The sequence below is a fragment of the Magnolia sinica genome, chromosome 18, assembly GCF_029962835.1.
Source record: "Magnolia sinica isolate HGM2019 chromosome 18, MsV1, whole genome shotgun sequence".
NCBI classification, from domain to species: Eukaryota; Viridiplantae; Streptophyta; class Magnoliopsida; order Magnoliales; family Magnoliaceae; genus Magnolia; species Magnolia sinica.
The window spans coordinates 15,186,568-15,295,602 of record NC_080590.1 but is presented as its reverse complement, the minus strand read 5'-3'; the positions used below and the strand labels follow the sequence as shown (position 1 = coordinate 15,295,602).

The 109,035-nt window shown below is 38.4% G+C and overlaps 2 protein-coding genes across 5 annotated transcripts; both read right to left on the bottom strand.

Moving 5' to 3' along the window:
• Window positions 1–12,124: 12,124 nt before the first annotated feature.
• Window positions 12,125–13,992, bottom strand: LOC131233481 (protein PSK SIMULATOR 1). Its single transcript, XM_058230196.1, has one exon. It carries the CDS (start codon window positions 13,601–13,603, stop codon window positions 12,164–12,166), a length of 1,440 nt encoding a protein of 479 aa, XP_058086179.1. The 5' UTR covers window positions 13,604–13,992; the 3' UTR covers window positions 12,125–12,163.
• A 9,185-nt stretch (window positions 13,993–23,177) lies between these two features.
• Window positions 23,178–98,520, bottom strand: LOC131233441 (cleavage and polyadenylation specificity factor subunit 1). 4 transcript variants are annotated; one of them, XR_009165245.1, is made up of 27 exons: window positions 98,001–98,520; window positions 87,335–87,481; window positions 86,775–86,928; window positions 85,246–85,381; window positions 77,498–77,643; window positions 74,921–75,016; window positions 74,652–74,704; window positions 73,773–73,904; window positions 73,405–73,456; window positions 73,152–73,268; window positions 71,798–71,932; window positions 61,319–61,447; window positions 59,105–59,182; window positions 57,685–57,825; window positions 47,436–47,530; window positions 38,342–38,538; window positions 36,007–36,788; window positions 34,246–34,326; window positions 34,094–34,159; window positions 33,914–33,991; window positions 33,197–33,427; window positions 32,879–33,010; window positions 32,220–32,396; window positions 26,723–26,908; window positions 25,464–25,849; window positions 23,565–23,943; window positions 23,178–23,470 (listed from the first exon to the last, which is right to left on the bottom strand). XR_009165245.1 is itself a non-coding variant. In XM_058230147.1 (26 exons), exons 1-26 carry the CDS (start codon window positions 98,321–98,323, stop codon window positions 23,829–23,831), a joined length of 4,365 nt encoding a protein of 1,454 aa, XP_058086130.1. In that variant the 5' UTR covers window positions 98,324–98,520; the 3' UTR covers window positions 23,178–23,828. The 4 variants fall into 4 exon arrangements, 3 of the variants coding, with proteins under 3 accessions (XP_058086130.1, XP_058086131.1, XP_058086132.1); XM_058230147.1 differs by having other exon boundaries at window positions 23,178–23,943; XM_058230148.1 differs by lacking the exon at window positions 87,335–87,481 and having other exon boundaries at window positions 23,178–23,943.
• Between the last annotated feature and the right edge of the window lie 10,515 nt (window positions 98,521–109,035).

Here is a 109,035-nt window from a genome sequence, read left to right as displayed (position 1 = left end):
CAATTGTAGGGATAGTCATATGGAATATGGGGGTCATGTATGTGTTTCATCCATTCGGTTCATCCATTTTTACAGATCATTTTAGGGCTTGATGCCAAAAATGAGAGGAATATAAATCTCAGGTGGATCACACCACAGGAAAACAATAGTGATTGGATATCCACCATTAAAATCCTCCTAAGGCCCAATGTACTGTTTATGTTTATTAGACATCCAATCTGTTGATTAGGTCATATAGACCCAGGTGAATGGAAACAACAAAGATCAGTTTGATCCAAAACTTGTATGGCCCCCAAAAAGTTTTTAATGGTCGGTGTTCATTCAGCACTGGTTCCTGTAATGTGGTCCATGAGATTGGGATATAACTCATTTTTAGTATCATGCTATAAAACGATCTAGAAAAATAGATGGACGGAATGGATGAAACATATACATCATGGTGGGGCCCACAGCACCGACCACCGGCCATTGGCTGGTGGCAGGGAGAGTAGCCAATCCGTTTCCGTCGAATAGTTGGGAACTCTGTACGAACCGTCGTAGGTTTCCTCTAACAGAAAGGTTTCTTGCTATCTTGGAAATCTTCCAACCGCCTGTGGGGCCACGCTATGGTGAGAGCCAATCACTCTTTGACATCCGGATGTGAGGCCTACAAAATTATATGAAATGTTCGGGAAAAGAGTAGGAGGGGGGCGTTTGAATAGTATGGTGCTTAAGAAGAGCTACTTATACCACAGGTAGTTTATCATAGTTTATATTTATTAAGAACAGTATATTTGGTAAACAACATACATATTAACTTCTCATCTTGTTATGCTTCTCTTCAAAAACTTATAAGAAATAGAAAATTTTTAAAAATCAACTGAAGTGATTATGAACTTTTAGTTAAAAAGTTACTTTAAGGGTTATTTGGCACCATGGCTTTGAGAGATTTTAGGGGATTTCCAATTGTTTGGCCACATAAAGTAATTTGGGTTTCAAATCTTTTCAAAGAGAGGTTTGAAACCTTAAGCGAAAGTTTGGATTACATCTAAAATCCTTCCCAGAGTTGCATGTGTAACATGTGTGTCACCCTATTATTATTCTATTGGGCACATGGCCCACTAATGATATCCCAAAACGAATAAATTATCAATTGCATCATTATAATTACTTTAATATGATGATCAATACCATTCAAACATTGTCCATGTAAATCAATAGTTAAAAATAATTGGTCAACCACACGGACATGATATATGCTTGTGGCCCATCTGAGACTTGAAATTTAATCATTTTCAAGAAAAAATATATATTTCAATGGGCTTACTACAACCATTCTGTCAAGCATTACATACATAACTAATTAGAGATATTAAAGTTGATTTAGTAATTAAATTCAAATTACTATAAATATACCAAGCATAACTATTTTTGGATTAAAGTTGATTCCCACTCTAAGGTGCCAAACACAATAAAATGATTTCAAGTTGAGGGGGTTCCATATCTAGGCCTTATAACTAATCATAAACAAAATTTACTTATCTCAAATAAGTCACTTAGGCCCGTTTGGATTATAAGTTGCGTAAGATAAGTTACTTATGCCACAATTTACTTATTTGGTGGTATCCAAATAGGCCGTTGGCGAAAATGAGAGAATAAAAAATGCGTCTGTACAACTTATATGGTCCACAAGCCAACATGTTTTAAAAAAAAAAATTATTTTGGGGCTTTCCACCATCTCGTGAGGCCCACTTATCATGATCACGAATGTCGTTTCTATTCTTCTATATGAGAGCTTCACAACGGTGCTAAAATTGTTCAAAACCGATGTAGGATGGAGGAGATCAGAGAGTCCAAAGTGGCCTGCTTGCGACTGCAAGGGCACTGTTTGTACGCGTTCACGGAATAATGCCATCGGTCGGAAGGTCCATATAAATATGCGTGGCCTACCATGATTTGCCAAATAAATGTGGCCCCCAAATTGATCTGGATGGTTGGATTGATTTTCCCCATTAAACTGAGTGGGGAGTTCATCTTCTTCCGATCAGGTCAGTCCAATTGATTATGGACGGCCTGGATTTCCTCATCTTTCTCCCCGGATGGGAGAAAACTCGAGCCTGAAGTTTGAATCATGTGACGCTTATAGCAATCCATAATTACCCAAATAAATAGATGGCGTAAGTTAGTTCATTAGTCCTATTTTTTCCGGCACATGTTCTTGACCATCCATTATAAACCTAACGGACAGCCCAGATCAGTCTGTTGGATTGTCCAAGTGTCCCAATACAACTGACTTCATAGTGTTTAAGTAGCAAAATCACAAAATCATACCTACTGCAATGGCATGGAGAGGATTGCCAAACAGCATCGCAGATATTGCGGATTTTGTTTCATGTTTTTCAAATTCACAGGCAATGTTTCAGCTATAAAAGACCTGCCACTTGTAGTTTTGATACACGGACTGTTCACAATGTGCTACTGATGAATGGAACGGATCTCTGACACGCGTTGATTGCTCAACACGTGGATGAGGGCCCCTCTTAGTCATAACCCAAACAAAAATTCCAATCCAAAATCCCGGAAATCAGCATCTCAGATCTCAATAGATAATAAAATATAAACCTGTAAGACCCTCTCATGCGTCACGTGCCATGCATGTGGAGCGATCGGTGGATCACGGATTCAGAAGCTCAAAAAATTACATGATTGTCATCAATTTTCAGAACATGTATATATATAATTAAATAAACAGGTATTCGTTACGGAATGGTCGAACCGAGAATGTCTACGGTTCTCTTGGGCTTTTCATTTCGAGAAAAACTTTGATATTCTGGCTGAGGGAGATGGATGATGCGCAGGCACTTAGAAGTTGCATATATGGCATACCAGTAATCCGAATTAAACTGTTCAAATTATGAGTCCTAGTTCAGATGTATCATTGACAAAAAATTACGCTTGTTGTATTATCTAACTAATGGATTGGTGGATATTTATTGAAAGATTAGAATAGAAAAAATTAAAAAATAAAAAAAAATAAAAAATAAAAAAAAATCCACTGATCCTAATCGAACAAACAAGTGTCAATGAATCAGAGGTTATATTTGTTCTAACACTCTGATTTTGGGACAGCTACTTAGCAAAAGTGGGTTCCACAAGTTGAGTTAATGTACGATGGAACTTGTAATTTTTAAGCACCTACCTATCAAGTGTTGTACTTTGCTGGAGTACCAAATAACCCCCGTTCAGTTTTTAAAAGTGCGACACTGGAGCCATAGCTCGGTAGTCCAAGTTATTTTATAATGGCTAGGAGATAATCCTAACAGTTGAATCTTTGGCTCTGTGTTTGTGTAGTAGAGCAAGACCATTGATTTTTATTTTATTTTTTTCTTTGATCAATTGTTTATTCTCTTAAATGGCTAGAATTTTGCAGTTTGTCTGGAGAGGGTCATAACGTTGCTTTTTGTTCAAATCTTTTAGGGTCCGTTGCCAACATGGGATCAAGTAGGATGGATTTGCATTTGGTCCATACAAATTTCATCTAAGGTTTGAAATAACGATGGCTAATCCAAGTGTCATATCAGTCAATTCAAACAATAGATTTTGTGGAACTTTTTGAGGATTTTGAAATCCACTACATTTATAGGCCTTATGTTAGTGCATATGTTTTATCCATGTCATCCACCCATATGTGCCATTTACACGTGACATTCAAGTTGCATATATTTATAAGTGACCAGCATCACTAATAAAATTTGGTCCACTCATTGCAAATTCATGATCCATCAAATGCAAGTTTTACTTAATACCACATTTTTCCTAAAGGAAGAATTTGATCCCAAATATAGGGTTGAAGGGTCAAAATGTAATGGTATTTTCAGAGATTAAGACGTGTAATCATTATACAACAATAGTGATAATATCATCTAATGCAATTCTATACTATTTAATCATGTATAGCAAACAGGCCCTTAATCACCATCATGAACTATCAATCTAATATAATTTCTCAGCGCATTGTATAGTTCGATCATAGACTACCGTATTGCTGGGAGTGATAGGTTGGCACAAAGATCTCCTACACGAAATATCAAATAACTGAAATTAAACCATCCAATTTGTGGGCTTCACTTCACATGGGTCCTAATAAAAACTTACAAGCGCTATTTTCTAAATATGTGACTAGTGGACATTCATAGGCTATTTGAATAGGAGAATTTATGAAATCCAAATTAAGCTTAATCCTGATTTTAGCAGGCCTTGTGACTTTCATGCCTAACCTCACGGTAAAGCAATGCTTTCCTCATAAATGAGACTGAAAGTTCTTGAAAAAAAATTCAAAACACCACTAATTGCAATTAAGAAGAGGAAATTGCTGCTTCAGTGCAGTGAATATGACATGAAGGGTATGGGGCCTGCTAAAATGGATGGTTGAAACTGAACGGTTGTTAACGATATGACTTGAACATGTTAACTCAAAGACTTGTATGATTTCATTAAAAATAACCAGATTATATATGTGATAAATGCATATAGAAAAGGTATATTTGGATAAGCACCTAATTAAGATGATATATGTGAAATCAACTGTGCGGCTTTATACTGTTATGTCGATCCTATTCTATCATACAACAAACAAATATCCATTAATCAAAGTTTAGGATTGCTACGTGATATGTGGCATAGTTGGACTAATTTAATTTGAGTTAGGCTGTTTGTTAAATATGAAGTCTGGCTAAGGCTTTATTCTGAAATCTGTAGCCAAAAAGCTTGTTTGGTAATTATGGGTGAAGTCTGAAAATTAAGTACTGAATTTGAAACAACCAATTTGTTAATAAATATCTGAAATGTCTGAAATATGTTAATTTGAACATTTGCCTGTGTCTCTTGTTTAGAAATGTTTTATATTATAAAGAAATCACTTAGCACTTTCTGATATTGGCATTAACAAACAACTCTTGATACAGAGCATTTTATCAATTCTGCATTAAGTACTACTTTTAGCAGTTAACAAATAGGCCCTTTGTCTAAGCCATGTGTACAATTTTTGGGTGCCTGCATATCAACTGTCCCACTCTGACATAGTATAAAATAAGTGGCCGGGCTGATCATCATCTATTTTTTACATGCACAGGCACCATCAGACGGAGAATCAAACACTACTCAATGTGCCGCATGATCCATCTTGGCGTGTTGGATGGAGTATTGAGTGTCCTGCCACCCGGTAATTAAACTATACTCTGCTGGAGCATGGAATTTCATGAGCATAAACCACACTTTTACACCCATGGTATGGATTTTTTATCTAAATCCAAACTGTCCAAATTGTGGGTCCGTGGGTAAGATGAAGAAATTAGGTGTCGGCCTTCCTAAACACCCAATTAGTGGACATTTGGTAGCTGAATTTCAACCGTTTAAAGTTTTTTCCTTTTAATAACCCGTTTATGGTGGCAACTGAAGGTTAGGATCATCCGTTCATCGTAATATTTGGTGGTCCCATTAACAGTAGGCCCCATTTATTTTATTTTTCCCTGGGGGAACCATCTCGGCAAGGAACTCATGCAAGGCAGCGAGGGGTTCCAAGGGATATTTTTTTTTTGGTTAGATTGTTAGTACACCCACGGTCAGTTCACAATTTACCGTTAGCCACCCCCGCCAGGGAATCGATACCAAGACCAGACCACGTATCTTTCACTCAGTCTACCACTGAAGCTAGGTCAGGGTGTGGGTTCCAAGAGAACTTGAACTCATATCATTTCCCTATGTCTCTACCAGCTTCACTAACGCATTGGAGACTGATCGTTTGTTAGGTACGAATGCAGAGCGGATGTGATTTGAACCGTCATTCATTCGGTCGGTCCAATTGTGAATGGGCCAAAGATTAAAATATTGCAGCAAATGGACAATCCAATATTTATTTGGTGGTACAAAAACGGTAACTCAAGGTGCATTTGGATGTAAGTTGCTTAAGATAAGTTACTAATTATATTATACAATTACTTTATTTTAGTTTCTACTTATTAAGAAAACAAGTATGTTTGGTAAATCACATTTTTTATATTTTCTCAACTCTTATTCTCTCTTATGTTTATTTTTGGCAACTTATGAAAAGTAAAAAAGTTAAAAAATTTAACTGAAGTGGTTAAGTAGTTTTAGGTAAAAAAGTTACTCATAACTAATCATAAACCAAATTTATTTATCCAAAATAAGTTACTTATCTACTATTGTAAGTAGGAAAAGTAACTTATTTGGTAGTATCCAAATGGGCCCTTAGTAGGAAAAAATCAGCAACATCTCACATTCAATAAGAAAGGTGTGCATTCATTAGATGGTAAGGATCGTCTAATCAAGGCAATCTTAGGCTAGGGGTTAATCAAATGGCAGAGCAAGTGATTTGCATGGTTTAGATTATGATACCCATGTCTCATGTGTATACAACATTATATAGACGTAAGTACTTGCATCCCTCTTAGAGGTGTACACGAGTCTAATGGAGTCAAGCTTGGCACAACTCGACTCGGATCGACCACTCGCTGACCTCAAGCTCGAACTCGGCTTGGTCAGTCCTCGAGCCCGACTGGCTAGCTCAGCTCGATTAGCAACTCAGGCTAGTTGGAGCCGAATTTGAGCCAAAATCGAGCTGAGTTTGCCGGTGCAACATTTTCACAAACACATGTACTGCACTTTCAAATTCTCACCATATGTAAGTATTTCATCACACACGTTATAGGAAACATCAAAATCAAGAAAAAAATTATATTTGTTTCATATACATACCTTTCTTGCCACCAGCCGACACTTGGTTGAGTCATTTCATCAAACACTTGGTGAGCAGCATCAATATCAAAGTAACCAAGTCATCGAACTGGTTTGATCTAAGTTCGATTCGAGTTAGGTTTGATCCAAGTTGAGTCAAGCTAGCGCGAGCTCGAACTCAGTTCGAAATTTTTTGGAGTTCAAAAAATCTGCTCGACTCATCTCGAACTTAGTTTCGAACCGAGTCGAATCAAGCTTTTTCGAGTCGAGTCGAGCCGGGTCGAGCGAGCTAACCGAGCTAACTCGGTTTGTGTACAGCCCTAATACCTCTTGAGGCAATTGACGACATGCGGACCATTCATCAGGCGAGAACCACTATGAGAATGCATTAGTCCATGAAAAGGCTGTTCAACTCATCACGTGGGCAATATTTGTACAAGCAAAATGGGACTGTGACAAAAATAAGTAGTGGACAGTCCATGTTCAACATATATGTAACGGTCAACCTGATGAATGGACCATCCTATTTTTTGGGGCACTGGCACGTTCGCGGTCGACACTTCCCAGTGAATGGTCAGAATTTCACATGTAATGCCCCCGCACATATACTACAACTGGCCTCTGTTAACCTTCCTTCCCTTAATATAGTAGATGTCATGAGCTCACCCATAACATGCATTTTCCCACAACATATACATGGTAAATGGGCTGGGTTCGGTCTGTCTGGACCAATGAATGTCCATGTCCAGACCACAAGCTAAAGGGCCAATTCCAAACCCAGCCTATGAGTATTAAATTGGGCTCAGCTTATTGGTTGGTCTCAGGAAAATGCAACTCATACCGAGACCACTTATTTTTGGGCCTAAAACTCAGGGCCAGGTATACAATTCATGGGACTCAAGGCACAGCCCAATCCCAGCCCAGAGAAGTCTGGACCTGGTTTGGGCTGGGCCCATTCAACATTAGCCCATTGGTCACAAGGAATCATCAGCAGCACAAGCCCATCCCTTTTTCGTAGGCCTGAAATTTAGGACAAATCCTGGACCTCAGGCATGAAAATTGGCCTAAATTTGTGGTTAGACCTTGCTAAAGGAGAAAATGTTGCCAAAACTATGGCCACTATGTGGGCCTAAAAAGTAAAGCGAGGCCCAAGAAACAAACCCAAGTCATTAGCAGCACTAGTAGGCACTGGGCAGGGGGCAAATGGGTTTTGATAAGGTAAAATAGATGGGAATTCCAAACCAGATCATTTAATAGCCGGATCTGGATTTGAGCACCGTACCCAACCGGTTGATATTTTGGTTGGGTCTATGTCAAGTTAGGCTAAGGCGTAGTTAGCAAAACTCTCCTGGGGTCTGTTTGGATACCACGGAATAAGTTACTTTTTAAATTATGTTAAGTATTTTATTATTATTATTATTATTATTATTTGTAAGTTTAGTTAGTTTGGTAATCATTATTGTAAAAGTAATTTATGTATTAAAAGCTACTTATTTTAATAAGTTTTTTAAAAAAAAAACTATAAAAGTTACTTTTCTACTCTCTCCCACATGGTCCATGTCAATCTCTCTCATGGTCCATGTCAAATAAGGCTCTCTCATGGTCCATATCAAAGGAGGCTCACATGAAGAATTGTCAATATTAAAGGTGGGGCTCACATGATGAATGGTCCACATCAAAGGTGAGCCCCCGCATTATGGATGACATCATATTAATAGAGCTCACATGATGGATGATCTACATCAAAGGTCGGCTTGTAGTGATAAATAGCCCATATCCAAAATGGATTGGTATGATAAATGACCCACTTCAAAGGTGGGGCCTACACGATGGATGGTCCACATTAAAGTTAGGCTCTACATGATGGGCAGTGAACATTGAAGCCCACATTAAAGTTTGGCTCTACATGATGGGTAGTGAACATTGAAGCTGGGTCCCATATGATGGATGACCCATATTGATGTGTCCCCACATGATAGATGGTTCACATCAAAGGTTGGCCCTTAATGATTAATGACCTACATCTAAGGCAATCTTTGCATGATGGACAACTTACATTGAAGGTGAGGCCTACATGATGGACAATCTAGATCAAAGGTGGGCTCTACATGATGGGCAAATTAATAATGGTGGTCTCCACATGATGGATGATCCACATCAAGGTGGGGCCCGCATGATGGACGGTTCGCATCAAAGGTTTGCCCTAATGATGAGTGGCCCATATTCAAGGTGGACCCTGCATGATGGACGACCCATAACAAAGGTGGGGCCCACACGATGGGTGGTTGATGTTGAAGGTGGGCTCCACATGATGGGCAATAACATTGACGGTGGATCTCACATGATGGATGATTAACATTAAAGGTGGCCCCTACATACCGAATCGATGCACATTAAAGGTCAACCCCTAATGATGAATGACCCATATCAAAAGTGAAACCCACACAATTAATAGTCTACATAAAAAATTGACACCACATGATGCATGATGGATGTAAGGGGACCAAACAAACTTGTGGGATAATTACTTAAGATGTTGGAAACCTATTATACTTTTTTATTTTTTAGTTGATAATTGTAATATTAACCAAATATATTTATCTACTAAATAAGCAAAAATTAAGATAAGTTATTAATTACAACTTAAATAGCTTATTTAAAGTAATTTACTATCCAAACGCCCCGTTAAGCTTTGTAATTTTTGTTCGTTAAACATTTGATAGCTTTGCTAAGCCCACATGCACGTGAAATAAAGTTCATCTGCACGTTGCTTGTGCCCGCATAGCATGTTAGGTCCAAGATCTGATGCATTGAAACGGCACCATCGTATTGATGCCATAACCCAAGAATCAGTTTGATCCTGGGCCACAGCTTCCTAGTCAAATGTAAGATCTGAAATACTTGGCTGAAGTTTTCTAACACACCACAAATTTTTTTTTCTTTGAAAACATGAAGTAGGTGGGACCAACATGATGGATTGGATCGCGAATAAGAGAAATAGAGAAAAAAGACAAAAACCACCGTGTCCATCTCACTTGGGACTGGACTCTTGAGCTTACCTCCAAGTGGGCTAGTTTGAGCCCAGAATGCCTGAACCCAACCACATAGCTCCACTTCATTGTACCTAATCAAAATAATAGTATTCATCACTTTATTAGTATATTATTATTTATTACTATACAGTTTGGATTTGGGTCTGGCCCAGCCCAATGATCTTGGAGGGTCGTTTAGAGCTGGAATCTGTTCTCTTTTTCCTGAAATGGTCTGGACATGGACCCTGTAATTCTGGCCCATGGTGGGTCTCGGTTGGATTAGGGCATTGGTCCTAATCCTCATGTAGGATAATTTCAAGCCTCGGACAGGGCCGGTCCAGCCCAGCCCTGCCCATTTGGACCCTACATCTATTCCCGAAGCTCATTTAGCATGGTCTAGACTTCTGAGACAGGACATGTATCGGATCAGATCCGATATTGAATGATTTGCAATTGCAGGTACGAATACTGCCAGACCCCAATCCTCAACATCAGTTGTAATGCAACACCCGAGTTCTGAGGGTCTATCGTGATATGTATGCGAAATCCACTCTGTCCATCAGTTGCCACGCCTCACGTCAGTATCTGAATCCAAAAATCAGGCCTATCCAAAACTCAGATGGGCCACACCAGACAACGGGGATGGAGAACCACACCATAGAAACCTTGCTAGGGCCATCTTGTTTTTCACAATTGACATGCCGTCTAACCCGTTAATCAGGTGAGCCCCATGAGGATGAAGAGACATGCTCAATCAGCATGACATAAATTTCAGATGGTCCACACCGAACAAATTTAGATGCTTTAGACATGATTTTACACTGTTCCAATGGCGTGGCCCACCTGAGTTTTCGTTCGATCTGATTTTGATTTTCCATGTGTGAAAATGATGTGACGCAAGTGATGGACGGATTGGATTTCACACAAACATCGCCGGGCTCCACAAATCTCAGGTGTTGCAAGAGCTTCGGACAACATGTGCTGTAGAGAATTTTGGTCCCTATTAAGCTAGTGAACTGTTGATTGGTTGAAGGTTCCAGTCTTCCTTGGTCCGCATCACCCAAGCAATTTTCTTTGCTAATAATATAAAAATCTATTATCAAAGTTCTGTCAGTCTCATTAACATGCAATATTTTAAAAAAAAAAGAAAAAAAAGAAGAAGATGCTAATCTGATCCATCCACACCGATTAGGAAGGGTCCATCCATCAGTGGGCCCCAACCATATACGGATCAAAACAAACAGACACGCCCATCCCAATTGTCATTCCGGCTGTCCAGATTGGTGTTGTCGTATTATCATTGTCGTTTTTAACCATGGGCTAATAATGGACAATATAATCTACTTGAACGGTCTAGATATACTTCAAACAAGCCACGTGGAAGGAATCGTGAGCGACTAGCGCCTCGCTCAACCAGCGCGACGAATACAAAACCTCCTCCAAATCAAACAGACCTTTTCCTATCCAGGACCCAGGTTACCAGATTCATTGACTCGACCCACTGAGTTGCCTCGGGATTTGCCGACACACTACCATGTCCGAGTCCCAGGAACCACCCCACCATCGACGGTCCGCTGTTGCCCAAAGATCTCTTCCCAAAAAATGAGTTTTCAAGATCCATCGTGTGTCGCCACCCACTGGGGCCCACATTCTGCGATGCTATGATAATTTGAACCGTTCATATTACCATAATAAAACTTTAGAGACGATCCCATCCTCGGATTTTTTTAGTTTGAATATGAGCCCTTGAACATATTCTTTTGATTCTTATAAATTCATTAAAGATATTGATGGTCAAAATAATCCTATCAGTAAAAATTATAATATTTCCTTTACAGCGTAGATTCCACGAAATGAACGGTTCCGATCATCGGACCACTGAGCATGTGTGCCGCAATGGGTGGTGAGACATTGGATCGTCAATCTCGAGAGAGGTAAAACTAACTCAGTACGCAATCCGATTTCCCCTCCCTCGTCTATAAAGTCAGAGGGGCAAAACCGTACATTCCCATTACAACTTCGCTCCCACCATTCCATCCGCCTTGTGAAAAAAAAAGCCAAAACAGACTCAAAATCTACAAAAACACATGGAAAACTAACAGAAGACGGAATCTCAATCTGATTGAAATTACCATTAAAACCCTCCATTTATGCCAAATTTATACAAATATACCTATACTTTTACCATATACAATTACATCAAAAAGGGTCAGCACCAATTCAAACCCTCCAAACCATATCAACCCAACTCAAAATCAAAAAAGAAAAGGAAAAAAAAAAAAAGAAGAAAGAAAGTTGAGAAATTCAGAAAGAGAAATGGCCGACTACATCTCACCCATAAAAAATAAAAAAAAAAAAAAGAAAAAGAAGAAGAAGAAGAAAAGAAATAAAAAGAAAATCTAAGCAGAAGAAGTAGGGCTGATTTCAGCAGACAATCCTTGTTTGAAATTGGAGCAATCGAACAATGCTTTTGCATTCATCTCCTTCTCGAATCTCCATATATAATTGAGACCCACCAAAAGCTCGGTGATGGCAGCCTCCGTCTTCTCCTGGTTTGCGAAGAAGAGCGTCTGGAGGAGAAGAATTGTGGTGGGCCTCGGCACCATGTTCTGCTGCTCGAAGCTCCGCTCGCTCTGCCATTTTATCATGTTATGCGCCAGCGGCGCTAGCCATTCCAAGATCCTCCACAGCGCGTCTCGCCACTCTCCAGCCAGCGCTGGATCGCTAGCAGATAACCTCACGCCTCGCAATCTTGCTCGCAGCGACACCCGTATGCTCGTAGGCAACATGACATACAGATCGTCCCGAGCATCGACGCCAACCAGCTGCGGTGATTGGATCATCTTCTCTATCACGATTATCAGATTCGCGTAGTGGAGCGCGAGTGCAGCCGCTCCTAACGTCGACGCCGGTGGTTTTAGCAGCTTCTTGTTCGAATCAAGGAAGTTGATCGTGTGATCTCGATGGTGATCCTGAAATTTTGATGTTGTCAATGGCCCAGATATGAATTTGCATGTGGTGGGGTTTTCGGAAGGATGGACGGTAGCGGAGACGGATAGGCTGCGATGAAGAGAAGCGATGGCCGGCGGTAGTTCGTGCCCCACTCCAAAAACTAGCTTGATTCTTGAAAGGACGGTGAAAACCGATCTTGCTAGCGATGATGTAACGGCATCGAAGCTACGGCTCCATAACGAGCTCTCTTTCAAGTGCTTTACTTCCTGCTTCTGCCAGAAGAGTTTCTGCTGGAGCTCTGCGATCTTTTTTATCTTGATTGGAGATTCATGCCCTTGTTCGCTGCTGCATTGGAGTAGCTTTTTCAATCCATGCTCAGTTTCTGCGAGCTCGTCGATCTGTTTATGAAGGGCTGCAGTCGCGGTTACGTATCGATTCATCTTCTTAGCCGCTCTCGACTCCATCTCCTTCCATGTCATGATCCAGTTGTGAGTGTCCCGACCCGATTCGGCGAATTCATCAAAGAAGCGATCGAACTGCTGGAGACCCAAGTCGTCGCATCTCTTCCCGAGCCTGCATATTGATTTGGCGACGAGGCGTAGGCTCTCTACCATCTCGGCGCACGCAAGGCCTAAGAGGAAGGTATCATCGTGGGACACGATCTTTCGGACTCCTATGAGGGAGATGGATTCGTGGCGGAGACGGGCGATGTTTTTGTCTGAGAGGGATTGCCAGAGCTGGAGGAGCTTAGACATGAGGCCGGCGATCTCGAAGGCTAAGACGCCTACGTTGGATCGCTTGGCGGTCTTGGATGTGGCTTTGTGGACGGTGTCGATCTTGTTGGAAATGGCAGTTTTTACCTTGATTAGCCATGACTCGAGTGCCATGGAAGTGTTTTGGTGTAGAGGGAAGAAGAAGGTGGTTGTGATTTCTTGCTCTTCTTTACACTACTTCTTCTTCTATTCTATGTGGGTATTGAGAGAGAGAGAGAGAGAGAGAGAGAGAGGAGTTATGGGAAGGACACAGACAGAAATAATTGAAGAGGTGGAGTTGCAGAGATAAGGATTAAAAAAAAGGAATTAGCAGATGGAAGAGGTGTCTGCTCGTGGGATGTTGAAACGTTATAAGAAATGGAAAGAAAACGATGAGAGAGAGCGGCGAAGAGGCAGATTAGTTGGAGGATATGCACGACATCCTTCGATAAGTTGGTAAGCGGGGCCAATTTAGGTGATCCAGACCGTTGATTTGATGATCTTTGCAGTGTATAGTGCATGTTCTGGAAATATCATCAACGGGCCTCAGAAACCCTTCAAGTAACAACGGTTCATACTCAAATGGGAAAGGAAGAAATTAGATGGCTAGGATCTTCCAGCTGGGTTCCTTTGGCAATGGACCATCCGTAGTGGTCCCATCACATCAACATTCGAAAATAATTAAAAAATACTAGTGGAGTATTACATATACCTTTTAGATATTTGAGTGGATCATAGCCGATCCACGGCTGCTGAACTTCCCAATGCAGCTTATATGTGAAAGATCCTAGCCATCCATCAGCGGATCCCTTCGGCTGTGTGCCTGGCAGAAAAATTAGACTGGTTCACTTATCAAGTAGGTAAGACATGCTGAGGGGAACAGCCCTTCTTTGGGATAGATCAGATATACAACCGGACTCATATGATAAACGGTTTGGATCTCACACAAGTGTACTACTTTGGCACGTGCATGTGGAATTAGACAGCCTCAAGTGTCAGGCACTTTAGATAATAATCGAGGAGACATTTCTCTTTTCTTTTTTGTTGGTAATTATGTGGCATTTTCCTTTTCTTTTGCTGTTTTGTTTTTGTGTGTATAAATTGTATTAGTCTGTGGGGTACGCACGTGCACTCAACGACAAGAACGTCGGATAACCAACACACGTGCGACGGCAAGCAAAGGATTCTCAGAGGCCTGCTTTAGCTGTTGGTGCATCTCATCACCGTCTGATCAAGACCAGGATGTGATATGATGTGCATCCGGCCTGTTCTCATCTTCTAGCATGTGATAGGATGTGGTGGGCCGTCCATCTCATCTACCATCGATTCTTTATCGGGTGGTGTCGAGATGGACCAATAGTGAAATTTCGCAATTTGGGTCCCGCACCAGATACACCGTAAAAGAAGGGAACCCTGGGTGGGACATCCTAGCCATCGAATTTTTGGATCTTTACCTGGACCGTTGACGTGGTTTTTCCTAAATGGTCCACTTGAACGGGTCTGATCGAACGTCAGGATCATTCAGTCAGGAAGATGGTTGGGGAACCTCCAATACAGAATGGGGGATCCATCGAGTCCATTATATCCAGGATGAATTATATGATTTCAGTTACGACAAGGGGGGCCATGGTTCCATAATCCAGGCCATTGGTCCGTTGAGTCCCACCGTAGATGTACAGTTTCCCTTAAACCTATGGATTGAAAGATGCAGCGACTGATATCAGGACCTTTTTTGTGTCCTAGAGAAACGGTTAAGAAGAGAAATACAACAATTTGGACCGTTGTTACATTTCTTTTATCAACCGTTTATTTGTAGGCCACATCAAAAGGCTAAGAAAGTCCTATGAAGGAGATTTTTTATGCATAGCACATTCTAAGTGGGAAAAAAAAAACAAATCAATGGTCTTGATTACGGAACCATGACCCCACTTATCATAATTAAAAACCTAACCAAATCTCACGATATCTCGTCATTGGAGAATCTGGGCGGTTTGCCTCCGTCGCGGATTAGTATAAAGCGTCTGTCGCCCGTCCGGGCCCCACATTTTCTGTATTCCAACAATCTAAACCGTCCACATTTCGGAACTTGTGATATACGATATCCCATTAGAATTTTCTTTTTTCCTGAAAGAATGATTACTACCATCAGCGTCTGTAGATGAATCTACAACAATGAAAAGAAAATTTCAATGGCTATATTTCAATATAAAAAATCAAAGGTGAGTAGGAGCAAATATATCTCTTATGAAAGTGAAGAAAATATGGAGGATTCAAATCATCAGATAACCTCAGCATGTGGGCCCCAGTAAGTGGCGACATACTCTAAGATCCTGATCGCGGTAGTGAGGAAATGGGCTTGTGGTGTGTAAACGCAATCTCCGTCCACATGCCATGTGTGTGGCCAGGTTTGGTCAAGTCGACTCCCTTCTTCGGAGGCATCATTTGGAAATTGATTGATGGTGCGATGCACTTGAGTTGAATTCTGAAGGTAGCGCACTTGCAATCGCTGTGGGTGTAGTGGAAGAGTTGCTGTGCTTCTAATGCAATCCTTTGGTGCGCTCTTAACCGATCGATGGGCCTTACTGTGCATTTCCTTTCCTATCATCATCGGGTGGGCCCCACATAAGCAACGAAGCTGACGACCTAAATGAATTGACCAGTGGCCCACATTTGACGGTTTACACGATCTCATTTTTAATTTTTAAAATTCAAAATTCAACTTAAACATCCACGAAAAAAATGAAAAGAGGATATGATAAGGGCATGGATTGGGCAGCACCACCGTACCGGCCGTCCATCCCTTTTCACGGCATCGGCCCAAAAATGAGGCAGATTGAAAGCTCAAGCAATCCGCACCACATGAAGCATTGGTGACAATGACGGCCACTGTTTAAACCTTCTTAAGGCTCGTCGCAAGTTTATCTGCATCCAACCTGTTCTCACGTAGATATGAATGAATTGAAAACATGAATATTAGTTTGATCCAAAACTTTTATATTCCCGAAGAAGTTTTCAATGTTAGGCCTTCCATTCCCATTTTTTCTTATGTTAAGGTTCACTTGAGCTTTTTATTTATTTTTTTGAGCTACCAGCTAAAATAATATTTCAACATAGATGAATGACATGGATAAAACAAGTGCATCACAGTGGGCCCCATAAAGCCCCTAATAGGACCTTCCATTTCTAACTAGGTCTCATGGATTAGCACCCCATCATATATATATATATATATATATATATATATATATAGAATTCACCTACTAATGGTTGCTCATGAATGGGCCCGTGGAACATCTCAAACAAGAAAATCTTTCTATCTATCAAAATTAAAGAAGAAAAAATATTGAGAACCAATACTAAAATAAATACAGGTGGCACTTGATAAGTTTGACTCATTAATAGCCTTTGCACTCTTAAGTCTTCCTAGTTTAGAAAATCTAACTTCATATATATATATATATATATATATATATATATATATATAACCAGGTCGAATGTATATTGCTCTATGTGAGGTACTACAAATAATTAAATTATAAATGGGCCATGCGAGCATGCTTCTCACCTAAGATCCAATACCTAGATTTGATCCACTTTATTAAGGACCGTTAATCTATGATGGCCTACTAAATGGAAGAATCTTACACAGCCCAGATGTCACACGTGTCTGGGTGGACCCGTGCAACAGCCCATTTCCATGGCTTGGAAGCCTGAAGCCCAAGTAGCTATCATATGCATCGGTGATTGGTGTGGTCAATGTGAATAACCTTGTACAATGGGCAACCCATGTTGAGATACTCAAAACAATCATCAAATCCAAAATGCTTATAAGGGAAGTTCCAAATGCAAAAGTCACTACCAAACGCATTATACATAAGTGGAATCTATCTCCTAAACATTCATGGATTTACTTAATTATAACAGAAGTTCCAAATGCAAAGTCACTACCAAATTTATATGGCATGCTGAATGAATTTATTTTACAACGTAGTGTGTGGACCCCACAGTGATGCTTGAATGACATCCAATTAGCCTGTTACCGAAAATGGACCGACCCAAAGCTCATGTGAGCGAAATCATGTAAAATCATAAAATCTCTAAGCGTGGCCCACCTGAATTTTGGAGCCATGCAATTCTTGGAGTGATCACTTATCCTGATTAGGCAATCTTATGAGTCGATTAGATCTCATATAAAAAACACTCTAAGGCCCACACTCAGTCTGAAATGGTGGTGGTGTGACCCACTAATGTGTTGGACCAGGATGATTTTTGGAACACAGGGTAAATTTTAGGTGTGTGACTTGTGGACGGATCATCGGATGTCATCTCTACATCAAGTGGGCCCCCCACATTATTTTGGAGAGGGATCAGTCTCTATACAGGATGCAAAAATGATGTAGCATATAGAAAACAGTGGTGGGTTGGGCATTATGGAGCTTGATTTCTTCGTCACTCATGATGTTGATGATTCCTTCGAGTTTTTTTGTGGTTGCAGTTTGTAAAATATAATATCTGGTATACAAAATCCGGCTCATTTCAATCCCATCCATTGTCACAGTGCAAATATAGTGCTCATGTGTGTTTTTGCACATTTAACTCATCGCTTTCGGAACCTAAGAATAATAATCTTTACTAAGAAATAAGAATCTTGACAGGGGAAATAATTCCAAATGCATGGCGTAAGCTGAAAACGAATTATGAGTTTTTAATTCACACGCTAGGAATGTGTAATGTGCCATCCAAAGATAATAATGCTTTTCTGGGGGATGTAATTACTTTGGTTTTGTTTGGATTGTCGATTGGATTGAATTGGAATTAGCTCCAATTCAATATAGTGGAATTGACTGAAATGTGACTAGTCCTGCTCTCCATTTGTGACTAGCATTAGCACTAGAAATTGGAATTGAGATAGTTTAGGGAGCGTTTGGTTTGGCACTCTAACAAGTACTTATGGCCACTTTCCCTGGAGCATTTGGTCTGGCACCAGCCTACTTCTCTCACTGGGGGGGGGGGGAGTATTTTAGGCTGTTTGGTCTTTGGCCAAGCTTGTGCTCCCCTTCCATCTTCGGCTTTAGGCTGGTGAACCCAAGGTCAATGTATGGACTCTCTCTCTCTCTCTCTCTCTCTCTCTCTCTCTCTCTGGATTTTTCCTCACTAAATTGGGATTTCTTGGAGCTCTCCATTGCCGCTCTATTATTTTAGAGATGCCTTGCATGGCATGCGAATCCCAATGGAGGGCATAGTAATCCAAGCATTTTTTTTTCTGTTTGGGATTTTAAGGAGGTGCTCCCATGGACAACACAAGAAATCTCAAAAAAAAAAAAAAAAAAAAGAAAAAAGAAGTAAAAAAAAAAGAAGAAGAGTGTAGAATGCCTATAATGCCTCCTGAATATGTTATAGCTCAGCATACTCATGACCCAATTGAATTATACATATGACCTTGAGAATGCACACAAAAATAGTACAATCTCATCTTGATCTGGTCACATTGCAAGTAATAAAGACTACGTATAGAATGAGCATACTCACAAATCAATGTGATTCGAATTGATATGTTACTTGTAAGTAAATGGTCTTGTAACCTAGCTCTATTCATATACACATCATGAATGATCAAGTGATCATCCTACTTGTAAATATAAGCTTATACAATCTCATTGGGTACCGGGCTGATTATGTTGATTTCAGTCATATGCATCATGCAAAACTATTATGTACACCTGTGATCATCATCATGTTTAATCAACAACTTTCGACTAACCATGAAAGAAGTGGACCAAGCCTTTAATCAACAATTATAGATAACACCTCATTGTGTTGACCATGTCATTATAACATATGCATGTATCGTTATCTCATGTATAAAATAATCACATCTACACATAAAATCATACATCAGATAATCAAATAAATAATCCAATGAATCCATCATGTGTATGTGTCTCCGAGGGTCTGATCGGCTAGCAATACATTATCTAAAAACGAGCACTGAGTAGTTCTTTCATAACTATACATAAAAGATATTTTGAAAAGGTAACCAAGCAAAACAATGTTTTATGAACATGAGGAGAGCCATAAAAAATGGTCATTCCCAATCTTATTTTAGTTTTGAATACTCGTGAAAAAATATTGGTCACTTCCAATCTTATTTTGGTTTCGAATACTCATAAAAAATGGTCATTCCCAATCTCTCATTTTGGTTTTGAATACTCATGAAAAATGGCCATTCCCAATCTTATTTTGGTTTCGAATACTCATGAAAAATGGTCGTTCCCTATCTTATTTTGGTTTTGAATACTTGTGAAAAATGGTCATTTCCTACTTATGAAAAACAATCGTTCCCAATCTTATTTTGGTTTTGAATACTGGGGAGTTATTTGATATATGCTCAGACAATGTTGGATGATTGATAGGCAGGTGCTGAGAAATTGTAATGTGGCATGTTAACGCAAATTAAACTGCCCAAGTTATAGGACCCACTGTAGATAGACCACAATCCCAAAAATCATATTTTTTGAACAGTTTTATACTCTGATTTCGGGACAGTATTTTTTATTTTATTTTTTTTGCTGGATTCAGACGGTTGGCAAATTTTGATATCCACCGACCAATAAATATCGGACAATCGCTTAATTAATCACATTAGTAGCAGTTTTGTTTTACTATCCATATGAAGTGGGCCATCATTAAAATAATAATAATAATAATAAATAAATAAAGAAAAGAAAAGAGAAAAAAGTGGGACCATGTGTATTGCCCGCGCATCAACCTTCAAGCTCTGCCAGAGTAAATAGTTATTCTCCGAGTACCAAGATCGCTGACTGAAAAGTCAAAGCACAGTGCTAGAAAGTCAAGGAACCCTTTTCCTTTCTGCACGAAAGAAGAAGAAAAGGGTCCCATGTGCTGGTTGGTGCACTCAAAACGTCTTGGGCTCCTCACAAAGTGGACAGAAGACAGCTGATCTTTTCCGCGGACATGCTACTTGCGTAGGTCATCCGTACCGTGAAAAAGGTATGGCCCACGTTGAAGATCAAGTTGGAAAAAAGTCAGGCTGTTCCACTCCTCAGATGGGCTGCACCATTAGAATCAATGAACAGCCGACGGTCTGACTCGGCCCACCTATTGTACTCATCTGCCTGCATTTTTTACAAGAATGATCTTCATGATGGGGCCCACCGTTTACATAGGCAGGAAAGATTGTCCCTGTATGTGGGCAGTTGTCAAGAGAGAAATTCACATTCGGGAAATACCGCCTAAATAGGATTTTCTTCACCACAATTCAAACATGATGAAGCTTCTTTTAAGATGAAAACATATCATTCACTGCAATAACTCTCATTATAATAAAAATAAAACCCATGCCAACGACACATTGACCAGTGCCACTGGCCACCTGAATCTCCATCCCCACCGCTCCTGTAACGGGCCTGTCAATCACGCATTCACTTTCTGAAAGATGCATTCATCTGGAGGTGGGCCACACACAGCATCGGAGACGCTGACGTCAAGACAAGCCACCAACTCAAGAATTGATTTGCTGGGACTGAACTTAATGCTCGACTGAGACGGACTGGCCAGTTGTGTCCGGAATTTGGAAGTCCACGTGGACAAGTTTTGCTAGGCAAAGGTGGGCCACCCATGTATAGAGACCCTTTAGACTTTCAAACCCATGAAGCAATGAGAGAGTCCCTTTTCTGTGTCAAAAGGGAGGGATATGGAGAACCCTGTTGGCTAGCCCTCCTCCACTCACGTCTCCACCTTGATAGGGACCTTTGTTGCATTACTTGGATCCCACTATTACTGGAATTAGAGACGCTTATATCCCATGTTTACTAATCACACACGTCGGTTATCTACATGCTACAAACGTGGAGATTATCCAAGCCGTTCAACCGGTGGGGCTCACCCTGCAGATGACATGGGTCCTAAAATCACTCCAACCCACTTGCCGGGTCAGCTACACATGCACACCAAACACATAACAAATACATAACCGTTGGACTAATACTCTATACCATACAATCTTTTTCCCTACTTAATGAGCGGACCGGCTGGATTTTCGGACCAAGTAATCTACAGGGGGAGCCCACCAATTACACAGGCTGGATACTTACTACACGTTCGAGGTGGGCCCATTTGCATTGATGTGTAAACACATGCATGAGGGATTAACAAGGTTCTCATAAGTATGTTTATTGTATATAAATGAAAGATAAGCATGATGAGGAGGGTACGCATGAAGGACCTACATCCATGGCTCTCATTCCATCTCCCCACGCTCTAGATGCTTCCATCTCATCTTGCAAACAAAGCAAGATGTTCCACTTTATGTGGACAGACCCCGAAAGGGATGGTCCCAATCAACACTGCAACCTCGAAGATGCTCCTTCCTTCCTTCCTCCACCCTTGTTCATCAACCCGTGTGCACGTGGAAATCATCATTGTATCTGCGTGGAGGACCGCATCATTCCACCCCTTCCACACGCGCATGCCCTACCACACATGCGCTTCCATGGCACGCAGATGCAGTGTCTCTTCAAATCATATGTAAGAACTCCGCCAAAAATCCAACACAATCAACCCGCCCATTTTCTTCCCACATCTCACAGGGGATGTGGCCCTCCCTGTCGTCTCATCACACACGCTTCCCTTAAAAGTTCAACATATCACATCGAAAGCAGGCCACCATCTAAAGGTCACAGCTTACCTGCCGACTAATCGGTACATCACCAAATGTATCTCTTTTTTTTTTTGAAATTCTGTTTACAGGATATAGTCACTTTGATGGTGTATCAAGTAGATTTCAGCACATTGTATTGGGTTGTTCGCTTGCTGATCACGAAGATGAAGATTTCCAGTTTCACATGATTGCCAACCTTGCATATGGATCTACCGTTTGAATTGGATTGTTGGTAATCCATAACGCAGAAATGATCAAATTGCAATTAGCTCCAACAGTAGTCACATTGACAGATTAGGCTTCAAATTGCCATTATGGTTTTTTTTTTTTTTTTGTTCTTTTTTCTTTTTGATGACAAGTTGAACATAAATGTAATGCAGCTGCAATCTTAAGATTAACTTGATTAGGAATGCTAAATACACTAATTTGATTTGGTCATGCACTCTTGCTTTGAACTAATTATGCAATACAATACGATAGGGCATCCTATCACAGGGCAAATATCATTGCATTTCTGGCTACTTTTGACTAGTTCAATGTATCTGGCAATTTTCAACAGTTTCAAAAAAAAAAGGAAAAAGGATCTTATATTGGCAAGCTGCAAGAAAGTCCATGATATCAATCCCTATACAAAGAAAGAAGAAAAAGGCTAGTGCTATTTTTATAAAAAAAGCTTCAATATATTAGGTTATTTTTGTTATGAATCAGAGTGTACATATTCATCTCTTTGAAAGCTGGGTGCACCATTCCATCGTGTTTCAGAAGAATGGGACATTTCAATCATCCACAGCAAGTCACAAAATAAAAAATAAAAATAAAATAAAATACAAGAGCAGTTTGGTGTTTCTTCCAGTTTGTGATGGTCTATGGAAAGTAGCCACACCCAAGTTGACTGGTGCAAATACCAAGCAGGAACTGCACATCACATGGTTCTTTTACCACCTATTTGAACCAACCAAATTGCATGCATGTGGCCTCACCAAATCCATTCTCATTCCCAAAATAAGATAACAGCAGAAGCTTAGCATATTGCAGAATGTTTAGTGAATTGATGTGCTGCAGATAGTCAATACAGCAGTCAGTACTTAATGTAATAATGCTTCTTCAGCAACTTCATCAACTGTAGGCTACTGTTATTGATGACTTCTGCAAGCAGTACAGAAACCAAAGTAGGAAATATAAGAGAAGGGCCAAATAGATACTGTTTGTTTCCAGTCAATTACAACTTACAAGCAGAACCATGAAATTTCTCGAGTTCAGTCTTGGAAGTCAGTGCTATGGCCCTGAGAATGTGAGTGGCAATGCATCTCCAGCAAGCTGAGCTGCTTAAACCAATACACAGCGTATCTTGTTAATACACGGTGGAATTGGCTAGATGTTGTCATCAGGAACCAAATTCCATGACAGCTGTCATACCATTAAACGACCAGAATCAGCTGTAAAGACTGAGTTCCTTCAACTCCTACGAGTACCTAGCTTCTTCACAGGCAGCAAGTTTGGCGTAAGGTGCAAATGGGATCTTCATGGATACCATTTGAATGGCAATCATGCAAATTTAGTTTTGCGGTCAGATGCTAGCGGTATCATTCACAGGCCAGCACAGTGTGCCATTTTTTACTGAACTTGCATCAAATACTGCTGACGATTTTGGTAAGATGAAAATAAACAACCAGAATAATGTCACAGGAAGCTTGTGCCAAGAGAAAGGTCATTCAAGTTGGACAGGATTTGTGAACGGGTGGTCCCAATTTGATGAGCAATTTCCAGCTGTTCCTCCAATGGCAACATTTTGTAACTGTTCAGTGCATGAAAGCAGATAGATTAAAAAAGGGTACAGAGTATTTCAGAATTGAAGGATTGGGAATAGATTTTTTCCTTTTCTCCACAGAATCATGGTTCAGAAATCAATGCAACTCATGCAAGTGGTGACACAAACTCCATGGTCAATATGGTCATGGTCAATATGGTCAATAAGCGAGTCATGCCAAAAAAAGAAGCAGCCAAGTATAGCAATACAATATAAAAATGATGACACTTCGGCATCGATGTGGTTGATTCATGTGAACAATGACTGTTACATTGATTTAGTGTTGGAAAAACAAAGGAAGATTACAAAATCTATAAAAAGGATTTTTAAAAAAATTACGCAGGGATTGGGAAAACAAGGACAATAATGAAATCAAGAAAAATGAAGCGGATGGCAATAGGATTCAAGAATGCACTTGGCACAGTTCACCAAGCCAGTCAAATGGCATGTACTGTGGGTTTGTCTAACTTGCACATTTTTCATTGATCTATTTCTAACAAAGGCACTGAATGTTACTTTAACATAAAAAGAGGAGAGAGAGAGAGAGAGAGCAGCTTATTCACCTACGTGTTTTGAGGTCCATCATTTCTTTGTATGTTGTTTATAAAATCATGCTGGATCTTATGATCCGCGGTCCAGATGGGAGGGAGGGATTCAACCACCTAGTCTTTTGCACATGAGGGTAGACCAGGAACAACTCCTGGATCAACTAAATGACTTCTCAAGCCATGCAAAGCTCAGCCAAGATGCTTCCGCGTTTCCAAATGGTACAGATATTCAAACTAGGCATTCAAATATGATTGAAACACCCAATCCACCACAGCAGTTTTGTTTGTGGTGCCTCCAAGCTCCATCTCATTTGGAACATTGATTGGTTATCTTCTAAAGAAAATACAAATACAAGAACAGCAATGCATTATTGCCAGAATGGTAAGATCAACTGGAAGTCTCCTCATATATCAGCAATAAATTACCGACAAATAAAATATCATCCATACAGGCCTGCAGCTAATTTAATATCTATGATCATTATCCCAGTTAATTGGGGTCGGCTATAAAGATAATATTTATGAATAAAGAAATTTGATAGAGTGGAATAGGTGGAAAAGGATTCATGTGGCGATAAAGATAATATCTATGAAAAAATTAAATTTGATAGTGGAATAGGCAGAAAATGATTCATGTAGCCAACCCCAATTAGTTGGGACAAGGCTTAGATGATGATGACGATGAAAAAAGAAATTTGAGGTGGGGAAAAAAAGAACTCTTGCAGCCTGAGATTGCACAATCCATCATGAGTTTCAAGTGTGGTGGGGCAATGAAATTGTGCCAGCACAAAAGCCAAAGAGGCCATCAGAAAGTGCCATTCAATCATTTTGCAAAAAATCAAAAGAATTTTCAATGATAGGAAGTAGGCCATTTTCATAAGTTATTGTCAACAAAATCTTGTATGCAACAAAGGAACATATATTTCGTAGACAAATGGAAGATGGAACAGGTTCACTTACTGGAAAAGCAGCTCGCAGTCTACCATATTATCAGGGCCAGGTCGATGTGCCTTGCCGTTTGAGCGGAACTGTCGGAAAGTTCTGGGATTCAGACCACAAACATGGGGAACGGCATCGACCAGCTTTCTCTGTAGTGTCTGAAGCCGGCGGAACGTGAGCTCATCAAGAGGTGCAATGCAGCCAATGCTCCCATCCAAAGTACCAAATAAAAGGGCAAACCGGTTGGTTTTGTCAGAGCCTGGAGCTGAGCTGGTTCGATCAGAGCTAGTAGGGAGCATCTGTAAGCGAAAGAACTTTGTCACATGGGCACCCACATGAAACTCAGCTCTAGATAGAAGTTTCTGCCCTTTCCAACTCTCCAACATCTTTGGTGCATAATAGAATATCTGCACAGCACATACAATTGCAACCAGTTTTTAGAATCAAACAAAGCCACGATTTTCTTCCCAAAGAAACATGTTTCTTGAGCAGATGATAGCCTCTTCATCTTTTTGAGGACTTTCAGAGAAGAAGCTTCTTTGCTTCAAACAATTTACCATATACGAGAAACAAGAACACCACATCTCTCATAAGGAATATGAATTACTTGCAAGAACTTGTCCTTCATTTCTAATAAGAACAACAGTATTCTTAATCACAGCATATTCACAAAACCCAAGCTCATCAAAAGGATAAGGCCATGTTCAGATGCCTGTGGTTTCATGGATGGGACAGTTGGCAGCTGCCTAGTCTGCAGGTTGCATAACAGTAAGCAGATATCCCTTTGCCAATTGGGGTAGGAAAAGCAGGTGAAACAAACCTGAGGTCCAAGCAATCCATGTTTTCGTGGATGGAATATACATTCCTCCCATAATTTGTGAATGCATGGATTATCAGATCCCACAATCCACAGAATAGCAGATGTACAAACTGGCACTAAGGTGTATGCTTGTGAGGGAGGTTAACTCGGGATGATCATTGAAGTTATGCTGTCTCAGTTACAGTTTATATAGTCCCCTCAATTAGCTCATCCTTACAACACGGGCTTTCATCAGCTTCAGCAGTTAGTTTTTTATATAAGTATGAAAAAATAAGCTGATTCCCTGTAACTTTCAAACAACTGTCAGCTTCTATACTAGACGCTCCCAAGGTTACCTCACATGCTATTTGCAGAACATAACAATACCAATAAGAAAAAAAGTGATTTGATTAACAAGCAGATCTCTGCAAAAAGTTGCATTTGATCAATAAAAGATCAAGATGATGAAAAAGGAGCTCACCTGAATGTTCTTCTGATCGTCTGAGACTACGAGACTCAGGGTAGACCCATCAATTAAAAATTCTGTGGCATAACAATCAAGTGAGCCGAAGTCTTTTGCCAGCAAGCTCAACTGAGCACCTTGTTCTTTCCAACTGAGGAAGTATATGCTTTTGTGAATGTCACCCAGCAGGATAAAATTCTTGACCTGAAAGCATATTATGATTAGCATATTTAGACATTGCCAATGAAGTACCAAGATGCTTCTGTAACATAGAATACACATAACGCAATACATAAAGTAATTCAAAGATTAAAACACAAATTAATAAATAAGAAGAAGCATGTTCCCTGGAAAAATTGGTGATGAGTTGGTCAAGACTGATCGTCAAGCGGGGCTGGTCATGAGTTGAAGTTGGTGCAGTCAGTGAGTTTTACTCACACTGACATGAAACCATGGGAAAAATGAGACTTGCTCAGCCTTTGTGGCATAGAAAACATCAACTCACTGGGAATATGGTTGAGAAGCCATACATAACTGCAGGAATACTTACACTTTATGGAAAATGGAACTTAAATCACCCTTTGGTTGTTAAAGGATGACAAGTCGCGCAAATTTAAAGAAACAAAAGCTGAGAGTTGACTGGAAAATGAGCAGCAAGAAGAATATCAGTTGCATTCGCCCACTCAATTACATTCATTCTTGCCCTATTAAAAACTTAAAGGAAGCTGCCCCTTTGATTTCAAAAGCGATGAGTATTTCTCGCCAACCAAATGCTCTAAAGGCCTGTTAATAAGCATAAATGCCAAATTTGTTTCCCGATCTTACTCTTCCCTCCTCCATGCCAACCTAAGAAAAACTGATCAATCGATCTTGGAGTAATCCATGAAACTCCAAATAGATTGAAGAAGCCTGGCCACATCTTTAATGCAAAGAGGCAATGAATGAAAAGATAATATGTTCAAAAAAAAAAAAAAAACGAAGAATGAAAAGATAATCAACCGACTCCTCATCACTAAAACATAGAAGGCACACATTAGGCATTATCATACCGCGCTTTCACATATTGTCAACTGTAGGAACCTTTCTCCTACCCACCACCCATGCAAACGCGGCCACCTTGGAAGGAGCACCATATCACCAAAAAAATGTTGGATGACATTTGCCTAACAACTTCAGCAATTCTTCCACCTCTTCATCGATCAAATTTCTTTTGCAAGGACCCCAAATAACTTCCTCACCATGAATAGAATAACACCTATAAACCGAAATATTTGGATCTCAAGCAATACGAGCTAAGTGAGGAAATTGTATACTCAATATTTTATTCCCCGCCCACATGTCTTCCCAAAATCGTATCTTCTTCCCATTTCCTAATGAGAATCCCACACATTCGAAGACATTGTCCTTTAATAGATTCACAACCTCCATAATGATGAGGCCCTATACAAAGATGACATTGTCCTTGTCCTTTAATAGATTCAACACCATATTTTCTTCACCAAGCTTTTGATCGGTGATTTCTCCTCTTCTTTTGTTTTTGCATTTTCACTGTACTTGCGTCATTTTTCTCCTACTCGATTTTCTCCAAAAATTAGGGATTTTATTCTAAAAAACTTGAGAAGGATTGAAATCCACTCCCCAACCAGATCCCCCCTCCCCCCCCCCCCCCCAAACAAAAAAAAATAAAAAAAATCGAATTCCTTTAAAATAAAATAAATCTGATTTTCACAATTCCAGCCCATCGACTGTTCGGTCTTCGATTTCAACCCCAAATCTGAGTTTTAATCTAAAGAGATTCAAAAGGAGTTGCCAATTTCCACATTGAAACTAAGATCTAAAATAAATAAATAAATAATTCTCCTCTTTTTTTTTAAAAGAAATTTCTCTGGTTTTTATTTTTATTTTTAAATTTAAATTTACGCACTTGCCTGTTGTCAATTTCCAGAAACCGATAAATTTCGGCGAAATTTTCGTTGATATTATCAACATCTAATTATTATACAAAGAGGTTGTGTGTGAGATATGATTGATACATGAAATATTGATATCGGCAATATTGTAGGTGAGATATAAGAGAAATTTGGAATTCTTGACATATATTGGGGTATCGGTATGGAGTTCTTGACATATATTGGGGTATCAGTATCACCGACACGACGATACTAATAATATCCATGATATTATCGACAATATCACCAAAACTTAGAACAGTGCCTACATTTGAACTAGAGGCTCTACCATCCTTATTGCATGAGTTTACTGATTTAGTGTTGGGATTAGCTAGTTAGCTCCCACCAATGAGATACATATAACAACATAGATTTGGTGCTCGGCACTAGTTTACTGAACTTGCCATGCTACCATCATCATAGCCTTATCCCAACTAATTGGGGTTGGTTATATGAATCCTTTTACGCCATTCAACTCTATCAAGTGCCATAACTTCAGTTAGAACATAGGTCTTCAAGTCTTTTCTTACTACCTCCACCCAAGTTCTCTTGGATCCTTCCGTTACCCTTTTAGAGCCTTCACTTGTACCAACTCACTCCTAATCAGCACAGTTCTTGGTCTCCATTGCACATGACCAAATCATCTAAGTCTACTTGCCCTCATCTTATTACCTGTTGGTGCTACTCCTAAATTCCCTTGAATGCATTCATCTCTAATCTTGTCCTTCCTTGTCTTGCCACTCATTCATCTCAACATCCTCATTTTAGCTATACTCATCCTATGAACATGTTCCTTAACTGCTCAACATTCTTTTCTCTAAAACATGGATGGTCTTATGAGCATCCCATAAAATTTTCCTTTCATTTTGAGTGGTAAACGATGATCAAATAAAACTCCAAAGGCACATCTCCATTTCTTCCATCCCGCTTGGAATTTATGGGCATCATTCTTCTCAATCTCTTTACCCTCAAGAATTATTGACCCAAGATATCGAAAGTTGTCATTTGGGAAGCTTCTTGGAAAGCAACCTTAACTAATTCCTCATTCCCACTCCTATTGTTACTAAAATTGCACTCCACATACTGTATTTTAGTTTGACTAACTGTAAATCCTTTATATTCTCAAGCACCCCTCCATTAATCTAGCTTCGTGTAACCCACTCCCTCATCTTGTCAATCAAAACTACATTATTTGCAAAAAACCATATATCGAGGGATCTCGTCCTGCAAATGACTTGTCCATAACTAATGTGAGAAGTTACGTGCTCAATGCCAACCCTTGGTGCAAGCCTACAGTAATTGGGAATTAATTTGTCTCTCCACTAGTACGCCTCACATTTGTTACTGCTCCCTCATACATATCCCTGATCATGTCAATATATCCTCTTGAAATTCCTTTCTTTTTCCTTTATTCTCCTTTTTATTTAAAAAAATTAAAAAATTAAAAAATTAAAAAAAAAAGAACTTCTATTAATAAGAAACACTGAAAGGCAAAGAGCTATAAAAACAACCCAGCCATCACGGACCAATCACTACCGTTGGAGGCTTTAATATAATTGGCCTAGGAAACAACATCTAATTGAACCCTCCCAAACACAACTACTTCTGAACCACTCACATCTTTGAAGGACCAGTTGCTCCTTTCCCACCATAACTCCCACAGGACCGCCAACAAAATTAACCTCCACACCATCTTTCCTTTACTTCCGTCACGCAAGAAAAAGTTCTTCAATAGGCTCCGACATCACCCAGGAGATCTTAAAGAGGACAAGGAACCTATCCCATGCCTTACAAGCGAATGCACATTGGATGTACAAGTGGTTTACGATCTCCGATTCCTTCACACACATGATAAAACAATTGAGGATAAGCACCCCTTTCCTCCCACCTAACCAAACAAAGGCTACCACCTTTGGCGACGCCCCATAGGACCACACATGAGATGTGATCGCGCACCTCTCACCCAAAGAATTTTCTGTGAGCGACCTATAGAAAGATGCATGGAGGACGTGCCAGATTTGACTACGGGCCACAACATCGAATCCTTCTAGCTCGATACCAATTTCACTTGGAGGAGTCGCTCTAAAAGACGGACGAGCATCTCCACCCTCATCCACCATGTTCCTCCTATAAGGGGGAGACCACACAACAGAATCACCGGAAACAGAAAAGCAACTCACAACAGAGGCATCCTGATCCAAAGCAAGTGAAGCAATTGACGGAAACTCTTCTTGAAGGGGCCCCTCACCAACCCACATATCTTACCAAAATTGAATCATTTGCCTGTCGTTGCAAGAGAACCTACCAAACTCCTTTCTTTCCTAACAACCAACACCCACTAGATTAATTCTCTGGGGACTCTATGGTACACTTTCTTTAAGTAAATAAAGACCATGTGGAGATCCTTCCTCCTCTATATTTCTCCATCAATTTTCTAAGTTGGAAAATAGCTTCAGTTGTAGACCCCCCTGACATAAAACCAAACTGATTTCTGATTCAATTGTCTTATCCCTTAGTCTTAGCTCAATCACTCTTTCCCAAAGTTCCATGGTATGGCTCATAAGCTCATAGGTTTAATCTCATAATAGTAAGTGCAGCTTTGTATGTCTCATTTATTCTTATAAATGGGTACCATGGTACTTTTCCTCCATTCATTTTGTACTTTTTTCTTCAATCTTACAAATCTGATCATATGAACCATAAAGAACATGATGAGTTACATCGACAAGCGATAGAATTGCTTAACAAGGGGATGGTCAGATAAAGTATCAGCAAGGGGATGGTCAGATAAAGTATAAGCCTTGTGCATTTCCAGCTTTACTTATTCCAAAGAACGATGAATAGACGTTGAAAGGTTAGCATGATGACGCCTGTGAAATCCAGATACAATACACAGAGGTCCAGTAAACAAGACTTGAAATTTGGCAGCAGACATGCCGATGATGATAAATGAGGACCAAGAGCCATGGCATATGCATATCTGTAAGGAGTTCAAGTGAATCGTTTTGATATGACATTTGATAAGGGACAAAACCCTAGGTCAGACATCCTTACCACCATAAAAGAAAAGAAAAAGAAAAAGAAAAAAAAGGCACATATATCCTTTCGCCAAGCTAAGGAGGTCGGACATCCTTACCACTAAAAAAAAAAGCGCATTTATCCTTTCACCAGGCTAAAAGGACAAGAGAACAATCTTTTTAATATATGTATGATGTGACAACATCATGTGTGACAAATCATAATCCTATGTTCTCTCATAACGAAATCTTTTTTCCTTATGCAGAGAACAAAGGGAATGAAATATGAACAAAAGCTTCAAAAACTTGACTAAGAACATAAAATAATCTGCAAGGAAACTGTAGGAGTCAAATTTATACAGCCCGAAAGTAGAAGCAACGGTATCTGCAGTTATATTTTTTTATCCAAAAAGGGAAAAGATATACATACAATATTCAAGCTCACAACATAAAGCGGAATAGGGGTCAAATTTATACAGCTCAAAAGTAGAAGCAATGGTAACTGCAGTTATACTTTTCTTTATCCAAAAAGGGAAAAGATATACATACAATATTCAAGCTCACAACATAAAGCGGAGGAGCATCATAAAATGCCACACCATTCAACTCAGCACCCGTCCATTTGTGTAAGATTATTTTAGGGCCAGAAGCTATCAGCAAATGACCTTGAAGGGAAGCTAAAGCAGAGATAGCTCCCTTCAATTCCTTTGAATAAACCTCTGAAATCTGGACAAAAGAAAAAGAAAAAGAAAAAAGAATCAGGCATAATTAAGAATTTAGTAGGGGTCATTATTTATTTATTTATTTTGAACACGTTGATTGCAATCAACCGACGTACTAGACTATTTGATAGTGGTTGATTGTAATCAGCCTATGTAATAGTCTATTACATTGTGCCCATGGGAGCTTTGTGCTCTCATTGCCGGTCACAAGCCTAGATCGAGGGTTGTGTTGGGTTGGCAGCCAGCGCCAAACTTATGCCATAACTTTGATCATGAATCCGAACAATATGACATTCCAAACTCATGCTAGGGCATTTCCAGCCCTTGTAGAAAGGTATGGTGGAACAGGATTCATGTAGCTAACCCCAATTAATAGGGATAAGGCTTAGATGATGATAATGATTTATTTATTTTGGCACAGGGCAAGTGTCCTTCAAAAGATGAATTCCAGACAATCAAAGAAACAAGCAATAGTTCCAATCATACAAAATTTTGAGAATTATCAGTATTTTTCCCAATAGAAAACAGAAGCACACGTCCTCTTGCAGCTACATCCTCTCCTTGCACATATGCTGTCCCGATGGCCAAAAGTGTTTCACTTTCTTTTGTTGTGGTATTCTGGGAGGAGAGTATGAGATAAGAGAAAACTAAAGTAAATATAACATAGAGAAGCAAAACGTAACAGATTGGTGCTGTAGACTGTAGTTTTACAAAAGGGATCTAGAAACTAGTACCTAACTCTAGATAAATAAACCAAGAAAAGAGTTATAAATACAAGGACAAAAATATCTCGATTAAACTTACAAACAGTGTAACCATGCGCACGGTGAGTGCATTTTCAGAAGTCTGCATTGGAATAGTAGCCCTTGTTTCCCAGGGGCCACCAAATTTTTTTGGTTCTAAAATACGGACTTCAAACTCATCTATAGTGTAGGTCCTTTGGAGGTCATCAGAATTTAGGTTATCATGCTCCATCTGATGGCTTACTTCTTGATCAACCAGAAATGAAAGAACTTGATTCAGTGGCTTAGCAACCTGTTAAAAGAGGAATAAAAACTGAACAACAACTCCACAGCATTTAAAAAGTATATAAAGTAAAGTAAATTTAGCATTTGGATCTATAAGAAGTAAGAATCCTGATAATCAGGTCAGTTCAGTTGTTGCTGCTGCTGCTGCTGCCACCACCACCACTACTTTGTAGGTAAATCCGCAATGAAAATTTTGTTACAGAAGTAAAAGAAAAAGAAAAAGGTATATTCGTCAAGGAAATGGATGGCGAAGGCTGGAAAAATAAACAATGGCGAGAGAACCCATATTTAGCACGTGATCCACCAAAGCATTAGCTTTGCTTGGGATGAGGTGGAATGAAACATTGAGAGATATAGTGAAAAAGGAAGATCATTACATATTTATGTCCCACGAGAGAATCATTTTCTCTTTGGCTGTATGGAAGAATGTGCACAGTGTACTAGTACTGATTATTTCTTCTAGATCTATATTTGCATGTACAAGACCACTTACAGGAACAGATACAATGATTGGATAGAGATTCTTCTCAGCAAAGTATGTGACTTGATGTGGAGTGCCCCTCAAAGGAATCTGATAATAGCAGAAAGTAAATTGAGTATACCAATGCTAATACTGACAAAACCATGGAAATAAGCACAGTTCTGTAGATATCAGGGAAAAAAAAGACCTCACCTTCTGAACTGGCCAGTAGTTGTCATAGCTTGATGCAGAAGGTAAATGGCAAATTTTCAGGAAACCCTAGAAAAGAGGAATCATCCAAGTCAATTTCTCTCATATGTTCTCTGAAAAATACAAAATCGAAACCATAAATGAGGAATCAATACCTGTGAAGTGACATATATAAGCCCGTGATTGCAATTTACATTATGGAGAACGGTGAATGCCACGATAGAGCCGTCACAGAGCTGCAAAAGAAAAAGAACTAGCAGAAGGATAATTTGCGTATAAAACATTATTCAAAATATCTAGGGAGAAAACAAGTATTGACAGAGTAGATGACCAAGGGTGGGTTTATTTATTGTTGGTCCATGTTAACAATGTTGTGAATATAGCTTAACATGAACATATGTGACACCCCCATGCTTTGAACAATTCAGATGTGAATGAACTAGACATAGTTGTTGAAATGATAAAGTAAGCTTTTAGAGTGAATGGTTGTTTGACATGGTATCAGAGCGGAAGGTCCTATGTTCGAATCTCGAGAGCAGCAAATATGCCTTGCTAATATATTATTCTCCCACGAGGGGTCAGGAAAATCAGGTCCGGCCCAGGGACCGGGAAATTAAGCCCGGCCTATTTATGGTGTGAGTGTCCCTCCACCTTCGTCAATATGTTCCCGTGCGGAGTTCCCACCTCGCACGTGCGGGGGGGTGTTGAAGTGATAAAGTCCCTCAATATACATTGATACAGCACACTCTGACAGCTTAAGCTTTTGGAGTAAATGGTTGTTTGACAATAGTTTACTGGTTTCTATAATTATTAAAGAAATATATAAATCACTGTACCCCTTCAATTTCCAAAAAAGATAAAATTGCAGCAATTTATGGACTCCTATATCAAGCCTTACACTTTGATGTTCATCTGCACATACAAACAGTTCTTTTAACTAAAGCTATGGATCTTGGAAACTCTACCTGGAAGCAGTGCACCAGCCAGTTGTAGGCTGATGTCAGGTTGGCAACCAATTGCAACTTTCAACCAAGAAATCATGAGGATTCCTGTTTCAAAAAGGATTGGGTAAATAGTTTTTGTAAAGCCATCGCCAATTAGCTGGGACAAGGCTATGATGATGATGAACTATCATTATTCGTTTCGAATATGGATTACTTTTGGCAGGATGGTCATACCGATATCTTGAGTATATATTAAATTACATGCTTGAGCATCCTTTTAAGAGAAGATCGTATCAGAAAAGAAAAAAAAAAAAAAAAGGAACACATGCAGAATGCCAGAATAGGGCGTTGGCCCGAACTACTGAGGAACCAAGCTCAGAAAAATGGCATGTCAGATTGCCCTCTGCCAATCCTTGCAATTTTGAAATAGAATGCCATTGTGTTGGCTGTCATTGTTCCATGCATAAATTAGAAGTACTTTAGGTGCATCTTAGAAATTTTCAATATCATCAACTTGTTGCATACAATTTGAAGTTGCACAAATATCTTCAATGTTAGCATTAAGGTTTTGACAAGAAAAAAGAAAATTAAATAAATAACAGAGCTTTGCAGAAGCTGTTTATATTTTATGTGTTTGGGGATTCCCCATGTCCACCACCCAAACCATCCCACAGAAACTAATAACACTTCCAGAATGAGAGATTTCTAAAGAGCCAATTATTTGAAACAAACCAAATTCCTACTTCTACCTACGTGTAATACAATGATTTTCCCTTCTTTGTGTGTGTGTGTGCGTGTGTGTGCATGTGTATGTGTGTATAGAGAGAGAGAGAGAGAGAGAGAGAGAGAGAGAGAGAGAGATAATTGACAAGATTTATGATCAGACTGAAAGCAAAAATGAGTTTGGCTTTCATGTAAAAATGAGTTTCGCTTTCATGTTAATTTAACTATGAAAAAGAATAGTTTGTGCACCTGCGGATGAACTCGTAGCCGTTCCCTGCAGAGCATGAACCAAGCCGGTCTTGACCCGGAAAGGAACAGGCCATGATAACCCCCTACGTTCTTGAAAACGGTCATCCTTTGGCATGGGACCACAGCTGAAGATTCTTCTTGCGTAAATGCTTCCAATGAGACACGAACAAATCTCAAATTTCTGAGTCTAGAGGTACCTGTACTACTGAGATCCATGGAACTCTGAGCAGATATTTCCTCAACTTTTGGCATATTTTCCTGACCTTCATACAAATAAGCATGGTAGCAGAGCATTGTCCCATCAGTTAATATACCAAAAAGGAATGGGCAGCTATACGGGCCTGACCATCTTTGCATGGCCAACTCTACAACCTTCATGTTCTGTGTAGGTTCTTTCTTAACTTGGCCGGTCATTTCTTCAGATTCGATCTGAAATTTCTGAGTATCTTTGGACAGTTCCCGAATGTAGGTATCCACAAGATGGGTCTTTCCTGACACAAACTTTTCAACAGAGAAAACACATCTAAAACTAGGCACCTCCAAAATTTCAAGTGTACCGCTTTCATAACAAACAACACAATATATGTCACCCTGATCATGCAATGATCCATCACCCCCATCGATTGCCTCAACAACGCCAGTAGAAAGCCAGGCATCGCTACTTGCCTTCCGGAGCCATGGCTCAGGTCCTTTATCATGATAAAGTGTACAGGAAGATATTGATTGAACTGAGCTTTCAAATGAAGCAGGAACACTAACAGACACAGTGCATGTGGAAGGGTCTGCAAAAAGAGTTTGGACAATAGAATCATCGAGGAGTAAAAAAAAGCATGATAAAACTCAATTAAAATAAAGACTGAATAATCAATGTGGCATGTATTTGCATGTACAGGTGCAAATGCTTAACAAAAAATATAAACTTATAACACCAAATTTGAGTCAAAATTAGCATCCAGTATCAGTCTCCTTGTTAAACATATATCTACTGCTGGAGGGTGCCTGTTAATATACGAAATATGGGGCCGTACAACTGTACAGCCCATCTAGGGACGTGTGGATGTGGCCTGACAGCTGTACCACCCACTTGGATGGTGGATATGATTATGGGCCTAGCCCTCCTTTTATCTCTTTATTAAAGTCAAATTGGTGGAATTTTTTGCTTATGTTACTAAGGGTATTTATGTCTCTTCAACACTTTCCTTTATTAATATAAATGTGGTGGGGGGTGGTACAACCTAATCCCTCTCTCCCTCTTTCCTCTATTCTTTCGCGTGCTACAGTGCCGGCTATGGTGCTGTGCTACAGTAACAAGTATATTGTTCTACAGTGCCCAAAAAGAAAAGGCTCTCAACAAATGGAGAAAGATCTGTGGCAAGAGAAGACATGAATTCATTGGCATGGGAATATAATGTCACTTACAGCTGATTGTTAGAACTCAATTATTTGATAGTTTGATTAATAAATAGATGCCATAACTCATAATATAATGAAATGTGAAGTATATGTTGATACAATCCAATCTGAAAGATAGCAATATGAGATGTAGCCATGATCCATATCAAAGAGAAAAAAGCCTTTCGGAAAGAGGAGGAAAAAAAAAAAAACCTCCAACTAGGGCTGGACCAGCCCTCTTCTTAATTATATTAAGTCATGTCCAAAATACCCTTGGAACCAGAGGCAAAAGAGGAAAAAATACAGGCGATGTGTTTTGTCCAGAGAGAGGGCCCACAGTCCAGAGAGAGGCTCATGGTACAAAAATATATACAATCCACAAACAAAACCTATTTTAAAGACATAATTATACCCAACAAGGGACAAAAGGCTTTCTTTCTTTCTTTTTTTGGGTGGTTCAAATGGATGCTTCAGTTAGACATAACATGGTTAAGCTGGTTATGGACCTATGCTATGGGGATCCTTCAAACCTCACTAGCTTTTCAAGAGACACATATGCTATGAGGATCCTTCAAACCTCAGTAGCTCTTCAAGAGACACAATGCATATGGCAACTGTGCCCGAATAGGAGAAAAATCAAGCGTGAGCATCATAAAATTAGAGAACCTTGTTGAATTTTAAAGGGTTAAGTTTGGCGAACTGTTGCTTTACAACACTTAAATGTTATTGTTGCACCATATTTGTACATTAAAAAAAAAAGAAGGGTAGATTGTTCATCCTTCTAGTGCATTTATGGAGTACACTCGTCTGAGGGTAAAAGAATATCCATGACGAAAATTCAAATATTTAACCAGCTATGTGTGAAAGTGCACACAGTAAATGCTGAATATAGAACATTGCGTAAATGGAGAACTAAATTACAAAATCCATTACATCACCATACCTCCAACAAGAAGCTGAATACTTCCGTCACTCATTCTCACTAACACATATGGATCAGCTATGGAAACAGAGGATGCTGTTGAGCTCTCAGAACTTGAACTTGATTCAGAATTAGGAGGTCCAAAGCTCAGATCCTGTGTCATATAAGCACCGTCAAGAATACGAGCACCACGTGCGAAAACCTGGACAACTCGACGCCTAGAGAAAATACATAAAGTAAGTCCAGAGAGGTCCAGTGCATCTTCAACTCCATATGATTTTTTCACTCACCCAATTTTATCCTCCAACCTTTCAAAACCTAGGACCAGCCGAAGGTCATTTTACGTTAAACAAACCAATGGCAACCCCATAAACTAACAAACGACTCATTGGAATAGGAAGAACAAATCTCAAATGAATTTTTTTGTGTTGTTGTAATAAATAAATAAGTAGCAGAGGTCATGATTTAGCTGACAAAGAAGTGTTTCACTGAAAAACATAAGGGACAAGATATGTGACAACCTATATCATTCTCTCAGCAAGTTAAGATCCAAAGCAATCAGTAACTAACAAAGAGATGAAGAGGACCAGCACCACCTGCCATCACTATCGATGGGTCAAAAATTTGAAGTTCTATAAGATAAACAGATAATAGGATCCAACACTGTGACGTGTACAACAACCTACACGCACACATATAGCGAGTCGATTAATTGGCCAGGTTGACAATGAGTGCCTGTGCAGCAAAATGCAAGCTAAATGGGGTGACACTTCCGAATTATACTACAGACTGAAATGCAGCTGCACACACTGAAACAGTCGGATAGAGCCTTCATTAAGATATAAATCATGAAACTATTCATTCAGTTATAGAAAGTGGTGAAAAGGGGTGAGAAGAGCAAGCTAAAATTAAAATGGTAAGATTAGACTCAATCCAACACCTGCATTTTGACTACTTGTTAATGAATATATTAATATGGAAAGACCATAATAGCATGAATCTTCTACTTACGGTGCCACCGTTTGGAATCTTGTGAGGGGCTAAACGCATAAAATAGCTTATTTTCTAATCTACGTTGCCAGGCACTCATGCTCCCATTTCTGGCCTCTCGTGGGACTACTAAGTGTAAGACATCATTGAGCACTAGACCTTTTTAAAGACCTCAACAAGATAAGTACAGCCTGGACTTCCCTATACTGAAAATGAGTAAAATGGAAAATCAAGGTTTTAAAAATATGGTATCAGGAGTGTATTTACAGAGACCAAAACCGAATGATAGGCGTATTGGACCCATATCGGCCGGATTTTCTTTTTCGCGCAAACATTTTGAAAAATTATAAAGGAAATATGAAAAGAACATAAAACACCAGACTCTTTATCTTTTTTAGTTTGTGTTTTAACATCCATTCAATGGTGTATTAGAGCATTTCTTTGATAAGAGTGTTGTTTATTGACTTGCCTTGCTGAAAGTCAACCAAAAATGGCCCAATCAAACACAAAACAAGCATCATTTGGAGGATTTGGGCCCATTATATTGGAATAAAACACCAATAGGAATGGGGGGAAAAAGTATTGGTTTACCCCTTCTTCTGATTTTTCCCAAAATGGTCTGTTATGTTTTTGTTCATCGAATGTCACGCAAATATTCTATTTTGATCCCCAAAATAGGCTTAGATCTAGAATAAGTATTAAGCTTCTTCCATGGTTTAAATGAAGATAGAAGCTGAAAAATGAGAGCAAATTTGCAAATTTCCTTTTGAAATGGGACCTTTATGGTTGCATTGGTAATCGGCATGTAATAGTTGAAATGGGCCCTCACGGCCTCTGTGTGTGTGTGTGTGTGTGTGAGTGAGCATTGTTTGGAGTATACCCAATATTATCCCTATCTCCAGTTCGACGACACTGATCACTTGCTATCGCCAATGTATCGTAATTTATCGATGGTATCGCAGTGGTATCTCGCTATTTTTGTCATTTTCTCTTTGTAAAGTTCCTTCGTATCGACGATACTTCATAGGAGTCGACCACGTTTCTTCCAAAAACCCATTCTAGCTCATTTTTTCACCATTTTCTTTCAATCTTTCCTCTTTTAAACAAATTCTAGGTGGATTTTGGTCCATCCTATGCAATCTTTTAAGAGAAAAATGTAGATTTCAAAGTAGAGTCGATATTTGAAAGGATTTGGGGCTGGTTTTCATTCGGTGAGTTATTTTGCATTTTGATCCTCTCTTCTCCTTTTTTTGTTTAAATCATATAAAATTAGTGTGAAAAGGTTAGAAATCCTTCATTCTTCATGTTTTGCATGAAAATCAAAATTTTGAACTTTCGATTTCGAGATTTGATAGTAGGTGGTCCGAAAAATTGAGGAAAATTCAAAAATTTCCCATTTTCTCCCAAATTGGTTGCAATCTTACACTCCTAACATGAAATCAAACATGTATGCGGCCTGATCTATTGATTCATGGAGTTTTTGTGAATTTTTGGGAAAAAATATTTCTTAATTATGAATTCACTTTGAATATAGTTGCATCAGCTCAATGAGATAGTGCATAGCTTAGGATCCTATATGAAGGAAACTTATTGTGTGCACTTTTTTTGGTAATGTAATGACTTAAAAGTGTGTATTAAACAGTGTTTTAAATATCAATGATATCAGCCGATATATCACACGATATATCTTGTATCCCACTTGTGCGATACGAAACGCATAGGTAGTGCCGATATATCCCACCTATTCGATCCAGTGAGCATTTTCAATTTTCAATCCATGTTTTTGTTGTAAATCATGTTAAACTAGTGTCAAATGGTTACAAATCCATGATTCCTCATGTTTTCCATGAAAAATCATGGATTTGGAACTTCGATTTCGAGATTTGGGGGAGATGGGTCAAGTTGCGGAAAATTGAGAAGAATCAAAATTTCTCAATTTCTTACAAATCAGTTGCCATATTTGTATACAAACACAAAATTAAACATTTATGCAACGTGATCTAGTGATTCTTCTTTTGCTTTTGAATGTATTACTTGTGTTTCCATACATGTCTTCTTGCGTTTATAAATTATATGAATAGACTTTGAATATACTTGCATCAGTTCGGTTGGAAAGCACATATTAGGACCCCATACAAAGGAAACCCCCTACTATTTGTACTTTTTTTTAAAAAATGTTTTGATTTCTATGTGTGTATTGATGTCTTTTTCAACAATCCATGAAGTTTCATTGAAAAATTCGACCAATTTCCCAATGTCCTCATGTTTCCCAACAACAATGATACATTACGCGATATAACCGATATATCCCATGCGATAAGCGATCTCTATCCATATCCCAAAGGTGCAATACTTTACGCAATAATGATATTTAAAACATTAGTATTAAGCAATGTTTTCAGTATCGACAATATCGGACGACATATCTCGTATTCCACCTGTGCAATATGAAACACATAAACAGTGTTTTCAATATCAACGATATTGGCCGATATATCCCACGATATATCTTGTATCCCACATGTGCGATACGAAACTCGCAAGTAGTGCAATATAACTCACATATTCGATTCGGTGAGCATTTTTTTATGTTCGATCCTTTTTTTTCCTGTAAATCATGTTAAATTAGCGTCAAATCATTACAAATACATGGATTGAAAGCTTCAATTTTGAGATTTGGAGGAGATGGGCCGAGTTGCGGAAAGTTGAAAAAATCAAAATTTCCTACTTGGTCGCAAATTGGTTGCAATCCTTATGTCCATACATAAAATCAAACATGTATGTAACCTAATCTACTGATTCTTCTTTTGCTTTTGAATGTATTGGTTGTGTTTCCACAAGTCTTTTTATATTTATAAATTATATGAATGAACTTTGAATATACTTACACCAATTCAGTTAGACAACGCATAGATTAGGACCCCATACAAAGAAAACCTATTATGTGCACATATTTTTTGTAATGTTTTGATTTATAAGTGTGTTGATGTGTTTTTTAACAATCACTGAAGTTTCATTGAAAAAATCGACCAATTTCCCCATGTTTCCAACTACAACGATACATTACGTGATACAACCGATATATCCCATGCGATAACCGATATATATTTGTATCCCAAAGGTGTGATACATAACGCGATACCAATATTTCGAACACTGCACATAAGTAGTGCCAATATATCTCACATGTTCGATCCGATGAGCATTTACCATTTTCGATTCTTTATTTTTGTAAATCATGTTAAATCATTGTCAAATGATTATGAATCCATGATTCTTCATGTTTTGCATAAAAATCATGAATTTGGAGCTTTGATTTTGAGATTTGGGGGAGATGAGACTAGTTGCAATTTTTTTAAAAAAAAATCAAAAATCAAAATTTTTCAATTTCTCACAAATCGGTTGCAATCTTTGCGTCCAAACACAAAATCAAACATGTAACCTGATCCAATGATTCTTCTTTTGCTTTTGAATTTATTGCTTGTGTTTCCATACATGTATTCTTACATTTATAAATTATATGAATAGACTTTGAATATATTTGCCGCAATTTAGTCAGATAGCACATAGATTAGGACCCCATACAAAGGAAACTTATTATGTGCACTTGTTTTTCGTAATGTTTTGATTTCTAAGTGTATATTGATGTCCTTTTTAACAATCCCTAAAGTTTCATTGAAAATTTTGACCAATTTCCCAATGTTTTCCCATGTTTCCCAACAACAACAATACATTACGCGATACAACTGATATATCCCATGTGATAACCGATATGTACCAGTATTCCAAGGGTGTGATAAATTACGCGATAACGATACAAAAAACATTGGTATTAAGGTCTTTTTTAACAATCCCTAAAGTTTCATTGAAAAAATCGACTAATTTCCTAATGTTTTCCCATGTTTTGCAAAAACGCACGATACATTACCCGATACAAACGATATATCCCGTGCAATAACCGATACGTACCTGTATCCCAAGAGTGCGATATGTAACACGATACCGATACGGTAAACACTGATACTGATAACACTAGTGGTCTCAAAATTTCTAGGTATCGGCAATGTATCACTAAATATCGCCATTGTATTGATATCGCCAGTATTTTCGATTGTGTAAATTCCAAGTGTCGCTTGTATCGCCAATGTATCGATGTTGGGGCTATACATGAACCGAGTTAGCTCGGTTAGCTTGCTCGACTCGACTTGAAAAAGCTCAATTCGACTCGATTTGAAACTGAGTTCAAGCCGAGTCGAGCTGATTTTTTGAGCTAGAAAAAATTTCAATGCCCGAGCTCAACTCGACTCGGATCGAACACAACTCGAATCGAACTCAAATCGAACTAGTTCGGTGACTCGGTTACATTGATATTGATGTTGCTCACCAAGTGTTTGATGAAATGACTCAATGAAGTGTCGACTAGTGGCAAGGAAGGTATGTATATGAAAAAAATACATTTTTTTCTTGATTTTGATGTTGCCTACAAGGTGTTTGATGAAATACCTATAAAACCACTGTTATTGTAGTGCATACAGTGAGAATTTGAAGGTGCAGACCATATGTTTGTGAAAATGCTGCACAGGTGAACTCGGCTCAAACTGGACCGAGTTGTTGATCGAACCAAGCCGAGCTGGCCAGTCAGGCTCGAGGACCGAGCCAAGTTCGAGCTGGGGTCAGCTAGTGGCCAAGCCGAGTTGAGCTGTGCCAAGCTCGACTCAGTTTGACTTGTGTACACCTCTAATCGATGTCATCCATATTTTCGACCGTGTAAATTTCAAGTGTCGCTTGTACCGCCAGCATATCGACTATATTTCGATAATATAACCAATGTATCAATATCGCTAAAAATCTATTTAATAAAAAAATTCCATTTCAATTTTTTTATGGGTGCATGGTTGTATGCAATGTTCAAATTGTCGATGATAATATCGATCATATCGTGATATTGTCGTTATCGCAACATGGGCGATATCGAGACCACAATCTTTCATTTCCTTTCCAGTTGTCGACGATCTCTCAACGAAATATCATGTGTTGTCGATATTTTGAAATATTGATGGATGTTTGGATGAAAGGTGAGATGGTTGGATGGATAGATGAGATGGATTGACTGATTTCTTATGATAGCACATGCTTTTAGGCCCTCTTAAACGGAAACTTATTATGCGTGCATTCTTTTTGCAACTTTTTTATTCTTAAATATGCAAATGTATATTTTAGCATCTCCTAAAGTTTCACAAAAAAATTCCACCGTTTTCCCCATGTTTTCCTGCATTTCCGGTTATCAACAATATTGATATTGTTCGTATCCCCGGCCAGCGAAACTTGTCGCAATACCGGTACTTTGAACACTGGTAATAAGTAAACTCTGTGGGGCCACCGTGATGTGTATCATTATCCATGCCGTCCACTTGTTTTTCCAGCTCATTTTAGGGCATGAGCCCAAAATTGAAGAATGTCCAAAGCTTAAGTAGACCACACCACAAAGAAACAGTGGAGATAATGACATCCATAGTTGAAACCTTCCTAGGGCCCACAGTGATGTTTATTTGTCATCCAACTTGTTAATAAGGTCGCACAAACATGGATGATGGGAAAACACAAATATCAACTTGATCCAAAACCTATGTAGCTCCCAAGAAGTTTTCAAAGGTAAGCGTTCAATTCCCACTATTTCCTGCGATGTGATCCACTTGAGCTTTGGATATGCTTCAATTTTGGGCTCATGCCCTAACATGAGCAAGAAAAACAGATGGACAGCGTGGATTAAACACATACACCACGGTGAGCCCGGCAGAGTTTACTCACCACGCTATAGCATGGTGAGTAACTCACTACACAATCAGCGAGACAACTACCTTTATTTTTTACGTGGCCCACTGTGATGATTGTACAAAATCTAATTCAATCAGGAGGTGACCCACTAAAATCTATGCTTAGAGACAACAACAGGCCCAACCCTTATTTAGGTTGGCCACACCAATGGAAACTATTTCGAGGGTGAGCATTGCCCTATACTCTTTTCTATCATGTGGTCCACTAGAATCACATGTGGGAAGGAAATTTGCGCCCTGGGCCTAACATGGGATGATGCACATGGTGATCTGGGTGGATTTCACACGTACATCAAGGTGTGCACCTCAATTTTTTTTAGAATGGCACAGGATACCTAGAGCAGTCCAAACGCATACTAAGGAGGTTGTAATGTCAGTGTCAAGGGGCATGAGCCCAAAAAAGAGGCCGATCTAAATGTGGCCTTATCCACCCATCCACTTTGGATCATTATTTCAGGCATGAGCCCAAAAAAAGGCTGATCTAAATGTCAGGTGGACCACACTACATGATTGAGCGCACTCCATTAAAAACTTCCTAGGGCCTATTGTAATGTTTATTTGCCATCCAACTTGTTAATTAGGTTACACAAACACAGATGAAGGGAAAACACAAGTCAACTTTATCCAAAACTTTTGTGGCCCCCAAGAAGTTTTTAATGGTGGGCGTCCAATTACCACCGTTTCCTATGGGGAGGCACCTAATTTTTTTTAGCATGGCACAGGAGTCCTGAGTCCTGACACCATTTACAATTCTAAGGCGGATAGTGATGGTGTTCTGTGGGGCCCGCCATTAAGTAGGTGTTTTATCCACATCATCCATCCATTTTCGATCACTTTTTAGGGCATGATCCTAAAAAAGAGGCCAATCCAAATCTTAGTTGGACCACACCACTAGAATACACAAGACGAAATTAATATTAAAAATAAAATAAAAAATCAATGGATTGGGCATAGGTATGCCAAATTTGGTGGCATGGCAATAGCAGGTTTCATCTCATACACTACAAAAGATATTAATTGAGACAATAGGGGGCAAATATGACAATTTGCCAATTTTCAAACAATTGGTTTGTTTTTAGTAAACAAGATTTTTTTTCGTGAAAAAATTGCTTTTTTTCAAATATCAAGACTTTTTTCCGACAAATTACCAAACAGACTTTTCAATATTTATAAGTACTAAAATTCAACACTCAGATTTCAGCACTTAATTTAATTTTCAGACCTTATTTTTCAGTTTACCAAATGGCACCTTAGATGGTTTGCACATCTACAATGGAGATCAAGAACTGCTATTGGTTAGGAGTGAGCGGGTTCAAGTTGAAGGCTAGAAAAGGGCAAAGGGAAGGCCCAAAAGGACATGGGTGAAGGTAGTAAGAAAAGACTTGAGGACCAGTTTGAGGATATAGTGTGATAATAGACTGGGAAAACAGGATTTGTGTAGCTGACCCCAATTGGGATAAGACTTAGATGATAAGGATGATAATCATGATGTATGACAAAAAGCATTCCAGAGTGTATTATGAATGCCACGAAGACATTGGCACTACCTAACTCTAGATTATATATTAAATGTTTGCAGCTTTTTGATATAACATAAAAATGAAGCAATTGTCACTGAAACCTGAGGAACACTTGTCATATGAATGTTGACACAGTTAAGCACACAAATCATTTTGCAATTTACATACTCTAAAATCTTTTTTTTTCCTGAATGGTGCTCTAAAATCGAAGTATAGTATGTTGAATTTCCATGTTTAACAAGAAATCCCATGGAGAATTTTGTAGCTGTGGTTGGTAGGAGAAAGGCAGGGTTCTTCGGAAGGAGGCACAGTTGCCAAGAGGCATGGCTTCTTTGTTATACAATCCCTACCATACAGTCTCACTAACAAGGACAGCCCCATAGATGCCAATGAAGCTTTCCAAGTAAAAGAATTGATGAGGATTCAAAAGTAAAATATAGTTGATAAAATAGAAGCAGCGTTAGATATTGCAGCTATTGGTGCCTAAGTTGGCAATAGATGTAAGGAAACCAGGAATTATTGCAGCTATTGGTGCCTAAGTTGGCAATAGATGTAAGGAAACCAGGAATTCTGATCTTAATTTGTTTGTCACGAGAAACTCCTAAACTTCCATGTTTAACAAAATACCCCATGGAATTGAAGCTAAGGAGATAGCGGAACAAATGTATTTGTTAATTATTGCCCGCAGCACATGAGGCTAAGGAGATACCAGCAAGAGAAATATTCCTATGAAACAATAAAGTAGGCATGACAAAAATCACACAGTTTCACCTTCCAAACAAGTTCCCTGCAGCAACAGTACTTCCCTGAACATAATAGTCAACAGTTTCTGTAACTTCTCCTAAAAGATCAGCTGTCTCAAGAACCTAGAAAAGAAGGAAGACAGTAATTAGAGCAGAAAACATTATTACAAAAAAGGATAAACCATTCGCAAATTCTATGTCTAGTTGTAACCAGTGTTTCAAATAGCATAGCAGTAGCGTATGCTACGTAGCGTAGCGTGGCCGTAGCGCTACACAGCGTCCCAAATAGCGTAAATCCGTTGTAGCATACGTACGCTACAGCTACGTAGCACGTAGCGTCCGTAGCGTGAGCTACAATGTATTTTTTTACTATTTTATTTTATTATTATTTTTTTCATATTTTCTTTGTTTCTAATGTTGAGGAATGTGACACTTGTATTATACTTGATACTTTTAACCTATGGGATTTTTATTTCTTTTCATAATTGTGACTTGTGGTTTCAATTAGACATTATTAATTAAAGTGGTTTGCTTAGAAAGTTGTTGATGTGATAATTATTTGATTTGGCTTATATATGTGGATTGGCTTTTGATAAATGATAACTAATAACTTTTTTGAACATGCTTATAATTGATCAAATGAATCATCTTTTAGGCATTTTTATATTTTTTTTCCTTTTTTCACTATTTATTATATTTGTCCTATTTTTAAATTAAAAAATAGAAGTGTCGTGTAGCTTACGCTACACGCTATAGAGGGTTGAGCACTACGCATCACGCTACCGCTATTTAAAACACTGGTTGTAACATAGCATGGATGTAATGCTTATGAGAACTGTCACCCAACAACACAGAAAGTTTAACTGATAATATAATGTAATTGTTGATGGACTATGATGATCTCATATTCTCATGTGTGACCATATGTGGCCCACTTTACATGGGCACTATGGTTTCTAGTGTTTCATATTGTTATTGGACTAAGATAATGTATTATAATAGAGTTGAAGTTCATGAGCTTTGTTTTGTGTAAGAACTTAAGTATTTTTTTAAATTTATTTGGGGGGGGGGGGGGGAGGGGGGGGGTTATTTTTATAATAAAAGCCCTACTAATTAGATAGGAGAGGCTAGAGCATCATCGCCTATTGAACCCTTCTCTCTTTCTCTTTCTTCTTCTCATATTTTCTCTCTTCTTTTTCTCAATCTTACTCAAGAACATGGTATCAGAGCAGCAATTGATCCAATGCTTTATTTCTTTCCTCTTTCATGTTCTCTCTTCTTTTGTTTCTATAAGGCGTAATCCTAAATCCGTTGGGGGCTGATTTACACAAATCACCTTTATTCTTTGTTCAGCCACTGCATGGCGGGTTGTATAGTTGTCTCGTGAGTGTACTTGAGGCTCACTTTTGTATACAACCAATCGTGATATTTCAAAGTGGTTCATTGTGCATCTATGGCCAGATTTAGAGACCAAGTATTAAGTGCAGAAGTTGTCTATAGCCATATTTGAAGATCAAGTGTGCATATAAAAGTCGTGAATAAATATGAACTGTTTTTTCGTATTTGTTATCACTAGGTTCGTACATGTGTGGTGGTGATCATTGATATATGCTCTCTTGAAGCAGTTGTTAGGTAAGTTCAAGTTCCTCCTTATGTGTTTGTTTTTTTCTCTTCCCTAAATATGGATGTTAAGAATGATGCTGAAAGTTCTATCTCCTCCTAAGGCGATGAATCATTAAATTACATTGACCAAATTTAACGGTACAAATCATATACAATGGGCCACATCATACAACTGTTTCTTACATGAAAAAGAAAACTAAGTATTTGACATCTCCTAAGCTTGCTGAAAGTTCAACAGAATATGAATATTGGGTGGTAGAAAATGCTTGGATTAGATCCCTGTTATGGAATACCATAGAACCACATATTAGTGCAAATGTTATCTTTTTTTAAACAACAAAAGAAGTTTTCAAAATTTTTGAAAGAATTGTTTCAAGCAAGAAGAATTTAACTCATATATATGAGTTGCTTCAAAACATCTTTGCACTTCATCAAGGAGATAAGAGTGTAGGTGTATATTATTCGGTGTCGCGGTATAGGTGGTAGAACTAAACCTATATCAACCCTTATCCACTGATTATGAGACCAAGAGGTGACAGAGAGGAATTTCATGTTGCCAAATTCCTCTGTGGTCTTCATCCTCAATTCAAATGCGAGCTCAGATTCTTGGTGGTAGTTATCCGTCTACTTCAGAAACATTTGCCCATGTTCAACGTGCAGTTGGTGTGAATACACAGAGTTCATCTACATCCATGGTTCTGAACATAGGTATCGGGAGACGTATTGGCCCGGCCAAAAAACGACACGATACAAGCGTTGCATATCGATATCGGACGATATCGGCCAATTTCGATCAAAATTTTTTTAAGCCAAAGAAATGAAGAAAATATCAAGAACAAAAGAGAATAATAAAATATTCAAGAATCGATCTTTTTTTTTTTTTTGTATTTTGGACATGCATATGATGGTGTATCGGACCATTCTTTAATGAGAATGTTGTTTATCAGTTTGACTCATTGAAGGTCAACTAAATGGGCCCTAATTGAACAAAAATCAAGCATGACTTGGTGAACTAGGGCTCATTACATTGAAATACAACAAAAAGAAGATGAAAATATCAAAAAGAAAGTGAAGGTTTACCCTTCCTTCTGATTATTCCCATAATGTTCCACTTCGCTTCGATTTGTCAAATCCCATTCAAATCATTTGCTATGATACTAAAATAAGTCTAGATCTAGCCTAAAATGAGTTTTTAAACTTCTTCCATAGTTTAAATGAAGAAATAAAAAAGAGAGAAGACATGAGTGAAATTTTGAAAATTATAAATAAATAAATAAAATCAAAATTGGGCTTGTATGGGCGTAACAGCCATATCGATGCCGATACAACCCGTATTGGCCAATACATATCAGTTTTTTTGTGTCGGGCCAATACAGCCCCATATCGTGTATCGTCTCGTGCCGAGACGGATACAATATGGTCGTATTGGCTAATACGATACCGATATCCATATCTGATGCAGGTGCTAGCCGTTTATTTCTTAATTTGGTATGGGAGATGAGGAAATTTTGTTAGTCATAGTCTTGGCAAACGATTTTGTGGTGGGGTGGGGGTGGGGAATGCTTGGGGAGGTCATGGTACATATTTTAGTAGCAGCCACGATCAAGGTAATCAGCAATGTTCTCAATGTAGTCTTTCTAACCATACTGTTGATACGTGTTGGGACCTTATTAATAGGCCAACTTGGAAAAATCAGTTTCAATCTTCTGATGACGGTTCCAAGGGCTACGTCTCAAAGCCCATCTAAGCACATTTCAAATCAAGTATCACAGGTGATACAATTACGTTATCCAAGGATGAGTATGTCAAATAAATCGTTCCACCCATGTCCTCCTCCACTGTTACTCTTATTCAATCAAGTATGATATGTCTTGTTTCCTCTTAAAGTGTTCCTTGGATTATTGATTCTAGCGGTTTCAACCATAATATAATAAGCATAATGTCTTGTCCCAGTTGGGTAAATCTACTCTGGTTTCCTTTGTAACAATAATTGATGGCACTGCAATCCATGTGTCTGGGTTGGGTACTACTTATCCTACTCCATCTCTTCCATTGTCACCAATGTTATATATTTTTAAATTTCATTTGAGTTTGTTGTCAGAAGCTAACCAGATCCTTGAACTGTTTTGTCATATTCTATCCTTCTCATTGTGAATTTCAAGATCTAAAAACGGGAAGGATGATTGGTGGAGGACATTAAGCGAATTGTCTTTACACCAGCTAAAGGGGACTCTCAATGTTTTCCGAATTATCATCGCGTAATGTATCACACCCTTAGGATACGAATACATATCAGTTATTGAATGGGATATATCGGTTGTATTGCGTTATGTATCACTATTGTTGGGAAACAAGGGAGAAACATTGGAAAATTGGTCAAATTTTTCAATGAAACTTCAAGGATTATTAAAAAAGCCATCAATACATACTTAGAAATCAAAACATTACAAAAAACAAGTGCACATAATAGGTTTCCTTTGTATGAGGTCCTAATCATGTGTTGTCTGACTGAACTGATGCAAGTATATTCAAAGTCTATTCATATAATTTATAAATGTAAAAATATATGTATGGAAACCAATGTTGTCAAAAGTGATCGCATCATCGCTTAATGCCATCCATATGGCATATGCGATGGTCGCATATGCCATGGATGGTATGCGATCGCATAATGGCATATGCGATCACATCCCCTCCAACGGTCAGAAATATGACGGTTGGAGCATTATTATTAGTGTTGTTGTTGTTGTGGTGGTTGTTGTTGTTGTTTTTATTATTATTATTGGAAGTTTTTCCTGTAAAAAGGCACTTGCCCTTCCTCCATTTGCAACATATACATCCTAAAACACTCTCTTGCTTTCTCATGCATCATTCTAAAGCTCTCATTCTCTCTATTAGTCATAATCTCTTTCATACTATTCACTCTATCAAGATGCAAGAATCAAATTCAAGATATAGTCAAGAAAAGAAGCAAGAAGAAGAATCAAGGATTCAATCACTATATACTATTTTCTAAATCTCTCTCTCTTATCTCTTCTATAATTCTATTCTCTTATTATTCTAATTTTTAATCTCCATTCTAATCTCTTATTCTAAGTTTGTAACTTTTTTTTTCCTAATCCCTATTCTAAGTTTCTATTTTCTAACTTGTGTTTGTGCGATCTATTCTTGATTTCTTTTTAGAAGTCTCATTTATCAAGAGTCAAGACTCAAGAGTAAGACTCAACTCGAGAGACTCTCAAGTCTCAACAACTCAAGATTCAAGACTCAAGAGTCAAGTCTCAACTCTCAAGTGGCAATCACACACTCAAGTCCCAAGACTCCCAACTCCCAACAAAGTGAACAAAGTCTGCTATTTGTTTCATACTTTCATTGTAATTTATAGACTTGTAGTTTCTAGTTTCTACTTTGTACTTTGTAGTTCCTTTTTTTTAGCTTCTAGACTTCTAGTTTATTTCAACTTTCAAGTTTCTAGTTTACTTCAAGTTTGAAGTTTCTAGTTTTTATTTCTAGTTTCTTGTAATCTTGTTTATTTCTAGTTTGTAGTTTCTAGGATTTAATAAAGATTCAAGAAGTGTGATCACTTACAACTTTCGAGAATCTAGATTCAATCATTCAAGACTTTCAAGTTCTTCAACTTTCAAGTCCCAAGTAGTGTGTGACCTATGCGGATTTCATTAGTTCCAGTGGTATTGGCCGGCATTAACAACACCTTGTGCACACATCGAGAGCAAATGCAATAGCATGTCCCAATGTTACACCGAAGATCCGTAGGGAAATCATGGAGTACATGGATAAGCATACTCGGAAACGACATGACCCAACGACTATGCAAGAAGAATTTATCGAGAGAGAAGCTTATGAGGACATCAATGTAGTAGATTTGAATGAATCTACACCACCTACATCCACAGGGCGATCTAAACTGGCCACCTAAAGAGCTCGCGGGCATGGGCCAATGTATAAGTGGTGTAGACCACATCCGGAAGATGTGGTTGATCAAAGGGGTAAGGGACCCGCCCAAACCACTTTAGAAAACTGGTATAAGAATAATGATAGAAAAACCACGATTCAGTACATTGCAAAGTAGTTGTACCAAGCTGGTCTAGCTTTTAATACTGTGAAAATGAAGAGTTTTAAAGTTATGGTTGAAGCTATAGGTCAATTTGGACCTGGCTTGAAACCCCCTTCCCATCATGAAGTGAGAGAGAATTGTCTAAAAAATGAGTTTTATTAAAAACTTTATCTCCGAATATAAAGAAAGTTGGAAAATATATGGTTGTTCGTTAATGGCCAATGGATGGACCGATAGATCGGATCGGACATTGATAAACTTTCTTGTAAATTGTCCAACTTTACATTGATAAACTTTCCCATACGGCCGATTATTTATTTAACTTGTTAGATAGTGTAGTTGAAGAGGTAGGAGAGGAATACGATGTCCAAGTTATCACGGACAACGCAACTTATTACGCAATTGTCGGTTGCTAACTTATGGAGAAAAGGTGACATTTATTTTGGACATCGTGTCGATTTAATGTTAGAAGTTATAGGTAGGTTATATCTTAAAGTAATTGTTGGGGCTAGGAGAATCATTGTTTTTATGTACAAGCATGCCCTTCTTCCCAATCACATGAGAAACCACCTTGGGTGCAACTTGCTTCTTCCAGCCGTCACCCGATTCGCAACAGCTTTCTTAACACTACAAAAAGGTTATTTGTAGTGTCAGCTGATTGGAATAATGAACCATAGTCAAATATGGTCGAAGGAAAATTAGTCCAACAAGCCATTCTTTTCGCGCAATTTTGGGCTCAAGTGGTAAAGGACTTAAAATCATTTGAACCCTTAGTAAGGGTGTTGCAATTGGTGGACGGTGATGAAAAGCCACCCATGGGTTACATCTGTGATGCGATGGAAATGGCTAAAAACAAAGTAATAGAACACTTCAACTATAAAGAACGTGATTACCAGCCTATACTAAATATTATACATGCTAGATGGGGTAGCCAAATGCCATCCCCTTTCTATTCGGCTACGTACATCCTTAATCCGGTAGTATTCTTTGCGTCCACCAATCAGACTGCCGCAGTTGCGTTTCATATGGTCGGATTTCTAGACACTTTAGAAAGAATGGTTTCAAACAAAGAAGAACATAATAAAATTTCTCGAGAGTTGGACTTCTACCTGAAGAGTGGAGTGGTCTATGTATGGAGTTGAACCAACTAGGAGGGATCCGGCACTGCAGAAGCTGGCCATGAAAATTCTTAGCCTTTCGTGTTATTCGAGCAGTTGCGAGCGCAACTAGAGTGCATTCTAGTTTCAAATTTCAATGCTAAATTGGTAATTTTACATATTATAAATGTTACTGGCATGCAGGTTCACACGAAAAAAAAAAAGGAAATCGTCTGGAACAAAAGAAACTCAACGACCTAGTCTTTGTCCAATATAACCAGAAGCTGCGAGAAATATTCCAGGCTAGGAGAGAAAAACATGGATTCTATGATCCTATCAGCCTGAATGATTTGGAGGCAGATAATGAGTGGCTTGTGGCGACAGAGGATCCAGTCTTTGTCGGCGAGTCCCTTACATGGGCCCAAGTAGAAGACATCGCTTATGCATCCGCACCTAGCGAAGGTTCTCAATCTCAATGGCGAAGAAGAGGAGCTGGAGGGGCGAGCAGTAGCACGAGGCATGCGGTTGCACATAGCAGTCAAGGAGAAGACAACATTAATATTGAGATTGAAGAAGTACAAGAAGAAGATGCCTGACCATCAGTCGTGGATGAGCAACTAGTGTAGACAAATGGGAGAGGAAACAATGTATATAGTATTATAGTTGGTATATTACTAGTTTGTACTTCGTAGATTTTGTTTATCAATAAAGGTATTAAGTTTTTACATTTTTGTAATAAGTTGTTAATTTTTAGTTATTAATAAAAGTATTAGTTTGAAATTTGATGGGAATGGTGAAGTCTTTGTGGGGGAAAAAACAGATTTTTCCATTTAATTTCGATTTTTTTCCTTTTTTAAAAAATTTTCAAAAAAAATAAAATAAAATTGTTGTGCGATCGCTTATGCGATTGTGCGATCACACGGTGGAGGTCGCATATAACCGCTTAGGTTATTTGACAACATTGATAGAAACACAAGCAATACATTCAAAAAGTAAAAGAAGAATCACTCGATCAGGTTAGATACATGTTTGATTTTGTGCTTGGACACAGATTACAACCAATCTACGAAAAATTTGGAAATTTTTATTTTTTCAAAATTTTCACAACTTGGCCCATCTCCTCCAAATCTCAAAATCCATGATTTTTCATGCAAAACAAGAAGAATCATGGATTGGTAACCATTTGACAATGATTTAATATGATTTATAGCAAAAAAAAAAAAAAGAATCACCGAATCGAGCAAGTGGGATATATCGGCACTACCTGTGCACTTTGTATTGCACAGGTGGGATAGAGATATATTGTGGAATATATCGGCAAATATCGTCGATACTAAAAACATTGGGTACTCTCCTAAGAGTCAACTATTCAGAGACATTTTCTCCTGTAACAAAGCTTAACCCTGTGTGACTTATTGTTTCCATTGCCACAAATTTGGATTGGCCCTAACACCAGCTTGATGTGAAGAATGTGTTTCTTCATGTGGATCTTACTAGAGAAGTCTATATGGAGCAACCACCTGGCTTTATTGCTTAGGGGAACGAGACAAAGTGTATCATCTTAAAAAGTCAATTTATGGCTTAAATTATATCCGAGAGCATGGTTCAACAAATTTAGTAAAGTGGTACTTGAATATAAGATGAAACGTAGTCAGACTGACTACTATGTCTATGTGAACAGAAGAGAGGCAAGCATCATTATGTTGGTCATACATGTGAATAATATTATTGTCACCGGAAGTGACAATATAGGTATTGACAAGTTGAAGAGATTTTATAGCAATACTTCCATACAAAGGACTTGGGCCGTCTTTGATAATTTTTTGGTACTAAGGTAGTAAGATCTAAGGTGGGCATTAATTTATCGCAATGAAAATATGTGATGGATTTATCGGTTGCGACGGGTCTTCTAGGAGCCAAGCCAGGCGAAACTCCTATGCACCCAAATCAAAAACTTAAAGAGTAGATTAGGAAGAATTGATTGATGATCCACAAAGATATTGTTGACTAAGTGGAAAACTAATCTACATAACAACCTCTCGACTTGATATCACTTTTCTTGTAAGTGTGGTTAGTCAGTTTATATAAGTTCCGCATGCTCCTCAAATGGAAGTCGTGTTTCATGTACTCAGGTACTTGAAGGGAGATTAGTCAGTTTATAGAGGCTCCTCATGTCTGCTTGATATTCCAAGATAGTTCCAGCCTATCTTGAACTTCCCCATAAAGGAGCGACAACACTTTTCCATGACTGAACTATGAAAGAACTAGGTGTTTCTATCCCCTCCACTAACCATTGGTTCCTTGATTTTTGCTTCTAGCAGATTTACTCTTTAAACCGAGCCTTAGCAAGCTTAGTCTTACCCTTTTCAAGCCTTTTGCATCCTTCGATTGTCCTTGAAATGAGCAACTCGGGCTCCGCTTTCATCACCTCGTCCTTTGCTTTTTGCACGTTCTTAAAGGTATTTTGTATAAGCATAATGGCCATTTTCAAGTAGAAGAGTATTTAGATGTGGACTGGACTGGTTCTCCATTTGACAAATGATCTACTACGTGCTATTGTACATTTGTAGGAGGTAACCTGATTACATGGAGAAGTAAGAAGCAAAGTGTGGTGGCCCATTCAAGCATAGAGGCAGAGTATAGGGCAATGGCTCATGCTACATGTAAACTTATTTAACTAAAGACGTTAATGTGCAAGTTGGGGTTTATGGTTGATGTTCCCATGAATTTATATTGTGATAATTAAGCTACCCCTCATATTGCCAACAATCTAATTTATTACAAGAGAACCAAGCACATCGAAGTTGATTGTCACTTCATCATAGAGAAATGTATAAGGAAATTTGTATGTTGTTCGTCAAGTTTCAAGATCAGTTGACGGATGTGTTCACTAAGGATCTTAGTCGCACTCATTTACATCGTCCCTTCATCAAGGTAGGCATTTGTGATATATGCTCCTCCAACTTGAGGGGAGTGATGATCTCACATGTGGCTGTACATGGCCCACTTAACATGTGAGATCACACCTCACACCCAGCTGAAAGGCTGTGAGTAATGGCCATACGTACTTCAGCAAATCAAGCAATGACAACTAACTATCAACCAATCTGTCACCAATGGAAATGATTTGCACAAGAATACTATTGCTCTAAATCTAAAGAGAAAACAAGTGAGGTGCCACAGGAATACCATAACGACGTTATTACTACTGATATATACAAATCAAGCCATTACCTTCCCTAATATTAACAGCCTATTTAACTCAACTACTACTACATTATCAATTAAAATGTAAAGAAAAGAGATGTGTATAAGCCTGAGCAACAATCCCACAAAGAGTGACATAAAAACACATCAAACCATTTGTCTTTTGACTGAACCTCCATGCCCAATGTCAAACTATAAATGCAAAGAAAAACTATTCCATATCAGGAAAAGCATTCCAAGGAATGAAGATATTTCCCAGCTCTGTTAGGGATTACCATGGTTCGAGCCTCCAGGCTTATAATCAGATATGCATGGTACTCATCATCCTCAGATACAGTTCTAGAAGGATCAGCACTGTGACCACGCGAGCTCTTGTGGTACACAGTCCAAATTCCTTTGCAGCCAGTTAACTCAACCTGCATAAAACATACATTTACACATCAAACTGCTTCTGAACAGAGAAGCAAGTGTAGAGGCATATAAGAACAATTATCTATGGAAAAAACATACGTAGTATGTTTGTATGCATGGATGTAAACATGCATTTGGTAAGAAAATGCTGCAGAATGTGTATAATGTAGGGATCAGTGTATGAGGCACATTGCTCACATATATGAAGATTCAGAGAAACAGATTGTATTAACTCGTACAAAGAATAAGAACCCTGTGCAACACACTGCACAAATTACAAGGAATCAAGCCCATGGAAAATAGCCAGTCATAAGTAAAATTCCTTGCACTTTTGATCCCAAGCACAAGTTACACAGCTTCCGGTGCATTGGCTTACGCGTCATGTATGTTTGATGCTTGTGGCCATGATTCTATCTTTGGGATTTTATTTTTTTACAAGGATCTTCTTTATTCATCCTTTCAAAAACTTTAGGAACCTGGTATTATTAATATGTCCAAAAAAAAAAAAAAATCCATGTAGAAGTTGCATTGAAGTCCAATTTGCAAGACACCCTAGAGGTAGGCTTTTCCCATTGTTGTCAAACTAAACCAGTATATGGATAGTATCTAAAAGAACTATGAAATCCAAGCATTATATGACTAGTTACAGCCTACAGGAAGTCTGTAGACACAATTACCATATGATGAGAGCCTTCTTTTTAAAAAATTAAGTCAACAAAAGCATGAACATAGTTAAAACATTTTGCTGCAATGTTCAACTTATCATACAGATCAGTGTATTGAGCACTATCTAACTACAGCCCAAGGTCATTCATCTATGTCAGTAACCTTTTGATATACAGATCAGTGTATTAGCTTATGCGCGCCATGTATGTTTGATGCTTTGACTTATGCATTAGTAACCTTTTGATATCAGCAGATGATGAACCGAAGCTATCTAAAGACCTGATAAATGTTGCTTAAGATGATCATGTTCAAGTGCACCTTGATTGTTTCTAGCTATTTAGGCTGCCTTCTCCTCTTTTGCACATACTGTCCAAGAATAAACCTTCCAAAGATCTCATCTCCTTTTTTAGAGATGAAATATCGATACCGTCTACAATGAAGACATTATTTATTGACCCCTTTGTCTAATCGATAACCTTCCAATGAATCATCCCATTTTTTATTTTAAAAAGAGTTAAGATACAAATAAAGAAACTAATAGAAAGATAGGTAAGGTATTAAAAAAACGCTGAGGTTGAACATGTGGAAGGAAGCCTCTGTAAACAACTTTGAACAAACCTCAGTGATTAATTCTGGGCGAACTGACTGTTGGAGCACACAAAGAGAACCATTCTTTCCATGCCCAGAACAGCACACCTGTAAATTAATCAAGGATTAAAATGGAGTACAGATCTATACAATGAAAATTTTGGATTAAATTCTTAACAGAACTAGCAAAGCATAGAAAAATCAGTAAATGATAACTGTAAGAGTAACAATCCAAGTTTCGCAGTCAACAATAAAATGGGGTGCAAAACAGTATTAAAAATTGAAAACACTTTAGTAAAATGGAATCTAGTAATCAACACAACAGTCGAATACATAAGCATTTCGACTTCCGCAGTTGCAAAGTATTGGAATTTTTCTGTGAGTTATCGAGACAACCCTATTCGGGTGACAGAAGCAGGTTCTTGTCTTTCGTCTGGCCTTCTGGTTCCCCTCCCAAAGTAGCAGCGTTTAGTTAGCCGGTAGCTAGGAACAAGATACTATTGATAATCTTCAGAAGAGATCACTAGCAATTCCCAATTGCCGTGCGATATGTCAGAGAGGCAGAGACAGTGGATCACTTACTTATCCATTGTCCTGTAGCATGAAAGGTGTGGGAAAAATCGATAGCTTTCTTTGGCATATCTTGGGTGATGCCATGGTTCATTATGAGGTTTTTACTAGCTTGTCCTGGTGGTGGAACGAAAGAAAAAAGTAGGTTTCAGTGCGGAAGTTAGTTATGATGGCTGTATTATGAGCTATTTGAGGGGAGAGAAATGTTGGATGTATATAACAGGGTTAAAATAAATGTAATAGGCTGAGTTTCTTGTATTACGGATTTTTTTCCAAAATGGTTGGTCACTTTTAGCTGAGATGTAATTCGTGCTCCTTTAAAAATTGTTGTTACCTTTCAGAAGAAAAGTATCGGAATTCATCTGTATTGATCAAAGAGCAATAATAATACTATCCAATTCGATGGCTTCATTGATAGTTGTTCCATCAGAAAATATACTAGAATGATTGTGAGCGTCCAACCTGTTTGACATGAGAAATGGACAGTAAAGACTAGCAGACATGAAATGCAGCTAGCCAGGAGAACTGACTCCCAGCATGTGTTGCGTGTTGGTAACCAGTGCTTCTCCAGAACAATGACAGACAGAAGTGCTGAAGGCGAGTTTAGAATAGCAGCTTTATGGAGCCCAACTTTCACAGTTTGAGTAAAAGGGGGAACGAAAGAAGGGTGGCAAATTTTGTTAGAAGAAAAATTGTTACTAACTACCATCCAAGTACCGACCAAATCAACAAGGACGAAACAGAACTGAAGAAATGATTACTAGATGAGTATAAAACCAAGAAAGCAGCGGTTTGCATCTTATTATTTTCTGTTTTGCTTGTCACTCTTTAGTCACAGGATAAAACCTAGAACAGCAGTTGTGAAATGGAAACTTACAGTGAAATGTGAAGTCGAAGAAGCAAACAAACTAAAAATAAGACAAAGCATAATGCTTTCTCACCAACCTTTAGAGAACACAGACAATAAAGGTAATAAAACATGATAAGGGGAAGTCGAAGGGAAGTGTTGTAGTCTACACAGTTGTCTTTTGCCTGACAAAATGAGCAATACTGCTTTCATGTATCAGAATTATTTTAAGTACTGTGCTAGATATTAGTTCGGCCAAAGATACTTGGAACAATTGAATGGTCTCCGTGCAAGATAATTAAAGCTAAATTTGATGTAATACTGTCCTGAAATTTTATGTTACAAAAGAATTTCAATTAAGAATGGTTGAATAATTGGTTTTATGCATTTTCTTGCAAGATTTGCTGATGTCAAAATGGTAGAGGCCAAAGCCTCAGGAATCAGCTACAATTTTACTGCTTGCTATGTTCTTTAATCTTTAAATTTTAGAATCTACCCATGTTCATAAAGAGGAAAATTCAGCAACCAAAATATCATCAGCATTGTAGTGGATGGTAATTTTATGTTTGTACAATGAGGAATGGGGTGGCCTACTTTCCTAGGAGCTTTCTCCTTTTGACTCCTATAGTTTCTTAGTTTTTTTATTTTTTAATGTAAATTCTATTGAAAATTGACTACTATCAAACAAAAAAAAAACAAAACAAAACAAAACAAAAGGCATGCAGTAAGATCATGATAATATCATTGTTCATACTTCATACAATATATATATATATATATATATATATATATATATAAAAAGAAATTATATGGTTTGCTCCACCAACCAGTTCATAGTTACTTTGCTTTGCAATTCCTGTTGCATTTGGATCAGCATGGGATCTTAAGCCATAAGAGAAGTCCTTCAAAGGGCCAACATTAATCAAAGAATCCCTCACCGCAAACGAAAAGGTCTTCTGCAAAAATCAAGAAAAGCAAGAAGATGCTCAACACAACATGATGAGGTAACCATTAAGAAATTACCGAAGATGAAAGGACTGAAAACTTAAGCCGATTTGTTATATGGATCATCAGAAATATTATAAAAAACCAAAACAGCCACAGGTTCAACGGGGCCTACAAACTACACAGAAAATACAATCAGAAAGCAGTGAGAAGCTGCACCAAACAAACAAAACAACAGCAATGCCAGTATCATCTATTTTCCAGAATTTACAAAGCAGGTCTGCTGGTGCCAGATTTCACTAAAACATCCACTTCTGAGTTTGCATCCCTTGGAACTAATGAAAACGGGACCACCTGGTCATTGCAAATGTTACACACTTCTTAACATAATCTGCCAATCTCCAAGAATAAGAATTTTTGGAGACCCATGCAATGGCGCTGCTAGACTCCCCTTCAGTGATGACTGGGCCCAAGGAGAATTAACCACAATCTTACAGGTTTGCAAAAGAGACGCCACTTCTGCAAATTAGAATCCTTGGTACCAATATGCCCTGAAAATTCCTTTAGAATGCTACCTTCGACAGTCCCGAAGAATCCACCCAACACCAGCAGGTCCGGGATTCCACCAAGGAGTACCATCGTAAATTTTCTTGCAAGTAACAGGGGGAGGGGCTGACCAAAAAGATTGAGAAACAGCAGTCCTACAGCTTCCCAATAAAACCCCTGAACATGACAAATTCAAACACGCAGCTGGGATTCCTTCAAAATTTGTGTTAACCCTAGCACAAGCCACTATCAGGGATGAATCCTAGAGGACAAAATGCCAATAGAGCATGGCTTCCCATCGAATGTACAACTGTTCCTCTCAAGACAAAGGGACCAGATTACTGCGTATATTGCTATCATCCGTAGGATCTGACCAACAGAACCCCATACAAAAACATTCCAACTTTTGAGTAGAGAAAGAGAGGGAGGGAGAACCCACTGCATACTGAATCTAGCAAACACCAACCCCAAATCTTCTGAGAGAAAATGCAATGTACGAAAAGATGATTTTGTGGACTCTTCTTATCTACTACAAAGATCACATCTGTTCACCAAGGCAATCCCCTTTTTTTGAGGTGAGCAATGATAAGAATCATGTCGAGTGAGACTGTCCAAGCAAAAGCTCCTACTTTCATAGGAACCAGGGCCTTCCAAATCTTTGAGAATGCTGTGGATTTGAAGCCATCTATGCTGATCAGCGAGTGCACCAGGGAACTCAATGAGAACTGGCCCCATCACCATTTTCCTCTGTGCATCCAAGCCTCCAACACCATTTTCCAAGCATTCCCAAGTTAGAAATTTTGATGTCCCCATCCTGATCTTGATGCAACCATGGTTCACCGGCCTACATACCTTGTCCCATGGAACTTATGAGTAGCCTCCCAATTAATTTTCCCATGAGTAGGGATGGATATGACAGATTTGAGCCATCTCATAAGTCTGCATGGGTAAGGGATGGCAGATAGGTATGTTTTTCAGTTTCTTTAGTTTTGGATGTCTTAGTTATTGTTTGGTACCTGCATTTGTATTATATACTCATTCTGCTTGCACTAATATTTTACGACAACACATGCTCTTAAGCCCCCATTAAATGGAAACTTACAGTGTTTTAAATATCAACAATATTAGCCGATATATCCCACAATACATCTTGTATCCTACCTATGCGATACGAAATGTACAGGTAGTGCCGATATATCCCACCTATTTGATCCAGTGAGCATTTTCAATTTTTGATCCATGTTTTTGTTGTAAATCATGTTAAATCAGTGTCAAATGGTTACAAATCTACGATTATTCATGTTTTTCATGAAAAATCATGGATTTGGAACTTCGATTTCGAGATTCTAGAGAGAGGGGTTAAGTTGCGGAAAATTGAGAAAAATCAAAATTTCCCAATTTCTCACAAATTAGTTGCAATCTTTGTATCCAAACACAAAATTAAACATGCATGTAACCTGATCTAGTGATTCTTCTTTTGCTTTTGAATGCATTGCTTGTGTTTCCATACATGTCTTCTTATGTTTATAAATTATATGAATAGACTTTGAATATACTTGCATCAGTTCAGTTGGAAAGCACATATATAAGGACCCCATACAAAGGAAACCCATATTATGTGTACTTTTTTGTAATGTTTTGATTTTTAAGTGTGTATTACTGCCTTTTTCAACAATCCTTGAAGTATCATTGAAAAGTTCAACCAATTTCCCAATGTTCCCATGTTTCCCAAAAACAGAGATACATTACGCAATACAACTGATATATCCCATGCGATAACCGATATTTTTCCATATACCAAGGGTGCGATACTTTATGCGATAAAGATATTTAAAACATTGGAAACTTATCATATATGCATCTTTTTTGCAATTAGTTGATTCGAAAATATGCAATTTAAAAAAAAAAAAATGTGTATTTTAGCATCTCTTGAGGTATCATTGAGAAATTCCAACATTTCCTAAATGTTTCTCCAATGTTTCCCTAAGTCGTCAATACATGTTTAGGCCCCCATTAAAGAAAAACTTATTATGTATGCATCTTATTTGCAATTATTTGATTCCTAAATATGCAGATATGTATATTTTAGCATCTCCTGAAGTTTCATTGAAGAATTCCACCATTTTCCCTATGTTTCCCTTAGTCAGCGATACATTTCCGGGTATTGGCGATATCAATACATGTTTCTGTATTCCTAGCTTGCAATACATGTAAAAATATCGATACTACAAACACCAGTTGGTTATTCAGATACGGACTATGTGGGGCAAGACATGATAGGCAGTCGACTACGGGCTATTGCACTTTTCCTGGTGGTAATGTGGTTGCCTGAAAGGGCAAGAAGCAGAATGTTGTTGCACACTCGAGTGCTAAAGCAAAATATAAATACATGGCATACACAACTTGTGAACTTGTCTAGCTGAAATAACTTCTAGAAGAATTGGGGTTTTTGGTTCAAACTCGAATGCGTTTATGCTGTGATAATCTAGTTGTTATGCATGTCGCCAACAATCCAATGTTCCATAAGAGGACAAAGTACTAGAGGTTGAATGCCACTTCATTTAGGATAATATCTCTTAGAAAGAAATTGCCACTCTGTATATTTTGTCCCATGATCATATTACAGATTTGTTCACCAAAGCACTTGGGAAGTCTTAATTTGAAAGGCTTATATTCAAGCTTAGCATGCATGATATCTATGCTCCAGCTTGAGGGGGAGTGTCAAATGTAAATTGTCCAGCATATGGACCCTATTGGGTTCAGTATGTATGCTCGGGTAGAGTTTTAGACCCATGGTTATACATGTCTTTAAGTTACTCGAGTAAGAGGGACAATATTGTAATTTCTTCAACAAATAAGTGAAAGCCCTAATAAGATAGAGCGGGGACGTGTGGAGGAAATTCTCTCTCTAGCCGCTCCACTCTTCTCTCCATTCCTCTCTTCCTAATTCACATGTTCTCCTTTAGTTACTCTTTTTCAATTCCTTCTATAGATCTACAATAACCTTACCATATTTGGATATGATGTCCACAAAAACAGATTCTGACTGAGCCTACGTGGGAATCCCATACAAGTGAAGCCATGAACCCTGTCTAGTACAAACCTCTCAATCTCTTCCTTGGAGCTGAAAAACAAAAGGATTCGGGTCGATGGAGAATCTCATTTCTGATTGAACTTGGACAACTCCTAAAAACTAAAAGACAGAAGGATTCCAGAGATAGTTTGCTTACAGCGATACCTAATGCACCAAAAGGAGAGGGCCATAAAGCATCAATGACTTTTACCATGCATGACCCACAAAGCAAACCCTACCAAACTATACTTGAGCACTTACGGACACTTTTCAACAATCTCCCTTGGAACCATGACTCTCTTCTTCAAGTCTTCAATATAGCTTTTAGGAGATAGCAAGGCTTTCTTGATTGGCTTTATAGTAGATTTCCATGATGAAGGGCTTGATTCCACGCCAGCAGGCTTTGTGATATACCTTCCCACAAATGCATTGTTTGCATCTCTGCTTGCCTAATCTCCCACCTTAACCTTGGCCTCGCCATCTTGATCACCTTAACCCTCTAGAAACCTTGTTTATTTCACTTTAATGAAAAACACCAATTCTGAAACTGAGTAATCATGTTGACAAGTGAATATGCATGTAAAGATTCTTTTTTAATTAACACTCAATTCCAATATGGCCTTCCCCAGCATGTGTTTTACATGTAGGGAGGAATCTGTCAAGCATCTCTTCATTCATTACTCTTTGGTAAGAGAGATTTAGTTGTTCATTGATCGATTTGGGTCTAGCGGACTTTTAATAAGTCCATTGGTGAATTGACGTTGGATTGGTTTTGTAGTGCATTCAAGTGTGGATAGGGGACCCCCATGGAAGATGGTTTTCTTTATCATCCCATGGGATGTGTGGAAGGAGAAGATAGAAGAATCTTCGAGCGCTAAGGCATTTAAGTAGCCCTTAAAAAGAAGAATCTTATGAATGATCATTAATTGGGTTTTGCTGAGAAAAGATTTTCGGGAGTGTTCAACGGTGGATTTAGTACGAGATTGGTCTCGGGCTAGGGATAGTCGAAGTCGGTAGTTGTATTAGTTGGGGAATGGGCTCCCCTAAGTTTTTTTTTTTCCTTTTGTTCTTGATTTGTAATGGCTTGATAGTAGAGCGATGAGAGTGTTGCTTCATGTCTATCGTCTCTTTTTGTGTTTCTTGTTTTTCTAATAATAGACCGCCATTAAAAATCACTCTCAATTTCATTTAGTTGCAAAATCAAATAACTTATGGTGAATTAATGCAATTGATCACTAACATCAATGTAAGAAGTTTGTGAAAAATGGTTGAAAATGAGAGAGAGAGAGAGAGAGAGAGAGAGATGGGTTGAGAGATGATTCCTCTCAATCCCCAACATTCTTTATTTATAATCCCTTTAACCATGTACATTCAGTGTAGGGGCCCATTTGGGCCTGCAATGTGGGTTGGGCCCATTCTTAGATCTTATTCAACTCTTCTTCGTTGCTTATTCAACTCTATTATGAACTTATTCAACTGGTGATGAAAATATGTTTTCTTCAACACTCCCCCTCAAGCTGGAGCGTATATATCTATCATGCCTAGCTTGCCAATGAGAAATGAAAAATGATTATGAGCTAAAGACTTGATGAACACATCGGCACGCTGAATTTTTGAACTTATGTATTTGGTGGTGATTTCTTTAGAGGTAATCTTTTCTCTGATGAAATGTTAGTCAACCTCTTGTGTTTTATACGCTCATGGAATACTGGATTGTTGGCGATGTGTGTTACAACTTGCTTATCACAATAAAGTCCCATCGAACAAATGCAACTCCTTGAGAAGAGATCGGATCCATATCAATTCACAAATTGCATGACCCATAGCTCTGTATTCTGCCTCCGCACTGGATCTAGCCACCACATTTTGTTTCTTACCCCTCTATGTTACCAAGTTTCCTCCAACAAATGTGCAATAGCCAGAAGTGGATTTTGTCTTTTACTGAGCCTGCGCAGTCTGCATCTGCATATGACTCGACCCGAAGATGTCCATGTGACCGATAGATTAGTCCCAAACCCGAGGCCCTTTTCAGGTAACGAATAATGCGCAACACAACTTCCCAGTGTTGTACACATGGCTGATGCATAAATCAGCTTACCATCCACACAACAAATGATATATTATGTCTGGTAACGGTGAGACAAATGAGCTTCCCAACAAGTCTTCAGTATTTTTCTGAATCATCGAACAACTCTCCTTGATTATCAAATTTGTTGTTGGGCTCCATTAGTGTTGCAATACGTTTACACCCTAACATTCTAGTCTCTTTCAGCAAATCTAAAACATACTTTCGTTGAGAGAGATTGATTCCTGCTTCTAATCGTGTTACTTCGATTCTGAGAAAGTAACGAAGAGAACCAGGGTCTTTCGTCTAGAAGTGTTCTGGATATGGGTTTTGGCTTCTGATATGCCAGAAGGATCACTTCCCATGATAATGATATCATCCACATAAACCACAAGTACAACCATCCCTCTGTGAACATGCTTTACGAACACTGAGTGATCGACACGGCATCTTTGAAAACAGAAATTGATTAGTACCTTGTTGAATTTCCCAAACCAGGACCTGGGAGATTGTTTTAAACCATAAATGGCCTTTTGAAGTTTACATACTTTTCCATTCTCCCCCTAAGCAACAAACCCAAGAGGTTGCTCCATGTATACCTCTTCAATTAGTTCTCCATTCAGAAAAGTATTTTTGATATCTAACTGGTATTATGGCCATGACTTATTTGCTACTATAGAAATCAACACACGGATAAAATTCAACTTAGCAACAGGCGAGAATGTTTCTCTATAGTCTAAGCCTGGGGTTTGAGTATAACCTTTTGCCACCAACCATGCTTTTAAATGTTCAATCAAGCCATCAAGCAAGTATTTGATGGAGAAAACCCAACGACAACCAACCGATCGTTTACCAGGTGGTAAAGGGACTAGTTTCCAAGTACCAATCCGATGCATAGCATCAATTTCTTCTTCCATAGTTTTTCGCCACCCAAGATGAGCCAATGCATCATGATGAAATGTCGGAACAACCACCTGTGATAGGGATATAGAAAAGGTACGAGTGGATGGAAGCAAGCGATGGTATGAAACAAAATTAGAGATTGGGTGAAGAATAAAAGAGCGAATACCTTTGTGAAAAGCAATTGGGAAGTCGAGGTACGAAAGATGGTGATTAGTGCAAATTGGGGACCGTAGGAGTGATTCTGACAGGTGATGCCTGATCATCCAAAGGAGGTGGGATGGTCTGTGGTGGAGAAACAGAAGGACGAATGGGTGAGGGATCTCTTCTAGAGTATAGATCCTCCCTCACTTGGAGGTGGTAAAAAGAATGGTGTTTCCTCAAAGAAAGTCACATATGCACTTACTAGTATCTAATTGTAGGAGGGGTTATCCTTTTTTAGAGAGAGAGTATCCCAAAAAAAAGAGCACATTTAAGGGCACGGGCATCAAGTTTATCAGAATCGAGATGAAGAACATGAACAAACGTGGTGCAACCAAACACCCGTGCTAGTAAAGAAATGGAGGAGCTCTGGGAAATAGCACAGAAAAGCGAGTTTTGCCATTAAGGACAGAGGGCATTCGGTTAATGAGATGATATGCGGTAAGTATGGCAAAACTCCAGAAGCATTTGGGAACATGCATATGAGTAAGAAGAGACTGCCCTACTTCCAATAAGGGCCTGTTTGGATTCGAGTATAAGGGTGTATTGTATTGTATTCTGCTACTGTTCATGTATACGTTCGATCAAGTTCAGAATACATCCAAATCAACATGTACGAACTCAATGTTTGGATAGGAGGTATTGTTCGGGCAAGTACACAGATTCTTGCTCCGATCAATGTTTGGATACGACATATTAGGGCCCGTATTGTATATACATATAATATTGAATAGTAGTTGTACGACGATGGCTGTTTAAACTCGGACCGGTCTTCCTCGTCTTCGCACTTATCCTCCTCTCACTTCCTTTGTTTTGTTTGTAGTGGAACAGATAACAGATATTTATAATAGGTTTTCCTGCATAACTCAGTCTACAAAGAGGTTGTGTAACCGGATCGGAACCGGGGGACTTGGAACATGTCATCCTTCAGTTTCGGTTTTCATTAATCTGCATCCCTACATCTGAATCATCTGGGCCATTATCCGCCTACTGAAACATTGACATGTTAGCTTTGGGGCCCTGATCGGATGATCCTATTGGGTTCCTCGTTGAAAAGCCATAAGGTGCTCTCATGGTGGATCCGTCCCACCTCATTCTTCCTTCTTGCGAACACCTACAGATGGGTCGGATTGCCTGTCCGATGTCCCAGGCCCACTAAATCTATGATTGGGGTGCGATCTTCACGACACTACAGAGAGTTTCCTTCCACACCTCCGTGTGAAACCGGGAGAAAGTGGTCGTGTAATCCGGACAAGATCAGGTTCCTTCCCTGTTTCGGTTGGAGATGATCTACTGCGCAGCTGGAGTAAAAATATCTCGTCCTCCTCAGGTAGAAGATCCTCTGCAACTGACTCTACCACTATTGCACGCGAATACAGTGTCATGAATAGGCTGTACTCAAGCAAGCAGAGGCATCTGACAATACACTACCGTCGTTTGAATTTTTTGGTGAATAGATGTATTCGCGCGCATGGTATTCCAATGATCTCAACTCCAAACCAAACACTGTATAATGTATTTCAAGCCCTTTAATACAATACAATACACCCTTATACGTGAATCCAAACAGGCCCTAAGTGTCTATTTTTTCTTTCGACAATGACATTTTGTTGTGTAGTGTAGGCACCAGATGCCTGATGGACAATGCCGGCAGGAATTAAGAGCCCTTGGAAGGTGGTCAAGAGGTACTCACATGCATTGTCAAACCAAATGATTTCTTCGTTAAACTGTGTACGTATTTCAGCATGAAAATTTTTAAATATTTCCAATACCTTGGACCGATCTTTCATCATGAATACCCATGTCATTCTTGAATAATCATCAATAAACGTGACAAAATATTGGAAGTGATGAAAACTAGGAATTCAAATTGGGCCCCGCACATCAGTATGAACCAAATCAAATGGTGATTGACTTCTCTAATTAAGACGTGGCAAAAAAGTGGTTCCAGTGTGTTTGGCCATCTGACATGCCTCGCATTCGAGAGTGGAAAGAGATGATAAAGAGGGAACAAGGATTTTTAACGAGTCCAGAGAGTGGTGACCAAACCGAGCATGCCATTGCAATGGAGTAGCACGAACACTAAGGGCAGTTGCAATGACCCGAGGTTCTAAATAGTACAATCCACACAGTTCACACTCTCCACCAATATCTCCTATCTTTAGATCCTAAAACAAACAATGGGAATGATAAAATGTGACGGAGCTGTTCAATGTTTTGGTAAGTTTACTCACATATAGTAGTCTGAGAGGAAACTCGGGCACATATAAAACAGAGGGTAAAGTAATGTGAGTGTTGGGTGAAGTGACTCCCTTACCAAGAACCTTTGACAAAGATCCATTAGCCAAGGACACGGGGATTTCATGATATTTGGCACAACCAAGACAACCTTAATTAAAAATCTAGAAGTAGCGTGTGGCTTACACTACATGCTACTTAGCTTAAGCTTCACGCTTCAAAGGGGTGAACACTACACTACATGCTATTCACTATTTAAAAAGTCAAGAAAACCTTGATCACTTGACCAAAAGAAAAAAAGAAAAATGGACAGAGAGCACTGCCACCAAGACAGTCTGAATCTGATCCCTGGATGTCCCCTCCATAGCTAACTGATCTGCCTACGCATTGGCTGCTTAGTGCACATGCAGAAGTCCCTGGCTTCCTTGATAAGATTTGCAACACCCCAACAACAAAATCCAGTTTTGATCCAGCTGATTGCATTGCTCAAATCTCCTGCAATGAAGTTTGGACTAAATTTGCGAGATACAGTCAGTCTGACCCCTTGGAGAAGGACAGTGGCTTGGTAAAACTTGATGTTCTACTTCCTATATGGGCTGAGTATTGCACCAGATTTTCACCCCTGATATCACTTATCAATCCACCAACCACAGCTGGGCCTGGGTTCCTCATCAACTTGCCCTCAAAGTTGAGTTTGAAGCTCCAATCTGGAGGACAACACCATTGTTCTCAAATGGATTCCAGATTGCAACTGCAGCTAACCTATTCTGCCAAATTGGATCTCAGTAAATGGGATGGGATCTCTCTCATTTTCTTTTTAAGCTCACACCATTCAACTGTCCTATCAAATAATTTTTTTCAACATGGCATTCTTAGTCCTTGATCTCTCTTTGAAAATTCTACTGTTCCTTTCCAGCCAAATGCATAAAATTGCAGCTTTGATGATTGATTTCCACAGTTGTCCAACTGGATCCCATGCCTCCATCCACTACCCTATGAATAGATCACCTGCAGTACTGGAATCATCTAGGTGATGTCGAATCTCAAGAAAATCAATGATCAGATGCGTCAATCAAAAGAAAAGTGAAGAAAAAGATGTTGGACCGATTCTTCCGCACCATAACACAGAATCTATAAGAAACCGTACTGGCAGAAACTAAAACATGCAGAGTACCCCACACAGCATTAATGATTAAGTTTGGAGACTTAACAGTGTCTCGAAACTTCCAAACATTTCTTAAGCACTAGCAGAGTCTTGGAGAATCAATTATACTAAACAATGGAAGAAACCTCCACAGCCAATAAAGATGGAACTCAATGACAGTTACTGTGCCTGACCTGTGCTGAGTCTGAGTTATTTGGAGCTGAAGTGTACAATGATAGCTCCTCACCACTGACAACATCTTGCAGACCATCAGAGGATGCCCTCCGTAACCGCTTTGCCAAAGGGGCATCACCTTCAATCTCTGCAACCTATCAACAAAATTCACCAAAAAAAAAAAAAAAACTATCATCAAGCATCAAATTTACTGAAGAATACTCTACAACAAAGAAGAGAAAAATAAATAAATAAACAGCATTAATATAAAATAGAACCAGCAACATAATATCCAGCAAGATAGAGCTTTAAGCTTAAATCTGCAAAGCAGAAAAGGAAAGGAATATCCTCACCCAAATTTCCATGATTGCACTCATTTACTATCTACATGACATGTGCAAATACTTACGAAAATGTTACACTTAAAATCATGATGGTCCATGGAGCACATACAATGAAGTAAATAAAACGTCTTGCAGTTGGCATCCAGAGCTAAATCCGACCCCAATAAAAATCTCATCTAGAACTTTACATAGAATAACAGGACAACCCACACAGACCCCAATACCATCCCATCGAGAACAAAAACATACTATCTTATAACTGCCAAAAGCACCATGATACCAAAAATGATATCAAACTTTAGTGGACCATTAAAGAAAAGATAACGTCAACATACTCTTCAAATTAATCATCTAGAAAGATATGAACTATTGCTCAAAGGTATTAAAGTACATTATTCTCTACTTCTTAAAGCTCTATTTTCTTGCTAAGGTTATCAGAAAATTTTGATTTGACAATCTTCCATATTAGTGATCAACTAATAGATTCTATTCTGTTAGTTAAATTATTTCCTGTGATATTCACTTCATTTGCAGCCAATGCATAATCAAACTCATTGTAAATAAACAGTACAAAATGTGAAATTAAAAAATAAGTTTAACACGTTGCTGACATGTCATATTGGGTTTTTTTTTTTTTTTTTTTTAAAAGCAATGGCAGTGATTACAGCAGATGAGCTGTATGCTTTTGTTCCAAACTTGATACTTCAAGTATCATGGGCCTGATCTTTTTCTCTAATTTTTTTCTGTACCATACTTAAATTTTCAGTATTTATTCATATGTCATATGTGTACAATTTGTCAAGTCAATTCAAGAGGGCCTGAGTCATTTCTGAGTTGGTTCCAAGTTGTTGAACATCGTTTCTAAGTTGCAAAATAATGCAATGAATGCATTTGGTTGCAACATAAGAGGTCTCAAAACTCCAATTCAAAAAAATTGCAAAGCAAAAGAAACAGTCATCTATAGTAGTTGTGAGTCTTGTGACAGCCAACATTTCAAAATGAAGTAACAGACACCATATCCAGTATGCACCTCATCCTTTCCATGACCAGAAGGCGTTGTTGTAGTTCCACAACTATATTGCACAAGAAGACCATCTCCCAAACGACTACCCAAGAAAAAGAATGAATTGCCAATGGTTGTGATGCCCTTATCAGAAAAGAAAGCATCAATAGTTAGCACTTTAGCTGGCTAAAAGACTGACAACAGACATTACATTGGAAATGGAACTCTAGATTAACAATTGAAATGGCTAGTGGGTTTGGGTTTAGGCACTGCAGCTAACCGATGTCAAAACTGAAGCTTTAGACTTTGAAAGCTCAAGTCTCTGGACAACCCTGTTGAATGAAAATGCATATTACCACTAGAACAATTATTACAAATTGTCTTTGCATAGGCAATACAAAAATGAACGGCAAAAGCATAGATAATGATCTGAAATATGAAAAATGGACTTGGAGGTTTGGCTGGTGAGTGAAGATGAGATCGTTGAGAGAAGCCCACAAAGACCAGGCAGGAATTAAACCCCCCAACCTGCTAAATTGAGGCCTTCTCAATAACCTCACACGCATTTGTCTTTTATTCCAAGAGCCATCGTCCACATTCCGAATATGTTGTTCAAATAACTCAGATAACATATGTGATATTACTTACCTCCCATCATAGACCAAAGTGAGCAAGAGTAGTTCTCCTGTTTTGGTTGAGAACATGGCAACATCATGCGATAACCATGTCGCATTGGCTGCATCAAGCTCTACACTGAAATTTGATCTTGGCATCTCCTGACTGAAACAAATAGGAAAAGGCATCAACCAAGTTAAAACTTGCCAATTGGTCCTTGAATAACAACACAATTTCAAAATTGCAACATCATCATCTTAGCCCTTCTCCCAGAAAATTGGGTTGGCTTTTCTATAGCAAAATTTTACAATTGGCTTACAACCAGACATCAACCTTCCACTTTTAATGGGCTCTTGGCCATGGCAAAGACTCACAGTTTCAACTTTCCACAATCTATAAAGAACCCATACCACACTACAAATAGTAGAGCTATTTGTCCAAATGCAACGAGAAGTATGAAAAGAACTTCAAATTGCTAACAGGAATGGCATGCTTTCGAAATCAACAAATTCTTAATAAAGTACACATTTATAAGTTATAACAACGAAGTCAACATGTATGTATAGTACCATAATTGCCATGGAACAGTCTGATGGACAGCCATATTCAACAGATTTAATCATTACATGTTATGTTTGACCAAGCTCCTTGAAAACAACAAATATATTGTGAACACTAAAAACAACTTTGCCTAGTGATTGAAAGCACAAAAGCCCTAAACATTGAACTATAAGTAGAACATAGCAGGAGATGAAGGAAAAAGAGAAGTCCAGAAAATTGGAAGCAAGGAAGCACTAGTGTTGATGTGTAAGATTACTATCTTCAAACATACACTATGTCAATATATTTTAATAAAGAAATATTAGAACATATAAAAATGAGGAAGAAAATAAAAAGTGTCAAGGGAAGAACCTGCTTTCGCTGGGAACAGAAAAATTGTTCAGGCCAAGAGCACAAGATACTGACTGCCAAAGCAAGAGGAAGAAAGATATCCTAAGGTCAGTGAGACATCACACATGTATACAAGCACTTGAACCTCAAACATAAAATAACCAAATAAACTGAGAAGGTAAGTCCTAAACAAGTAAAAACTGGAAAGAAAATGTTGATAAACAGTGTCAATTATGCTAACCTACCACAGTGGTTGCACTACAAACATGGGTAAAAGCAGAACGACTTACCTGACTATGATAGTGAATAGTATTTGCACAGATTATAAGAATACCACCAATTGGAGAAGGCACAGCAAGAAGCTTGTAGGCATCATGTGGGAAATTCTGGCAACAAAAATGAGAAGTCCAAAAAATACAAAAACCAGTAAGGGTTTGCATTTAAAAAAATAATAATAATGCAATTAAGAAATAAAAAAAAGGTTCTAATATTGACTAAAATATACCTAAATTACAACACAACCATGCAGCCCTTAAATCAGTTGTAACTTACTCAATTGATATTAGATTCACATGATTTTGGGCTTGTTTGAAAGCCAACTCAACAGGCATTCAAACAGGACAAATTCAAGTCATTCTGATGTCATTTAGCAACCAAAAAATGGACCAGGGAATAAGTGACAAAACAAGGGTATCTATGACTGTTGATAAATAAATTCTTTCCATTAAAAAACTACTAAACATGTGAAACAGTTCAATAGAATGGACCATATTGGCTCACAAATCAATCGGATCATCGAGTGGGGCTCACTAATTCATCAAGTAGTTTCATGGGCTGCATCAAGAGGCTTGTTTGATTGATAGTCTACATATGACGTTAATGAGGCCAGGTTGCTAGAAAAAAAATTCAAGCAGTTCGCTTAGGCTTATAACTTGCACATTAAGTTTTAGTCTGCTAAAGAAAAAGAGCCTCTGGATCTTACGATGCATCAGATAAAATCAGCATGCTGAGTGATTGTAAACAACTTAGGTTGAGGCAAACATTTCAAGAGTAGAAGTGATTTCCCAGCACCATCAATATATAGGGTAGCACATTTCAAGATCAACACACATTTAGCTAAGCTTTGGATGAGGCCACACCTGGCTCAGGACTCGCACAAAATAGAAAGTGGAGTTAATGACAAGAAGAGTGGGCATGCATTGGCATATGGCTCTTTCTTTTCGTTCTTTTTTGGGAGAGAAATTTCTTTCTAGGATCTGTTTTTAACATAAGGATACAAAGCATTTGGTTATGCCAGTGTTCGTAGTATTGGAATCGTTACATGTATCTTTGGCTGGGGATATGGAAACATGTATTGATATCACTGGTATTATCGCCAATACCCGGAAATGTATCACTGGCTGAGAGAAACATTGCAGAAACAAGGGGAAAATATTGGAATTTCTCAATGAAACTTCGGGAGATGCTAAAATACACATTTGTATATTTAGGAATCAAATAATTGCAAAAAAGACACATACATAATAAGTTTTCCTTTAAAGGGAGCCTAAAAGCATGTAAAGCTCACTCAGGGAAACATCAAAAAAACCTGGGGAAATGGTGGAATTTTTCAATGATACTTTGGGAGATGCTAAAATACACATTGTATATTTAAGAATCAAATAATAGCAAAATAGACGCATAGTTAAATATGAAGTCATTTAAATTTTATATTTTCTTCTCCCAAAATTGAAACCTCCGATTCCTTTTGTATTTTTTGGTTGTGCTTCCTTCTCTATCACATCTCCCCAAATATTGTAGAAAGGTGCATGTTACAAAATTTACTTGGTATCACAGAAACATTACAAAATTCTAATACTCAGTGTTCTGAACATTGAAATAGGATTGTAGAATAGAATCACAAATTGTAATGTTTTCCATTTTATTTCACACATACACATAGTAGAGAGAGAGAGAGAGAGAGAGAGAGAGAGATATTCAAATTGAAGGCTATAAAAGGGCAAGGTAAAGGCCCAAAAGGACGTGGGGGGAGGTAGTAAGAAAAGACTAGATGACCTATGGTTTAACTGAGGATATGGCCCTCGATAGAGTGGAACGGTGTTTTAAATAGCTTACGCTATGTAGCATGTAGCTTACGCTACATAGTGTAGCTTAGCCTTAACGCCATGTAACTCATGAAAATAGCTTAATTCACATGTAGCCTACGCTATACACTAATTTGCATATGCTACATGCTACTTAGCGTACATTATGAGTTATTTTCAAGAAAATACTAAAATCAATTAATGTTTTCAATTATTTCTAACATTTTTCTATGTTTAATAAATATTAGTTAATCTTTTCAATGATTTTGGTAAAATAATAAGAGTAACAGTATTAAATTAGTTCCTTTGCCCTTTCTTCATCTTTATATTTAATCTTCGCCATATTTTTTAGGTTGTGTTTGGTTATGCCAAATATCATGAAACTTATTTATCTATCAGTAATTTGGTGCAAAATATCACGAAATTTTACATATTTGGTGCGACAAAGTGCAACCTTAATTAAAGATCTAGAATACGCCTCACGCTTCAAAGGGGTGAACACTACACTACATGCTATTAGCTATTTAAAACACTGGAGTGGAATGGCAAAAACAGGATTCAGGTAGCCAACCCCAAGTAGTTGGAAAAAGGCTTAGATGATGGTGATGGGGGGGATAACGATTTAAGCATCCATTCCCATCCACGTCCACCTTCTGAATAGCAACTATTGAACATGATCAATTATCATGCGGTAAGTAATCAAATCAATTGGGCCATGTAAATTGGATCATAATCTTAAAGAACAAATTTAAAAAGATACAAATACCCATGTTAGGGCCTTACAGCAGCAGACCATATGAGAGGGTGTTGCTTTAAGGTCGTGCTAATGCTAAGTGCGGAGATCATGCACGTGTGATGCTTCCACGAGATACGACCCGCCCAAGTAAGCTCCCTTTCATGAAGGATTACCATCACAGGCTCAATATAACCTGCAGAATAGTTTATAATGAATTAAACAACAATCAACTTCATAAGAAGGACAATTGAAGGTGTACCACTCAAGATCAAAACAAATGAATGCATCGAGAAAAATAACTGACACAATAAAACTACTCATCATATTTGTAACAGCCACAAAAGCAACTACAGAAATTACAGAATGTTACCTAGCATTGCATCAGCCTAGAGATCCTTAAAAGAAAATAGAAAATAAGAAAAGAACCAAGGTCCATGCATGAGCATACTTGGAGAGAAAAACACCCTTGCTTTGGACTTCAAATCAATCAGATCAAGCAACTAGAAAGTCTATGAATCCAAACCAGAAAAATAATGGCATTTGAAAAAAATGTGAATGATCAGAAGATAAATTTATTGCAAGTACTCCATTCAAGACACAACAGCTGAATTGCTCAAACTAAACACACCAAACAAGAACATTGGAATAGGGAGGGATAAACAACTTATTGAAATTGAAATGTATGTGCTAGTTACAACTTACAAGTACACCAATAAGTTGTCAAACACTCGGAAAACCTTTCTACATCCTAGAACAATCCTTTTTATAAAGCCTAAGGACAACCCCTATAATCCCTACATAATCTTAAACCAAGATCTTTTCAAACCTTAGATTGAATCTAAATCAATTTCATCTATCCAAAAGTACAACCGTGTTTGTTTGTTTTTTTTTGGAAGATTGAAATTTTATCAAGGGAGCAAAAGCAACCCAGAAAACAGAACAAAAGCCAAACGGAAAAAACATGAACAGGGCCACACAACAAAACAAACAAAACCTAAGACAAACAAGACGAAAACAAGCAAGCAACAAGGAAAGACCTAAGAAAACGACCATACAACACAAACAAGAACCTCCCACTGAGACCCAAAAACTATACAACTCAAGCAGGAGCCCAAGAGGAGAACCGAAAAAGACAGCAGCCGCACCAGTCCCACAGATGAGATATTAGCGAACTGTCAACAGAACTGAGAGCTGAAGCCCATTCCTTGATCAACAAAGATTTAGAAAAACTGTGATAAAGTAGCTTGCAGATATATATTTTTTTTAAAGAAAAAAAAAATCAACATCTTCAGAGAATCGGCCTAAAAATCAGCAGCAAATAGTCTAAATGTCCAGCAGATGGTGTTCCCTATGGTAGGCCTTGGGCCTAAATCATTCCCCTAGGTAGGAATGAACTCAATACAGCAAGTGGTGGCACTTCATAGTTCTGCGACCAGCTATGCTAATTCATCCTCATAATTCACGTGCATTCAAAATGGCCTTGCCCTTCCATTCACTCAATATTGTCTGTATCTGCCTAGTCTGGTGTCCAAAATGGGGGTTGTTCTCCCATTTCACCAAGTATTGTCTATATCATGCCCTTCTGGTGGTCTCCATACACAACATGTGTTCCACTTCTTCTTGGAGAGCTACTTGCCCATATCAGCAACAACTTCCTCCCGCACGCCAAACACCTCACCATAGTACTCAAAATAAATCAACCACCTTGAAAGTCCATGAGATTGATAACTTGTCTTGCAACTCAATCTAAAAGGTATTTTTATCCAACTTCCTCTTGAATCATTATGGCACAATCTTCTTAGACTTGAACTTGTTATGGGTAGCCAATGGACATCAATGTTTTCAATATCGAAGATATCAGCCGATATATCCCGCAATATATCTCATATCCCACTTGTGTAATATGAAACGCACAGTTAGTGCCAATATATCCCACCTGTTCGATCTGGTAAGCGTTTACGACTTTCGATTCTTTTTTTTCCTATAAATCATGTTAAATCATTGTCAAATGATTACAAATCCATGATTCTTCATGTTTTGCATAAAAAAATCATGAATTTGGAGCTTTGATTTTGAGATTTGGGGGATATGGGCCTAGTTGCGAAAATTTGGAAAAAATCAAAATCAAAATTTTCCAATTCTCTCGCAAATTAGCTGCAATGTGTCCAAACACAAAATCAAACATGTATGTAACCTGATCTAGTGATTCTTCTTTTGCTTTTGAATGTATTACTTGTGTTTACATACATGGCTTCTTACATTTATAAATTATATGAATAGACTTTGAATATACTTGCATTAGTTTAGTCAGACATCACATAGATTAGGACCCCATACAAAGGAAACCTATTATGTGCACTTGTTTTTTATAATATTTTGGTTTCTAAATGAGTATTGATGTCTTTTTTAATAATCCTTAAAGTTTCATTGAAAAAATCGACCAATTTCCCAATGTTTCCCAACAACAGCGATACATTACGCAATACGACCAATATATCCCATGCGATAACCGATATGTATCTGTATCCCAAGGGTGCGATGCATGACGCAATAGCGTTATGGAAAACATTGAAAACCATAAGCAAGTCACCTTTGTTATAAACCTTGCGGTGTTTGTCCGCAACTTCTCACTACTTGCCATTGCTTTATTCTATCTTCTTATTTACCCAAGCTTGCAAGCCTTAAATGCGTTCCCCGAACACGTCAACATAGCTTCTTACCCAATCTTATACTGGTAATGATACTTAGTATATGCTGTGAACTTCTCCCGTTCACAATATAAAATGAGGATTTCCCCATGGTGCGGTTTATTGAGGCCATTGGACAAATTCGACTTGTTGTAAAGTTGTAGGCAAACTCGACATTGGGTAAAGCCAAGTCCCACTAAGATATATCATCACCTGTTATACTCAAATGATTAACAATGCTCTGGTTAAGTACTCAATGCATGACATTAGAGTTAGCTATGTGGTTGAGTAAAAGCATTAAAATAGATTTATGATGAGGACATTCGAGCGCCTTACGGGGTATACCAGAAGAGGAGATCAGCTCTAGTTTCACTTTGGCTTGGTGAGCATTACATGGGCCCAAGTGGGCCACATTGATGACCCCACATGCATGATCATGCATCTTCAAGGACCCTACACTAGGAAGTTGCATACGCAAGGTGCCCCGTATCGGTATCGGTTGGCGTAACGGTGACCTCCAAAACCGATACGGATACGGGGGCGTAGTGGTGAAACGGGGGCGTAACAGCCCGTAACGGCGCAAAATTTTTTTTTTTGCCAAAAAAATATGAAAAAATATGGATTAAATCCGGAATATTCTAAGCATTCCAAATATGCATTCATTTATAAATTGGAACATGTTTATGGTGGTGTAACGGTCCACTCTTTGGTGAGAAGTTGTATCGGACTGTCTGATAAATTTATGAACCAGATAACCTGAATTTGACTACAAAATTCATATATTTAATTTTCTAACTATCTACTATCAATGATAGATATATTAGAATGAATGTAATATGAAAATATCTTACATTTAGGTGTTTGCAATTATTTTTGAGGGCCAAAATTCATGCGTAAATAGAAAATAAATATAAAATATATATATATATATAATGGCACCCCAAATATGTAAAATGCACATTAACATGTTCTACTATGATTAACACATCATATGGCATCATTAAAACAGCAAAAGAATAATTAAAAAATGATTTTTCGAATTTTCAAAAAAAGGGCCGAAATAAATGCGTAAATAGAAAAAAATATAAAAAAATATAAAATGGCACCCCAAATATGTAAAATGCACATTAATATGTTCTACTATGATTAACACATCATATGGCATCATTAAAACAGCAAAAGAATCATTAAAAAATGATTTTTCGAATTTTCAAAAAAAGGGCCGAAATAAATGCGTAAATAGAAAAAAATATAATAAAAAAATATATAAAATGGCCCCCCAAATCTGTAAAATGCACATTAACATGTTCTACTATGATTAACACATCATATAGCATCATTAAAACAGCAAAAGAATCATTAAAAAATGATTTTTCGAATTTTCAAAAAAAGGGCCAAAATAAATGCGTAAATAGAAAAAAATATATAAAATATATAAAATGGCACCCCAAATCTGTAAAATGCATATTAACATGTTCTGCTATGATTAACACATCATATGGCATCATTAAAACAGCAAAAGAATCATTAAAATATGATTTTTCGAATTTTCAAAAAAAGGGCCAAAATAAATGCGTAAATAGAAAAAATATTTAAAAAATATAAAATGGCACCCCAAATCTGTAAAATGCACATTAACATGTTCTACTATGATTAACACATCAAATGACATGATTAAAACAGCAAAACAACCATTAAAAATTGATTTTTCGAATTTTAAAAAAAGGGGCCAAAATTCATGCGTAAATAGAAAAAAATATTAAAAAATTATTAAAAGGCACCCCAAATCTGTAAAATGCACATCAACATGTTCTACTATGATTAACACATCATATGACATGATTAAAACAGCAAAACATATTAAAAAAAGTATAAATACCTATTTTTGACGAATTTCTAAAATGGCCCACCGAGCTTTGATTTAAAAAAATCTGTAATATAATGTGTTTTTATCTCAAATACCTAGCCAATGTTGGTCGAAATTAGTAGTAGAAGGAGTGAGAAATAGTTTGGAAGCAAGAGGTTTCAAAAAAACAGCAAAAACAGAACTTAAAATGGAAAAAAAAAAAAGTTACTGTTACGAGCCCGTAATGGCCCGTTACGGCCGTTACACCCCGTAACGGGACCATATCGGCCAATACGGATACAAAATAGGGTAACGGCCGATACGACCCCGAAACGCATAACGGTTCCCACCGTTACCGTTACGTATCGGCCGTATCGGCCGATACATAACCGTTTTGGCACACCTTGTGCATATGGGTTATGGGTTACTTATTAAGGAGTTTGGATCATTGGATTGCGAGGACACGTCGATCAAACGGTTGAATCTTGAGGGCGCTTCAATTGGACAATTGGATCATTGTGATGTTAGATCACATTGATCGTAGGCTTTAGGATGTTTAAATTTATTTCTTTATGTAGTGGATTATTCATGTTGGATTTATTTTGATATTTAGTTAAGATTAGGGAGTTGGGAACAACTTTTATTTCATTGAGCGTCTTCATGTTGAAAATTTTATCTGAGAGCGCTTTTTGTAAAAAGTCTTTCCTGAGACTATAAAAGGGTTAAACGTCCAGCCCTAGGGGATGTTATGATGATTTGAATGAAAACTCTTTGCTTCCTTTGAAGCTTTCTCGCCATGTGAATGGATTCTCTTGTGAATGGAGATTGATGGTATGATGCCAAGGTATGAAGCCTAATCTTTCCTTTTTTTTATTTTTCTTTAAAAAGGTATTTCTCTCGTCTTTCTCATCTTCTTCTCAACTCCCTCTACTCTTCTCTCCACCGAACCCCATCTTCTCTTATCCCACTCTCCACCAAAACCCAACCCATCCCGTCTCTATCAAACCCCACACTTACAGACTACCTGTCTATACAAGTCAGTCTGTACGACTGTATGGACTGGCTGTACAACCGTACGGCTAGCCCCCTACCCTCTTTTCTTCCCTCTCTTCGATTCTTCTTCCTTAACCTAAAACCCTAGTTCTCATTCACCTATAAACCCTAGTTTTCTTAATTTTTCTAAGCATTAATCCCCAATTCCCTAGGAAACCCTAATCCCATATTTCCTATAAAATCCTAAATTCCTAAATCCTTCCAAAACCGTAATTCCTTTCAAACCCCTAACCTTACTCAAACCCTCATCCTAGATTATCATATCCTTAACCCTAAAGAGACCATCTGCCCATTTGAATTAGGCCTAAGCCTATGCTAAAGTGGAAGTCCTACCTTCCATTGATCCTTTGAAATTCATGTTTTATATGGTTTAGTTTATTGTGGGATTGTGATTTAAATTGAAATCTGAATTTTATTATTTGATTTCTTAGATTTGTGGTAGGTTAGTATATTTTATGCTTGAATTGTTCTTTAATCCATTTATAATTTATTTGCATTATATTTAGTCTAGATCACGCGTCCTGCATCAATTTAACATGCATAAGGGCATTTTGGAAATTAAATAAATACAATCCCATATCATATAAGGACTTAAAAGTGAGAGCTTTTTACTAACCATGCAAACATTAGGCCCTTATTTGGAAATATTAGAAGGATAGGCTCTCATTAGAATTTGACCAAAAGATATGCCCTTACATGACAAAACCCCTATTACCATGTAACCACCCTACGTGCACCAAATATGACTAAGGGGCTACATGATAAAGATTAAAAAAGAAAAAAAAAGTTACATCAGTCGTTCAATTTCAAAACCCTTATTTCAATCATCTAGGTGGGTCAACAGATGATCGTACGACCCACATTCATCAACATTAACAGATTAATGTCTGAATTTCTACAGAGCACATGGTAGATAATTACACTATTTGTAATTGTAATTAAGCATTAGAGCACAAATTAAGAAAAGACCAATTGCGCATTTGTGATAAGCTTCCACATACTACTTGTAGTCACATAAAAATTAGAGATCCATCCAACAAAAACTAGAAGACAAATTATTGATGAAAACCAGGTGAAAAACTTAATGATATAGTAATCTACCCATATCAAACAAGGATATAGTTATCCGCCTGCAAAAGAATAGAGGATAGTCATAGAAAGGCATTTTACATGCTCAGTGATCAGATTAGATCCAAGAAACGAGTTAGTGCAGTAAATTTTCCATATATATGCATCTAAAAAGTTCTGTTTGCATGGATGGGAACCACAAATTCAACTAGTACAGTTGCAAGTAGAGATGTATACGAGTCGAACCAAGTCATGCTTGGCACAGCTCGGCCAGTAGCTAACCCCAGCTCGAACTCGGCTCAGCTCGGCCAGTAGCTAACCCCAGCTCAAACTTGGCTCGGCTTGGTCCTCAAGCCTAACTGGCCAGCTCAGCTTGGTTCAATCAGCAGCCCGGGCCAGTTCGAGCCAAGTTCGAGCATGTGTGTCATTTTCTCAAACACATAGAATGCATCTTCAATTTCTCACATAATGCAAAACAGTAACAGCACTTTATAGGTATTTCATCAAACACTCGGCGAGCAGCATCAAAATCAAGATATGAGGGCAGTCTTATAATGTAAAGTTTATTTTTTTGTAGTGATTCGTTTCGTGTCCATTCCTTCCTTGCCACCAGCCGATCCCGCGGAGAATGTACAAACCCAAAACAACAATCTGTTGAGTCATTTCATCAAACACTCGGTGAGTAGCATCAATATCAAAATAACCGAGTCACCGAGCCGATTCAATCCGAATCGATTCGAGTTGAGGTTCGATCCGAGTCGAGTTGAGCTCGGGCAAGCTCGAACTCGGCTCAAAATTTTTTCAAGCTCCAAAAACCAGCTCGACTCAGTCCGAATCCAATTTCTAGCCGAGGTGAGTCGAGCTTTTCCGAGTCGAGTCAAGCGAGCTGACCGTGCTAACTCGACCCATGTACAGCTCTAGTTGCAGGCATAAGAACATCCCACATTTCAATTATTCAAACTAAGGCATCTGTTTTGCAGCTACTTAGTGTCATAAGCTGTAAATGCTCTGGTATATTCATGAACATTGACGCTAATCTGAAAGCCGAAAAATGTACAGAATGATTTTTTTCCTTTTGAGAAGTTACATAGTGATTTGTTTTAACCACAAGAAAAACAAGAGGCAAGTGCTCAGTTCTCACCATGTACAAATGTGAAATCTTTTACGTGCTTCATGTCCAAGTCTCGTAGGCCGATCACATAGGATGATTCAATACGAACGGAGACTGTACCACCAGAAGCAGTAGCCTCATCATCTCCAACTAAGCCATAGCCAGCCTAACAAGAAACAGAGAGTCAAAAACATGAGCAAAGAGAGTAAAGACCTTCGTAAATTTAGTATGAAGACAACATTAAGCATCTTTTTTCTTGGAAACCAGAGATCAGTTCATCGAATATTAAATCCAAGCTGATCATATCAATCCTGACCTTTGCAAATGCAATATTGGAGCATTGAGAAATAAGTAAACAACCATCTTCATTGCTTCCGACCAATTGAAATGAAAACTGAGCAGAAACGGGGCAACACTAGAATATTCTAGAATAGTGACAATGAGCAGAAGAGTTGAGAGCATTCTTATTCAGCAGCTATACAGTAACTAGAACTGTGATTTATTCTGAGGTCCATATGTGTTACGCCAGCCTTCCAGCCATGAGAATTGTCAACTCAGGCCTCAACGTTGTCCATAATGAAAAAACATTTGTTTCACATCAAGTCATATGCTTTCTCACCAAGACATATATGGTGTAGATAAACTAGCCGAGGTGTTTAACGTGTTGCTGAATATCTCGCCATGACACTATAATTATCATTTTGCCTTCTTAATCAATATGTGATTTTTCACCTTTCAAATTGATTGAACATTAATATTTTAAGATGGAATCAAGCTGTGTTTAAATTAGTACATGCAAAAGCCCTCAGTTAAAATCATGACCAAGACCACGAACTAGATTTGACATACTTCCATATATAAATTTAGATATAAATGCCACAATAAATCACCAACGCAATTTGGAAACCATGAAGAGGTGAAGATAAAAGGCATTACTTCTTAAAATTTAACTTTCTAAAGCACCTCAGATGTAAGTATGTTTATTGGTGTTTTCATAGAGGATCCGACTTCAAAACTCTCAGGAAAATAATATATTTACTAGATTCTCATTCACCAGTCTTATTCATAGAAACGTTACTTTTGAAGCAAACTTTCTTTTATCTTCTTTCAATAATTAGTTTTAGGTTAATATGAAACCCTGTTGGGAAATGTTTAGTTTCATTACAAAAAGAAGTGATAAAAAAAATAACTATTAATAAAATAAAGAAACAAAAAGCAAACATATGGCATGGCTAGACATGCATGGTCCCTGACCCAGCAGGTTACCCACCCCACTCCCTAGTTGCGCAAAGGATCAGCTACACATGGTTTGTCCCAGTTGACATGGGATATTCGAACAAGAAGGGCAATTGATCAACAAAAGCTTCGTTAGATACAGAGAAAAGAAGCAGAGGAGCTATCGACACGCACTTTGTCCAGAGAATAACATTATGAATCCACTCAGATCAACTGGAGAAGACGATGTGTGCATAGATTAGAGCCATCACTAAGCACTTAGAATTGAATAGAAACCAAAAATTAACATGTCAGCATAAAAATGGTGTCTAGGGGAAAAGCACCTGAGCAGCCTTGAGTATTATCATTTGCAAACCATACACAAGGACCCCACCACAACGGCCCTGAGGATCAACCTTTACTAAGGGACCCCTAGCAAAAGATTCTCTGCCTCTTTTCAAATAATGCCACTCTGGCCCCTCAAAACAATGCATAGAACTGCACAAAGGGTGATAAAGCACATTAAATCCTGGAATTGCAAGTCCATATGATAAAACTGCCAGATCGAAGGATCTAGATTGTAAGTATTCCAACTAGTAACATTAGCATCTTGGACTTTTCCATCAGGGCAGAAAATTCATCAGTAAATCAAGTGCAGCAATTCTTTTGTGATGCAATCGTTATAATAGTTTTAAATCAATAAAATAAAACTCAGATCTTGCGTAAAATAGATCAATTCTGTTTTAATTAAAAATATGCTAATTTCAGAAACTTTTGATGCTGCATATCAAAATTCTCCAATAATTTATCTAATAAGTAATGAGTGCCTCTTGTAATCCATTAAAATAGTTTTATTTTTCTTAAATACAGATCTCTTCAATATACAGTAACATTTTTGCCTCACCTTGTACGAAGTCCATGGATTGAATCATCATATTCTAGCACTGAAATTTTTGCATCTTGAAAGGCTAAGACTACTGAATCTCTTCTTTTACAACCATTGTCACCTCCAAGCGATAATATTGCCATTGTTTCAACATTACCATGCAACCTTGAAACCACAAAAATAGTAAGAAAAATCATCATGACTATCATCATCATAGCCTTAAACCAGCCACACACACACACACACACACACACACACAGAAACAGACGCGCACAAACATGGAAACAAATACAGGCAAGCATGACTTTATCATGTCCATGTATTTTAATGAATCATAAATTAATTTACAAGAAGCTAGGTTAAAAATATCATTCAAGTGGTACCCAATTTAGTTTCATCATCGTTTTGCAAGCTTAAGGTGACTGCTAATTGTTATGCCTAACATAATGTGCAGCTTCCAAGTCGTACTAGATGCCAGGTCTGCATTGAAGCTCAATATGCAACATGGGTTTAACCAATGAGCCAAGTGAAGCAGATGGGGGACATGCTAAAGGAAACTCAAAAGCACAGAAAATAAATACTTGATGTCGAATTCAAAATTGCGTAAAGGAATAACAAGAATGCAAAAGTACTAATATGCTTTTATGTAAGTTTCTCTATTTTTTAAAGGCACCAATATGCTTTTAAGTAAGATTCTTTTGCAGTGTCCGCTGCAATGAGTTCTTATCAAACAATAACATAGAATTTTTCTTTTCATTGTCAGTAAGAAAAAGAATTGTACTGAAAAGAAAAGCTATACAAGAGAAGAAAAGATAAAGACAGAACCAAGGAGCCAGCCACGACAAGTTCCCCACTAACATTTTACCAAACAACCATATTCACTCCATGCTAACTTATGTGCATGAACATTTTGTTATCTATGCATGTGATGAAAGGAAAAATATTGAGGTTCCAACACATTTTTAAAATTTGTGAGTAATGTTCTCAAGGAAAATTATAACCCCTACTAGCTTGTTAGATCCATATCTAAGGAGTCCCATTCAACAACCAATTTCCCATAAAAGAAGCCATAATGATACAAATTCCAAAAAGAAGAGCCATAGGCCTCCGCTCAAGTAGACTTTGACCATAATCAGATGGAAAAGAGAACTTTACTGCTTTATCATCCTTACAGCCACAAGCTCCCCAATTCCATCATCATCATCATCATCATCATTTAAACTTTACCCCAATCAATGTTTTCCATAGCAGTATCGAGGGATGTATCTCACCTTTGGATACGAAAACATATCGGTTATCACATTGGAAATATTATATGTACCACGTAGTGTTTCGGTGTTTTGGGAAACATGGGGAAATTGGTTAAATTTTTCAATGGAACTTCAGGGGATGTTAAAAAAGACATCAATACACAAAAAAATTAAAAGACCACAAAAAACGAGTGCACATAATAGATTTCCTTTGTATAGGGTCCGAAACTATGAGTTGTTTGACAGAGGTGGTGCAGCTATATTCAAAATCAATTCATATCATTTATAAATCTAAGAAGACGTATGAAAACATACGCGATACATTCAAAAGCAAAAGAAAAAGTAGAATTGATGATTTTTCCATACTCTAATTGCACTCTAATGTGTAAAATGGAGGAAATTTCTGATTTTTCCTGATCTCCCCAAAGTCACAAATTAGAGTGCAACTAATATTAAATTATTAATATCAGCCAACGCTTGTAAACACCTGCAAATTAAGGCTAAATGACCACTTATTAAACTGGATTTTTTGAAAAAAACAAAATTGTATTTTTAAATAAAAAATTTCAAAAAATCCACAAACCTCCGTCAATCTCTAGATCAACCTCCAACATGTCTAACGTGATTTTTCCACTCATTGCAATTCAAATGGCTGAAATGGGAGAAATTTTTAATTTTCCTAGTTAACCAAATTTTCCCCCACTTTCCTCAAATTCTCAAATCAGAGATTGAAATCCATGATTAAGCATGCAAAAAAATCAAGAATTTTCATCTTAGTTCTACTGATTCCAGGTGATTTATACACAACAACAACAACAACAACAACAATAATAATAATAATAACATAAAATAACTCACCATTTGTCATTTGATAATCAACCCACCTATTATCCAATCTTGATTTCTGTAAATTAAAGAAAAAACTGGTTTTTCTCCAAATAATCGAAAAGGGTTGGTTAGATTCACCTCAAGAATGGATTAGAAGTGGAAGATTTGACCCAAAAAAAAAAGCAATTTTGTAAGGGTTTTTTTTTAAATTTTCCGATTTTTTTCAGCTCACTTCGCAATACACTATTAGTATCAATGTATCAACGATACCATCATCAATACATCCTTATATATCCATTATATCTATATATCGTTGATACAATGCGATATATCACAATAATATCGTCGACACAAAAAATTTCAGCTACTTCCTGGGGGTTTCATATTGGGGGAGGTGCGATACTGATAATATCAGTCGATATTATCGATATCACAAACACTGATCCCAATTACTTAGGGTCACCTATATGAATACCGTTCCACCATTCCATTATGAATCCCAAGCTCCCTAACTGATCTCTCTTAAAAAAATGACATCGAAGTTCAATTGAACAGCCCCGGGAGGAGGAGGGTGCCTTTCTCATTGACGAGTTATCTAAAAGTGAAAAAGAAAAAGAAAAGAGAAAGAAAGGATATGAGAAAAAGAGAATGGAGAGAGAAAAGACTAAGGTTGTATGTCCCTACTCTCTCCCTTTTTATCTTAAATCAAAAAAGCAAAAAATGCCAAAAACATCCCTTACTTACAATATGACATATGCATAATAAGCACACCTAATAAACTAAATAAAGGGACACATGGACAAAACTAAAGACTAGATGAGCTGTGTGACTGTACAACCACTTAGTAAATTATCTACGTGGCCCGTAAATCATACAGCCCACACTCACAGTCATTAGCACACCCCTTCAAGCTAGAGCATCATAGATGTCTTCTTCCTCTTCTTCTTTTTGAAAGGTTACCGACTTTTCTGAAAAGCGGCACAAAAAGCAAACAAAAAGAGAGAAAAAAAAATTAAAAATTTAAAAATAAAAAATAACAGAGGAGAAAGATATAGGCCCATAAGGTCAATAAGACACAAGCGTTCAAATCTTTGAATCCAGAGCACACTCAACCACCCAAGACATCGACTTCCAAAATAACCGATCCACCGGGTCCGACCTATTCTCAAAACAACGGCTATTCCCCCCATCGTGAATGAAGTGCCTAGCCTAAACTTTTGAGCAACCAACAACACCACTTTCCAAAAACCCAAAGCTTTATACCTAGATGAGTCATTATCCACCAAACCCCCGGCCCTGTTCCGTACTTCATAGCCACCACTACCCACCAAAGACTATGCTCCTCCGTAGCGATTGAGCATAAATGTCAGCAATGCCTAGTTTGGAATCAATATGTGCAGATTGATTGCAGCCAAGAGCTTTTGTGAACACATTAGCAAGTTGATCCTGAGGGCTGAGACCAAACATATAGCATAGAAGTTTCACCATTAGAAACCTTCTCGCATATAAAATGACAATCGGCTTCAATATGCTTGGTTCTCTCATGATAAACTAGATTATTTTCAATCTGGGAGGCTACTTGAATATCGCAAAAAAATTGCATTGGTAGGTTCACTACAAAACCCATTTCTTGCAATAGTTTCTTAATTCACACGAGCTCAGGTGGTATGAGCAATCACCCTACGTTTTGCTTCAATGCTTGATCGGCCTACAACACTCCGTTTTTTTACTCTTCCACACAACCAAATTCCCTCCCACAAATATGCCATTAGGCTTAAATTTAATAGTATACACTCACCTATACCCAACGGTATGTTTACTGGCTAGACAACTAGTTAGCTCCCAAGTGTCATTTTGATAAAGTACAACCATCTCTTCTTCTGTAGCGTGTACCACCCCTTATGTGACTTCTTTATATGACTTAGAAACATAATGAAATGACAAAGACGGCAAATTAACGAAGACAGAAAATAACGAAAAGAAACAAATTTGGAAATAGAATGATCGGCATATGCGTGCTCACCTTTCCCCTGAGCAATAGGGAGATCAGATGGATCAGAAGATATGGATGAAGTGATTGAATGAATAGGGTCGAAAGAAGATGTGGTGGATGGGCCATCATAGTTGACGGCACTATCTCCTCATTTTCATTGTGAGTGAGTATGAGTATAGACTCGACAGCATGAATGAGTGAACTAGTAGAAAGAGGCGATTGGGTGGTGTCTTCTCCAACAGGAATAGGCTGGTGAAGCTTCCAAGTCAGGAGATCTATCTACCTTCATATAAGAAAACTAGAGTGGACTCAAGAAGGTAACATTAGCACAAATAAATTGTATTTGAAGGTGAGGACCATAACACTTGTAACCCCCTTGCTCTATAATACCTATGAAAAATGCATTTGAACTGTTCTAGGGTCAAATTTATCATGGTCCTACTCCAACTAATGAACAAAACATACACACCCAAAAACCTTAGGAGAACAAGAGAATAGTGGAACACCTAGAAACAAAATTGCATGAGGTGACTGACCCATCAAGATAATGGAGGGCATTCTATTGATCAGATAGCATGCTATTAAAACTACATGACTCAAAAAACTTTTTAGGATATTCATATGAATCAACAAGGTGCGTGTCACCTTAAGCAAATGATGGTTTTTCCGTTCTACAACACCATTTTATTGTGGAGCATGGGCACACGATGTTTGATACAAAATACCACTTTCAAATTGATACAAGCATAGAGAATTGGATATATACTCTACTCCTTAGCATTATTTGAATGAAACACACACTTTGGAGTTAAATTGATTCTATGTTTCCATATGAAAGATCTTAAAAATAGAGAACAGTTAGATCTGTCTTTCATTAAATAAAATCACACCATTCTTAAAAAACCATCAACAAAAAATGTAACAAAATCCTTGTACCCTGACACACTAGAAACTCAAACACAAACACCATCACAAAGGCCCGAAACACCAAAAAAAAAAAAAAAAATCATGAGTTTCGGAGAACTTTCAGCACAAGGGAGATATGAAAAGGCAAAGAGAAAAAGAAAAAGAAGAAATTGTGAGATAAAAGAGAAGAGAGTGATGTAAATCAAAATGAAACCCACTCGGATACCATGTAGAGTTTTTTAGAAGTGAAAGTAAATTGAAAAGAGGAAGATGGAGATGAGAAAAAAGAGAATATAGAGAGAAAAACCTAGGGTTGTACATCCCTACTCTCCCCCTTTTTCTATTAAGTTAAAAAAGCAAAAATCCCAAAAACATTCCTCAATTACAATATGACATGTGCATATTAATTGCACTTAGTAAACTAAACAAAGGGAAACATGAACAAAGCTAAAGACTAGATGGGTCGTACAACCATACGACCCCTTATTATATATTTATAGTTGTTGATGGCCTATATTGATCACACATGTGGTCCCACGTGTCACACGCGTGGTCAAGTCGGCCAACTTCAGTTCTTATGTGATTTTATTTGGTTTATGGGCCTAAATATGTGTTGGGTTAAGTCTTAGGCCCATGGACTGATGTACTACAATGACTTAAATGGTGGTGGGCATACTTGTGATTTTACATTAATTAGTGAAGCCCTGATCTAATACAGAATAAAGGTGGGAGCGTATGGAGGTTATCGCAATCCCCTCTCTTTCTCCTCTTCGTTTCTCTCATTTTATCTTCTCTTTCTCTCCATTGCATGTTTAAGAACAACAGTAATCCGCATGGACTGTACACAGTCAATCAGTCATTAACACTCATAATAGTTTTCATGCAAGCAAAAGCAAATCTGTAAAGTTGATGCATCTAACTATGGACCTACACCCAAACAAGTGAGAGATGGAGGGTCTGTCACCTATTTTGTAAAAAGAGACATGCTAGAGCACCTAGGGCTGTCAATTGGTCAGGTTCTGGTCCAATATTGGTCTGCGCATATCCGGACCTTGCAAATGGAACCAGATTCAGGTCTTGCCAGGTTCGGATAACATATGTGAGGTATTGGAGAATCCAATTGGATCCAAGTATCCTATCAACCCTGTTGAGTCTAGTTTTGAGCACAAATTAGATCTAGAATGGGGTTTATATCCGGAATTGTTTCCAGGCTTAGGATCAGGTCTGGGACTCTGGATCTGAACTCAGGCACATAGTCTGTGTATGGTTTTTCAAGTACCAAGTATTGAAGTATCATTAAATATAATGTAAAATTAAAAATATCGTATAAGGGTGCCCAAAACGACATGTGGACCAGAATCTGACCAGATTATTAACTAGGCCTGAATCCTGGATCCTGATCCAATTAAATCGGGTCAGATTCTTCAAGCATGCATGTATACAAGCACTCACTGTCCCAACAGTACCAATGCATATCGGGTACAGTAACACATCATAATGCTTCTTTTGTTTGGAGTTCATTTAGGGTTTTATATATAGGAGCATAGATAGCTGAAATTAGAATAAACAAAAGGCTAAAATCTAATGAGAATTTAGGTTTGTTTAGGGGTTTAAATACTATTTGTGGGCATGTGTTCAAGGGCAATTTCTTTCATTTTATTATTGGATTTCGAGACTTCTAGAGAATTTTCTTCTTTTCTGTAAGTTTGAATAATTCAAGAGTCAGTTCCTTCTTAGTTCTCTATTCCAGTTGCAGATTTGTGTTGTTTGAGGCTATCAATGGATTAGAGGACAATCAGCCCCTACTTGACACCAACTGTAAAGTCAGCAACAGGTGCTTATCTATCCACAGAAGAATTATAGGGTCCTGCTCATCAGTAAACAAACAGTTAGATAGCAGACAGGATTAGCGTGAGGCCATGCTACAATGATCAAGATCATTGATCTGATGCAGCCTGCTTCGGATAGGAAATTCCCCGAATTCATCCATGGCTGAAGATCCCAACCCTCTGATAGTCGGCCTATTTTCATTGATTGTAGCCTGTCGTCACATTTTTCTCCTTAACCATCAATGTGTAGGGCATTAACCGAAGGGGCATGATCCTTTGATCTGGAAGATTTTTTAGGAATGCCCACCCAAGGTTGGGACCATCAAATCAACAGTTTAAATCACCAAACTATGGCTATGTAGGGCACTAAACGAAGGGGTATGATCCCCTGATCTGGAAGGCTTTTTAGGCAGCCCACCCAAAGTGGGGACCCTCACATCGAAAGTTCAAATCATCAAACTATGGACAACTTCTATGGAATCCTTCAGGTTTGCGAACATCAGAAACTATACGTTTACTGATCAAAAGGACCCTATAATTCCTCCTATACACAACTCTCACAGTCCATCATCTCCTTTCAACACCTATGAGCATCGTTCTTTTTTATGCACTTAAACTCTTATGGATACCTCCCTGTGGGATAATTGAGTCCTTGGTACACTCCCTGACCAAATAGGCCAATGCACAAAAATATTCCAATTATTGAGAAAAAAATTGTCATCTTTTCTGCAAACAATGTGCCTAAAAATACATACCAGATCGTATAAAATCTTGGCAAAAGTTTTGGCGTCTCGGCTGAGAAGGGTGTTGGACAACATCATATCTGATAATCAAAGCGCATTTATTCCGGGTAGGCAAATAATTGATACTGCTCTCATTGCTTAGGAATGTTTGGATTCGAGCCATAAATCTGGCTCGAAGGGTCTTCTTTGCAAGCTTGATATAGAGAATGCTTATGATCACGTGGATTGGAATTTCCTCCAATATATGTTGCATCGTATGGGCTTCAGGGTGAAGTGGAATGGTTGGATGGGGGAATGCGTTGGGTCCACCCTCTTCTCAGTCTTACGTAACGGATCCCTGAAAGGATTCTTCAGTGCCTCCAAAGGTCTTCGTCAAGGGGATCCCCTATCCCCTTTTCTTTTTCTAATTGTTGGGGAAGCCCTTTCCAGAATGTTGAGAAAAGGTCAAGATAAAGGTATCATAAGCGGCTTCAGGGTCAAAGGAATGAGCAATCAGATATCCCACATCCAGTTCACTGACGACACGCTTCTATTCTATGAGGCAGATTTCGATAAAATCAGCAACATGCGTACTATAATCCGATGTTTCAAGGCAACTTCAGGTCTCAAAGTTAATCTCGAAAAATCGAAGATGTTTGGCATGAATATGGAGGAAGAAGAATTACGTAAGTTTGCTGATTTCTTTGAATGCTCCATAGGAAGTTTGCCTACCACTTTTGTTAGTCTTCCCCTATGTATAGGCAAGCCCCCTAGGTATCTATGGGACAAAGTCATAGTCCCCTTTAAATGTCCACCTTCGGTCCTAGCAACTCTTGAAAAACTAAGGCATGACTTCCTGTGGCATGGGCAAGAAGAGAAGAAGAAATTCCATCTTGTTGAATGGAAGGAGGTCTGCAAGCACGTTCAACAGGGTGGTGCGGGAATCAGAGACCTTAAAAGGATGAATCGGGCACTTTTCGGTAAATGGATTTGGAGGCTTGGAACGGAAGATGAGAAACTATTGAATTCACTAATCAAGAGTAAATATGGCCGAGCAATGGGTGGATGGTGGACCAAGGACTCTTCAGTTTATAGAGCCTCTTCCCCATGGAAAGATATCCTATCTGTGAAACAGGACGTTCTCAAAGGTATTGGTTTTGACATAGGAAAAGGAGACAACATTCGATGTTGGGAAGTTATATGGGTGGGGGAAGCGGCGCTAAAAGAGGGCTTTCATAATATTTTTCATCTTGCCCCAAAGCGAGACATTTTGGTAGCGGATTGCTACTCTATAAGTGGGGAAGAAATTGTATAGAATCCCATATGCCGCAGAAATCTACAAGACTGAGAGATTGAAGAATACTTGGCTCTCCTTTGGTGTATCAACAGTTGCAAGCCAGATCAGTTGGGCGTAGACAGGCTAGTGTGGAGACTAGATAGATCTGGGAAATTCTCGATTGCATCCTTATATAGTTCCCTCAGCAGCAATACTCCTCTTCAGTAGATTCAATGACTGCTCAGGTGTGGAAATACAAAGTTCCTCCAAAGATAGCAGCCTTTGGTTGGTTGGTTGGCAAGAAGAAGGTTCTGACAATCGATAATCTGAGAAAAAAGGGAATGACCATCACAAACGCCTGTCTTTGTTGTATGGCAAATGAAGAATCAGTTAACCACCTGTTTATACACTACCCTTTCTTCAACAGCGTTTGGTCAGCAATCTTAAAATCATTTCATACTTCCTGGGCTTCTCCTGATTCAACAAAACGGCTACTCCAAGCCTGGCATGGTTCTTCTTTAGGCAAGGAAAAGAATACAGTTTGGAGAATGGCCCTCCTGGCAGTTTGGTTGTCTATATGGGAAGAAAGGAATGGGAGGTGTTTTAACAGCGTTTCCAATTCGGCGGAGTTTGTAGTACATAGAGTCCAGCATTATATTGCAAAATGGGCTTCCATTTTTGTTAACTTAAAGGGTTGTAATCTTTTTCTGTAAGCAAGGGGATTCATCTCGCTATCTCAGCAGGAGTTATCCCCTCTTTCTGTTTTTCTGTTTTTCTGTTTTTTAATAAAGTAATCATTACCTCTCAAAAAAATACATACCAGATTATAAAACGGAGAAGAAGTTGCCTATTTAGGTCAATAGAGAGTCAAATCAATAAGGAGGCTGTAAGCTAGGGTAGTTGAGAGGCAAAAGCCCATTTTCACAATAGAAAAGGCATGGGCAATAACTCATTACTCAATCTGATACTTCTGCAATAAGCTCGAGTCATTCCTTTCTCATGTCCCCAAGGATGCTACTTGGGAAGCACGGAGTTTGGCTAAAAATGGTGCTATGGCTCTGCTTTTTGTTGTTGAGGATGCTCGTTCCGCCTCAGCTTGGGGATGGCGATTCATCTGTTGGGGATTTAGTGGGTTTCGGATTGTGATTTTGGTTTTGTTTGTTGAGCTGGGTTAGGTTGTTTTTAATGCTTTCTGTTTTGAAATATACTTTTGATTTTTAATAAAGCTGGTTTTTCATTAAAAGAAAAAATTAAAAAATAAAAATAAAAAACTTAGTCAGGGACTAGCATTGGAAACTTACATAAATGTCACATTTTCTTGAACAGGTCGGCATTGTCTATGAATTCTGTGTCAGAATAATTTTCCGGAATACATCCAAGGAACAACACTGGAACATCCAGTGGGCTGCTCTAAAGGTGCATTTGGATGCGTTGTTGGACCAAATTGCAATAATTCAGTTGAATATAAAGAAATGACTCAGACGGAGATTGAACCATTTTACTTCATAATGTAGACCCAGTTCCGATCATAATTCAATGTGTTTCAAGTTGCACTCGGAAAAATCTGAATTGATGTTTGGGGTTTAGTCCCTCATTATGAAAGAACTGAGGCCACTCCCATTTAGGTCATTTCCATTTTATTGAACAGAAGCATTACAATTCAACTCAATTGAGCATCCAAACAAAGCCTAAAAGTCCACAAAGGCAGGAACAAATGCCAAAATCTGCTTGAGAAACATGGATATGCAAGAACTAGTGTCGCAGCAGTGCAGACTAATCTTCTCAGTAGTTTCCCATGTTAGCAAAGCATCCATAATTTTCATTACAATCTGCAGCTGACAATTCATGCAAGAGCGCTGAAACGTTAGGAAGGAACTTACCTGTAATGGCAAACGAGTTCGAGACAGGCGCCAGAGACGCCAGCCATGATGCCACCGCGACGGACTTCGCCAGGAGGCCGAGAAGTTCCGCCGTCTTCTTCCTGGACCCTGACGAGATAGACCTCGAGCACGTTCCCAGCAGTGATGATGAGGTTCGGGACGGGGCCGATCGGTCGCTTGGCGGGCCATTCGGGTTCGAGATCGTCGGATTGGCTGGGAGGGATCTGAGTAGGGAAATCCGCAGCGGAATGGGTGATGTATCCAGAAGCGCAGTTCTCAATGCCGGTGGGCCAGTGCATCATCTTGAATGCAGCGTAGCTCATCTTGACCGTTCGATTTTTTCTAGGGTTTTCTGGGAAGACGGAGGGAAGGAGAAAGGTGTGGAAGAATTGGCTGGAGCAAGCGGATAATGGAGAAGGGTATAGAAATGCAGTCTTAAATATAAACCTGGCTTAAATCCTGAGAGCTTGGCGGGAGGGGAAATTGGCCTGGACTAGGGCAATGGAATGATGACTTACGAAACTCTCCTTTGTAAATCTTTAAAATGGCAGAAATAGCCGCGTAGGACTTCACGGAGATGCTGAGATGCACTCGTAGGCGGTAAAAAAAACAAGTGCCTTACCGGTGTCGACGAGGGACAAATATTGGAGATCTGAACCGTTCATCAGGCGGGATTCACAGTTTATTTTTAGATAGTATATTCTTCTGGTCCATTTTATGGCGTGGATCATGTGTAAACTCAGAAATGATTATTGGGAAAGGATAGCCATTGGTTCGTGGTAAATTCGGATGTTTGGTAAAACTGAGAGATGGGCTGATTTGATTGTTGATCTACGGCGTTCATTGTGTTTTCCATGCAATGAACGTACGTGATCTAATACAAGTGCACCACGTGGGCAAGGGTGGAGCGCTCGTCTTTGGCGCGTGCAGCCAAGCGCGTGCGCATGGCATTTCCTCTGTGCCGTTTTTACAGGGACGCTCTGAGTAATCCATGGAAGCAAAACTGGTAAACCGAAGATCTGACCCGAAGACGCTGTCCGTGCTCCCGGCCTCCGGAAATTCCTGTGGTTGGAAGCTATGTGGGGGCCACGGATATGCGTGTAAAAAATCCACTACGTCCATTAGTTCTCTAAAGATCAGTTTAAAGATCAGTTTTCTGAGGACCGTAAGTCATGGGTAAAATTATACTGATTAGACAACCGGAACGAGCGAAGACAAACTTCAGAGGTTGGCTTCAGCAATAGCAATAGACCTCATCTTCGGTCAGGTCAGCGTTGCCCATTTGCCTCGACTTTATGGAAATTCGACGGCCATCCGCTTCGATTATTTGAAAATTCAACCACTTGATCTTATTTTCACTAGAGAACGCATGAAACAGTTAAAAGATGTCCACTACACACATGCCTACAATTCAGAAAATATCTCCACCTATGTAATCAACTCTTGACCTATAAATAGCAGACATATTTATGGTGAAAGGTATGCATAATTTCTCACCCAAAACACATCATACTGTAAAACCCAGATTCTTATCTTGACTTTGGCATCCGGTCGTCCCTTATTATAGTCAGGGACTCATTTGTCTTCTTCATGTGCAAGTACTAGAGGGTCTAAGAAGGATGAATTAGATTTGTTACATCAATAATTTAGTGTTGTTTGTGGAAACCACGTCAAAATTGCGCTTTACCAAAAAACCACGATGGTGAAAGGAAAGAAAAAAACTCTGTCATCGTTGTAGCCACCTCAACTCTTCCTAAATCATCTGCTGCAGTCATTCCAACTCTTCTTTAATCATCTATTGTAGTCATCCGAGCTCTTCTTGAATCATCTACTACAACCATCACAGCTCTTCCTGAATCGTTAGCGAAGCAAGGTGCACGGCCCTACCTACAATGGGCTGACTCTACTCCCCCAGCTCTCACTCCTCAATCTCGCACTTGGGACAGTCGATTAGTCTCCTTGGATAATCGAGTCAAAGCCCTGAATAAAAATATGGATCAACTCATGCTACTCCTGGAGTGACAAAATCCACCCCCAGTTACAATGCATATGAGGGTGCTACCACTACACCACCTCAGGCACTGGTCAATTTGCAAAAAAAAAAAAAAAAAAGTAATGCCTTGAATTGCCAGCCCAAGGCCTTTCCCACACTTTAAGGGCAATCACGCTCGACTCCGACCTGTGCCCCGTGCTAAAGAGGAAGAGTTGTGGAAAAGTCTCCGAAGCAGTGGCCGATAACAAGAGCCATTGGGAGGCAGAGCTCGAAAAAATTAGAAGGTAGATTAGTAACATCGGACAAGCTTATTGTGCCCAAGTACCGACCTCGATAGAGGTCATATTAGGAGAAATCAAACCACCGTTCACCGACGACATTATGTCATCTCCGCTTTCACCAAAGTTATGGATGCCGTAGATGACCCTTGTTCTGGAACCACGAACCTGGTTGGGTACCTCGAGCCCTTTGGAGCCTGGATGGAGCTTCATGGCGCCTCGACCCCCGTGATGTGTTGAGCATTCTCCTTGACCTTATCGGGAGATGCCCGACAGTGGTTCAAGCAGTTGAAGTTGAGGTCATTCGATTCATTCTCATAGCTCAACAAAGTCTTCCTCACATAGTTTATCGGTTGGAGAGATAGAAAGAACTCATCAACTCATCTTCTCATAATCAAGCAAAGGGAGGACAAGATGTTAAGAGATTACCTCATCCGTTTTAACGCCGAAGTTATCCAAGTTGACGATTCTTTCAACCAAATAGTTTTGACCACCATGGTAGCCGGCCTCAAACAAGGAAAGTTCATATTCTCTATTGGTAAGAACTCACTGACTATTCTCGCTGACCTACTTAACCGAACTAAAAAAATATTCCAATGCCGATGAGCTCTTTAGTTCACAGAGAGCTGTTCGAAGATGAAACAACTCGGTCGAGGATAGGAAGCGGAGGGAATAAAGGGAGCACTCTGCCGTTAACGCAAAGAGAAATAAAGAGGGCAACCAAGACCGAGGCTAGCATACCAATTGATATATAAAAAGTCACTTCCATCGGTATACTCACTTAACCACAAAGTTAGAGCAGATACTAAAAGAAGCTGAGTTGAGTAAGGAAACCTGATGACCGAGATGAACTAATTAACCAAGCTCAGTAGTAAGGCTCATCGGTCAACTCCAGCCTCGACATCAAATACCAAGGGACGTATCAATTATAAGGCATGGGTGGGTGAGCTCTTACCATGCCCATGTGATGTTGAACGCTTTAAAATCTACTACTCCTGGGGACTCAACAGGTCCTCCGACCAGCAGTGCGTCGACTGACTAATCTACTCAACAAGGGTGACCTCCTTTTTTAAAAGGAAAGAATGTGCCTACGATACTGCTACCGTTTCTCCTCCACTAACTGACAATGAAAGAACTTCCCCAGGTTAGGAGAAGAGAACTTCTTTCAAATTTCGATTATCTAAGATATCGGGACTTCCCTTAATTGAAGGGAAAAAGTCCCTCCTATTCTTTACACTGCGTGACCTACTAGTTCTACATCGACCAACTAATTAACTACCTTCCCTCTCTCAAAGGGAAAGAAGTGCCTGGCTTGCTGCCATGGGTTGACCCTATTTACTCTACAATGCACAATCTACAAACTCTCTACCCTATTTAACCTCTTCCACGCAAAACATCACACTGTCAATTCATGCCAACTTACTTCCCAAGCTTCTAAAGAATGCTTAAAAGTAAGGAGACTATTGTTATAGATAAAATTGGATTGATCAGACAACCAGAAATGAACAAAGACAAACTTCAGAGGTCGGCCTCGGCCATGGAGATAGACATCGACTTGGGCCTCAACCTCGGCCTCCAGGACAACCTCGACCATCTACCTTAACTTTCTCGGTGTTTGACCACTTGATGTTATCTTCACTAAAGATCGCGCGAAACGGTTGAGAGATGTCCGCTGAATGCACGCCTATAATTCAGGAAACGTCTCTATCCACATAATCAATTCTTGCCTTATAAATAGAGGATTTATTTACGATAAAATGTGCGCATAATCTTTCACCCAAAACTCTTTGATACTACTAGACCCAAATCCTAGCCTGACTTTGGCATTTGAGGGTCCCCTGCTCTAGCCAGGGTCTCCTTTGTATTCTTCATGTGCAGGTACTCGAGGGTCTCAAAAGGGTAGACTAGATTTTTGCATAAAAAATAACAGAATTTATAAAGTCAGTAAGGGGACGTCTCGATGCCTGTAAAGTCTTTAAGTGGAAATTTGTTTATAGGTAATTAGATTAAGGGGCATTTGAATGAGTCTATATGCCAATCAAATTGTAGCACCAATTTGAAACATAAGAAAAGGTGTGTTTTAAATTGCAACTGTAATTTGAAACATAAAGAAAAGCTCATGTCTTATATTACAACTAAAGGGATTCCATACAATGGTTGTACTTTTTAGAAAATTTTCATATTAAGAAGAGTTGCATATCATCTTTCACTGTTTAAGGACCCACAACAAAAGAGGAATAAGAAAAAGACAAATCTCCTCCTCTATCAATCATTATTGCCAGGGTTGAAACTTCTCATATATAACAGGGTTGTTAAAATTTAGTATTGTGTTTGAATTAATAGACTCACTTATGTGTTACACCAAATGATTTATCTACTGTAAAAATCAGCCACAGTTTCTATTAAGTTGGCCTTAATTATTTATGTTACATGAAGATTTTATATGTCATTTGGTTATTTTTAAAGTATTTATTATTCCAAGCGATGTTGCAAGTGAATACCTACTTACAAGTTGTAAATAAATTTTAAATTATCCAAATATAGACAAATGTTCTTTTATAATCAAATTATATCTTAAAGCCGAACAAGACGGCCTTTAAATTCTTTATACTTGGTAATCAAATTACTTATAATCAGATCACAACTTAATAACTTTGCAGGCATCAGAACAACCCCTGAGATTCAAATCTCTGACAAGCTATACCGCATGAGACGGTAAGAACAAAAACTTCCACTGTTGAAACCTTATTGGAGCTGACCATAAATTTCATATGCCATCTGAATTGTTCCTAGCTTTATTACCATGAGATAAACTATACGCAGAACATCATCTTGATAGACTTGTGGCCCCCACAAAGTTTATGGTGGCGTTCGATCCCACTTGTTCAGTGTGATGTGGATCACTTGAGTTTTCTATTTGCCTTATTTTGGATTATTGTCCTAGTTTGATCTTTAAAAATTGATGAAGGAAATGAGTTCTTCAAGATAATCTATGTGGGCCCCATGTGACTTCCACCGATAAGAACTTAGGAGGCATATTAGCTATAGGCCGAGTAGAGTAACTCGTAGCTAAAGTGACATCACCAGGAGCTTGTCATAATTTGTGTTGTATACACACCATTCATCCATTTCGAGAGATTATTTCAGGGCATGAGCCAAAGGATGAGTCAAATCCAAACCACCACAAAAAAACAGTGGGGATTGGACACCTACCATTAAAAGCTTCTAGGAGCCACATAAGTTTTTTATCAAGCTGATATTTGCAGTGTTAATTGACAAACAGGTTGGATCTCAAACAAACATCGTGGTGGACTCTAAGAAGGTTTCAACGGCAGGCGTCACTCTCCCCACTGAAATGCTTTGGATATGCTTCATTATTTGGCTAATGCTTTAAAATGATCTCTCTGAACGGATATACAAATGGATAGACGGTATGGATACAACACGTGTATCAAAATGGAGCCCACGTAACTTTGTGATGTGACTTCAAAAGCAAGTCTCGCTACTCAACCTGTCAGTAGCTAATCCGAATCCAACTTACTCCTTATGTCTAAGTGCATAGGCACCTTGCATCATCCATTAGGTGGAGGAATGCTTGCCACCATCGACCTCATGAACATGCTGATCCAGACAGGGCTACCATGATGTCTGCTATAAATCCACCCCATCTATCCAATTTACCAGCTCATGTTATCACATGAGCCCAAACTTAAGGTAAATCCAAAACTCAAGTGCTACACGTGACAGGAAACAGTGACAGTGACGATCCAACACTCATGATTGAAACATTTGTAGGCCACTTAAGTTCCGAATCAAGTGCAAATGACCTTAGTAAGGATGGCACATAAGCATCCCCTTAGAGTTTTTCCCTCCCCACCTTTTTTTTTTTTCCCCATCTGGTTGAGTTGTGGATCCATCTGATTTTTGGGCTCGTTTCCTAACGCGAGGTGAGGAAAAATTAGAAAAATAAGGAAACAAACAGTAATGGCCTACATAGGTAATTACTGCATCTTTCTTAACGCAGACAATGATTGATTGCTTTTTTAACACTAAATTTTAAAATTTTGTGAAATGTGGGGCATATGGTGATATATGTGGCTTGTCCATACTGTCCATTTAGTATGCCAGTTGAATTTAGGGCACAAGCCTAACAATGAAGTAAATCCAAAGCTCAAGTAAGCCACACCATATGAAACAGTGGGAATCGAATGCCTGCTATTAAAAACTTCTTACGGCCCTTATAAGTTTTGGATTAAGTTGATATTTGTGTTTGCCTGTTATCTATGTCTATGTGACCTCATAAATGAGCTAGAGGGCAAATAAACCTCAATGTGGGCCTAGTGAAAGAAACAAATTTAAACTGTTGATGAATTAAGGCCACTGTTTCCTTTTATGTGGGCCAGTTGGGTGTTGGATCTGCCTCACTTTCCGGCCTATGCCCCAAAATGCTCTGATAAAAGAGATGGACGATGCATATATATCATATACATCATGGTGAGGTCCAAAAATTTAAGTCAATACTTTTTGACTGATTTTTTAGGTGGAATTAATCACTTGACTTCAAACCAAGTTAAAAGGTAATAATTATTAATTTGTCAGGGATTTGCATAGAACATGGAAAATCAAACAGCCCCTAGTTTCTGCACAGAGAACTTTCTTATTTGGGGTTGTTGGCAATCCCCGTAATATGGTGAGATTTAATTGCCCACGTGCCATTCTCAAGAGACATCCCATGTAAAGCATGTTTGAAGGATGCAACTTCATATGATCGGAAGGTATTCGGGTGCACAGATGCCCCTGACAAATCTACTCCGTCCCGTAAGTGTCTTAGTTTATTAATAACGTAAGATTGTATGTCTCGAATCGGTTGAGCTCACATTGAAAGACAGACATTCAACAACTTGAAGACTTGCAACATTAAAGCATGAAATTACAATTATGTATTGAAGTGCTTTGGTGTGTCTCTAAACTTGTGACTCATTTAGACACAAAACATCCATCTGTATGTAATTCAATTGGATAGCCTTATGAATCAAATTGATCTTGATCATTGAGGTTTATAGAGGACTAAAGGATACATAGATTCAATTGTATATCGGATTGAAAGTTGAATCGACAGAAGGCAGTTGAATTAAAAAGTCGAATTGACAGGTTGTAGGTTGAATTGATAACTTCTGTCAGTTGAATCAACAATCCAGTCGAAGAGTGGCTAAAATTGTCCATGGAGCTATACAGTTAAATCAGAGGTGTGTCGATCAAATCGATATTTTGATTGACAATGTCAATTCGAGTTAAATTGAATCGACAGATCCATCAATCAAACCGACAACTAGCTGTTAAAGATCTGTTCGAGCTCTTTTCTTATAAAATGGGCACTCGGGCCTTGCAAATTATATGAACTTTTCATAGTTTTAGAGCCCCTATGCATACAACTCCTATCCACTGTTCCCATGTTCTAATTCATTGAGTGCATGTGCATCTTCCATGTGATTCATCATTCTAATGAGCAATCCAAATATTATTTGAAGATGTACATGTTCTTTTGCATTATTTAAGGATTAGACACTAATCCTTATAGGTAAATCCCTTGTCTATCGTCATGTGAAATGTTTGTCTAGTTGCATCCCTATTAGTTACCAATTATAACCTAGTTGTAAGAGATTCTACCACCTATTTCTCTCCCATTACCCCCGCACTCTCAATAAGAATATCATTACAAGGTAGCCAAATAAATGAGCTGAAGAAGATCTACTTTAAATACCAGGAGAATACAAGAGAAACTACATCAAGATTGATAAAAAATCTCAAGAAAGCGCTATCAACAAGGCTCATCTAAATTTGTAAGAGCTTATTTAGAGTTAATTGTATACTCATTTCTCATATAGATTTCAGTATAGAGTTTGAAATTCAAATTCAATCAAGTTATTGTGTAAGACTACCTTCAACAGGAGTATACGTGGGTTATTGTGTAGGACTGCATCCGTTAGTGGTGAGCCTATAAAAAATCAATATATTACTTTTGAGCCTATATAAACTCCTTAAAGTCTCTGACTAAGCTTCCGACGAGAGTGTACATAGGTCCTTATGTAGGACCATAAAGGTTGATGCTGAACTTATATAAAACTATTTAAAAAGTTAATGATGAACTTGTAGAAAAAATTGAGATGGTAAAATTCAAAAAACTCGAATTTGAGCTTGTCATCTAAGAGTAGAGTATGGATTTAACTAAGTCACCATACATAATTGTGTTTGTGATTATTTGTATATGTAAATCGATTTATGCTTGTGTTTGAATTGGTTATTATAAATGCATGATTAGATTGTATGCTAAATGCTTAGTTTAGTGCTCACACAATTAACATTTTATATTTTTCGTTACGGACTATTTCCTTATATAGTTATATCTTTATAGCTTATATTCTAAAACACACTTTATTAAATTAATTGGTAAATAATTTTAAGTGATTATATTCACCACCTCATATAACTAAGCTAGTATTCTAAGCTTGTAAACTTTTGCAATATAGTATTGCACGTCAATCAAATTCAAAAGACCACAATAGCACAAGATTCTAAAAATAGGCCAACCTAAAAGTCACATACGCTGCCAACAAGAAACAAGTAGAATGTAAATACTAAATACCCATCCTTGAAACTTTCTTAGAGCCAATCATGATGTTTTTGTGCCATCCAAATGGTTCGTATGGTTATTACTAATTAGAAAAAACGTAGGTGCAAGTGTCATCTCGATACAAAACTTCTATAACCCCTACAAAGTTTCCAACGGTAGATATTTAAACCCTGCTGTTTCTTGTGGTATAGCCCATCCGAGTTTTGAATCTACCTGCTTTTTGGACTCCCTTCGAGTCGTTTGGCACTGCTAATTCAAGATCCTCTTATTGTTTGGTAGCATAAAGTAAGTAACCCCTCCGCGTTTCAAATCCCCTCTCTAAGGGGGTTTGAAATCTACATTGAGAGCTTAGATTACACCTAAAATCATTTCAATAGTTGCAGGTATAACATGTGTGTCACTATACTATCATTCTATTGGACATATGGCCTACTAATGATGATCACCACTGTCCAAATATTGTCCATGTAAATCAATGAATAAAAATCGTTGGTTAATCACCCAGACATGATCTTGTGCTTGTGGCCCATCGGGGACTTGGAATTTCATCATTTCAAACAAAACATATATTTCAGTGGGCTTATCACAACTATCATGTCAAAAATTAGATACCTCACTAATTAGATATATTAAAGTTGATTTAGTAATTAAATTTAAACCCCCATAAATATACCATACATGGCTACTTTTGGATTAAAGTTGATTCGCATTGCCGAACATGCCGGGAGGATTTCAAATTCAGGGGGTTCCCAATCCACTGGGTTCCAAATCCACGCTCGCAAACAGGCCCTTCCTGTTATGATCTTTAGAAACTGATAGATGAATCCGATTTCTCACGGGCGTCTCTGTGTCGACACAGACATCAACCACAGGAGCAAGGGCCAGCAAGCAACGTCCATGTTTTTTACTGGGCCATCTCCAACATAGTACTTGGCCAATCAAATCCTGTTCTGCCCTGTCACCATGTGTCCCAAGTTCAACTTAGCCACTTTCAAATCCGCAAGGGCCCATCTCTAATAGCAGACATTGGCCAATCAATCCTACCGCGTGGGGTCTCTATGGCCATCGGGTGGTAGAGTCCCATTCATCCGACCGTTCATCATCTTACATGTACCAACGGTATCGCATTAAGCTATTCGAAGTTGATGCATAGGCTACGCCGTTGGAGAAAAACTTTGATACTCTGGAGTGTGACAGATGATACTTGGAGACTTAGAAATTAATTAAAGATTGTATACGTTGCATGTTACAATTGAAATTAAATAATCCAAATTAAACCCTACAAGTTTAAATGCGTTAAACATCAAGCGCATTTGATTATCTAACTATTGTATTATCTGATTTTATTGGACAGGGAAAAATGAAAATATCTAATGTTTTTACTTAAGAAACATGTGACCACGAATCAAAGGCTGGAGATGTTCGACCAATCTAATTTTTGGAATATAACTTATCAACAGTAGGTACGACAATTTAATCGGTTTAATTTCCTTAAATTATGCCACGTGTAGCGTTTCCAAGTGACTGCTTATCAAGAGTTATGCGCCGGAGTATCAATCAACTCCCCATCTCGTTTAGGAGAAATTTGTTCTCCTGTGCCGAGCTCATTAGTTCAACCGTCTGGATTACCGAACCAACGGAGGCATAGTTAATATCGAACTGCATCATTACCATTCACGCCCTGGACCATTTAAGATCTGGTAATTCTCCCTCCGTCCACCATGATATCAGAAGCCCTCAACACGAGTACACCACGGCACCCAGCTAGGGAGGGGCAGATCCGGTGGATCCCTGACTGTGGGGACCACCTTGATATATGTACGTTACATCCACGCCGTCCATCAATTCTGACAGTTAATTTAGGCCAAAATCCCAAAAAGAAGCACATCAAAGTCTTAGGTGGAGCACGCTGCAGTAAACAGTGGTGATTGAATATCCACCGTTGAAAACTTCCTGGGGACCACGAGAATGTTTATTTGCCACCCAACCTGTTGATAAGGTCAAAATAACCTGGATAAAGAGACCACGCAAATATCAACTTAATCCAAAACTTTTGTGGCCCATAAGAAGTTTTTAATGGTCAATCACCACCGTTTCCTGCGGTGTGGTCCACCCGAGATTTGATTTTGCTTC

Bases quoted from the DNA above. Each gene is read 5' to 3' on its own strand.
- LOC131233481 (XM_058230196.1), bottom strand. From the start codon at position 13,603: ATGGCACTCGAGTCATGGCTAATCAAGGTAAAAACTGCCATTTCCAAC.
- LOC131233441 (XM_058230147.1), bottom strand. From the start codon at position 98,323: ATGAGCTACGCTGCATTCAAGATGATGCACTGGCCCACCGGCATTGAG. The intron at 87,482-98,000 runs GTAAGTTCCTTC...TGTGGTTTCAAG, and splicing joins GAACTCGTTTGCCATTACAG to GTTGCATGGTAATGTTGAAA. The intron at 71,933-73,151 runs GTGCATACTGGA...TTTTGTTGATAG, and splicing joins CTGGTCATGGAAAGGATGAG to GTTGCAGAGATTGAAGGTGA.